This window comes from Buteo buteo, chromosome 12 (genome assembly GCF_964188355.1).
Source record: "Buteo buteo chromosome 12, bButBut1.hap1.1, whole genome shotgun sequence".
In the NCBI taxonomy this organism is placed as follows: Eukaryota; Metazoa; Chordata; class Aves; order Accipitriformes; family Accipitridae; genus Buteo; species Buteo buteo.
The window spans coordinates 25,037,830-25,150,733 of record NC_134182.1 but is presented as its reverse complement, the minus strand read 5'-3'; the positions used below and the strand labels follow the sequence as shown (position 1 = coordinate 25,150,733).

Here is a 112,904-nt window from a genome sequence, read left to right as displayed (position 1 = left end):
AAATTTTTGGGCACAGACCTTCACTGGTATTTGGCCACTTATTTTCCACTCAGATAGATAGAATATTTTCAGAAATCCATGGGCATCTACGTACATGTTGAGTTGCCTGTATGGCTTTGAAGTCTCAGGTCAGTGGGTTATCTTGATCTCAAACCAGTGCAAGTGAGAGTACTGAAGAGCAAGCTTCTGGCAAACCAAGACATGGTCGGATGGCAATGGTTCAGGCTGTGTCCACAGAGCACATGACAGGACTGCATAGAAATAGCTGGACTAGCGCCGAGTGGTGGAGCTGAGATGTCAGAAGCAGTGGGTGATTGGGATGACTGGCACAGGCAAAAAGTCCTCCTAAGGTTCAGCTTCTGGTACCCATGTCAGCTCACTGAGGGGTGTAGTTGTTGGCATGCAGAACGTGGTCGGCAAGGTGTCAAAGCAACAGCGACAGTGCCTACACAGAGACCATGCTTCATTGTTGCTGCTGCAGCGTGGTAGTTTTACAAAAGAAACAGCTGATAGATCCATTTCTCATTTTCTATGGATGGATTATCTAATTTGTGGGTAAACTGTATCAAGGGCAAAAAGCCAGTGTGGACCTGGCAGGATTTAGCTCAAATGCAGTGGTGTGTGAACACAGCTCTATTGCTTCCAGAAACTCAGCAGTGGTGCAGTCCTGTCCACGCTGAACCCACCTGAGCTCTCCCAGCCTGGCCGGCTCCACTCAGGGCCCGGGGTCAAGGATGCTGCCAGTGGGGTGGCACATTTCTTCATCGCTGCCTAGGAGCTAATCCGGCATCCTGGAAATCAGCATCCCGGGAACCATGGAGCAGAAGCACTGAGTGGGCAGAAAAAGAAAAACTAGCTAGGTTTGTCATTACCCAGGGTATTCAGCCTCTCATTATCCTGTGTAATGGAGAGCTGAAGAGTATCAAAACAAAACACTGAGGAGGGCACTGGCTGTCTCTTTTTATCACAACATTCCCGAGTGTTGCTGCCTGTGCTCTTTCCTGACAGAAGCAATGTCCAGCCACCCAAGAGCTGGCAACACCAAGTGCAGGAGCCACATTGTGTGGCTCCACTTTAGTGCTGGGATTTGCTACGGGGAAAGATCTGTTTGCAAAAGAGGTGACCATGCAGTCAGGAAGCCACTAGTTTGAAGACAATACGTATTGAACATGATTGTCTAGGGGTTGGAAAAATGTTCCATACCTGTATGTGTTCATGTCTCCCACCATTGCTTCTAGTCAGGGGCCTCCACTTGAGTTTTCTGCTAACTGGTAGTACTGTTTGTGGTGGTAGTTTTAAAGTTTGACTATACTGTATTTTCATTTGCTTGTTAGTTAAAGCAGAATTTAGCAGGATCCATTGAAAATATTACTAAATGGATGAATGCACACTTAGGGCAGGTGACAAATTTCAGGGGATATAGTCTTTACTACTGTGTGACATACATAGGCACATACACTTACATACCTAGTAAGTAAGGCTGATGCATATTACAGCCTCACTCCACCACAGCAGCAGCAGCTCAGTAACTCCCATCAGTAAAATATTTTAGCCAAGTTGCTGCTCTATTCATTTCCAAGTAGGCAGCACTGACAAGCAGTGTAGCTTTTGTTTCCACTGTACTGTGAAGCCTGAAAGCAAAGGAACACAGACCTCTAACCTGTCTCCTGAAAGTCTTAATGAAGCAGCTAATGAACAAGACCAGAGAGTTGAAATACTTTTGTTTCAAAGAGAGTTTGAGAAAGTTCTTCATTTTTGAGGAGAATTTAGTGACCGCATTGAATTATGATCTACTCAGATATTACCTTCACTCTGAAGGATAAAACAGCAGAAAGAGAGCTATGATAAGATTTGTGTAAGCAATGTCAGCATGGACATAGGAGATGATAATCCAGCCAAGACTCAGTAAGGAGGCTTGGTGTTTTCAAACAGACTTAGCAGCAGACCTGATGGACTGTTTCCACTGTACTGTGAAGCCCGAAAGCAAAGGAACACAGATCTCTAACCTGTCTAATGAACAAGACCAGAGAGTTCATCAGCAGACTTGCTTGATGGGCCTTAGTCACAGACCCTTAAATAAATCGTCATTTTGAGATCATCTGTCATGTAGAATTTTCAAGGTACACAGTTTTTGTTTAAAAAACATTGTTTTGGGTAACAGCTGGGTAAAAGTCGTGTTGGGTAACAACTGAAAATCTGACCACTGAAGGGAAGTTCACTACACTTAATCTAATCCTTATTACAAAACTGATGTCAACATTTTTTAACAAAGCTTTTGTTTATAATATAACTAGTAAGCTTCCATGTTTCAGCCAACACAAAAATGTAGGATCCCTCATGTTTCCCTCCCTCTGTGCGCAGTGATGCACAGGTAAATGAAATAGGGGAAACCTCACCTATTTGAAATGGCAAATAAATTCATGTGTTCTGGGTTTGACACTCACCAACTGGTATGGCCCCTGAGCTGAGGGCAGGCAATGATGTGACCGTATACAACTGTTAGGGCACCATCAGAGACAAGTGTAGTTTTGCACTCAGGTTTCCAAATTCAGTCCAAGCTCATTACTGACTTGGCCCATAATCTTTTGATCACAGATGGCCTTTCTGTAGTGATTTACATGAACAGGTCAAACTTTTGTAGAAAGAGGAAGAGAGAAAGGTTTTACTATGTAGTAAGTTCACATAGCAGGTCAACATCTAAGTGAGAGCAGAGGACGGTGGCTTCAGAGGCCATAAATTGCTTCCAAGAGGTCTGTGCAAGGTGATGATGGGTATACACATCCTGTGGAGCCAGTGTGTGTTGCAGCACAACCCATCCTGCTCATATCCCCAGCGCTCAGGAGGGACTCCTGGCTCCACCAGTGTAGGCATAGGCAAAGAAAATCATCTTCATCTATGTTACAGAACAAGATATGCCTGCAAAATTTTTAGAGAAATCTGAACTTCAGCTGGGAAAATTTTAGGGGGAAAGCACAGAGTCTCCCACACACCAGGGCCTTTGGCCCCACTTTTAAAACCATGAGATCATTTGCTCTCCAGATTGCAACTAGGAAATGTACGAGGAATCAAAGTGATCCAGGGCTGAGCTAACTGGCCTGTGATCATTACACAGAAACTATTGAATGTATCTTCTCAGCTGACCACTGCAGGCTTAGTAAGCCAGTACTATAAAGTCCTGACTCTGCATATAAGGACAGAAAGCACAGACAAATTAAATGATTTCTGCAAGAGCACACGTAGCTATGTCACATCTAATACCATCCAAGTGCTTAAACAGAAAGGAACAAGTTTTCTGCTCTCAATTACCCTCAAGCCTTTCCTACTAAATGCTACCACAGGAATCAGAAAGCAGAATCTTCTCCAAGTTACAACACCCCAACATGTCATGCACAGCCTGGCAGTGCTGGCTGTGTTCATAGACAGTGTGGTTGCACATATTAGTGCTAACTCTTAACAAGTGGCAGTGGAGTTCAAATTCTGCAGTTTTTCTACATTTCTCAAACTGTGAAATAAAATATTAACTTATGCATTATTATGCTTAAGGTAATCTGTGCTTGAAAACCATTTATACATGAAGAAAACAAGGCATGGGGAGAACACAGTAGAAAGTTAAAAGTATAATTGGGATGGCAGGGCAGCTAGGGGGTTAACATTGTTTGGCTTTAGCTGCTTAAAGCACTTACATCTAAATTGACCTCAGGTAAATAAAATAACCAATGTCCTGGAAAGCTTATAGAAAATACACTGATGTGTTTGTCTTGTGTTTGAGAAAGGTATGGAGGCTGAATTATGTATGCTGTAGCCATTGCCAGCATCAGAAACTTCTTTAAATAATTAGAGCAACTGGGTAGCCAGGCATCTGTTTTTTCTTTTTATGAATGAAGAGACCTCATGGGCCAAATGAATGCATAATGTTGGCATGCTTGGCTTAAATGGATGGATACCAAACTTACACTGTGTAAATTTGACCCACTGGGTATTTCTCAGTGAAGACAGCAATGGCCATGTTTCCTGAGACTGTAGAGAAGCTGGGCTCTCTCCACAAGCCCCAAGTTCATTTGTTTGCCCCACAGGAAAGGGAGGGACAAAAGGTGACAAAAATCAGCCTTTTTCAGGTTTGCCAGGAGGCAACATTCAAGTGAGAGCTGATAGGTCCCTTGCCCTGGATCTCCTGCAGTGTACGGTGTGGGAATGGGGTCTGCTTGGGAGCCTGCTGTCCCAACTGGGCAGGCTCAAAAAATGAGGGTTCATAGTGGGAAATGGGAAAGGGACCCTTTTCTGTGACTGATATGTGGAAAGCTTGAGCCTTTCCAGTTGAGCAGTGACCATTTTAACTATCATGGATTTGAATCGTTTTTTTTAAGTTCTGGGCAGTCACTTTTGGAAACTTTTTACCTCATCTGCTCTATAATAATCAAAAGACATAAAGAAAAGTGAACTCGGGCTTGGAAAGAGAATCTAATAAGGCATTTGAGCACACTCAGAAGTTACTACTAACTGTAAAGAGTGTTTGTATACTCTGAGAGCAATTTAATGTGTAGTGCATTAGCTGTGGCATGCAGACAATACTAGTTAGGATCAACAATTCAGCTGGGTTTGCTTATAGATCTTGGACTGTAGCAGAAAGAAGCAATGCTCAGATATTGCTTTCCTTTAATTATTTCAAGATATATCTCTGTAGGAAATAAAAAAGCCAACAACCCAGACAGAGGATGCACTTGCACTTGAAATATAACAGGCAACTATCATGAGCATCAAGAAATCTTCATCATTTTTGCCATGCAGCTGAATCTACCCATACCTCCTATGCCCCATATTTCCAATGCTAGATTTAGAACAGGCTACCACAAATGCTGTGTTGAGACATAAATAAAGTGAACAGTAAATGCAGGGGCTGGAACAGCCCCCATCACGTTTGGGATCAGGAAATGCCAAGGGTGGCTGCTCGGGAGAAGTTTGCCCTGATTGTGGCCACAGGGCCTTTGGATCTGAAGGGGCGCAACCAGCTTTAAAAGCTGTAATGTTATGGAGGTGGACTGTGATGTTTGTCTCTCACCAGTCCGCTATCAGAAACCAAGAGGTTGCCATAATGGAAATCAAGTTTAAGAACCCTTTTTTGGCAGAACTTGCAGTTATTGCAAACAAAAATGTATGGTGACTGAACAGAACCGGGTCTGTAGGAAGCACAGCATATGGATCTTGTTCATCTCAAATCCAGTGTAGGTGGGGATTGAGTCTTCCCAGTGTAAGTGGGATATATTTCACTGCTCTACTACCTCATATAAAACCTGATTCATCAGCATAAAGCTCCTTGTATGAGGAGTAAAGTCATCTGTTTAGGAGAGTGCTTTTTCTTAATCAAAAGTTTCAGCAGTTCTGGATTCAGTGCTGAAATTTGCAGTTGAGGACCACAGTGCTCAGAAAATACAAATGGCTTTTTCAGCATGCTTCCCCTATCTGCATACTTCCAGTGTGAGCCATGTGCTATCACTGCCACTGTTAATTCAGTTTGCCAAGAATACCAGGTCTCACTCTGGATCCCAGTGCCCCTTACCTTGGCAGTAAAGCTCGACTATTCACTGCAAATCAGGCCTGGAGAATGTAAACCCAGTAACAGTCTTCTGTCTGTTCTTCCTGACTATTTTCCTGATGTGTTTTCTGTTTACGCTCTGTAGGGCATCAGGTGTCAGAGCAAGTAGGTGATGCCAGTAAAAGCCACTTCACAGTAGAGAGCTCGTGGCTGCCTCCCAGCAACTGAATGCATCCCCTCTGCGGTGCCCTTATCCTTGTCTTCTCCAGCTTTGGCTCTCGGCACTGAAGACTGTTCAAAATGCAGGTTGTTTCTGGAGGCAACATGCAGAAATCAGAGTGCTACTCTGGCAAGCAGAAGTGTCCAAATATGCAGTGGGGCCAGAACTGCCAGTGTGTTTAATGGGTGGATTAATGTATTTTCTTTACTGGTATGTATCTCTCAAAACAAGTATTTGCCAGAGTTCATGAAAAGCCCCTCTGCTTGTGCCCCTGTGCACAGGCTCGCTGTGTAAGGGCTTACATCGCTCTCTCCCAGTCAAGTGGCAGTGGCTTGGCCCCCCTCTACAGTGTCCTTGCTCACTGCTTTTGTAGAGACCCATTTGCCACCAGGGAGGCAAAATTTCCAGGAGGAATCCAGCTGGTGGAGGGGGAAACAGGGTTGCACGCCCATGTGCCTCTGTAGGAATGGGGGATCTCAGCATGAGGTGGGAATACATAGGGTCCCCCCAACTCCTGTGTGGTGCTGCACCCATATAAACCTCTCTTTGTGTGGATTCAGGTACTGGCAGCACCTTCCCTGGGGGACGGTATTCTTTGTAGAGACAGACCGTCCTGTGTTTCAGCAAGGTCTGAATTTAGTTGGGAAGGAAAGGAGAGAGATTGTAGGGTCCTGGCACGGGGGGCTAGCAGAGTGGGGGAAGGCAATGGGGAAAAGGGAGGGGAAATTCGGGATCCTGATGGAGGGATGGGGTAGGGGGAAGGTGCTGGGGGGTGCACCTGGGGGCCCTGTGATGTGGATACAAGGAGTGTGTAGAGCGATGCAAGGGCCTCCCTGGGCACGCAGACACTGGTGGACTGGCAGAAACACCAGCATTTGCCCTTCTCCCCATCCCTCTGCTCCTCTCACTTCCAGCGGGATGGGAGAGGTGGGGTTTCTGGTGTTTCTTTAAGTGGTTGACACCAAGGTGTTCATTTCCCTGTGAAAGTATTGGAGCTCCAGACTACTGTCAGTCACTAGAACATATTCGGAAAATTACTTTGCTGTGTGTGAACCAGCCCAACACTGGAAATGCTGTTGTCCACCCAGGGCAGCTGAGCCAGCCCAGCTCTGCCACTCCAGGGGGCTGTGGAGCAGGGCTGCGAGCACGAACCTCACACCCCATCCTCCTGCTCAGGATATTTGCGACTAAGCTTTTACTGTAATATGTGTGCAAACGGGTCAGGGTTGGGGAATGCAGGCTGTGAAGAACTGCTATGACCCTTTTTGCTGCCCATTTTCACCATTTTATCCAAACGTAAATTTGTTTGGGGCATTTCCAGCCATACAGAGCAATGAGGTGTACCCCAAGGGACAAAAAATGTAGACCCTAGTTTCTGCAGTGCAGTAGCCTGTATCTATACTTTTTGTAAGCCAGTAATTTCTCACGATTCATTTCCACTTAAAAAAGCAGAAAACAGACAGTATGCATAAACATCACTCCACGCTGTAGCAATTCAATTAACTATAAACTCAGTAATGTAGAAATAGAATAGAAAAGGAGAGGCATCTTTCTTCTACGATGCCTTTAAGGGCCACAAAGAGATCCAATGCAATTTTAAATCTGTCTCTGAAATCAAGCTTTGAGAAGAAATGCTGCTCTTTTGTTACATTTAAAAGAAAAAAAAACAACAAAACCCCTCTTCAAATCTTATTAGAAAAATAAATCTGTCTGAATAAGCTCTATCCTTCATTCCTTGCCTCCAGTGCCACAACCATATATTATAAGGTGAGCGCTGCATTTTGATCCCCAAATTAAGTAAATTACTTCTAATAAATTGCTTAGTCACCAGCACAGTTAAGGTGGAAATACCATTAGCATTCTTGTAATTGCCAGCATTAAATCTCCATAAGAATTGTAAGATGAAAGCCTCTACATTTTATGCTTGCTAACTCCTCAGAGTGTTTTATACTATGGAAAATAAAGTAAATGCTTTCAAACTACTTTAATAATTGACATTTTCCACCTCAGGTTCTCAAAGCTCTTTTTAAAGAAGGGCAAATAATGAAAAAAAGTGAAAAATCATTTTGGGAGAGAGAAAATTAAATTACATGCATGTTCTTATAAAGTATCAGAAGAAAAGAAAGGCAAGCAGGTTTTGCAGAAAAGAGAGCTGAGAAGCACAGGGCTTCCAGAACCAAGTTTGAAAAGGTGCTTGGGTTACTGAAGATACACAGAGAAGGACATGTATCTGTAGAAAGACCAAGAGCCTATCTCCCAGGGCTTGCTCCATGAAAAGCATCTAAGAGGTGATTACCACCCACAGCTGCTTGCTGCCTTCTCCGGCTGCCAATCACCGTCCCGCAGCTGGCCTGGCCAGCCCTTGCCTTCCCGAACCTGAGCAAAGGAGGCTGCTGTGGGAGAGCCCTGTCCTCTAACCTGGCCTGCTTCCTTTCGACTGATGGTAGTAGGGGAGCTCTTCTGCAAATAGGTCAACAAGTAGCTTTGAAAACTGGTGGCTTCTCCCAGAAGAGGTAGCGTTGTAGGAAGCAATTGCCCTTTTTAAATCCAGCAACAACAAAAAAAAGATGCTGTGGACAGGTTCTGGGCTTCCTAGCCCCGTGAGGGATGCCCACGGTCCTCACAGCTCCCAGAGACATCCAGGCTCTGCAGATACATGCTGCAAAGGTGTGTGTGCTGGGGAAGGAGCTCCTCGGGACCAGGCGAAAGGGAAACATTTCCTGCCGCTCCACCCACAGCCCTGCAACACTGTGCCGTGTGCTGAGGTCAGTGCTTGGGCTTTGGTTTGCAAAATCCTAATGGTTTCTGTTGTGTCCCGAGTAGGGAGTCCCAGGCAGAAGGCCAGGGAATAACTAAGGTCAGAGGAAGGCTGAGCAAGGCATCTGTTGTGTTAATTTCGGTGAGTTACAGCTACAGCCGTACCTTGGTGCGTCCAGATCCTGGTTCAGTTTCTGCGTCTCCACTGACAGCTCACCAAGGCAGGGCAGCCCAAAGCTGCTTTAAACTCTCCATGGTGAGTTTATCTTAGGCTGTTCAGTGCTGCTGGTAGTTTCTGTGCATCTCATATCATAAAGTGAAAGACTTTTATGATCAGTGAGAAACGTGTCTGGCATGTCATGCTTTCATAATGTACTTGCAGGGAGAACAGAGGAGACGATCCTGATTCACACCAGTGTAAGAGAAGAAGGTGTCAGGCCGGCAGAGCTGCTGTCCTGGTTTCGCCTGGGATAGAGTTAATTTTTTTCCTAGTAGCTGGTATAGTGTGATGTTTTGGATTTAGGATGGGAATAATGTTGATAACACACTCATATTTTCAGTTGTTGCTAAGTAGTGTTTAGACTAAGTCAAGGATTGTTCAGCTTCTCATGCCCAGCCAGCAAGGTGGCTGGAGGGGCACAAGAAGTTGGGAGGGGACACAGCCAGGGCAGCTGACCCAAACTGGCCAAAGGGGTATTCCATACCACGGGACATCATGTCCAGTATATAAACTGGGGGCAGTTGGCCGGGGCGGGCAGATCGCTGCTCAGGAACCAACTGGGCATCAGTCGGTGAGTGGTGAGCAATGGCATTGTGCATCACTTCTTTTGTATATTCCAATTATTTTATTATTATTATTGTCATTTTTTAATTATTGTTATTTTTTTCCTTTCTGTCATGTTAAACTGTCTTTCTCTCAACCCCTGAGTTTTACTTTTTTTTTTTCCAGTTCTCTCCCTCATCCCACTGGGTGGGGAGGAGTGAGCAAGCGGCTGCATGGTGCTTAGCTGCTGGCTGGAGTTAAACCATGACAGCCACGTAAAATGATGTGTTCCCCTCCTGAGTGAGCTAATAAAGTACGTAACCAAGCTGTGTCAACTGCAATGTTAAATATTACACGCTACCCTGCGTTACAGCTCACTGATTGCCTTGGCTGTTTGCTCTGGTGTGGTGGAGCTGCGGCTGCCAGCCCAAACGAGTTGTAAATAGTGGCTGTTGAGGCCCCTGGTGCATTGCACAGTTGTTCTGCATTCAGCCCCCATTGTGTTTACTGAGCTCCCCTCTCACCATGTCCTCCTCATGGGCTTTCTGCCATCGAGCTGTCTTTGCCATGGATTGGGATAGCTTGTATTAACACTGCATCAGTACTTAAAGGATCTCAGATGCCCAGCAGGATGCCATCAGAAGTTCACTTCGTCTTCTTTTTGGCGTTGCATGGGAAAGTCTGTAAAGAAACCCACAAGTGCTAACTATAATTGTTTCCATCCAGCTGTTCTTGTCCAGCTAAGCAGTGATTTTGGGGGAAATATTACATTTTAAAGGTTCTGCTGCTCTAAAGTGAATTTCTTTGGTCTTCACAAAATTAATGCTTTACAGCTTTCTTTTTTCTTCTTTTCTTTCAATAAGTGAATACCTTTTATCACCTAGTAAAAAGTCAATTTACAAGAATGAGTAAGAAAAGTGAAACAAGTGCTGATTAGCAAGTAATAAATTGGGTTAATTTGCAGTAAGTAATTGTCTGCTTTTAGTCTGTTGCTCTGTTTGTTTCTTTTCACAGGCCGGGGGGGGTGGGGAGGAATTGGTGTTACTGTGAGGGATGCAGTTCACAAAACAACTCTGCCTACTTATGGGAAGTTTTGAGTTAATTCCCTGTTTAGTTTGTTTCACGTTTCCAAGGCTGGACTTCCTGAATGTCACAGAGTCAGGGGCATAAAATCAGGCTGATGCCCTCTAAGAGATCCAAGAAATGAAAGACAACAGATAAATGGACTTCAAAAGAAAACTGAGTACGGCCCTCTGCACACCAGCTTTTTCCATCATCACGTCTGCTCTTCTACAAGAGCGGTGCCTGCACACGATGACATGCAAACAAGTAGTGTTCAGAAAGTGGCTGAGCAAGAACTTAGCAGCACCTGTAACTGAGAAAACTGGTACAAATGCTAAATGCATTTACCTCTCTCTTTCTTTTTCTTTTTTTTCTGGAAGAGTTTTTGAAGACATTCTGTGATGTCTTTCGCGTTTCATCTGTAGGAAACTGTGACAGTTCAAGCAAATCTCCATGGAGTCAGTTGCTCTGAAGAAGATCCTAGGAACTAGACATTAGTGCTTGGGCTGGTATTTCAGAAGAGATTTGCAACATCGTCACTTCTGCCATCAACTATTGTATAGAGTGAAAATCAACAGGTTGGACCAAGAGCGGTCCCAGAGACCCTATCAGTGGGATGGCAGAGGTGGTGTGTGCATGTTTCATGAGTTTCTATACCATAAACGGTTGTTGGAGAGTATGTAATTTACTGCTGTCAGTGTGGCTATTGTTTCTAACCTACAAAACTTCAAAAAGTCTATGAACAGTTTAATACACAAGAATTTTGAAAAGAGGGACTAACCTTATCCTGCAGCACCCAAGCACTCGGCGTCCTCCTCTCTCTAAATATTTCACTTGTTCTGTGACTTGGCCTCATCTTAAGATACTGTGGATGAAATCTTTGCTAGTTACAATTAATCAGTTTGCTGTTGCTTGCAAGGGAATAGGATTTCTGTCCCATATCTCTAGGATAAAAAGGGATGACCTTTTCTGTCCCTGCTCCAAGGGACAGACATAAACACATGAGCAAGGGTATGATGGAGAAGGGAAAGGGGATGTTTCCCCTCTGATGCCCTCTGTTTCTCCTTCCCTCAGCGCTGTAAGGAGAAGCTGTAGGGATGATGCGGGAGTGATCCTGGCTGCTTAGGTCTGGCAGGAACAAACGTAGCTGTTGGGGAAGACCTTGGGTTTTCCTCAGTGCCTCAACAGCCGATCTTACAAACCTGGTCATGTCTCAAAATTGCTGTGGCCATAAACACAGAAGTTGAGCCGTTGCTCAGGGCTGGGGGCATTTTGCCATGGGTTTGTAAGGGATATTTGTGATCACCCTTTCTGAAGGAGAGCATTGATGGTGGGGTTTGTTGCAGTCACACAGCTTCTTAATCACAAGGTCACAGCAAGGATCAGGACTGGAGGGGTGGTACAAGGAATTTGAGCCTAAGCCCTGAATTTTCATCACTCCAGGCAGGCAGAGGAGTTGTTTCCCTCTCTAAATGATATTTAGGGATTCCTGCAGCCGAATGCTATTATCAACGACAACATTTTGAATGAATAGCCCTACACATATATTCCACGGCTGCAATGTGAATAATTGTGAACACTGCTCAATATTCCTCTTCCCACTCCCCTCTCCCCCATCAGCCTAAGCACAAACACTCATTTCAGGGCTAAAGATATACTCTTAAATCACTTCTGACATTTCTTTGTTGTTGCCTAATGAAGGCTGGGTTGATGGGCTAGAGGGAAGTTTTATATAAGCCCTTGCTGAGACGTCGTTGTAGGATTGGAAGTGGGCAGCAGTTGCAAATGTTAGCATTTGTCTCTGGAGTTTATTTAACTGCAAGCCTGAATGTCTGCATGGCATACAGGGCTTTGTTCCCCCCCGCCCTCGTTTTCTGAGTCCCAGTGAAATGTCACGGTCCTGAGGACTGTGGGGTTTGAAGAGCAGCCACGCTGCTGTCCCTGCCGAGCTAACAACAGGCTTCTGTGTGCCCTTGTTTGGAGGGAGATGTCCCACCAGGGACGTGCCGGCTGCTCCTCCTGGCTTTCCTAACCCTTTCCAAACACTTTTACACTCTGCTTCTTTCATTAATTGGATTATTTGTTTTTTAAGCTTGTTGCTGAGCAAGTCAAATCGACCCACGCCTGGTTAACAAAGCCTGAAATAATTGTGACTAAGTCAAAGGAGTGCTGAAGGGGGAGACAAGCCACACAGACCAGGCTAGTTTCCCAGCCCTGCTGAGCATACTTAATCCTTGCCGGATTTATCCAGGTGTCAAGGAAGGGCTTGAATGGCAGCCAGAATCTGGAGCATGCCCCCTTGCTGCCTGATGGTCTGGTCTTTTGTCCTCTGTTTATAACCTGGACTAATACAGGGATTTACAGACCAATAGGGATGAGCTGATTTTCTTGTGGGGAGTCTGGAAAAGCTTGTTTGCTATGTTGTCCTTATCCTATGGAATGAAAATGGTCAGTTCAAAATAGGGGCTTCCTATAGTCAGCTGTAGGTTAGGATTGCAGGATGCTTCTACTCTTTGAAGCTTAGGTAGGTCAGTGAAACGCTGTAAGTCCACAAGACCAACAGATGAGGTAAACCTGCTGTTGTGATTAAGTAGAGAAAATAATTTCAACACTGTTAATGACTGCAACTGCCCAGACTACAGCTAGTTTTTACTTTTCTTACTGTGCAAGATCCCATATTAAAAAATAAGATAAATCTGACTTTTTCATGGCAGAAGTGCTTTGGGTGCATTCTGCTATTCAGAAGGCAATCAGATTCTTCAGGATTAGAGGCAGCTGAGGCATGTCATCTTCATTAAAAACCTTTGGGATCTACAGCTGAGACACCATATGTTGAGCAACCCTAGACCTGACTGTGCCTGCTGAACTGCAACTGAATTTGCTGGGTGAAGTACAATTCCAGATTTTGCAGATGGAGGCATTAGGGAAAAGTCTAGGTTATTGAGCAGGTTCACTGAGAGGGTCTTATTTGGAGAATATAATTTTATGAGGCCAGAAGTATCATCCCAGGTGTCCTGGTTACAGCTGGGATAGAGTAGTAATTCCTGAGCAGCGATCCACCCCTCCCCCGGCCAACTCCCCCCAGTTTATATACTGGGCATGACATCACATGGTATGGAATACCCCTTTGGCCAGTTTGGGCCAGCTGCCCTGGCTGTGTCCCCTCCCAACTTCTTCTGCCCCTCCAGCCTTCTTGCTGGCTGGGCATGAGAAGTTGAAAAATCATTGACTTAGTATAAACATTACTTGGCAACAACTGAAAACATCAGTGTATTATCAACATTCTTCTCATACTGAATCCAAAACACAACATTATACCAGCTACTAGAAAGAAAATTAACTCTATCCTAGCTGAAACCAGGACACATTGTTAACTTAATTTCTGTTGGATACAGTTGTAAAGGAGGAATGGCCCCAAATCCATGTTGTCTTTGCAGGAGGACTTCAGGGAGATTACTCTCAGTAGTGTTTTCCTGATGCGTATGCTAGGCCTATTCTTTGCTGCTAGCATGGTAAATGCTTAAATGGCTCTTTATGGGCAGAACAGATAAGAGCTAACATTGTGGGAAATGTCCGTGTTTCACTATTCCATGGAGCATCAGCTCCATTTTCATTGTAAGTTGGATGTGGAAAAGCAATTGCGAAAAATTATGCCTGCTTTGCAGTAAGAATTCTTATTAGAAAGTGTTTTGTTGTTGTATTCACCCATGCTTTCTGGTTGTTGGCTGCGCTCTTCCTTATTTGTTGCCAAAGTACCAACCACTAGTGCATATTGGGTATATAAACAAGCTGCAAACACAAAGCTTGAAACACAGTATTTCTGTTAGACTGGAAATGTGAAACTGGGATGCCATTTCTCCTCAGGGTCACAGCAAATTGACAGAGATGTGGGTAGGCACCAGCAGCCATTACACAGAGCCAGTGAGTGGGGCATAAGCAAACAGGAGGTCCAAACTAACTTGAGGAAGATTTGAGTCAGCTAAATACTGCTGCAGCCCAGAAGTTGATAAAGCCTTCCTCTTCTCAGTTGTAAGTAAGTAGTGATGTCAAGGTTTTCAGCTCCTTTATCTGCAGGCATACCTATTTAGTCATCCTAGTGCTAGCCTGGTCTTTCCTCAGAGCCCTCTAAGAGGGAGTCACCTTTTCTCACACTTTCTGGTGGAGTCCATGTGCTCCACCTCTTGTAAAGCCTCTGACTTCTTTCAGAAGCTGAAATGTTTGACCTTCTCGTGAATTTAGCAAAGTTCTAGTAGTGATATTTATCTCCCAAAGAAAAGATAGACCGTTCAAGCAGTACTGTAGCTCACCAAGTAGGCAAAAGCTCCCCAGACACGGGTCTAACCTGCACTCCCAGGCTGCCAACCCACGAAAGCAATTTCTAGGACAAATATACCACGCTACACCTGTGGTCCTTGCAGATTTTGGCATGCCTCAGTTGGATTGTGTCATCCCACGAAAAAGTGAAATATGAGCTGAGCATAGCAATTTTACTGTCCTGGTAGCTCATTTTCTTTGTCCTTTTATATGTTGCATGGCCCATCTGAGTCTTCCTCAACTTGCCAAGGTGTTCTTGTGCTTTGATAGTGAGACAGTGATCAGTGACTTTCATGATGCTCTACCCTCCCTCCTTTGGACTCCCTGTCCATGCCATCACATTGAGGTGTATTATCTTTCCAAGAACACGTATTTCCAAGAATGTATAGCAGCTTTCAAAGAAAAAGGTGTATCAGCATTCTAAAAGTGAATGGTTTCCATGGAAACTCCAAGGATGAGGAATGGTCTGGTAATAGCTCCTCCAAATTGTGGGGAGATATGGGTCTCATCTCTGGAGCTGGGACTTAAACTTTCAAATTCTTGAACTGGTCATTTGCCTAGGATGATTTTTTTCTGATAGGACAGATGATAATGCTGCTGTACTTGACTGCCTTTCAGCAAGGGAAGTTGGGGACTGGAATGTCAGGTAACATGGTATCAGTCAAGGATGAGCTAAAGCCCATTTTCCATTCCCTTTAACTCCACGTATAGGCCACGTTATCCCAGGGACTGGCTAGGTTTTTCGCAGAGAAGATAGTTTTGTTCATCTCATACAGCAGTTCACCAGTGGTGCAAAGCATGCCCCGAGTTCACTAAATTTCTCCCACTTCTCTGTATGAACGTTATATGATATGAATCCTTTTGAAATTTGTCTTTGGCGCATTGTAAGGCTTTGCCAGGTCAAATCACTGAGACCTGCTCATGCTTTCATTTGTGCTGCCAAACATTATTCTTGACTTCCTACCTCTTTTGCAAATATTGAGGTGGATGTGACACACACAGGTGCCTCCTGCTTGGGCAGCTTGCACTGACCTTGTGCTGGACCCCGCAGATGTGCCTGCAGCCACATGCACACCCTCTAGGACCATCCCAGCTTTGCTTTAGCAGTGGTTCTTTCCAGGAGCCAGGCTGGCTGGTGTACAGTGTCAAAGGCTACCGGAGGCTGTCAAATATCAGTGAGGGAGGGCGTTTACTGCAGTGATTTCTATAAGTCCTTCCACTCCCATTTTACTAGGTTACATCCTATTACATAATTAAATGTTGTGTGTTTGTTATCCCCAAAGGGCTTCTGTCTCATTCACTGAGCATTAAAGATGACAGTTATTGGCACAGACAGCTGGTAGTTCTTTTTTTATTTTTATCATTCAGTGTGGCCCTGATTTTTGTATTAGCAATGGGATTATTACTTTTCGTTTAGTAATTTTCTTACTGTTCTTATTGTAGTACTATTTGGACATCCTTTGGATCTTAAATTTATTCTTCTGCTTCAAGAAGGACGCAGTCTTTCTTCCCTTTTATAATGAGCTATTGTTATATAGACAGCTTATTAAAAAAAAAATCCAACCCAGAAAACAAACTTTAAGAAGTATGTATTAAATGCACATTTGTGTACTCAAAGCTGTAGACAAAAACATAGGCCCAGATGACAGGGTCCTGTTCTCTCCTGCAGTCAATGCAATTCACTTAGCTACCTCTCTTAATCTGAATCTGGGCGTATGAAGCTTTCTAAGAGTCTTTCAGGCACAAAGCTTCTTGCAGGATCTGTGTATATGCATATTCAGTAGTACCTTTATTCTCTTTTTCTGGAGAAGGTCCCATTTTCAGCTTTTAGCCTGCTTCATCTGGAATCACCTAATCATCATCTCCCAGAAAGCAGGAATATATGCTGACCTTGAGGACCTTGGAGGTTTTTTTTTCCAATTGCACAGTATTATAGCTTTCTATATTCCTAGATCGTCAATGCAGGAAGGGATTGGGGGCCAGCCACTGTGGAATCTTAGCTGCAGACAGGAATTAGGCATTTTAGACCACACACTAGATGTTGCATCCCCCGACAACTAGACACAGACCCATTTGACCCTGCAGGCACCTTCCCTTTGGTCTGCAGCGTTCCCGAAGTGCTTGCAAAAATCCTTTGCATTTGTTGATGTACTGAGAAGGTTCAGACTCCAAGCCTTTAGCAATTTGAGTGGTAGGTAGAGGGACACACACAGCATTGCAAGATAACCTGGTTTGCCAGGCTGGTTTGTCTCCAGGATAGTTGAAAATACAGACGTGGTAGCGTTACCCACCTTTTTCATTATTGCCCGGGGTGAGAGCATTCACCAGGGTAGCAGGAGAACAACGTTCTTGTCCAGCCCTACCCTCAGGAAGGGATTTTGTGTCCATCTCTCTCTCCTGAGGAAAGTGCCTAACCATAGGCCATGCTTGGATGGGCACATTCTGTATCTCTCTCTCTTATCTTGTCAATCTGTGCAGCAAAGAATGAAGGATTTATGGGGTGGAGAGACAGCCTGCAAGGGAGTGCAAGCCTGAGTAGTTCACACTAATAAAGTCACTGCCTTAAGGGGTATGGAGGGGGATATCCTGTTTTCTGGTCTCTGCTACAAGAAATACTTTTACATGAATCATTAGATAAAAAGGCGTAATAGCACTGAGAACAGTGACTGGACTGCAGTAGGCTATCCCACTCCCTCCAGCTACGCACTCAAGTTATTCACGTTACCTTTAGAAATGTCAAAGCTATTAAGAAATGTTGCTATGTATTTCAATGTGCTGACTCCTTAAAGGATTTTCAGCTTAGCAAAAATGCCAGCAGGGGAAATGTGGGCCCAAAAGGTTTTCTTGGCATAAATAAACAAATGATTACTATAACTTCCCCCTGCCCCAAACCAGAAGAGGCTATTTTTAAATGTGGAAATTGAACAGAAGTAATCCTGGGTTAACTTGATTGTTCAAACTGTGTAGCCCAGGAGAAAGGGTTGTGTCAGTGACAGGGATGTTGGTAATCCACCTGCAAGGCCGTTGTACATGTGAGTATTAATAATTGCAGTGATTATGGTATAATACTGATACGTTGACAATTATGAATAATATTGATAATAAGAAATAATCAAGTAAGAGCTGATGAAATTTTTGATACACATGTAAATACATGAATTGTGTTTCCATTAAGAACTCACTTGCTGAATGTACTAATCAATAGCTAATCAAAACAGTTGGGAAATGTTTGGAAATGAATATATAAAGTAGCTAAAAGCATATTTTAAAGGGTGGTTTGAGGGCTTCAGGCTTTTTGCTGAGTGACTTTACTATGCTCAGGCACGTCATTTTTGCTGGAGTTCTTTAATGATGTCAACAGGGCTGTGAGTATAGAAATGGATAACGAACAGCTAGCAACGGGGTTTTTTTGCTGGGTTTATTGCATCTAGTGTAAAACAGAGCTAACCTCTGTCTCAGATACTGCTGGAACAAGCTAGCAAATGCTAAGAATATCCTTTGGATATAGTAGAAATGTTTGGCCGACTGCCTTCTGCAAGATGATGCTAGATACTTTTAGTGTGTCATACGTGAAAACAACCCCAACAATTACAAAATCGCACAGTAATATCCATGGCTGAGCAAGAGAGACAGAAGGAGCCTACATACCAGAATTTCTATGCCAAAGGGAGGACGATCTGAATATTTTTCCCCTACCTCATGACAAGAGACCATTTGGATACTAGCAATAGTTATGAGATCTCATTTGTGCAGTCTGGCACTAATCCATTCAATACAAAACACATTGAAAAAGGCCCCTGTAGAGGTAGTGGAAGAACCAGGTCCTATTAGCAAGTCCATGCTACCTGCCTGCTGTGTGCCTTCACAAAAAGTGAAGAGGCAGGACTAGGATGATATGGCCTATCTTGTGGAGATATGACATCTGGCCCTGCTTTTGGCACACCCATCAGCTTTTTGCATTAGGAAAAAATGTAAAAATATAGTGTTTCTAAAGAGAAAGCATTGGGAACGGGTAGTCCTTTGCTTCATCAAGGTGAGTGGGACCACCTTCGTAAGACTGTCTCAGACGGAGAGCGTTCAAAGCTGCGGTTTCCCAGGAAAGCATCCTTGTCACCAGAATATCAGTCAGAACAACAGCCTTCTCACACCTCTGCTGCTAAAACTCATCCAATGTAAAAGCAAATCCAAGGTTGTGGGGAGCAGCAAGGTTATGGGGAGGAATAATTTGACTTCAGGACTGTCTATGCTGTTTGTGCTGTAATTCATTCTTGCTAAGCAAAAAGCATAAAACCCCATCATCCCCCTTCAGCATATCTGTCCTTGCTGACTGTCTCAAGCACCTGAGCTCTTTGCTCTTCCCTGACCAGCAGCATGGGCTTGGCAGGCAGAGGACCCCATCTGTGGAGGCAGCCACAGGGGCCAGCCTTGGCCAGGCACATGTGGGACCAGACGCAAGGGGAGGAAATGCAGGACACAGGCAAAGTGTTTTACAAATTGATTTGTGTTGATTCACACATTTGAGATGCTGAAGCGCATTCCCTTACCTGCACTGTAGTGGTAATGGATTCTGGACCCTTTTTCTGCATTCAGCCACTTGCTGGTGTCTTGGGTACAGCTACAGGGCACTGGTGCTTTAGGGCTGGAGGCTTTTTAACCTGATTAACTTCAGTGATGATGTGCTTCTGCTGTGGCTGGATCTGGAGCACAGGTTGGTGCCTGCAAAGGCATCCATCCTCTTTTTCCCTGTGTAACCTGCAAAACCAGATATTCTGCTCTACAGTTATGAAGTCCCATGGTATGACCGTGTATCCACAAAGGACTGTAGCCACAGGCTTTGCAGGAGGGAGGTCTGCTGCGGTCCAGTCAAGGCTTTTTCTGTGTTGGTTCTTTCTAGTTGTCTTTCAGCAGATATGCATCCTTTGGCTCCTGGCCCCTTGCTCCCCTGTTATTTGGTTCTCCCCCTCTTATATTTTTACTCTGCTCCTATTCTGGCTCATTTTTACTACTTGCACCTCTTCCCCCAGTCTAACCTCACTGTACATGCTCAATGGCATACAACTAGTAGAGATTTCAGCTGGAGTTTGGGGGCACTCTTGGAAATGACCTTGTTGCTCTGCCTTTCCCCTTGGCCTTTTCACATCTTTCTATGTCAGAGTCTGAATCCTGCAGATTAACAGCATTTCTACAACACAGCAGGGTGAGAATTTTCCCCAGTTATCCATAAATTAGCAGAAATACAGATTAAAAGCTAGCCTGGCATCTATGGCCATGGAGGCTCTATGGGCAGGTGTCTGGCACACCTGTGACTGCAGGTACCTCCAAGAACTGCGTCTGATGGGGAAGCGTGGCACTCCTCTTTCTTTGGAGGAAAATCCAAGTGCTTTCAGCAGTGAGAAGGCCCAGTCCCAGCAGGGTTACCAAGGTGGATTTTGTGCCACACCTAGAAGCTGTCAAAGCTGCATGCTAGCTTTGGCTAGCCCAGCCTGACTTCATCCAGCTGTGACAGGATTTAGCCCTAAATGATTTCATCTGTTTCTGAACCTACAGCATGCACTTTTATCTGGAAGCAAACTGTTTACTTACTTGCTTTTAATTATTTATGGTAATGAAATAGCACCCATATCTCAAAATTTTCCACAAAAATGAATACTCTTGTAGTTCAGATCTGTGGCCATGAAAGAAAACACAGTTCCCCACTGTTGCTTATAATGTTTATTTGTTTTTAACTTCAAAACACAGGTGATTTTTCTCAAAACAAATAAAGTAATGGGGGAAATGAAGGCAGGCTCTCTTTGTAACTTTCCCAAGAAACACATCTGAAAAAGCATACTTTTGCAAAACAACTACATTTTAGCAAACCCAGACAGTGAGATTCCAAAAAGTCATAAATAGCAGTGAGGTTAGCAACCAATGTTGTTGGTGGGTTTTTTTTCTCCTTTTTTCCCCCCTTGTTTAGCTTGCAGACGGCACTGTATGAACCCATAATTTCCATGGCTAATATAGAGATATATTTACAGAAGTCTCTGAGTATGCAGTTAATTTCCAAGGTCAGGAATTATGAAGATATACCTCCTCACTTTAATTCTGTAAAATAAACTTGGAGGAATCATTGGATATTATAACATCTGATAGTCTTGCTACTGATTTAAGCCTACAGCTTAGCTATTAAATCACTATCCTTAATTGCTACTTAGTTACATTTACCTAAAAGTCATTTTTTACCCACAGGCAGGTACAAAAACTTTCTTTAGAAGCAGAAGTGAAGCGTTGGATTATATTCTGTAAATAGCTCTGATGCCACACTTCATCAGTACTCTTAAAACCTTAGTGTTATTTCTGGTTTCATTGCCTGTGCAACAACTCTTGCTCCACCTTAATAGTCAGGTAGAAAAACAAGCAGTTTGGAGACAGATCAGTAAAATTGAAGGCCAGCTTTCCTGAATCTGAATGCTACAGCCAGGCCCTGCTCACTGGGAAGGTCAAGGAGGGTGGAAATAATTCTGCAGACCAACAAGGAAAAGTACGAAGCCACCGTTCAGACTACAGTGACTAGAAAATGCCAAGACCTACAACACCTAGCACTTGCACAGACACACACAGAGTCAGGCACAGGTGATCAGATGTGCACCCATGCACACACAGGGCCTGGGAGACCCACAGTGAGCGTGCCTCTGTGCCCCCAATTGCTCTACACCAATCTCAGCAGGGCCCATCTTCTCCTACAGCACGGGCTGTGCAGCACCGCAGAGCTGAAATGATCCTCTATGGCTGGGGCTGTTGAAGAGCAAAAGACGTATTTGGAAATGTAATCTCCTAATTAATAAAATTTGGACAGGAACATATTAGTTATTTTTGCTAGCTAATGCCTGCTCTTCACAAGTCAGTCTTCCTTTTCCTGCATGCATGTGAAAATCAAGTGTTTCTTGCATTGGATGTGCTGCCCACATCGTAACGTGCTTTGTAGCGTTTTGTACCTACATAGAAGAAATATATCACTTTACCGTCTGATTTGCTTGAGTTGTATAATCATCAGTGCTATAGCAAGAAACAGATGGATTGGGAATGAGGAAATCACTCAAGCGCTGATCTGAAGAGGGTCTTCCTGAACACAAAATGGGTGCATGTGTTAAGTGGCTGCAAAACTTACAGTCTATCACATTCAATATCAGGGTTATTAGATGGTGTATCGAGAATACCAAAATACACTTCCCTGTTTGCTGGAGGTGGGGTGTTGGTTGGACTTCCCACCCCAGAATCAGGGCTTGGTGCAGGGTGCATTTCTCCTGCGTACTTCTCTTCTTTCTGAGAGGGCTCTTGCTGTTTTTGCTTGAGGTTTTTGAAACGTTTGAGCTTCACAGGGTCTTTGACTTCCTTGGCACAATGGAACAAGATGAAAATGTCCCTCCGAAATTTGGAGCTCATTCCAAAGTAGATAATGGGATTGTAGAAGCTGGCAGACTTTGCAAACAAACTGGCAAGGATGCTGGTAAGATTGGGCACAGGGTGACCATAGGCAGACCATATAGAGATGACAGCATACGGTGACCATGCAATAATGAAGGCTGTGCAAATGACAATAGAAACCTAAAAGACAAAAGGAGAATAGTCTTAAATCTACTCTGGCAGACTACTTCAGGGAAGCAATACACTGGGAATAGTAGCTTGGGCACTTGGCTGGAAGGGGAACATTCAGATTGTCCTGAGGGTATGGCTCACAGAATACAGGCAAGCAAAAGGTTTGCTTTGATGGAGCCAAGCAGACCTAGAAGCTATATATTGAATTTTGGCATGGTGGTATGCTTGAGCAATGCCTCATCTAGTGGAATGAAAATGGCTACAGTCCCCTATATGTTTATATGAAATCAGAAGGTTTTGGGTAGACTTAAGTCAACTGTAGGTAAATTGAAAGCTCCCCTGTAACTTCTGTGTATGCTCAGAAGTAATGTAACTTCTGAAAGAAAAGAGCATATGCCAAACCAAACTTTTGTTTTTGTGCTGTATAACCCACTCCAACTATATTTAGATTATTTTGCACATGTGATGTAGCACCAGTATTAGCCAACTGACAGGGTACAAGTTTTAAACAAACGTCATATTCTTCACTGAGTTCAGACTCTGTCACTAGAGATTATAGAGAAATGAAATGTGACTGGTTTTGTTCTCTTCTGTTCTAGTTTCAACCAGTTTTTGGAAAGACAGATTTCACTGAGATAAATACCACCCAACATGAAACCCAAACTCACCCTGGTGACATCCCGCTCTATTCTCCTCTGTCTGTCTGTGGGATCACCCAGTCCTGTTAATGCATGGCTTAGCTTGACAGTATTGATAATTGACACATATGAGAAGACCATGACTGTGACAGGTAGGAAGAAACAGCAGATAAAAATGGAGACAATGTAGGACTTGTAGATTGTAGAGAAGTTGGCTTTTGCCCAGTCTATCTCACATGTACCATACATGCGATCTGGAAAGCAAAAATAAGTTGGTTAGCATTTTTAGAACACTTATCTGCTTTTAAGTGATTAATTTATCAGTTCAAATGCTGTATTTTTCTTCTTTTAAGCACTAAAAAATGGATTGATCTTTCTAATTTAATGAGCCGTGACGTAATTTCCTACATAAACAATTTTTCAAGACCAGCTAGACCATAACAAGTTTTAATGTGCATTATCATTCTGTCCAGTTTAGAGTTCCAGTGTAAATCCATAATGCACAAACTGCTGTTTCAGGATAGGAAATTGTGATACATTATTAGAAAAAAAAAAGATAGTAATCATTCAGTAGGTTTGATATTCCTGAGTGTTATCTACTCTTATTTGTCATAATCTTCCACATAGTAACTTCCTAAGATGAGCACTTTGACAGGATAACAACCAATTGTAAAGAGACAATATGCCAAATGTAAAAAGTCACTACTTATATAGCAAAGCAGGAATTAAAAATATTGAGAGGTTTTTCAATAGAAACAAAAAGGCAATGAAATTGTTACTGTTGCAAGAGCCATGAAGGCAAATTGATAGAGCTAATGATAAAGATTATGGGAAGATGAAACACATAAATACTCAGAAAGATATGAGACCTTTTGCTAAATGGAAAGCATACAGTTCTGCAACTACAAAGGAGCTGCAGGCTCTTAAAAATGAAGTCAGGCAGATTGCAGGATCTGCAGCTAGTGGGATTTACAAAAGGGCACTAGCTGATTAGGTACTTAAGGGAAAGGCAGTGGGAATAAGGTGCAGTCTCTGCTTAAATACTTTTATGAATAACAGTTGACTTCTTTAGACCCTCTGATATGTTTGCAAAGGTGTCCTGATAGAAAACCTGAGTTCGGTAGCATTAGAGTTTTTCTGTAGATTGTGAATTGTTGATTTTTCTTTTTGAGTGGAAAAAGCTGTTTTTTTCCAACAGGTATGGCAGCAAATTTAATTACAAATAAATGAAGCATGAACCAAAATTATGTAAGTCAAGTATCAACAGGTCCTGGAGATACAATACAGGTGAAGCCTGCATGATTTAGCAACAGATCCCTCCCTGACATACAGTGATAATTCTGAAGGGAAAAAATAATCCCTTAATTCCTCGCAGATGATAGGAGGTTTAGACAGGATGAATTAAAGGAGCAAAAGATTAAAATCTCTTTTATGATTCTCCTCAAAAAGAGCTCAGTATTTTTATCACCAAAAGCTCTAGGTGTTGCTGTCTGGATGTGTTCAGTAATAGAAATAGATTTTAGTCTCCTTTACCTTTTTCATCAGTAGACCTCAAGATTCAGAAAGATAACCATAAAATCTGGCTTAATTCCAGGTTTCTGGTTTGTGAAAACTTTTGACTGAAAACTGAAAGCAGCCTCCCCATGACATGAAAAGAAAACGCTGCAGATTTGCTGCAACTCAGAATTCAGAGCTGTGTTTCCCCTCTCCACCGGGACACTGGCAAGTGGCATTTCCAAAAATCAGCAGGGTCCTGGGGACCCCTGCAGCTGCTGTGTAGAAATGAGAGGTCCAAGGCAGCCAGGTGTAATGTGCTGCTGTCTGCCAGCACCCGCTGCCTGCTGCTGGACTTGCCATTGCTGGGGTCCCACATGTCCATGGGTGCCCTCAATGGAAACGTGTTTAGAGACAGATAGCCCAGGAACCTGAAACTGCTGTGATTCTCAGTAGGGAAAAGTGCTCCTAGAAGTGGTCTTGAAGACCACTGTCAAGGAATTGAATCCAAAGTATGAACAGGATCCATGGGGGCTTTCACTGATCCTGTGAGAGAGCACCTGGGGTGAGTGTGGTGATGTAGAGGCATAAAGGGAAAGGGGTAGATGATGGCATGCTTATATAGACTTGCTGATGAGGGCTTTGCAGGGCAGGAAATGTGTAAAAGATTTCAGACCAGATTTGTACAGTGGGACACTCATATGCCTTTACAGAGGCATTTATACCAGAGGTTAATAAAAAAGTGAAATTAAAAAAAACCTGGATGCCCTGACAAGGCCAAAAAGGGTCATCAGAAATCCTTCTGCAAATGAAGAGCTATTAAGATTAATGTAAAAAGAAAAGACATCGCCAGAAGATACACAGAAAATGACCAGTCCCAATCCCCCAAGTTTATGACATATCCAGAGAGCAAAAACATGACATAAAATTAGAACAGCCTACTAAACAGTTTGGTTTTGTCTCAAACAAAAGATCTATTGAGCCTAATATCCTGGTAACATTTTGGTTTGGGAAGATTTAACCAATCATAGAAATAGATGCTTTTTTCACACTCATACTTCAAGGGTCCAGAGATACCTCAAAGCTTATGCATTTAATAAGTAAGAGGATATATTCACATAGCTGCTTTAATAAGTCTTCACAGATTTCATGACTTCTCAAAGGATGCAGATGCCTGCAGGATCCAGGCAGATAACTGCTGGACAGTTTCAGTCACATGGTTTCAGTTGTTAGGACTCCTGTATCATTACCATTTGTTCCTAGAGATTTGTTGTGTTGAATTTTTAGAGACCTAATTTGAGACAGTTCCTCCAACTTTTCCCCACAAAGAAGTTTTGTGGCGTGGGAATATCCCCTAGCCATTGAATCACCGCAGCATTCACTATTCAAAATTTTTCCTTTTCTCCCCCTCCGTTTTTCCTATGGCATTATCTTGCACCCTAATCGCTTCTTGGACTGACAAACTTTCTGACATCTTTTTCTTCTTCTGTTATGTTAGTTTTCATATTTTCAACAAACTGTTTGACCAGATCTTTCTGGCTTGTCTTATTATAGTTTCAAGTTTAACTTGCTGGTACTTGTGTTCTTTTCTAGCTTCCCAATCTTGACAGTTTTTGAAGGATGTCTTTTGATAGTTTCCTTTATCTCATTGCTTAACCATGCCAAATATTTCTGGCCCCTCTTTTTTCATAGGTAATATGCACTAGGTCCAAGTCTTTCCTGTGATATCTTCAAAAAAAATCTCTTTATAGCTGATACTAAAGCAGGCAACGCTCTGCGCATACATCATGCATGATGAATGATTTTCTCAGTTCTACTGATAATCGGTCTGATTTATCACAAACAGCAAGAAAGAAAGGGAAGTATCTTTGTTCAGTTAAGTGGAGAGGTGCCAAATAAGTACAACTGAAAGATACCTGTTACCTGTATAACTGCCCCAGCCAAGTAATGGAGCTGCTGACCAGAAGAAAGCTGCTATCCAAATGAGAACCAGAGCCACCGTCATACTGCTGTTGCTGATGCAGTGACCTGCAATGGCATGGTTTAATCAGAAAATAATATCTAGAAAGGCAAACATATCTCTGAAATCTAAATGTGCTCCTATACCAACAGCTAATAAGGAAAATACAACTATTTTAAAAAATTAAGACAAAAAAGCATATTTATAAGAAAAGCTTAAATTTGAAAGCATCTGTCAGCCTTGTGTTCAAGACCATTTGTGAACAGTGGAAATGAATGGCTTTTAAGCAGGAGACAATATGTTTGTTGAGCACTGTAGAATTAGAAAATTTTACGTTACACTTATGTTTTGCAATTTTGTAAAAAGCAGGAAACAGTTAGTTGTATGTTAAGTTTTCCACAGAAACAAACAAGGTAAGTTGAAATTCAGAGGATTTTCTTATTCACTTCAAGGTTTTCCCTGTTAAAAAGGAGAAAATACATTAGATGCTCAAACTACATTAGCCATTCAATACAAATTATTTAATCTGTCCTGCTGTTGTTGTACATTGTGATTATTTCTTCGTTTACATGGGAAATATTTATGCATCCACCAATCTCTGTTCCTCAACATTTCTGTAACGTTACACTGGGTACTTGCTCAGATTTCCTCAAGAGGCAAACATAAATTGTGCACACCCTCAGATGAACATGTGATAGAGCTCTGCAAAAGAGAAACGTGGGTTTCAAATACAATTTCATAATATGTAAGGAATATAAGATGTAGAATACATCACAGACAAATTCTAGCAGCTCTAACAGCCATTTGTGTTGAAAATTAACTTCAACAAGTGTATCATTACAACAAACTGCAGAAGAACTTCCTGTGGAAAAAAGACCTTCCTGCAGAAGTTCTTTTCACAACTAATACTACTCAAGCTATATTATAAAGAAGAACTCATAGGATACATCCAGTGTATTTACACATGCTTTAGCTGTGGACATTAATAGGTTCCTGCCTGAAAGATGGTGCAAGCCAGTCATAACAAAGGCATGAAAATTGATAATACATTATCTAAGGATGGGTGAAAGGAAGACTAGGGAGAATTTATGGAAGGTGTGGGTATAATGAAGAGAGATTACATAAGGCTCTCAGTGGAAGTCAAACTTTTCAGCAGGCAGGAGGTCCAGGATGAATGGTAAGGAAACGTTTCTACTGATCCTGTGAAAAGGAGCACCTGGGTGAGTGTGGTGATGTTAAGAGGCATAAAGGGAAAGGGGTAGATGATGGCATGCTTATATAGACTTGCTGATGAGGGCTTCACAGGGCAGGAAATGAGTAAAGGATTTCAGACCAGATTTGTACAGTAGGACACTCATATGCCTTTACAGAGGCATTTATACCAGAGGTTAATAAAAAAAGTGAAATTAAAAAAAAACAGAAAGAGAGTGGTTAGTAAAAGGTTTCTAGCACTGGAGACAGTAATGAACAGTAGTTGTCTGAGATAGATATTCAGGTTACAGATCAACAGGGCACTAGACAAAAAGCATGGGTGCGAGGCTGTGTTGATGGCGCTTTGCAGACCTGGGAGACAGGGACCATCTGGGCAGAGTCAGATCATGGTCAATTCTGGGGATGGTAGGCGTAATTTTCATCTCCCATAGTGTGAAACTGTCCACTGAGGGGAGGCCGGAGAGGTATGTGGGGATGGCAGGCTGCGCAGTGCTACAAAAGCTGGAGGCAAGATGTGCAGACTGAATGTTCCTAGCACCATCTAAAGCAGTCCATGATGCCTGTTGTGTGCACACCCTGGCAAAACACCCTGAAAAATGAAAATGTTTGTATGTAGGGCAGCCTTCCAAACCAAAGATATTATCAATCACAGGAAACTTCCCAAACATCATCTCATAGCAGATGAAATTCATTGCTTACAGTGAGATCCAGACAACAAGGTATGCATCACTTAGTAGTCATTTAAGTTGCATTTTGAAGAATACAGAGGGTCAGCAGGACCTGTGGTATCTTTGGCACAAGGGTCAATTTAACCCATGGTAACCAAGGTGTACAAGTAATCATTTGCCTCTTATTGTGGTTAACCCTGAATGATTCTATGCAAACGCATTTGTAATGTAAATGGTTGCATTCTGTTCTGGCTTCCAATGCATCTAATTTGTATTTTATATAGCCTGTGACTGAAAGAAATACAGATTTGCATAGGTTCGATGAAGGCAGAACTGGACTTGCCTTTATTCCTCACCTCTCTCAGGATGGCAGCCCTTGATGTAGCGAGTCACGCTGATTACTGTAAGGGTATTAATGCTAGCCAGGCCAAAGAGGAGTGTCAGGAAGCCATCAACCTGAAAAACAAAGCAGTGCAGGATGTTCTTTTACTGCAGAGAGCTGAAAGGGAAAACAGCCACAGGGGTTGCTCCTGTCGTTTTCATGTTAATGCTCTTGAAAGTTTTTCCAGAAACCCAGCTATCAGGGAAGTATAAAATGTCAGGTGCAGTTATCTTCTATAGGATCAGTGAGCAAGTAAATGTTCAAAAACTATATAAGTGCTCTGTCATGCCTGACTGGGAGTGAGTGGCAAAAGCACCCCATTGTGATGGGCCCAGAAGCTCCGTGCATCCTTGGCATAGGCTACCTCAGGAGAGGGTATTGCAAGCACCCAAAAGCGTACTGGTGTGCTTTAGGTATAGCTGCCTTGAAGACGGAGGAAATTACACAGCTCTCTACCCTGCCTGGTCTCTCGGAGGACCCTTCTGTTGTGGGGTTGCTGAGGGTCGAAGAGCAACAGGTGCCAATCACTACCACAACAGTGCACTGGCAGCAATATTGCACCGAGACTCCCCAATTCCCATCCATAAGTTGATTCGTCAACTGCAGAGCCAAGGAGTGATCAGCAAGACTCGCTCACCCTTAACAGTCCCATGTGGCCAGTGCAAAAGTCTAATGGAGAGTAGAGGCTAACAGTAGACTATCGTGGCCTCTATGAAGTCACGCCGCTGCTGAGTGCTGCCGTGCCAGACATGCTAGAAGTTCAATACAAATTGGAGTCAAAGGCAGCCAAGTGGTACGCCACAATTGATATCGCTAATGCATTTATCTCAATCCTTTTGGCAGCAGACTGCAGGCCACAGTTTGCTTTCACTTGGAGGGGCATCCAGTACACTCGTAGTCGGCTGCCCCAGGGGTGGAAACACAGCCCCACCATTTGCCATGGACTGTTCCAGGTTGCACTGGAGAAGGGTGAAGCTCCAGAACACCTCCAGTACATTGATGACGTCATTGTATGGGGCGACACAGCAGAAGAATTTTTTGAGAAAGGGAAGAAAATAGTCCAAACCCTTCTGAAAGCTGGTTTTGCCATGAAACAAAGTAAGGTCAAGGGACCTGCACAGGAGATCCAGTTTTTAGGAATAAAATGGCAAGATGGGCGATGTCAGACCCCAATGGTTGCGATCAACAAAATAACAGCTTTGTCTCCACCAAAGAGTAAAAAGGAAACACAGACTTTCTTAGGCATTGTCAGTTTGGGGAGAATGCATATTCCAAATTACAGTCCGATTGTAAGCCCTCTCTATCAAGTGACCTGGAAGAAGAACAATTTTAAATGGGGCCCTGAGCAACAACAAGCCTTTGAACAAATGAAATGGGAAATTGTTCATGCCGTAGCCCTTGGACCAGTCCGGGCAGGACAAGATGTTAAAAATGTGCTGTATACCGCAGCCGGGGAGAACGGCCCTGCCCGGAGCCTCTGGCAGAAAGCACCCGGGGAGACCCGAGGCCGAGCCCTGGGGTTCTGGAGTCGGGGATACAGAGAATCCGAGGCTCGCTATACTCCAACTGAAAAAGAGATATTGGCAGCGTATGAAGGAGTTCGAGCTGCCTCAGAAGTGGTTGGTACTGAGACACAGCTCCTCTTAGCACCCCGACTGCCAGTGCTGGGCTGGATGTTCAAAGGGAGGGTCTCCTCTACACATCACGCGACTGACGCCACGTGGAGTAAGTGGGTCGCACTGATCACACAGCGGGCTCGCAGGGGAAGCCCCAGTCGCCCAGGAATTGTGGAAGTGATCACGGAGTGGCCAGAAGGCAAAGATTTCGGAATACCGCCAGAGGAGGAGGTGATGCGTGCTGAAGAGGCCCCACTGTATAGTAAACTGTCAGAAAATGAGACACAAAATGCCCTGTTCCCTGAGGGGTCCTGGCATATAGTGGTATAGTGGTGTGTTTTGGATTTAGTATGAGAATAAAGTTGATAACACACTGATTTTTTAGTTGTTGCTAAGTAATGTTTACACTAAGTCAAGGACTTTTCAGCTTCTCATGCCCAGCCAGCAAGAAGGCTGGAGGGGCACAAGAAGTTGGGAGGGGACACAGCCAGGGCACCTGATCCAAACTGGCCAAAAGGATATTCCATACCATATGATGTCATGCTCAGCATATAAACGGGGGAGTTGGCAGGGGGCTGGCGGTCACTGCTGGGGGACAGGCTGGGCACCTTTCAGCGGATGGTGAGCAATTGCATCATGGATCACTTGTTTTGTATATTCTATTATTATTATTTTCTCTTCCTTTGCTGTCCTATTAAACTGTCTTTTTCTCAACCCATGAGGTTTACTTTTTTTTTTCCCCCTGATTCTCTTCCCCATCCCATGGCAGGTAGGGGGAGTGAGTGAGCAGCTGTGTGGTGCTTAGTTGCCAGCTGGGCTTAAACCTTGACACTTGTACATAAAATAAGCAAGCAAACACACCCTCCCTTACATCTATGCTTCCTGTCCTGGTTTCAGCTGGGATAGAGTTAATTGTCTTCCTAGTAGCTGGTACAGTGCTGTGTTTTGAGTTCAGTATGTGAAGAATGTTGATAACACTGAGGTTTTCAGTTGTTGCTCAGTAGTGTTTAGACTATAGTCAAGGATTTTTCAGCTTCTCATGCCCAGCCAGGGCACAAGAAGTTGGCACAGGACACAGCCAGGGCAGCTGACCCAAACTGGCCAACAGGGTATTCCATACCATGGGACGTCCCATCTAATATAGGAACTGGGAAGTGGGGGTGGGGAATCACCACTCGGGGACTGGCTGGGTGTTGATCGGCGGGTGGTGAGCAATTGCCCTGCACATCATTTGTACCTTCCAATCCTTTTATTACTACTGTTGTCATTTTATTAGTGTTATCATTATTAGCTCCTTCTTCTCTGTTCTATTAAACTGTTCTTATCTCAACCCACAGGTTTTGCTGCTTCTTCCCAATTTTCTCCCCCACCCCACTGGGTGGGGGGGGAGTGAGTGAGTGGCTGCGTGGTGCTTAGTTGCTGGCTGGGGTTAAACCTCAACACTTCCCCAAAATGACTTGCCAAATGAAGGGGAAAAAGGTTGAACTGAAAAGAAGAAAGGCCATGAACAGGCAAAAATGCACTGGATGCAGCTGGCCTGCTTAGAACAAACATGCAAACTGAACCCATGAAATTTAGGCCAAAGAGGGAAGAACGTAGGAGGTAATGGACTTGGCTGAGTAAGAAAAGCTTTTTAAAAAATTAAATAAAATCATCCATCATTCCAATAGGTTGAGTCTCAATGGTGGTGCTCCTGATTGCTTGCTATTTTTTAAGCCCTGATCCTCACCACCTCTGACTGACGCAGGCAGAGCTGTACGGCTGTGTAGGCTCCCAGTGATGTCAATGTCTCAGCGATTCACGCGCAGGACGGTTACAACTCTGCTAAGCTTCACTTATGCTAAGCTTCATTTATGGGTATAGGAAGGAAGTTGCTGCTGACTGTAGCGGAGATGGATGTACCCATCTGCTAGGGAGCACTATATGTCTGGGAAATGATCCAGGCAAAATGCTGAAGGCAGTCCTTTTTTTGAAAGCTTGCAAAGATATACCAAACTGGCCAGCGCAGAGGAGCTCTTGGAGGTGCCAGTTTTACACTGAGTGAAGCAGGAATATTAAGCAAGTGTCTCTGGACTGTAACTTGGCATTCAAGTGGTAGAATTATCGGCGGAAAGGCATGTCATTATTCTATGGGAACAAACTCTGTCTTTGTGTGAATGGGCACAACTCCCGTGGAATTCAGTTTATCCCAGAACTGACTCTGGGGCTTTAATCCAGGCTTAAAGCTGAGACCACAGCAGATTGTATAAATTAAATTGGGTGAAGGGTTAGGAAAGGGCTGCTTCATCATTTCTTTCACTGGTGGCATTTCTTGCTACCAACACCCTTATATTGACTCTATATACTTCTTAATGCCAACTTTTACAGACCCAACACATTTTAAATGCATGCAAGACTTGCTACTACAACATTCTACATCCACCTGTGCTCCACTTAAAATCAGCTCATGCTTGGTGTATAAATGCAACCATGTTTACAGCAGAAAAGAGACTTCCTTGGATGTCTCAGCTACTTGCTAGAAGCTGCACTTGGCTGAATTTGGCCCATTGTGTGCAGTGGAGATTGGTGAAATACCAGGACATGCAAATCTGCTCTGCATTTCATTAGCCTTACTGATGCAAACAGCTGCCACTTCTCCATTTGCTCTAGCAATGCTTCATAGATGCAGAAAACAGCACGGCCAAGGACTACTGAAAAACCAGGCTGCATAAGCTTAAACAATTCCATTAGTTATTAGATTACAAAGGAAGCAGTATTTCAGCAATGATGCAAATAAACACTTTGAAATTAAGTCTAAAGAGCTATGAGATTGAATAAGGGAGTAGCAGGACAAGCTTTTTAGTGTGTATCACAGCCCTCCTATGCTGAAACTGGTTGAGTTTTTCTGAAATATATCATTCTATGTTTTATCACCTGCAGATGTGACCATTATTCTCCCCCCTCCCCTTCCCTGACATCAGACCAAAGAGAGACAATTATATTAAGTGATCAGTTCAAACAACCCTTGAGCACACTTGCAAGGGAGGAAAGGGTGTTTAAAAATACACTCTTGCCCTTTACTGTTTAAGATGAAACTCTGTCACCATAAGAAAGAACAAGCCAAAATGCTTTCTTTGGAGTGGTGCCTTGCTAAAAAAAAAAAAAAAAAAAAAAAAAAAAAAAAAAAAGTTTTACCAAAATGAACATAGTTCATAGGACCGAGCCATTGCCAGCACCATTCTCATTTTCATAGTATTTATAACAGCATTTCAGCAGATCAAAATACTGTTGCTTCTGCTGGTGTGGGGGCTATCATCAAAGATTTGACCAGGACCATATGATTAGCAAGTGGCTAAAGTGGCAGCGGTCTCCTGGGGCGGCTGTACTAACTGCCCTCCTGCTAGTCACAGGTTCAGCAATTTAGGAACAGATGACAGGGTGAAATGCCAAGGAGTGAGAGCTCTGGGGATGACAGGAGTGCTGGGATGAAAGGAATAAAGGATGTAAATGAGGTGGCTCTGAAGCTGCAGAACTGCCCATACAGAGGCCACAGCACCTGGAACATTAAAACACAAGAGAATCCAGAGGCATTAGGGCTGCTTTGGGAGTAGGATCCTCAAACCAATATTGTCCCTGCCAAACATCTATCAGCAATGAGTTAGCTCTTGAGCCTTGCTATGCATACGCCATTTCCCAGCAAGTCTATCAATTCTGCAATACTTTTATATTGGTGTCACTTAGACATACATCTTCAGAAGAAAAAGAGGGATCTTACTCTAGCTGTAGCCAACCTACTTCAAGCATACACCTACTGGATATGGAAGAAAGATCTCTGCTACTTTTTCAGTTCCTGAACAGGCAACTTTGCCTGTAGGTAGCAGCCAAAGAAACTGCTTGGAACCCAAAGTAGTTAGCAACAGAAAAACTGCTTTAGCATAGTCCCAATTTCTATAGGCAGAGAGAATAATTGTATGTAGGTAACAAAAATATATGATATTCTCAGTTTTCTGCCTTTTTAAAGATATACAGAATGACAGTCAAGGCAATACTAGAATAGTAGATAACATTTAATTACTCTGGAAGACTGATGCTCTTCCCCATCCCCAGTTCTGGTTTTTCTTTTCTTTTATCCTTCCCGCCCAGCCATCTCCTTCCTTCCACAGTCATAATATTTCCTCCATTTTTGCGTAATGCAAATCTGTCCTTCGTATCATTAATTATGATCAAATAGCATCAGCGTTAATAGGCAATAGTGAATTCAGCCATAAACACGAAGTTGATTGTATGGTAATTTTGATCCACCAGCTTTCCGTTTTACCCATTAAGAAACAGGAGTAGATCAGCAGTTTTAAAAGCTTTTCTCTCAGTGTTATACCAGGATTACTCCCTTGGCTATATAGATACTTGCAGAACTTGCTCATTATCTTTATGTTGCCTGGAAGCTAAGACACAACTGAAGAAAAGGCTGTGTTTTTTCTGCTTTGTACTTGTGCCTGGTTTTAAATCTCACTAATGTTCTTGGTGCACTATTTACAACCCATAATACATAACGCTCCTACTGCATGCAAATTAATTTCTTAAGCTTTGCTTCAACACAGAGAGAGTCAGGAATCCCCAGTGCACTATCAAATTTTTAGCTACGAGCTTGTGTGTGCCCTACTTTTACTACCTTTTATACTTATGCATCCCTACTGAATTCATAAGGGTTGTCTTCATTTAAAGCAGACAGAGTAAAATATAACCTATTGTTCTTATTATTGGATTAATCAAGGTTTAATGGCACAAAAGCAGATTGCCAAAATAGCTACTGCATTTCAATTTAGGCTGAAACATTATCTCACCAGCCAGAAAGGCTGCATTGCTCCCTCCTCTGGCCAGCTGGTGAATCTGTTGCAATTTCCCGAAGTCCATTTTTCTCCCTTCAGAACTCTTATCTTTCTCTTCTATTAAATATGAGATAATGAGTATGTAAAGAAAAAGATAAACTTTAAACAGTGGTTATTTTCTATTGTATATATTTAAAGACATCACAATATTTTTTTGAATACAGATCAGATTATTCCAAGATCATACTGTAAACAGATAATGGCAATAAACCTCCTTCAACCTCAAGAGACAAAAAAAGCACCTAAATCAATCTTTAAGAAATACATTTTGAAAAAAAATTGTAGGTACCTTTGAATATAGTACGTTTTAAAATTTAACAAGTTCTTAAAGTTTGCAGTAAGTGAGAAAACATTCAATAGTACGTGGTGTTGCATAGTGTTCCTAAAGCACTCAAAATGTTTCTTTAAGATTTACTACAATACAGGAAGTGAAAGAGACTTATCACAGTTTCCACAATGTCTTTTGCTCATGCAACATTGCTCTACTATGGTTGCATTCTGCCTTTTAAAATGTCTCAGCAGGCTTCAGGGGTAGCCCTTCTTACAGGTGATTGCATTAACTCAAGCCATTATAGGTCTCTGACACAAATGGCACTTCATTTACTAATAAACAATGAGAACTGATAAGCTACAGGATTAGACAGTTTAAACCATTAAGTGAGAGCATCAGACATTCAGTATTTTGCAATCACCAAGTGATTAAACCTTTCTGTTGATAGCATATATTTTAAAGATAGGAGAAATATGAACTCAATATTTAGGCTATACAATTATGTATACAGATATGTAATTATACTAACTATACTATATAGTTAAATTTTAAAGGTACATTTAGTGCCAAATATTAATATGCAGTTCAGGTTTTGGCATTGGTAATATTAGGGAATCCAAAATAAATCTGCTTGTTTGCTTGTAGTTATTTTGGGTTTATATACTGGGTTAGTCAAAGGAGATACAACATATACTTACTTTGGTCTGACTTTTAGCTATTGGAGTTGTAGCCCTCTCAGGTCACAATTTATACTCAAAGTAGTACATGTCTCTATCAATGAGCACAGTTATGAATTTAACAACCCCACCAAGTGCACATCATTTAACAAATAGATAGAATTTCAGAATTTCCTTACACAACCTCATCAGATTATAATCTTACTTCAAGTACCCCATCTCCACATGCTTGGGAGCACCTGCTTTCTAGCTCTGGGTTGGTGCCGTGGGACCATGGCAAGTTTTATGTCTCCCATCCACCCATGAAGAATGAACGGGGAGGAAGCAACCAAGCATGTAGCTCATACCCTCAATGATCCAGATACAGTGGAAAGGTTCCCATCTTCAGGTTAAATGCTGTATTGCCATTGTCTTTCTGTGAATTACTGTACAGGGAGATTAAGAAGCACTAGATGAGAAACTCTATCATTGCCCTCTAAGAACATCCTTGCTACACTGTGTAAAACTCCTTTCAGTGGGCCTGAGCCAAAACTCTTCTCCACCTCAGTGATGTTAATTCAGAGCCTGCTTGTTTATTGCTAGCAGAACCATTAATATAAGCAAACAAATACAGAGACAGATAAAAGAAGAAAACAGCCTCATGAGTCACCTGTCTCATCTTTAAATTTCCACAGAAAGCAAGGCTTGGCTTTGTGACCTGTGGTGATCCTACCCCCATAACTAAGATCCATTAACACCAGATTAAAGTCATGCTTTTATTTTCTAAGTAAAGAAGTACTATCCTTGCCTTTTCAGAATATCATGGTAAATGTTTCTGGAGGCTTACACATGTCTGAAGGGAAGCAGCGGTCCCACAGACTGTTCATGGGCTCTACCGGGACAGCCCAGAGATTATAGGTGACCCTCCATGTTCTCCAAAGTACAATTGTGTGTGCTGTTTCCCAGCAAGAAGGAATCTGCTTACGTAGCCACCATCAGGTTAACACAAAGTCATCTCTGATTGCTGGCTGAATACCCACCAGTGAACTTGTTCTTCTGCTCATACAGCTCCCAGGCCCAAGGCAGGACAGGTTAGCGATGGTACCAGCTCAGCCATTAAGTGACCAAGACAAGAACATGCTACAACCCTGAAAGCCTGAAAAAGCTGCATGGCTATGAGGAAGGTGATCTCTTAGCTGATACTCTTGCTCCTCTGGATCCTGTATCAAAATAACCAGAGAAACAGAAGATAACCAATTTATCCCCCCAAAATGCTTATGGTCCTAAAATGGGTATGGGCTATAAGGGTCTTCACATCTGTCGTGGTTTAACCCCAGCCAGCAACTAAGCACCACGCAGCCGCTCACTCACTCCCCCTCCATCCAGTGGGATGGGGGAGAAAATCGGGAAAAGAAGTAAAACTCGTGGGTTGAGATAAGAACGGTTTAATAGAACAGAAAAGAAGAAACTAATAATGATAATCATAACACTAATAAAATGACAACAGTAGTAATAAAAGGATTGGAATGTACAAATGATGCGCAGGGCAATTGCTCACCCCCCTGCCGACCAACACCCAGCTAGTCCCCGAGCCGTGATTCCCCGCCCCCACTTCCCAGTTTATACACTAGATGTGACGTCCCATGGTATGGAATACCCTGTTGGCCAGTTTGGGTCAGCTGCCCTGGCTGTGTCCTGTGCCAACTTCTTGTGCCCCTCCAGCTTTCTCGCTGGCTGGGCTTGAGAAGCTGAAAAATCCTTGACTTTAGACTAAACACTACTGAGCAACAACTGAAAACATCAGTGTTATCAACATTCTTAGCATAATGAACCCAAAACACAGCACTGTACCAGCTACTAGGAAGACAGTTAACTCTATCCCAGCTGAAACTAGGGCAACATCACAACTGTGTATGATAAGCTGGGCCTGACAGCTCCTTACAGGAGTCACACGCATTGCCAAGGAGTCCTAGTAGCCCAGGGACTGCATGGAAGGAAGTGTAAAGGATACAGGTTATTCTTGGCCTTAAACAGCTATCTGGAATGCCACCAGGTGCAATGTCATCCCTTCTGCAGGGACAGTGGTGTGGAAATACTGGGTATCGTGTCACATACAGCTCATTGCAAGCAATAGTCATGAAGGCATTGATTCAGTCAGCACAGGATCAGGGTCAGGACACCAACTGCTTCCTACACACTGGTGCTGTACTGACAGTGGAATATACAGTTGTGAAATAGAAGGTGAATAAATGTGAGGTAGGACTGTTTAAGATACTTACAGATATTACCAGAGTGATTTTTAAGTTTCATATGAAGTTTTCCTTAGAAGTCAGTGAGAGGATGTTGCACACAGGGAGGAGCCAGAAAAATACAATTTGTTCAGCCCTGTAGTAAGATCTTGAATGATGAAGGTAAGTGATGGACAGCATTTTTTGAGAGAAGACATTTAATCTCTTAGAAACACACATCAGCACAGTAGAATGAGGAAGGCTACTGTTTTCCACGTAAGGAAATAGAAAAGGGTCTTTCAAAGCCCTCTGAGAGAAAAAGCTAGTGCAGGAATCGAAGCTTTGGAAATTCCTGGTTCAGTAGGAGCATTATTAGGCAACAAATGCCCTTTCCAGGCAGCAGTGTGTGGTTTGATGCAGTGCCTGGGTGGCATGGGAGGGGCTGCGTCAGACTTGTTTAACAAGGAAACAGAGAGTTTGAGCATTCATAATTTTTCAAGTACCAAATATATAACTTCCCTAATTTGTTGCAATTGGCTGCAGAAATAATAATTTACAGGAAAATGAGGGAGAATTCATGGCTAATGAAAACTGGCGTAACTTCCCTGCAGTCACATTAGTTACACTGAAATGATCTTCTATGTTGCTAATGATTCTGGTTGAGCAAAGGCAGTTTTTCCCCCCTTCCCTGCAGACAAAGTATTTTTCTCATTAAAATTTAGCTCACAGATGTCTACATGAGTTGGTTTTACCTCTTCGACTGCAATGTGCACACTTTTCAGATATATCAAGGCGGACCAGAAATAAAGAAATAGGGAAGACTAATATCTCTGCAGCTTTTTTTTTCAGTATTCAAATCTCAGTTATGCAAGGAAACAAGAACGAGGATACACTCTGGTATTTATACTTGAGATAAAATTTTTTCAGAAAACTATTTCTGGGAGAGGAAGATTTTTATAGCACAGCACAGGCAAAGCAAAGGGCACTCTTTTTATGAATTTGCTTTATAGATCATTCCCCACATCCTACCTTTCACAGTGAATCAGCATGCTAAGGTGAGCTGAATATACAGAGCTAATGTTACACAAGTTTTCTTCAGCACCTTTAACACCTGTTTTATCTGTTAATGCTCTTAGTGCCAGTTCCATGATTTGACTTGGGGTTATTTTCATCTTACTGAAATGTCAGGAATGATAAGCTATATATAAGTAAAATCCCAGCAATATCATACCACAGTACTGTGCTAGGATAGTCAATAACTATTTTTCACTCTCTTTTCACATTTGGTTTAATTTCTTTTAACATCTTTTAAGTAGATAGCTGAACATTTTACAGCTAAGCAGACAATCCTGTGCTATTGCGATTTGAGAAAAAAAAAAAATCTGGTTTCTTCTGGCCCAGCCTCAATCTTAGAGCTACATGCTTGGACACTGGGATATACAGTGATATTGCAAGATTTTTTACACCAAGCAAGGTTGAGCTAGCTAGGTATTTACAATTGCATAAAATCACAAACTGAGTCAAGAGAGGCAATAGTCTAGCTAAGTCAACAATTGGTTGGTTTTACCAGTTATATTGAATGGACAGAAATCGATCTCCTTCGAACCTACTCTATTTATAAAAGAACATAAATGCCTTTAGGGTTTTTGGTTTATTAGCCAATTTGCAGAACATTTTTTTAAAAGAAGGTATTAATCTTCCGCTTCCTCCTCAGACAAGATTTAGCAATATTTTACAATCCGTGTATAGGAAAAGAGATAAATGCATGTTCTGAAAAGCAAACACCATCAATAAAATATAAAAGAATTTATTCAAAATTACAAGTCCTCCCCTCAGAACTTTTGAAAAGAGCCCATAAGAGCCCATATATTTTCATCTTACCGATCTCAAAATGTCCTAGTGTTGCAATTTTCTTTTTGGTGTTTCAGATCCCCACCTCTAATTTTTACAAAAGATGGACATTATTTGTTTTCAGAAATGTCAAACTAGACCTCTAAACATTAGTAGCACCAAAAATGCTGGATTTTTTAAGTGCTAGCAAGAGGCAGGGACTGGAAGCTGAATCTACAGAAGGGGATAAGGGCCACCATGCTCAGCTTTGCAGGCTCTGGTCATTTGCCTGGTGCAAGGAGGGTCACGGCTCCAAGCTTGGCTCCTAGATTGGATGTGGCAAAAGGTGGTGAGCAAACGAGGCTCCTAAAGTAGTCAACAGAACAAGGTGAGGGGCATATCTCACCTCCCTTTTGATTTTTAATGCCTTACTCCAGGCCACAAAAGATTGTAATATCTTAGTATTCACAGCCATATCCTTCCCTTAACTGTGGAAGGCCTTTCAAAAATTAAGCAGTGACACTGTGAAAAGAGGGACTGCTGATTCATCCTCCCTTTTCCCCCATGCAGGGTACAGGAGAACAGGATTCACTTTTCTCCATCCAAAGACGCTCAGATCTACATCCCTTGCTAGGAGCATAAGCCCCAAGACTATTCATCATATGGGGATGCTCCACTGTCCTTAGAGCAAACAAATACTGGGGCCAGAGACAAAGAGAAACTCCTTACGTGAGTGGTCAGACACTCACAGGAAGGAGGGGAACTCTCCCTGTCCAACAGCAGCGTTGTTAAAGCAGGGCTATTGCACATCTAATCTAGCTTTTTTTAGAGATCCCCATTTATCTGGGATTTCAGCTGGCAACTCGATCAGCTAAGTCACCTCAATTTGGAAAAGTCTGCTAAAGTGCAAGAAATCCCAGACATTTCCATGGGTCATGTACTCCTCAATGCACGCACACTAAGTCTGGCAGTTCTAGAAAATTTTGGAACTCCCAGCCACACTGTGCCCTTTCAGAATGCACATATGCCACAGGTTTGGTGCTGTCAGGTAAACTGTGCACAAATTAATTAGGGATAACAGACTCAAACAGTACACGTGTGCAGTGCAGGGCTTACTGCTGCTCACTACGTTCCCAGTTGTTTCTGTCCAGGGTATGCCAGACAGAAATACAGAAGCACTGTATAAAGAATCAGAGCATTAAGCAGTGCAGGATTCAGAACCAGGTTTCCTCACTGCTATGCAGTAAACCCAACCACAGGGTGAGACAGTCGTTTCTCTCTCCCTCTTGCTCCCCTCAGTGGCTTTATTATTCTGCACAACACAAAGCAGCTTCAGCAAAACAGGGTGAAGGCAGGTCTTTCCAGGCTGGCCCTTGGTGGGACGAGGGCAGGCTGCAGGGACAGACGTGGTGTGGGCTGAATCCTGTCAGGCAGGCTACTGTGGTGCTCACTAATTCCTCAAAGCTGAACGTATTTTTTTTTGGTTCCTCCTGAGGCTGTTTCTGTGCAGAGCTGGATCTGCTGGGGATGCTCTGGCACCATCTGGCTGGCCAGATGGACATGGGACACCAAGACTGATAGTGAGGTGAGCGCATCTGCAGTAATAGTGTCAGTCAGCACATCGGTGGCAGTGGGTACGTCTATGATGCTACCATGACCTGGAGATAACTACATTGTGCTCTGTTGCACACAGCTGAGATACATAAGAAACAGTCAGAAATAAGTAACCTTTTTTAAAGAAGCTTGTACCAACAGAGTGAGCATATAAGAGCAGTCAATTTCTTGACCCTTGTAGTAAAATTCTTAAGTATTTATAAAATTAGTGTCAAAATAACCAAACTGTATTCTCAAAAAAAAAATAATTATAAGAGTGAATTAGTGGAAACAAGTTTAAACTGAAGTACCAGGATTATAAAGGAATTCAAATTCTAAGGCACCCCACAGCCCATCCTTTTTTTCTGACATGACTGTGAGCACCTATGGAGATCAGATAGGTTATAATCCTTCCTCTATATTTAGAGGCTTCCTGAAGGCTGCATCTTTTGCATTCACCACATGATTAACAGACACAAGAAAAACTTTCTATGAACTAGTTTACTTACTGATAATATTACCAGAAGCTAAAAAAATGAATGTGCTAGAGACTGTCCTCCCTCTCTCAACATTAGGACTAAGACACAGTGGCAGAGCAGGGAAGGGATAAATAAGAAGTGAAAGCAGAGTCCAAAAGCCACCCTGGAAAACCGTATCTGTACACAGCACTCAGCAGGGGCAGCATTTGGTTACGGACCTACCATGCAACCTCATTCCTGAGAGGAGAGCTCTGTCAGACCTCCAAAAAGAAGAATAATGTTTGGCATGGGGAAGAATAGTGGTGTTTGTTCCATACAGAGGAGGAGAACAGGACCACACGTATCTGTCCCATTCAGCAGGTATGCCGTGAGATGGTCCTTTTAGCTGGAGATGCATCTTTTGTAACAGAGAGTTTTCACAGACTAGGCTGTTTTGAAAGAGAAGTAGTATCTGTCTGTGTTCTCCCTACTCTTTCTAACTGGGGCAGGCAAGAATGGTGAACTTTAATTTTGAAAAATATTACCTGAGGGCACAGAAGGAGGCCCGAGTCAGAGGAAAGCAAAATAGGTGTATTAAGTGAGGCGAGCTCATGAAATCTCTTCATAAACAGAAATGACAGGGACCTTGGAAAAATAAAGTTTCCCTAAGCATACCTGACAGCAGAAGCTGATCAAACAGCGGCAATGTGTAGTGAAATGGACGATGACAGAAAGCCAAGTAAGGCTATCCTCTGGACTTAGCAAAAGAAACCAAGTCAGGGAAAACACACAGGCCATGCTAAGGAAAGAGCCATGTTCATGTGTGCAACAGCCCAAATCATCATCCCAGCTACTTGCAGAGGAGCTTGAGTGTGGTGAGGGGACCAAGAGATATCGAATTCAGAGAGCTGTGACAGAAAGCATGGGCTTTACCTTCCTGGCACCAAGCTCCTCACACCTCATGTTCCAGATGTGAGGCCCATTCTGTTCGGACTATGAATGTATCACATTTTATAAATACCAAAACCCAAGCAATCGAAATGCTACTGCTGTTCAATATTGAGCATTTTTAGAATAACCTTTGTGTTGGCTGTCTGCACACACAGAGAAACATTAATACCTTTTTTATGCACAGAAGCTTCTCGCTATTTCTGCACAATATTTTTCCTAAAAACCAGCCACTCTACTTCCATAAGTTACTTTTTCATCACTGGCTTCTGTTTTGTCAAGCTTAATAATCAAGAAGGTGGATGTCAGGGTTTAAACGTGTTTTTGAGACCCCCCTTACACAGAACAAAATCTTGATGGAAACAGAAATCCTACATGGTTTTCTCTCAGCAAGTCACAACCAATTCAAAGCATTCAGAGTATAAAATGACTTTTCCAGGTTACCATGAATTTTTAGTTAGCATTAATACAGTATCAGTTCCTATTTGAAATGGTAAATGTTAACTTTTAAAGTCTACAGAGGATTACCAAAGCAGAAACTTAAATATTTTGCAAATCAGAGTGTTTAGAAAAGCCAATGCATTATTAATGTCTTGAACAAAATCTTTGGATCCCAATACTTTAAAACTTTGCTTGATATCCATATTTTACAAATGAATGCTGTTCAAAACCAGGAGATCCAAATAAGAGTACTTAACACACCCTGACCAACAAACTATCTGGGTACCCCAAAAATTTTAGGGACCGCTTCTCTCCTTGTAAAGGCATTTCAAGCACAGGAAGATTAAGCACACCTCCATCTCAGCCTTTTCACATTAAAAAAAAAAAAAAAAAAAAAAAAAAAAAAGAGCCAGATCATTGTAATGAGACTCTAAATAGCTCAAAGTCAGCCAAAGAGGGACTCCCAGGCAGAGGCATCGTGGAATAAAGCTGTAAGGCTGCTGACAGACAACTCCCATGCAAATCAAGAGGTACAGGCACAGTATGCCCATGCTATGTCGATTCCTGTGTGTGCTGTTTTTTTACAGCCCAAAAAAAGAGCCACAGAATAGATGGGGCTCTGGAAGAGCTTGGACTGGGAAGGCAGAAGGGCCATTTAATGTTACCTCTTTCAACCTCCTGGGTTGTAAAGGTTAAGTCATGCCACAGGTCTTGGTTCAGGATTTCACACTGAATGGCTTACTCTGTCTCACACAGAAAGTCTGCAGCAAAGCTAGAACTGAACCCGGAGATCCAGATTTCACCTTTCCTTTCTTAATCATAGCTCCAACCTTCCTTGAAACAGGGAAAAAGCGAATCTGTTTAATTCTGAGTGTGGGTGTGAATTCTACAGCTTGCAGGTATGTCTTTGTTTATCTGATGACTTCAAGGGTTTCCATCAATAAAAAAAAAATTAGAGGTGCCCTTGAAGTTTGTCCTCAACAGATCTTAGATTGCAACTGTAGGTGTTCTCATTAGAGAAATAGTGGATTTTACTGAGGACATAATTAGCTTCATTTTGATAAATCCTTTTCTGCAAAATGGCTATAGACATACCTTTTAAACAAGAAAATAATCGGGGTTTAGATCAAACTACATCTCCTAGCTTAATCAGAGGCTTCTGTGGGAAATCTTCCTCTCTGGGTAAACTGAACCTTTGTATTGAACGGGAGAGGACATGAGCTGTAGAAGTTTTTTCATCTATGTTACCCAATAGTTCAACTTCCTCTTTTTTATTTATTTACTTTTTTTAAAAAACCAACACCCCAAACCCCACAACTATAAAAAAAACCACACCCAAGAAAAGAGGATTATTTCTTTCTCCCTCTTCCTTCATCACAATCTTTCTTACACCTTGCCGTAGGCTATCCTGTCACTTTCAGATTTTTGATTCCCTCATGAAACAGGCACACTAAGTATAATCTTTCTCACAGATGTTACTGAAAGCACCAGGGAGCCAGACTTGTGCCTATCTATCCATGGGATGTATTTATAGTCAGTCTATGCAGGTGCATTTCAGAATTAACAGTAATAATATTTTCCGAGCTCTCCAACGAAAAGCTGCCTCCAAGTTCAGGGATGACTCTGCCATAAAGTTAAGTCACTCATCCTACCACAGGAAGTGAACCAACCAAGAATTTAGGGGTAAGATTGAAGAGTTAGAACTGATTTAGTACAAGAAGTTGTATGCTAAAATATATGGGTATACCCGAGCGCTGTGTGGAGGATTTGCTCTACACGCGTGTTGTCAAGTAGGAGTCTACATTGCTTTAAGTCAAATGTTGAAGTGCCAACAACCAGGTTGACATCAGGGGAGCTGAAAACAAGCACAGCCTACACCTTAGCATTCCAACATGAGTGGGAGCTATGACAAGAAGTAAAAAAAGCAAACTAGTAGGAACTATTGCAAATAGATAGAAAAAAAAAATATCACTGAAAATTGGTCAAACACTGATCAAATGCATAGATTTATGGGTGTAACAAAAGAGAACACTGTCATTTTGGAAGGTCAGCCAGTATTTCTTTTCTCTTTCAGGCCTGCCTGGTTATTTATATACAGAATATAAACAGAAATAGCTGCACCAATTTTGTCTGATTAAGGGTAATCCAGTCTTACCTGGCAAGTCCATATTGATGTGATAATGAATCCATCATCTCTGAAGACATTGAAGATTTCAATGATCCCCCGTGAATAACCAAACACAGAGATACTAGCATCTGATACTGCCAAGTTAAATGTGAGGTAGTCAGTGGGCTGCAGAAGATGCCTTTGCTTATACAGGACAAAAATCACAATGCTGTTTCCAAACCAAGACAGCCAACCTGGAAAAAAAAAAAAAAATTAAATCCATGAAATCAAAAAGCAAATAAGGCAAGAAGCAGTTCAGTATGTAAATGTGCAACATCACTTATAAAATTATGCTTTTGTTCCATTAGAAACAAATTAAACTAGATTATCCATTGGAAAACCTATGCATGAAGCCATTTTAAGTAGCTAGGTACATTTCAGAGGCAGGAACAAGCGAATAACTCCAGCAATAAAACAGAACAAACATAAAGAGCTGCTGCTGCATCTGCCAAAGATCCACCATTTAAGGGCCTAGAGAAGTTTTTTTCCTAAGTGGACAGGTGAAACTCATGAAACATAACACCTGGGAAAAAAAGGACGAAGGAAAGATTGGTAGAGTGGAGCAGAGACTACAAACAATCTGCCAAAAGCTGCAGCTGTTTAGGTATGTTGTATACAATAACAGATACTGAAAGTTCATGCACATATCCAGAGAGCCGCTTTACCAGTCCTCTCTTGAGAAGTGCAGCTAATATAATTATGTTCTTCACTTAGAACAGCCTAGGATCTCCTTGCAGCAAAGCCTGTCCCAGATGGGAATATTTTTCAGTAATACACCTGAATCTATATGAAGAGAACATTTATAACAGACCTTTTGGGAGCTTTAAAGTCTTTTAAAATTTATTTTTAAAGAAAGTTATGTGCTCTCTTACTCTCCAGGAACAGAGATGAATGACTTGTACATGTTTAGTTACGTGAGGAAAACTTAAGGGACATGACTGTAGATCTGGTGAAAGTCAGCCACTTACTCAGTTGGAGAGACCTAGAGTTTCCAAATGTGCATGACTATTTCTCCACCCATCAGTGCAAGACCTTGATAGTTTGCATCCTGCTTTTTGGAACGATGTAGACATGTACAAATGAATGACTTTTAATAAAATGTTTACTCATAAACTTCAGGCTCAGTGTTGAAAATGGGGCTTAGTCAGTGAAGGGGATGGCTCCAGGGCAGCTGCTGGAGAGGTGCTGAGCAGCAGGTCAGGCAGCACCCGGCTCCCCGTTGGCTCCCGTTTGCATACCCCAAACCAGCCCTGCCGCTGCTGACATAGAGGTGGCCTCACTTCACCTTGGTAATGTGGAGCAAAACACCACCTCTTTTGAGCGCCTGCAGCCTTGGACAGGTTTAGGAACCCAGGAGCTGGTGGTTTTGTTCCCCACAGTTGATGCCAGGGTACAGCATTAATTACCAGGTGAGGGAGAAAAGAGTTGATCCGAAGCCCTCTATCCAGACACAAGCAGTAGATATCCCAGAGTAAGGGTGCTGTATATTGACACAGCAAGAGGTGAATATATGCACTGAAAAGGGACATGACACGATGGCATTGCACAGCATCCCTGGATATTCAAAGGAGTTAACAAGATGAAAGATGGCTGCTAAGTTTAGTGTTGTAGCAAGAGGGCAGCGGCAGGAAGCTTTCCTTCAGGAAGCACCAACAACCCTGTATGTCAGGAGCTCAGCACTTTGCTGCCGGGCTGCCTCGGCTAGGAAGGGAGGGGAGGAAATTGCCTCCAAATCTCCAGGCCATCTGGGAGTATCACGAGCTGAAATGCCAAAAAGCAAGGTGCTTGTTCTCCAAGCAGAGAGGTTGGGAACTTACCGGCTGGTGAGGTGCTCTGGGTAGTCTGGAGCGGGAGGGGAGGTGGTTGATGGGACAGTTACAGCACTATGAACTATTTTTTTCTGTGGAGCAATTTCCTTTTAGTAACTTCTCTTTGCAAAATTGCCAAGCTGCTGCTGCTCTGGCTTGCTTAGCAAATGCACGTGGTTTACTAAAGAGCTTTTGAACTGGGAAGAGCTGACATGTTGGCATACAGTATTAACCAGAAAGAGTTACTGGTGCAATGATACACTGAGATACATACATATATTTTATACATATCTCATTATAAGGACAAGATCAACAATAATAAATACATCTTATTCTGGCCACTAGGTGACAATGTTTCTTAGTTGAGTCTCATTTCCAGCGGCTGCATGCACTTTAAGTCAGGAATTGTTTCTGACTTTTGTCTGAGTCTAGGTATTATAAATAGCACAGCAGGGTGCTGGAGGAAGACAGCTCTGGGAGTGCCTCAAGATAGTCTGCAATGCAAACATGGTAAATGTGGTGTTTGTGTATGTCAGCTCTATCTTCTGTAAGGTAAGATAATTTTCCAGGCAGTAGCCATGGAAATATATTCCCTGTCAGTATGAAGACATAGTGCTAAAATGGCAGACAAAATAAAATGGCACCTCCTTTGTAAATAGCAAAATTTTGTCAATGCAGTGTAACGGATAGGAAGGCTACCCTTGAAGTGTCATACATGTGCGCTTCCTGGGAATATACAGAGCAAATTCCCCCAGCCTGGAAGGTAAGGGAGTTTTCAGTTAAAGTATCTTAAGGAAGAACTTGAGCAAAACGTCATGTAAAACAACAATACCCATTTTAGATAGAGGTGACAGAGATGCAGTATTTGTGTTCATTTTTTGGAACTGCATGCACACGCTGAGGGTGGGCATGAGGGAAGCATTGAAGGAGATAACGTTACAGAGCAAGCATGAGTTCTGCAGGTAGGCACAATCCTTTTAACTAAAGCAGGTGGAGAACCTGCACTGTCATATCCAGTCCCTAAAATGTCTGATCTGTCTGGGTTGTAGACCATATTAATACTGTGATAAAAAAACTGGAGGAACTCAATTCTCAGTAAACCGTGGAGTAACAAAAGCAGTGGTCACATAAAAGTGCTACCAGCTAGAGTAGTGACTATGGGACACTGGATCTCTGCACCATCAGATAGATTCGTTGGTCTGGGGTTGCTGACTGTATTGACTGACATATTAAAAAATACCACAAAACCCCAACCAACCAACCCCTCACGTCAAACCAAACGATCTCCCTCCCCCTCTCCCCCAAACCCTGACAGCACAACAGGGAAAAAGGTTGAAAATGCAATGTGGAGGAAGCACAGCGATAGCTCTGACCCGCTCAGTGAGAGCAGGGACCTCCTCAGCTGCTTTGCAGGCGGTGTGTGCCTCAGGGTAGACCACCGCAGATCAAAAGCCCAGAAAGAAACCTCTGAACTTCAAGTGCTATAAGGCCTTGGTGTCACGAGGTGGCATCTCAATAAACAGAGCATAGAAAAGAAACAACTGAGGGAACTAGTTTCATTTTTTGCAAGGTGCCAGCAATATTCACTCACAGGAGTATACGTGGAAAAAAACCCCAACATAACCCAAATCCAAAATCCAAACTCAGCATCCTAAAGTAATCCTGGTGAGAAAGGACAGGTTCCAGTTGAGATCAAAACGTGGCTGAGAGAGAAAAAAACCAGCAGATAGGAAGAAACTGAGCACCTCCACCTGTTATGGTTTAACCCCAGCCAGCAACTAAGCACCACGCAGCCGCTCACTCACTTCCCCCCCACCCAGGGGGACGGGGGAGAAAATCAGGAAAAAAAGGTAAAACTCGTGGGTTGAGATAAGAACAGTTTAACAGAACAGAAAGGAGGAAACTAATAATAATAATAACAATTACAATAATAAAGTGACAATAATAATAATGAAAGGACTGGAATATACAAAACAAGTTGATGCACAATGCAATTGCTCACCACTCATCCAGTTAGGGTGATGCCCAGTTAGGTCCTGAGCAGTGATCTGCCACAGCCCCCCCCAGGCCAGCTCCCCCCAGTTTATATACTAGGCATGCTGTCCAATGGTATGGAATATTCCTTTGACCAGTTTGGGTCAGATGCCCTGGCTGTGTTCTCTCCCAAATTCTTGTGCCCCTCTATCCTTCTTGCTGGCTGAGCATGAGAAGATGAAAAATCCTTGACTTAGTCTACACACTACTTAGCAACAACTGAAAACATCAGTGTGTTATCAACATTCTTCTCATACTTAACTGAAAATACAGCACTATGCCAGCTATCAGAAAGAAAATTAACTCTATCCCAGCAGAAACCAGGACACACCCTAATAGAGCACAGATGTCAAAAGTGCTCCACAAAGGAGGCTGGTCCTGTTACCCATGATTTCTGGGGGAGGTGCAGGAAGGCTGCCAAGCAAGCTGGTGGTAGTCAGGAACCGAAACCCTTCTGACAAAGTGCTGGTGCTGTCCACCAGCCCATGCAAACAAAGGACCAAAAAAGTAGCCAGCAAGAGTGACTAAGGATATTGAAAATCTCTCTGCTGACAGTGACTGAGAACAGTGAGATTGTTTAACTCTGGGAATAGCTAGGAGGGAACACAACACTTTTACAAAGATTTCTGCCAGCTCACCCAAGCCTGAGCATCCAGACATATCCTATTTTTCTTTCATGTACCTGAGATGGTCTTTGACCAAGCAATAAACACCTTAGCTTGCATGCAATTTCATTATTAACATTCAATTTACATTTTTGCAGAGTTAAATTTGGTACAAGGGAACTGATAGCTCCAAGCTTGTCATCTCTGTTTCCAGTAGATGACTGCATCTGTGCCCAGCTAAGATAGGTTATTATGCTTTGTGCTTAGACTTGTTCTTATTAGACATTGTTGCATGGCCTTTACTTGTAAAATCTGACAAGAATGAATTAGAAAAATGGGTGTTACAACTCACCCACCTGCAGTTTAAAATATACAGGGAGCCTTAAGTGGAAGAATTGAAGAAATGAGAGCAAAAAGTGAAGGCTCAGCGTCACAAGACAAGCTATGCTTTTTCCTCAGCAAATAACCTCATCTCTAGGACACAAACTGGACTGAGAATCTAGGTATAGAGCAGGCATTAATGAAGCCAATTACTGATTCAGCTACCTATACACAAACATAAATGTCTATCTGAAGACGTTTGGTGCAAAAGATTTTCAGACTAGAAAACTTTACTTAAAACAGTGATAAAATCTAGAGAATTTGCAAAGCTGTCATTAACTATTGCAACTGTGAAGTGACCCTGCTCTGCTTTTAGTCTTCGCTGCTAATTATACATACACAGTATCCTATCCAGGGCACACTGCCAATTGTGGCAGGAAGGAGAAGAGTCATCATGTTTTAGACTTGACAAAGCATAGAGAGATTATTTGCTCAATAAATGTGATCATCTTGTGGATGAATGTATTCTGAATAGCTTGTTTCCTTTCCCACCTCCTCAGATTTATCTGTCAAACAATGTCCCCAAAACCCACTCATTCTGCCACTTGTCAAATAACAGTTTACTATTACCATTCGGAAACGTGTGCTATTTAAAGGCATATTTGGGTCTTGTGGTCTGTTCCAGTTTTCTGATGGGATTGGTAATGCTCTCAGCATGCCTTTCTGATATAAACACTCACAAAAAGTCAGAATTTGTTCTCTAACAAATATTCTCTCCCACTGACTTAAAATTTCCTTTTATGCCAAGCATTCACTCTAACAGTCCCAGTTAACTGTGAAACCAGGAAAATGAGCACAGAACAAATTGTGTATAAATGCAGAAAAGAACAATTTACTTAAGAATTCCAATTAATAATTATGAAGAAAAAAATGCTTCATTTTTTTCCCCCAGGTCTAACTTTGACTTAACTAGCAGCTGTGGACAGTACTTTTAAATTGCACCTAATAATTTAAACTATGCAATGATTTTCCACAGTACTATACCACCTAGGACCTGGGCAAAAAGGGGTCAGATATAATGCTGGCAATAGGACAAGGTCCCACCCGTCTGTCAAAGACAGTTTTGAACTCATGAAAGGGAAGGATGGAAACAAAGTGCTGCCTCCAGGAAGGGGATGCTGATGCAGCTGACCTAATGAAGGATAACACAGTGGCTGCTGTCACTTGCAGATAGTCCCTCTAAGCACGCTATGATGGCTCACCACTATGGGATTGGCATTGCATTTTTCCCCCACTTTGCTGGTTTCCTGGCCAAAGTGTTAGCAAGGAGAATGATGGAAGAGTGACTTGGATGCCAAGAAGCAGTACGGTGACCTCAAAGTCCATTGGCATCTGCAAAATGCACTCATGCGCTTTGATGCTGGTCTGCTTGTGATGTTAGTGTGTGATACCCATTCCAGCATAGGCTTTGAGCTCAAATTTCCATGCAGTATGCTGAGGACCCTGCTGCCTGGATCTGATACAGCCTGGCTCGTGTATGATGTACGACACATACATCAGTGTCCTGCCTGTCACATATGACATTGTGAGAGACTGAAAGAGTTAATGTCTCAATAATTGTGGTGGGGCAAGTTCTGCTTAAAGACAAACCCTGCACAGCAAGGAACCAAGGTGAAAAGCCCATCAGCTCAGACATCAGCAACAGGAGGGGGAGGGCGGTGCTGGAGGGGGCACAGCTCCCTGTTCTGATACAAAGATCAAACAATGGCCACGTCTGCAGGGAAGGAGAAGTTACTCCACAAATGACCCCCAAGCCCAAAGGCTCACAAACTGCTCATTCACCTGATGAGTTTGGGTGCCCACCCGAAGGAGGAGCAAGGATGCTAAAAGGACACAAACTGAAGCCCCAGGTGTGCAAGCCCACTGGAACTGGACCCCTTGGCTGATTGAACCAACGCTGGACCCAGGACTGGTGAAATCTTTCTCTCTTCCTTCTTCTCTCTCTGCCTTCTTCTCTCGTTCCTTTTCCTTTTCCACAATCCCTACACCTCATCCCTTTGAAACATAAAACCGTTGACCAAGTCTGGGACTAAGAGTGGATCCAGCTGCCCCTGGGCCCTTCTCTGAGGAGGAGTCTAGAAAGCAAGGGGGTCTGCTCTGAACCTCGTAACTCAATGGGAAGGATCTCATTATTCCCTGAATTGATGTATATGGTTACTCTGGTCACATGGTTTACAGAAGTAGTCTTATGCCAATTCCTGTTGTGAGAAACCCTGCCACCTACTACCATGCCTCTTCTGTCACAAATAAAATCTTTAACTGATCGTTTGGTGTTGTTTCACCTTAATTTAGCCCGAGAGAATTTTGAATTAAACATGACTCCCTGGTCTGTCCAGTCTGGGTCGTGACAGACATCCATGCTACCTGTGACATGAGAATTTCCAGAAGGGGACATGCAAAGAGGCCTCATCTCAGCAAAAGTTGTTAGGTCATGGTTCTTGGATATTCACATCCTCTGTCAAGATGTGTGACTGTGGGAAGACTTGGCCAAAGATGGTTAGGTTTTTTGGATGTGATCCTGCTAAGGTGAAGAGATTCAGAAGAACCCCATCTTCTGGGTTAGTCCTAACACCAGTCATATACATCCCTTTAGTGTTGGAAATGTACATCAGAATTTGCAAAAAGCTGCACTGGTGTACTTAGATTCAAAAGAGCAGTTACAGAAGTGTAATCACCGAAGCTATTTTCCAAGGCATCAAAAACCCCAAAAGTATGAAATATGAGCATATTTGGGACTTTGTGTAAGGAAGTACCCGTAGACTTCTACAAATGCAGGTTGTCTTTCCAGACCTCTAAAGAAATGCAAGTACGGGAATGTAACACATGGACTGGCCTTTGTCCTTGGCTGCCAGAAGGGCAAGAGGGTGGCTGCATAACAGAGTATTTTGTTCTGCCACATCACTGCTCCCCAGATAGACTGAGTTATTGGTGTACATAACAGTAATACCTGTAAAATGTTACGATTGGTGCTTGCAGAAGTGTGGCAGTAGACCTTTGAGGAGAAAGACATGAGGACTTTTCTGATTTATGTATTGCTAAGATATTTTTCAAAAGTTCTTATTGCAAAAAGGTATACCTACCTCCATCACATTTTAACCAGATCCACACTACACTTAACTTGGAGTAGTGCTATTACTGGTTACATATACTCTGCAAGAAATGTGACTTGAGTTTTGAATCTGGAGGTAAGTTTCAAGAATAGCAGCAGTGACATGCCAAGCACTTGTAAGCTTGGCAGAAGGAACTGGAGCAAGTAAAACCCAATAGATATACAACCTAAAAGCTCAGGCACCTAGGTACTTTAAAAAGTATTTGCTAGAAGATGTGGGGTCACCATTAGGAAGCAGCAGAGGAAAACACCTCTGTTGTTGGTTGATGGATGGAAGAAGTTTGAACTACCAGTGTGATGCAGAGGCAACACTAGGAGGGATCTGTAGAGCTGGGAAATTGCAAATATTAATGTAAATGGTGATGGCAAGACCTTGCTTGGATGCTGTATTCAGTCCTGGCTGCAAGTTAAAAAAATAAAAAAAACCCAAGAGAGTCCAGGATGGAAAACATGGCGTCAAAGGCTGCTAGAATGATATGCTGGGATGACAGGGGAAAAGGTATTACGACAGGAAATAAATAAATTATAACTAAAAAGAAACCCCATATCAACCAAACAAAAAAACCACCCCACTTGCTTAATAGGGGTATACAAAGGTTGACTACAGGGTATGATTTTTCCTTCAGGAACACAGACTGGCTGTAGGATGTTAATTGCAGGCAAAAAAATTATTTCAATTAAAGGGAACAACAAAAAAGGTATAAAGTAAGTGTGATCACTTTAGCTAGGAATTTAGGGAAAGGCTACTACCCAACAGAGAAATAAAACCAGGAACAGCCTGTCAACTGGAAGTGTGGTAGCAACACAAAAAAAACCCTAGCCAGTTATATGAGGGAGCATGGTAGCTTCGTAAATGAGATTATATATTGTCACAGCAGGGGACTGGCCTTGCTGACCTAAGATGTTCTTTCTAGACTTAAGTGCAACTGATTAATTCATTAGCTGATGGTGCAGCCATTTCCCAGTCATTTGTGAAGTGATACGCAGATGTGAACAGATTGGGGATAAATAGGAACAACTGATTTATCTTACGGCCACTCTTCTAATTAAATCTCCTAAGATAGAAGCCACACAGTTTTCTACTAGAATCTCTGTTTTTATTCTAAACACAACTTCTTCCTCTCTAGTTCCTATAGGTAAAAAAAGAAAGTCTCATGCAAACGTATTAAAATACCTAGCATTTTACATTGTAACTTCCTTAGAGCTTTCTCAAGCATAAGCTGAGGGCTAGTAAGCTACTTGCAATATGTGATAAGCTTAGAAAAAGAAAAAATCTGTTTAGATCAATCATTTAAAAACAGAAACATTTTTGTATATGCTGTTTAGAAGAACAGATTTAATAGAAGTTACATTTTCTTGTATTTTCCTGTGAGGTTTTATGTTTGGAAATTTTGATTACCTAGCAAACCTGCATTCTTTGAAATTTCATAAAGTTTCCTTGTATGCTGCAATGGGTCTGTCCCAAATAGAGAGTATTTAAACAAACAAACCAAAATTGCACGGGGATCAAAGTAAGTTCATATTGGGTGCCATTTTCAAATCCTTATTATACACTTACAATAGCTGTCTGGCAGTAGAACCAAAATAAACACACAGTACTGTGACTGCTAACACAGGATAATGTTCTAGTACTTAGATCTTTCATAGATCTAACATAGAAGTTTATTTCTATGTGCATCAAATGTTTAAAGCAAGAGCAGTACAAATAGTTAAAAAAAAAGTTTAAAACTACAGAATCATATTTTCTGTCTCACCAGGAGGTAAATGTAGGATGCCAACTGACTGCCAGCAGTCAAAACTCCGGAAATCGCAGAACATTAATTCAGTGCTATGGAGGCATGAGAAGACACAGAAGTGTCATGTACTTCTGATAAGGTACTTTTTCATCTTCCCACATACTAAGTTTACTGAACATTAGTTAAAAGTTTACAGGCTTGACTATTTTTTTCCCTCAAGATTTCTGCATTGATTATGAATCTCTTTTTTAAAAAAAGAAAGCTGTACCTCTTTGAACTTGTAATAGCTGAAGAAAAAAGTTGCATTTTTTAACATCCTGTCCTATTAGGGATGAAACCCAAACAAATCACTTTGAACTTTATACCAAACTCTACTCAGGAGCTTCCCTTCACGTCCAAGCCGAGTACATACCCAAAGCCAGTAGGTAGAAACCTATGATAGTCTCTCCTTGCTCTGTTACAGCTGCCTCTCTGCTCAGAAAACTGATGTTGTTGTTTCTCCAGGGTGCCTGTGGAGAAAACTGGACAGACATTTTCAGTGGAGCTTATGAGCCAGAAATTGCCCTTTCCTCAGCACGTCCTGGCGAAATAAAACGGTTTGAGCCTTTTCCTCAGTTTCTGCTCCCTGCATTCGAGGGAGCTCTTCAATGAGACTAATGATCTAAAGAAGGATATCTCAAGGGACAGGAGCTTTGCAGCTTTCTGACCTGTTCCTCTTCACTAATCCTATCTATTAATACAGCCTGTGAATCTGTGGCCAGCCCAAGACAGCAGATTTCCTCATATCCTTATTACTGCTACGTGCAGAAATCTTTAATGAAGAGCATGTATCTGACAAAAAGACAACTTCCTTTAAAATAGGGGAGATACAACATAACCTGACCTACAGGCTCACAGGCACACACACAAACATAGTGCGTATTCGTATGTTGCTAAAATAGCAGTACTTTTGTCTTTTTGTCTTCACTGAAGACCAGTAGACTTTTAGTTCAAATGAAATTGAGGAAAAATCTCACACAGGTTAAAAAAAAAAAAAGGGCACAGTAAAAAATAACGGGGAGTTGTCACCGCCTGAGAATGTGACTTTAACATAGCAGAAGAAATCAGCTATGAAGTTACTTTACCAGCAGGATAGTTGCTAATTTCAAAAGAAGGGAAGATAATTTCCAGTACAGGTTGAAAAAAATTTTTTTAAGTCCTTTGAATCATATTTTTAGACTGCTAAGCACCCTCCAATCTAGTACACTGCAAGTATAGTTGGATTTTCCCACGCAGTTGAAAAATGAGATCTCGTCTTGTTGAAGAGACACGTTACATGTGATTTAAGTGAGTCAGTCTGGAGTATTTTTGGTCTTTACTGAGGTTATCGATGATTGTATTTTAGGTATGGCCTCTCTTACTAATCAGGTTGTAGTCATAATTTAAAAAGTTGAGTCTGAATTAATTCATCTGGAGCAGCAAAGCTTTCCTGTCGAGCAACACACTCTTACTGCACTGAAATCCCTGCACACCTCTCAGTGTCCCTACCGGCTTGTCCCTTCCCACCCATGGCAGCAAACTGGCCCTGGTGATGGCACCCGGCTGAAGGAAGCAAAGCACCTCACTGGGAACCTCCACCGTCCACAGCTGCTTTTGCCCCTCCTGAGGCAGATTAATCCCTCCCATCAAGCCTTCCCTGTGTTTGTTATGATAGCCTCATGGTGAGAGAGGGGAATAAAGGCAATGTGACGAGAATAAAAGGGGAGAGCAATCCTTTACAGTGAGAAGAAGGGGGAAATAGCTCTGTTGTGGTGAAAGACAGAAGCTTCTTGCCTTCCTGCTAATGGTGAGGACAGTGACCCACACACTCGCTTCACTGAAGTCCCTTGCAAGGGTGCTAGGTGTGACTTGTCCCCAGCCATCTCGCTCTTGTACCAGTCACTGGAGTGCTGCCCTCTCTTTCTCCAACCTGACGTCTGCCGCATGGGTCTGGCAGCTCCTGCAGATCCCGTTTAAGCAGCCAAGTGGCCTGATTTTCCCCAACTGCTAGTCACAGCCCACCTCCTGCTGACTTTCTGCAGAGACCACTTCCTAAGTCCATCTATAGACAGCTGGAGTTTAACACTGACAAGCCTCCTAAAACATGCTGCTTAGCAGACTGTGACAGAGTGACCTGGCACTTACCAGCTCGGTGATTAAAAATGGCCCTAGCAGTGCTCTCAAGGCCAAAGTCCTTCATTGCTGTGCTCCTGCAGCAGTCCCAGGTCACCCCCAATATTCCCACCACCACCCCAGCTTTGGGCATCGCTTGACTGTGCGCACATCCCACACAAGGCTGTCTGGTATGCCCGGCACGTGCAGCCTTTTCTCTGCCGTGGTGCTGCTCTCTGAGGTTGCCATTTGTGCATTCTGTGGTCCCCAGCAAAACCCTGGACATGCATCAGCTTTCTCAGGGAATATGTGAACAATCACAGCTTCTTGACATTGAGCTACAGCAGCCATTTCTAGCCAGTTATCTTCCTGTCTGTAAGTGGATTGCTGTTCAGTTGGAAGGTTGGGATAAAGTTGTGCCTGAAGGCAGTGCTCAGGGACATTCACAAATGCTCAAGAAGGCCCACAACAAAGCCCAGCAATATCACCTGCTCTTCAGGACAAGGAACCTGCATCCAAGAAGAGGTCCTCAGCCGAGAGCCCATCACAAAGCCTCTGTCCATGGATGCTCCTGTCTTCATTGGAGTGTATTTCATCACCTACCAAGAGAAAGATGTGGAAAATGATGACACTTAACACTGGACAAAAACTGTCTACCTGGTCCATGCTCCCTCTACTCGCACTGAAAATGAATCAGCCACCCAACAGCCCACTTGCGGGACAAGTCCAAGGCCTCTGGGCAAGATCCCTCAGCCTTGTGAGAGGGAACAGAACTGCTCCTCGAGGAGTTTCGTCCTGCGATGAGGTGAGGCACGTCCCACCCCATGCAGGTCACTCCTGCTGTGCAGCCAGGACCTGGTGTCCTGGAAGCGGGTGCTGGTCCCCACCTCGCAGGAGGGGCCACACTCATGGCAAGTATAGGGAGTGCTGATCTCCTACCCCACAGGCCGTGCTGAGGTGGCAGGGCACGCTTGCTAACCACTTCTCTTTATGCACAAGCAGTTTCTCCATGGCATTTGGCACAGGCCTAGACGTCCAAGTCCGAGTTTGGCATCTGTTGACACACAAATGCCAGTGCCTGTGACTTTGATCAAATAGGGACAGGGACAACCAGCAGAGAGTACTTTTCATGTAAGCAGTTCAAGGAAACTGTATGATATACATACATGTGACCTCTTTAGGCATAAACACTTTAAACAGTAATAAAGTAACAATGATTATCATTTCCCTATTGCTACAACAAAAGGCAAATTGTATTATTTGCCTTGATAAACTGAACTTGAACATTGACCTTTCCCAGCTGCAAGTTTCTTTTGGTTTCATATAAATACCGCAGCTCCATGGACACTTCAACTTTCCATTTCAGTAAGAAAGTCTTCTGCTAAGCCTTGCAATAATAATGAGATTTAAAAAAAAACAACAAAACCTGCCTTTTGATATCAAGGAGAAAAAAAAAAAATCAGGATGAACTGTTCTCCATGGTCAAGCATCCCTTTTGATGATTTATTCCCCCTGGTCTTCACACACTACGCTGAGTGGCTAATATCTTGGCCTGCCTGCAGTTTTCTCCTTACTCCCTCCGGTAGCATCCTTCAACAAAGGACAGAGGCTTTGCAAACTCCTGTGGTTTGTTTCATGTGTCTGCAGGTCACTGTACGTCCAAACGAGAGGAAGGCTCCCTCTGCAGATTACAGTCACCTCGTTTCATGTCGCTCAGTGCTTCAGTGGTGGCCAATTTACTGGCCTCACAGAGATTATCCCCGAGTGCCTCTACTATCTTTGCGAAGTGCTTTAAAAAGATTAGAGCAGTATACGCTACGGGCAGTTCTATAAAAAGGAGAAGAAAACTAAAATGCTGTGGTGGTACGGAGAAATTGCTGTGTCTGACATAGCTATGACTGCGGGAAGACATGTGAAAAATCCTGATTTGGACATGAAAGGACCCTCAAGTGCCCCTTTCCCAAATACATAGAAGCTACAGGCTGGCTCCTCAGAAGGGACACGAGCAATGCGAATGTGCCTTGGGAGAGCGGTGCCAATGCCCGTCTGAGCCGGACGTTCCAGTCCTCCGGCCAACGGCCCTCCCCGCACCGTCGAGGAAGGGACCGCGAACCCGCACCAGCAGGCTAGGGTCAACCCTGCTCACCACCCTGCCTGCTGAGATCTAATGACCTCACTGGTGCAAGTAAAACAGAATTTGGATTTTAACACCATTGGTAAGCCACGTTTTCAAGTCTAACAGAAGCTGAAACTTCTATGCTATGTATAAAAGAATATGAGAAATTAATACTCATGGCTGCACTTGAGGGTTTAATGCAGCTGTTACTGGAAGGTTAATGAAGGAATAAACCCTCCCAAACCACCGATACCTCAGGACACCTGACTAAAGCGAGTGATGAAATGACTGCGTTATGACACGGCAGGTTAATAAAGCCCATTGTATGGGCTCTCCGAACCAACCAATGGTCTCTGAGGTGGCAGGCAAAGCCAATTTAGAGCGGATATAAGCCAGCAGGTAGCCCCTCTTTGGGCTGCTAAAAATGTGCAACAGCCTTTTAATCCCTGTCCACCTCTCTAAAGGCTTTCACAGTGACATATATATCAGCACAATAAGGCAAGCATCACAGCAGCATTAACTGGCCTGAGATGCTCAGGATAGTTACATTAGAGTTTGGTTTACTGACTGTTTCCATTACATCATAACAGAAAAGTCCTAAGAATTAAAATTGGTGTGTGACAGAATACATATGATGTATGTTTCTAACAAGCATCTGTTTTCCCCGAGGAGCACCAAGAATCTGGCAGTTGCCAAAGCATCGTGGTTTAATGCCAGCCAGCAACTAAGCACCACGCAGCTGCTCACTCACAATGATTTTGTCAGAAAGCTAGCATAAGTTTTCACAGCACTATTTGTGCATGATACCTGTTGCACATGGATTAAAGAAAGGGACAAAAGAGGGAGGAGGCAAAAGGAAAAATAGGCAGAAGGGATGGGTTAAAATAAACCAAAAGCAGATAGAAATTGGCTCTGTGGAATAAAAATACGTTTTTGTCTCTAGAAGGCATGAAATTTTGTGAAATTTTACAGAAATATGTATCGGGGGATTTCAAGGCAAATCCAATGCTATATCACTAGGAACATCTCTACATAGATTTTTTTTTTTAATAAAATATTTTCATTTCTACTTCACATTTTTCATGAGACTATTCACTATAAAATGAGAAAAACTGTCAATATCCAACAAGACATCACTCAGTCTTGCAAAGAATAACCATGCAACTATCAGTTATGCATACGGATTTCACTGAGGTAGTCAGAAAATGCATTTCATATCAGTAATAGATGATTTTTCCAAAATCAGATCATGTACTTGTTCACTGCGTCCAAGAAAATATATGTGTTGAAATGATTTGCACAGAGTCTTTTCTAATGCCCACTGAATTAAAAGAAAAAAAAATCCTATAAACAGATCAGGTCAGTGATGCTTAAAACTTGTCAATGGTTGAATGGGAATGACTGTGCTAGCTGCATGCCACTTAGAATAGCTTACCTGTAAGAAAGCAGATCTGAACCTGCTCTTTCGTTGCTGAGGTTCAACTAGTGGTAACATAGCAACCTCCAATTTTATAGCCGGCAAACATATCTGAAATATTTAAATTAAAGAGTCATCATAATATGAAAAATGCTTGACCATCTATGTTTCAAACATGCCCATTTAACCCTAGACTGTTTCCTTGCTGTGACATGAATATAAACGCACTCAATGCATTTTCCCGCTGAAAGTCCAAACCACATTTCAGCTCCTGTGTTAGGTTACTTACCAAATTCAGTTAAGAAAATGATCACATCATATAATCAATATATTGTAAAATCCATGCTTCTGCCATGATTTTAATGGAGTTTAGCCTACCCTGCTTCATACTTTACTCTTATTCTCATCAATCTTGAAAGCTAATGTTTCTCTGAGGAATGTTGTTCTGTAGCTTGTGACAGATCTAGAAAATTACCTGTCAGAAAGAATGCTTGGTAGTGCTTATTACTGCAAGATACAGTTTGAAATTAACAATTTCTCAGGGAACACTGTGTTTAGATTGATGCTAATATGAAAGCTGATTATCTTGCAGCTTCAGATATACGCTACTTTCATATTGAAAGTTGATTCAGAAGAAGGGAAAACTGCTTTGTGCAGATTAGGTGGCTGAGACTTTTTATTATTTAAACTCCCTGCTCTGAGCTGAACTTACACTGAGTAGGTTGGGTGATGCTAAAGAAAACTAAAAATCCTCTGGGCAGTTCAATCAGTTCATGAAAGACTGCAGTGAAGAGTGGGAAGTCCTGCTTCTGACATGATAGAAGGAGTTTCCTAAGGAAGAGAGGGGACCAGGAACTCTTGGCAACCACTGAGAAAGAGTGGAAATTTGGCTGGAAGGCAGGACCCTCTCTGTGGCACGGGGAGTTCAAGATGTAAGCACTTTTCTTTCCAACCTGTCTTCATGAGTTGCACTGATTTTTTTCTATTAAAAAAATGTTATTGTAATTCCTGGTCTAGCTCTAGCAAAACTTGGCTTTTTGGCTTTAAAAGCCTTCCAGTCATTCTTGGCGAGCTCATTATAGTAGCAGGTTTAGACAAACCTACTTCAAAGCAGTAGATGACTTGGTGTTCTGTCAGTGGGACACTTCTACTGTCTGTGTTGCAGCAGCACTTCAGTGCTCCAGTTGAGAGGGGAGCCCATCTAGAGTATAATTTTTCCCCAAATATGGGCTTGCATTGTATCATATGCCCATAATTTCAGGGTTTATGGACATTGTAAATATTGTGAACCCTGAAAACTGAAGAAGATGCTACCACTTACAAACAGGATCAAAACCCGAGCTACCCTTCACAGTCAGATATGTTCAATACAGAGCACGTTTGCTGGTTGCTAATAGTAAAGGACATTTTATTACAAATTATTGTGAACAAACTATTTTTTTTTTTGAGGACCTGAAATTAATTCCTTAGGTGTTGGTTCAAAAAGGCAAAATATACTGGTTTTTTTTTCTGCTTACCAAACTCTGCAGTACACTATAAGAGGCAAGTGCACTGAATGAACTGTCACTGACTCGTGAAGAAATCACTCTCTGCAGAAAAGCCAGAACAAAAACCCCAGCATTTCATGTATTAGCAGGACTTTAATGTCAGGAGAATCTTAAAGTTGCATTCTAGGGACTAAGCAAGCTATTGCAAATTCAACAAATTAGGGAACTATGCAGGTAAAAAAGAGGGAAACATAAGGCAACTCAAACTGTATTTCATTTATGACAAAAGGAAAGAAACAAAGAATACTAACATGGGAAAAAGTCTCAATAGCAACTCAATAAAACACACGCTTCCTAGCATCTACCCTTCTCCTTGGTGTTATACTTACTCTTCCACTCTTTCTTTTGAAGTCTTCAGGTTGTTGGCTTCAGGGAGAGGGAATGGTTACAAGGAGTCATCAGTTTTCCTAGTTTTTTGCTGGGAGGAGTATGATGGTGGTGGTAGAGGTTTCTCCCTCTTCTTTGCCAGGAGGAGCACGATGTTGAAGCTGCTGATTTCTTCCTTCCCTTTCTAAGATCCACTTGGGGCTATTTTTGTACATTTTCTTTCATACTTTACACCTTGCTTTTTTTATTTGGTCTGCAACTTCACATTATGTCTGAATGTCTGTCGTGGTTTAGCCCCAGCCAGCAACTAAGCACCACACAGCCGCTCACTCACTCCCTTCACGTCAGGATGGGGGAGAGAATCGGAAGAGTAAAAGTGAGAAAACTCATGGGTTGAGATAAAGACAGTTTAATAGGTAAAGCAAAAGCCACACACACAAGCAAAGCAAACCAAGGCATTCATTTGCCACTTCCGATGGGCAGGCAGGTGTTCAGCCATCTCCAGGAAAGCAGGGCTCCAGCACGTTTAATGGCTACTTGGGAAACAAACGTCATCACTCTGAACATCCTCCCCTTCCTTCTTCTTCACTCAGCTTTACATGTTGGACATGAGGTGCTATGGTCTGGGATATCGCTTGGGTCAGTTGGGGTCAGCTGTCCCAACTTCTTGTCACCTCCCAACTCCTTGTGCCCCCCCCAGCCGACTCGCTGGTGGGGTGGGGTGAGAAGCAGAAAAGGCCTTGGCTCTGTGTGAGCACTGCTCAGCAATAATAAAAACATCTCAGCGTTATCAAGACTGTTTTCAGCACAAATCCAAAACATAGCCCCATACTAGCTACTGTGAAGAAAATTAACTCTATCCCAGCCAAAACCAGCGCAATGTCCTATATAAAAAGTATCTTACATATGTTGTATACTTCTTACCTATTTTCTCTGCTACCGATAAACCAGTTTTGCCCCACTCCCAGGTTTACATTAAACTGTTTGCTGCCAAGCTGTTCATAGCCCTGAACTGATATCCTATGCCCTCTTTTCTTATCCCCCCATGTCTGCACCCCTCTCCCCTGCACCCTGGGTTGTCATGGGCAAGCCCTCCACTGCCAGGCCAGGCCTATATTCTCCTCCATGGCAACATTAAGACAGTGTCATAGATATTTCTTTCTACACAGAATAACTACTTGCTACTCCTGGCTGTACAAAAATTGTGGTTATATCCCCTGATTATAAAAAACCAAGTAAAACAAATCAGGAAATAGTCACTTGACAATTAAAAAAAATTGCTGTCACAGCTAAGCCAGCTAAAACAAATTTCCAGGCAGGCCAAGGCAATTTGAAGCAAAGCAAGCTTGACATGCCTTAATACTGCAACGTTAGTAATTAGCCTGTGGCATGTAACTAGCAATAGCAATAACTGTATTTGTGGGGCTACAGGTCACACAGATCAGGCAGTAGCTGGATAGAGCTGCATTGGCTTCAGTGAAGTTCTGTTCATTCATACAAGAATTATAAAACAAAGCAAACTTCCTGCTTAACTCTGTCTATTCTTCTCCTGTGTCAAATTATGCACAGATTGATTCTGACCACTTTGAAAAAAGTGTGGGTTTCTTTTTTGACGATGCTTTTCCTTTACATGCTCAGCTCCAGCATCCAAACTAACAAAACAACACAGACTTTTATCTTAGTGTGTTCATATGAGATTGTGTGCAGGCAGCATAAATGAGAGCAAAACCCAAGGCACTGTGCTTTCATTCCATTGCCTTTGCCCTCATGTCTGAGAACAGAGCCTGCAAGGTTTCTCTTTATTCCTTTTATTTAGTTTGTGCTTGCCTTGAACGAAACATCCAGAAATTACAAGGTAGTAAGATTCACATCCTAAAACCTTCCATTCAAACCTCAGATATGTTGGTTTCCTAAAACTTCCATTCAAATTGATGAGCTTTCCAAGGATTTAGCCACAATTAGAATTTAATCCTGGATTAAGAGAATACAACACAGGAGGAGGAAATCACTGAAAACATAAATAATCTTGACCTGGTATTATGCTTCCATCAGGTGAATCACTTAATTGTTTCCAGGTGCTGATTGCTATTATAAACTATATACCATAGACTACTATGAAGTCTTTAGTATGAGCATTCTAGCAGGTGTGGGAGCAGGTGATAGAAGTGTGTCATAACAATGACCAGTCTAGGAGACTGCTATAGCAGAGGAATCCTAGGCATGCTGGTTTCTTCTGCTCTTGCCCTTTCTGGACTTCCTGTAATACACTTACTGTTTTTCTGTTGGAAATCAGAAAGAACGCATCCTCTCAGGACGCTGAAAAGGAAAAACACTTTTTCTTCCGATATCTCGTTCATGCTCCTGCACATCCCGTAGACTAACAGGACTAATGGACATTCCCAGAGTACCAGGAATGTCACTCCCCCAAATGAGATTAGAGCTTGGAAAGCATCTAACATATTACCAGATCACTTGAAAACAGTTATAAGTAGTCAGAGAATTACTCGCAAGCTATGTGACAATACATAATCAAGTCAGGAGTATAAAATTTTTATGGAGAACCAGACACTTTTCCTTACTTCCTATGCATTGTTCCTTACTATCAAATATTACCCTTTTATTTTTCTCCTATGCTAGGTTTTGATTCATACATTAAAATATCAGGACTCACAAGCCTTTATGTCTAAGCTCCTAAGAAAGAGGAAAATAGACATCTCCTTCCCATTACATGAATTAGTTTGCTTCAGGATAGTACTTTTTTATACATCAAAAATAAATTAAAAAAGACCCAAACATTGTACTCTTACTTACACAATGGTAAAGGTCCCTTGTTGAACAGGATATATTAATACAAGATTAATGTCCACATTCTGGAAAGTCAGCAGGACCACTATTTTTGGACAAGCCACTTCAGTTTCTCTTCCAAACTTGGGGAAGAAATCAGGACTGCAATTTCTGGAAAAGGAAACTGAGGTTTGGATTACTACTAGGTACCTACTGGCTCTTTTGTGTGACTGCCAAAGGAATTCTGTATAAATCCCAGGTATCTGGGCCATGTGGTAAAGAACATGAGTTTTACCACAGACATTATTTCCTCACATGAACGGTTTTAACAGATGCATTGTTATGTCACAGAATACAAGTGTTTTGTGCAGGGACTCCATTCTCAGAATTTAAGTTGGCATTTTACAGCAGACAGCTTTCTGCCAATATACTGTATATACAATATTTTATAATCAAATTAAAGCGTACTCACTCTATTAGAGAGGAAAGAATTGCACATCTATGTAAGCAGTGGGATTTTATAGAAGAAACTTTGACCCCCCTAAACTTTTATTTACTAAAGACAAGACTCACGCTCATTTGATACAAGACAGGTGAAAGAAAGTGAAAAATGTCACAATCTCTGTATATTTTGTAATGCCAGAAAGCTCTGTCAAATGTTAGGGTTTAGGCTTCCCTACCTCTGCCTAAGAATATTTCGGAAACACTATAGACACGTTATAGGTTACCCTACAGATAAAACACAACCAGCTGATGATTTCAAACCAGTGCACCTCAGAGTTATGTCATCTCTGGAGGACCTCCCCTTCTTCGGGGTCAGGGTGCTCTCAAGCAATCCTGTAACTGCACTGCATGTAATTTCAAGACATCGGGCAGTCCGCTTATGAGAGGGTGCAACCTTTTGGGGTCTGCCACATATTGCATGGGGGAGAGCTGTCGCGGAACCAGGAATCGATCATGCATCAACTGGAGACACACTGTTTTTTGTATACTTTCTAAAATGTGATGCGCCCTAGGCACTTTAATCGAGAAGGGGTCTCCCCTTTCCATAGGAACCAGTCCACCCACCCAGTATGCTACTCTTTGGGGCAGGGACCAGGGCTCTCTATCGTCATTTGTAGTTAGAAAAACCCCTGGTCCCCAAGATCCTCTTGCCTCATCCTCACTTAGCAGGATATGGTCATCCCCCATAGGGGATATTCTCCACACATATTCAGTTTCTGTTTCTTGCAGTCCCCAGGAATATTTTTCCTGAATTCTAGCCAAATCAGTGGGGAAGCAGGGGATGATGTACGTGGTAACTTGTTGGGCTCCTCCTTGACCACCATCCACAGTCTCAGTCTTAATCAAAGGTCACATTGTGGCTTCCCCAGTCCCAAGAGAAAATATTTCCCTTACACGTCCTAAGTCTTCAAAAGGGTATGATTTTGACTCTTTTTTCCCTGTCAGAGTCTGCATCCACATTTTCTACACCGATCTGGGAGCAGGTTTTATCTAATTGCTCCCTTAACACCCTTTTCCACTCCAAAGCCTCCATCAAAGCAGTATGTAATCTCTGGATAATCACTCACTTGGTGGTGAGTTCATTGGAGAGACTTCATATGTCTCATTTTCCAATTGCTCCTGCAAAGCCTTCACTAAATCTTGAAGGGATTTTAGCATCTCCCCTTCTGTTTGTCGGACCATGCATTTGTCCTGTTGTGCTGCCACCAGAGCGGCTCCTAAAACCACACAAACCAAAGTCATGCCAAGGGGAAGAGGGCCAGGCGTTGTAGCCCTCTAATCTCTCCAGGAGAGGGGTACAGTCTACGGTCATACCTCCCAGGGGGGCCATAATGAGCACACAATTATAGGGACCAGATCCCTTTATTAGTCCTCTGATGACTATCTCCCCTTGTGTACGACTCCTCTCAGAGAGGGGCCACAGCAGAGACCTGGTCCCAATGATCGCTTTAGCAACACCAAGGGAATCCTGCCGACTATGTAAAAAAAAGTCACAACCTGTGCTGGAAAGAGCAGGAAGGGGTTGTGGTGAGTTCAGAATTCCCTCAGGCTAAATTAAGGTGAAGTGACACCAAACAATCAGTTGAACGTTTTATTTATTGCAGAAGCAACCTGAACTTGGAAGGCATAACAGCAGGTGGCAGGGTTTCTCACAACAAGAATTGGCATGGAACTACGTCAGTAAACCATACAACACCCACTAACCACATGTATCAGTTCAGGGAAGAAAATAAGGAGAGGTCTCCCATTGAGTCACGAGGTTCAGAGCGGACCCCCTTGCTTTCTAGACTCCTTCTCAGAGAGGAGCCTGGGGGCAGCTGGATCTGCTCCTAGTCCCAGACTTGGTCAATGGTTTTGTGTCTAAAGGGATGAGGTGTAGGGGTTATGGGGGGAAAAAAAAGAGAGAGAGAAAGAGAAAAGAAAGATTTCACCAGCCCTGCATCCAGCGTTGGTCCCACCAGTCTAGAGGTCCAGTTCTGGAGGGCACGTGCATGTGGGGCTTCAATTCCTGTCCTTGTATCATCTCCTTGCTCCTCCTTCAGGTGGGCACTTGAACTCATTAGGCTACTTAGGTGTCATGCAGGGTTTGTGCTTTAACTGGCTTCTCACCTGTGGTTCGTTGTTATGCAGAACTTGCCCTGCCACAATGTTTGAGACATTAACTCTTTCGGTCCCGCACACGTGGTGTTGCTATGCAGATCTTGTTGCAGTGCCTTGCAAGCAAGTTCAGTTCATTCCCTCAACCGCAAAAGCCAGGCCCCATCTCTGTCCAACACAATGGGTGTTTGAGGCATTAACTCCAACCAGTCTCTCACAATTCTTTTTTTTTTTTTTATTTTTCAAACTTTCAAGCATCTCACATTTCTAAGTTGATCTACTTAACAAAATGATACTGACCCTGCAACTTCAAACCAGAAGGCTGGGGATAGGTAACAGGTATCAATAGCTTCCACTGAAGAAACATATGGGGCTACAAACAGCTTTTCTATGTGACTGAATGTAGCATTCCTACGAGAGAAAAAGACTCAGCACAACACAAGCCCTACAGAAGAGAAAAAATATTCTCTTCTTGCCCTGGAAATTTTTAAAAAACAGTACTGTTTGCAGGGACTCTGCTCTGAGAGCACTTTAGGAAAAGGATGGAAGCAGATGACTTCTCAGAGAAGAAACAGGAAGAAACAACTCCAGTAGGGATTTCAGAGTAGCTTGCCTGAAAAATACAGCCTCTCTGATCTTACAAATGAATGGCAAAATTCTTCAGCACTTCAAAAGGAGCAGTATCAGCTTTTCAGGGCTGTTTGCTTGGTGTATAAGTAAATGGGCTGCTTATTTGGGCAAAAGCACATGCTAGCAAGCGAGGTCAGAAGAGGTGAGGAGTTACTCATATCAAAACTGTGCGGCTTGACAGCACGGCCAAGGAGTCGGGCACTGCAACACATTGCCCACTTTCCCTTGTAATCCTTCAAGCAGGTCAGCCAGGGCTGCCTCTGCTGAGGGGAAAACAGAGACCATCACTGTTCATAGACACACAAAAAGCGAGCTTTCAAAATGCTGTCAGCAAGTCCTCGGGTCACTTTACCAATGCAAACTGGAAAAATAAAGCCTAAAATTTGAACAGCACTTTTCACCATTAGGGTGCCAAGGCTTTCCACAAAGGACATGTTATTTGCCCGGGCAAACCCAACAGATCCCTGCCAAACTCAGGGCTTCATCACACATCAGTTGAGTGATCTGAGCCTTGTTTGCACCTATGGTGAGTTTTAGGGATCTTTTCTATTATGAGGTCAGAGATCAAATGTATTTGCTTTTTTTGTAATGTTTTCAATCACATTATGTCACTTGAGAAGGAGAATTGCAAAGCTCAAGGCTATTGAGAGTTTTCTCTAAAAGGCTACAAGAACTGATCCTTTAACAGCCTGGCCGAAAAGAGGAGCTGGTAGAGCTACCCATACTATGGCAGTACTACTACTGAATGTTCACCTCCACTTGGGGCTGGATAAAGCCACACTGAAAGTCATCCAGGTTATTCCGAGTGACAAACTCACAAAAACAATAGCCATCAATCATAGACAGAAGGTCATAACTCCATTCTCTAAGAGGTTCCTTCTCTCCCTGCAGCAAAACAGCTGGGCAAGTCATTTACAGCATGGCAGCCGAGACGGCTCTCTGCAGAAATGCTAGATTTTTCACCATGTTTGGGATTTCTGGGAAGAAAAGCCGCTGCCAGCAGGAGACTGAGAATGGATGAATACAAAGACTGCAACCAGCTGTTAGCCAATAATGAAAATCTTCTGACCTGTGTGAACAGCAGAGGGAAATGATCTTTCAGATGCTTTCTCAATGCCATTCCCATGACGCAGTACACAGCTCAGGAGCCTGCACGGGCACTGCAGGAATGACAAGTGGAGAGCTCTGACTGAAGACATCTAATTCAGAATTATCCTCCTTAATCTTTAAATCTATAACCTAAATCTGTGTCCCATATGAGATCATACAGATCTTGCCAATGGCTCAGTTGTTCCCTCTCCTTACGTACACTTGCTAAAATCTCAGGGGTAAGCAGGAGGTATGCTGTGTCAAATGGGTCCTTGATTCTACCTCTGGTCTGACACCTTCAATGATGGTAGATCTGGGCTGTGCCTCTTCTACCCCCTGGTTTTGTTTTCTGATGCCAAGCACGTCCACACCAGTCACCAGAGAGTATGTTTTCTCTCACTTTAGCTGTGGATGTGCCTCAACCCACCCCCATCACATGCAGCTGATGCTGGGAAGGAGCCTGTCTCCCACACCATGGGGAAAAAGGGTTCTGCAGTAAAGAGGAGCAGAAGTGCTTCTTCTCTCGGTACTATTTCTGGCACAGCATCAGATTATCCACCTCTGTGGTATAAAAATGTGTCATCCCAGTATTATACTGTCTCAGGATGTTTTCCTTCAAATACTGAAAATGACTTCTCAGACTCCAAAAGGACTTGACGTCAAACAGCTGGGCAAAGACACTCAAGACACTTTCCATCATCTGTGCAGGGAAAACAATAGACAAAACCAAGCATATCTTTGATAGACTGCTCCAGAACAGCAATTAATACATTGCTACATGGGCTAGCAGAGGCAGCCAGGAAAGCCTACCTGCCAGAGTGCTATTAAAAGCTTTGAAAGAGTCTCATGTCTTGTCTGGTACTAAGCTCTCCATACTGAGTCATATGAGCTTATTATTTTAGCAAGACACTTGAAATGTATAGCACCCTGTTTTTGCTCATTCTGAGGCTGAGATCTTCCTTCATGTTACTCTTTTACTTTGCCACCTCTGTCATTGTGAAGCTGAGCACCCCAGCTACAAGTCACCTGAAGGAGCCCAAGTCTGTTCTCCTGAAGTCCAGGGCTTTCTCTCTGTCACTTGCCTTCCTTACACCTCCTTTCACATCAGCCACCATGCTGAGTGCCTCACCCCTGGTTCTATGCCTTGTTGGGAGAGTATCTGGTCTCTGGTGCTCCCTAGGCATCAGGTAGCCTCCTTCCCCCCAGAGGACAGTCTCCCACTGTTTTGCGGTTCCCAGGTGTGGCTGCCTCCCCTCCGACATCCCACCGCCCATGCTGCACACTCCTGCCTCCTACGCTCTGGCCCACCGACACGTGTCCTGCCTTTCTGACCACACGTGGAGGGGCGGCACCTGAGGCACCTGCCAAATATTCCAAGTTAAAGAGAAAAAAAAAAGAAAAAAGTGAAAGAGGGAGACTGATGAACACCCCCCCAACCAAAAGAGAGGAGACCGAGTTAACCTGTGCCTCGCAGCGCAGATACCCAAGCTGGTAAGAAGAGAGGCCGAAGCTCTGGCTGTTTCCCCCACTGGTTCTGTGAGCAGCCAAAACACCTCTTCAGCAGCACCGTCCCAATTAGTGCGACTCACGTTCGTAAACCTCGTTAGTCTTGGGGGGAAGAGAGACTGGCCCCGCACTCCAGTGCTGGGGCACGCACCTGCAGTGGAGATGGACATGCGCATCCCTGGCTGGAGGCAGCAGGACATGCTGTCTGCAAGGGCAGAGAGCTCGCTGGCTACAGACACTGTTTTATCCCTGCTCTTTCTGATTTTTAAAACTGTATTTTCTAACAAAAAGGCTCAGCTTTCACAAAGTAGGACTTTCAAAGAACAATTTAATTTCACAAAATCCTTTACATGGTAAAGCCTATAAATCCCCTTCAGCTTTCGCATAGAGTCTTACTGAATACAGTGCTTTTACGAGTCAGTGCTGGGGCAGGTCACTGATCACAGCTGATGACACTGACCACAGAACCAACCAGGGACCACTACAAGTGACTTAAAAGAAACCTGGATGTAAAAATTAATTTATTGTTTCAGATGAGATGACAGCAAACTAGCTGTAAGTAAATGTACATAAACATGAAAATGCTAATGACTGGCTCCAGGGCACTAAATGCCTTCGAACAGGCACTGAATTCCAGTGAAACTGAAGGTATATCATGGCTGGGCATCTGTCCTGAATTCAGCTGGGGTAGAGTTAATTGTCTTCCTAGTAGATGGTACAGTGCTATGTCTTGGATTCAGTATGAGAAGAATGTTGATAACACACTGATGTTTCCAGTTGTTGCTAAGTAATGTTTAGTCTAAAGTCAAGGATTTTTCAGCTTCTCATGCCCAGCCAGCAAGAAGGCTGGAGGGGCACAAGAAGTTGGGAGGGGACACAGCCAGGGCAGCTGACCCAAACTGGCCAACGGAATATTCCATACCATGGGACATAATGTCCAGTATATAAACTGGGGGGAGTTGGCCTGGGGGGGGCAGTTTGCTGCTCAGGAACTAACCAGGCATTGGTCAGCGAGTGGTGATCAATTGCATTGTGCATCACTTGTTTTGTATATTCCATTTCTTTTATTATTGTTGTCACTTTATTATTGTAATTATTAGTTTCCTCCTTTCTGTTCTGTTAAACTGTTCTTATCTCAGCCCATGAATTTTACCTTTTTTTTCCAATTGTCTCCCCCATCCCACTGGGTGGGGCGGGAAGTGAGTGAGAGGCTGCGTGGTGCTTAGTTGCTGGCTGGGGTTAAATCACGATAGTCCTTTTTGGCACCCAACATGGGGCTCAAAGGGTTGAGATAACGACAGATCTGACCAGAAGATGTTAAAAGAAATTTGTTACAAGCATTCATTATATTAGTTTAATACTTGCTGGCCACAATGTCGATTTATGGGCTCTTAGAGTTGTGATGCTTGTTTTTAGAGTTCTGTTATGTATCACCTCACTCGCTGTATATAGTCCCTGTGCTGCTGCTTATCAGCCATGGGAGGTGGATTAAGGTTTTTACTTTGATGTACTGTGTAATACTGGCTTATGGTATGATAAAATTGTCAGTCACGGGACTAATCCAGTATTTGCACTCAGCACTGTTGTCAGCTCTATACTTTGGGAGCCATCTGCGGGAAACTATTAATAATTACACCCTTTACCTTTCCTTCTCAGAGAGCCAATCTATAGGCGAGACGCATTTCTTCCCCTTTCCCTTCTCCTCCAGTTTAATTACAATAGTGTGTGAGAATTGTGAAAAATTTGAATATCCTCGGGATGTTAAAACCAGCATGGTCCTATTGCTAGGAACTTGCATGTTCCTGAATGTGGTTCAGGTCTTGTTTAAGGTTAAACAACTATTTAAGAAGATCACCCAGAGATCTGCCCTGAGGCTAGATAATTATGAGTGGCAGGGTGTGTGGGGTAGTATGGGCAAATGTGTAGGGCAGTGGTCACCTCCAGTGTTTTGGAACTTCACCCCTGAACAAGTGCAGAATCCGGAAGAACTAGTAAAATATTTGGAAAAAGTATGCTGTCACCCTGGCATTTCCAGAGAGACACAAATCACTGCAACGTGCTGGGGCCTGGCCCATGCCTATCGAGCCCTGTTCGACACCACTCAGTACCCTCAAGGGGAAGAGAAGGTCTCTGGATGTGACAACAAAAGAGCAGGCACCGCGGCCATTCCAACCCCTGCGACAGGCACCGCGGCCACCCAAACCCCGGTGACAGGCACCGTGGCCACTCCAACCCCTCTGGCAGCAGACTGCAGGCCACAGTTTGCTTTCACTTGGAGGGGCATCCAGTACACTCGTAGTCGGCTGCCCCAGGGGTGGAAACACAGCCCCACCATTTGCCATGGACTGTTCCAGGTTGCACTGGAGAAGGGTGAAGCTCCAGAACACCTCCAGTACATTCATGACGTCATTGTATGGGGCGACACAGCAGAAGAATTTTTTGAGAAAGGGAAGAAAATAGTCCAAACCCTTCTGAAAGCTGGTTTTGCCATGAAACAAAGTAAGGTCAAGGGACCTGCACAGGAGATCCAGTTTTTAGGAATAAAATGGCAAGATGGGCGATGTCAGACCCCAATGGTTGCGATCAACAAAATAACAGCTTTGTCTCCACCAAAGAGTAAAAAGGAAACACAGACTTTCTTAGGCATTGTCAGTTTGGGGAGAATGCATATTCCAAATTACAGTCCGATTGTAAGCCCTCTCTATCAAGTGACCTGGAAGAAGAACAATTTTAAATGGGGCCCTGAGCAACAACAAGCCTTTGAACAAATGAAATAGGAAATTGTTCATGCCGTAGCCCTTGGACCAGTCCGGGCAGGACAAGATGTTAAAAATGTGCTGTATACCGCAGCCGGGGAGAACGGCCCTGCCCGGAGCCTCTGGCAGAAAGCACCCGGGGAGACCCGAGGCCGAGCCCTGGGGTTCTGGAGTCGGGGATACAGAGAATCCGAGGCTCGCTATACTCCAACTGAAAAAGAGATATTGGCAGCGTATGAAGGAGTTCGAGCTGCCTCAGAAGTGGTTGGTACTGAGACACAGCTCCTCTTAGCACCCCGACTGCCAGTGCTGGGCTGGATGTTCAAAGGGAGGGTCTCCTCTACACATCACGCGACTGACGCCACGTGGAGTAAGTGGGTCGCACTGATCACACAGCGGGCTCGCAGGGGAAGCCCCAGTTGCCCAGGAATTGTGGAAGTGATCACGGAGTGGCCAGAAGGCAAAGATTTCGGAATACCGCCAGAGGAGGAGGTGATGCGTGCTGAAGAGGCCCCACTGTATAGTAAACTGTCAGAAAATGAGACACAAAATGCCCTGTTCCCTGAGGGGTTGCATTGTGGGAAAACATTGGAGGTGGAAGGCTGCTGTATGGAGTCATAGAATCATAGAATCATTTAGGTTGGAAAAGACCTTCAACATCATTGAGTCCAACCATCATCCATGCCCACTAAACCATGTCCTGAAGTACCCCGTCTATTCGCTTTTTGAAGTCCTATAGGACAAGTCACAGAAACTGCTAAAGGAGAAGATGAATCTTGTCAGACAATGGGACTCATTTCCAAAACAACCTCACAGATACCTGAGCCAAAGAGTGTGGCACTGAGGGGGTATATCACATTCCCTATCATGTACCAGCCTCCAGGAAAATCAAACGATACAGTGGACTGTTAAAGTCTACATTGAGAGCAATGGGGGGTGGAACCCTCAAACATTGGGATACACATTTAGCAAAAGCCACCTGGTTAGTCAACACCAGAGGATTTGCCAATCAGTGTGGCCCTGCCCAGTCAGAACTTTTATGTACTGTAGAAGGGGATAAAGTCCCTGTAGTGTACATAAAAAATATGTTAGGGAAAACAGTCTGGGTTACTCCTGCCTCACACAAAGGCAGACCCATTCATGGGATTGCTTTTGCTCAAGGATCTGGGTGCACGTGGTGCGTGATGCAAAAGGATGGGGAAGTCTTATGTGTGCCTCAAGAGGATTTGATTTTAGGTGAGAATAGCCAATGAATTAAATTGTATGATGTTAGTTGGTATATAGCCCTGCCACTCTGTGTTATCATTACTATAATTGTTAATATGCTATATCCATAGTATTACGGTAAGAATCACTTAGATCAAGCAAGAATGAACTTTGATAAAACTGAGCGAAGCGCAGTAGTGATGGAACCAGAACTGTCTTCAGCATGCAACAATCCAACATCGCACACCATCCTCCTGCTGCGCCCTATGTCACCTGCTCACCGTACTGCACTGAAGCCCAATCCTGCTCTGCTGACTTCACAGACTTCACACCATCCCCCCTTCCCAGAAAGACTGGTATGAGAGATGAAGGCTGAAGTCAGGGACTAAACGAACTCAATGAAGGTTTTATAGAGATGGCCCATAGTGTAAGGGAATGCTTTCTCTGTGTGTGTGTGTGTATATATCTATCTATATCTGTCTCAAAGGACAGAAAAGGTGATGGTGATTGGTTAGGATGCACTGGAAAGTATGGGACCTGGGCATAACGTAAATGGTGTAGAATAAGTGGTGGATACTGTCCTGAATTCAGCTGGGGTAGAGTTAATTGTCTTCCTAGTAGATGGTACAGTGCTATGTCTTGGATTCAGTATGAGAAGAATGTTGATAACACACTGATGTTTTCAGTTGTTGCCAAGTAATGTTTAGTCTAAAGTCAAGGATTTTTCAGCTTCTCATGCCCAGCCAGCAAGAAGGCTGGAGGGGCACAAGAAGTTGGGAGGGGACACAGCCAGGGCAGCTGACCCAAACTGGCCAACGGAATATTCCATACCATGGGACATAATGTCCAGTATATAAACTGGGGGGAGTTGGCCTGGGGGGGGCAGTTTGCTGCTCAGGAACTAACCAGGCATTGGTCAGTGAGTGGTGATCAATTGCATTGTGCATCACTTGTTTTGTATATTCCATTTCTTTTATTATTGTTGTCATTTTATTATTGTAATTATTAGTTTCCTCCTTTCTGTTCTGTTAAACTGTTCTTATCTCAGCCCATGAATTTTACCTTTTTTTTCCAATTGTCTCCCCCATCCCACTGGGTGGGGGGGGATAAGCAAGCAGCTGCGTGGTGCTTAGTTGCTGGCTGGGGTTTAACCACAAAAGCATCACACTGCAGTGACCCCATCACACTGCAGTGATGGATTGTTTAGATAACCTTAGGCACTGGAAACCCAGGCCTAAAGGTGGAAAACCCTCGGATTGTTGTAGGAATTAAATATATACTCATTGGGAAGCATTAAAAAGAGATTACATACCTCACACTCAGTATTTAATCCCCCAAAGAATGAACTCCCATACATACTACTGTATGATAAGGTATTCAGAGCTCCTCCCCTGGGCCAGCTTTTGTAGCTAAGCAAATTATCATGTTGTAATAAACTTTGTAAAACATGTTTTTCATTAATAATGAATAAGAATACATAAAGGCTTTCCTGTGTTTGCCATATCGCCTTCACAGAGTGATCTAGTGTGAATAGTTTATCTTTGGACTTCATCTTGAAATGTAATATTCGAACTGAAAGAGGATGCTTCAAAGGTGACTGATTGCTGCCATCCTGTGGCAGGCACATGTATTTCAGACTGACACTTGCCAGAGAGAAAACACTCCTTTAAAAGGTGTCATTTTAGAAAGAACTCTTATATCTCATATTATTCTTAAATGCCACAGAAAGCAAGCTAGACGTCTGTAAATGGCAGTCTTCAGATCTTAGAAAGCCATGGGCCATTACAGCGATTCTAGCAGAAATGACTCTCCTAAGCAGAAAGTAAGGACCAGATGAGAAGAGGCTCATGTCCCTTTTTAAATTGAAAGATATTGCAGTATTCAGCGGTCTAACTCCAGAAAGGGCGGTAACCCTAACCCAGCTCTAACCATATCAGACTGCCAGTTCCAGAATGCACATAAATACAAGGATCTCCCTGTTTCTGATGGTTAACTCTGCTGGTCTCCTCAATTGGAAAAGCCATCAGATGGCTCAAATAACGTAAGCCCACAACGCAATAACACTGTTCCTAACACTGAATCTAAAGGGTGGGGATATAAATAAATCAGTAGATGACCAACGGGCTGTTGCTTTCCGAGAATCTATTTCTCACATCTTGTCCCCAGTTTCAGTCTTTTGGGGGAGAAATGCAGTTCACTACAACATGGCTGTGAGACCCAGGCAGCTGGGAGCACGTGTGAGAACTTGCAGACTGACAGCAACGTGCTTTTTAACTCCAGATGAGCTGGAGACTCCAGACAGAGAAACTGAAGGTTTAAGAGATCCCAGCCTGAACAAAACTTGAACCCTGTGAAACAGTACAGTGATCACACAATCCTGGAGAAGCTACAGTTTGCAGAAAAGACCAGAACGGTTGAGTGTGGCACTTAAATCTCACCCTTGGCCAAGGCTAAACATACGGAACTGAGACACCGGACCTGACTGGAAGGCAGAGAAGCAGAGAGTCTTCAAGACACCTGAGACTCTGCAGGCCCTGACAAATATGGCCACACCTGAGACCCAGATTTCTAGAACTGTTTTCTTGTTAGAGAACCAAAGACTTCACAGGGACTGAAAACTAGCTGGTATCCTATGCAAGGCTGCTGTGTCCTACAGCAGGCTGTGCTGCGTCCTTGGAACGGGCCCTCGGACAGAGTGGACCCCAGGAGACTTTGCACCTAGTCACCCACATTCTCCTCTAGCAAGACACTCTCCACACTCACGTGCCCCTTACAGGCAAAATCGCATCCAGTGAGGGCAGAGTCTCTTCCACCCTGCAGATACCAGGTTCTGTGAGGGTCCAAGTCCAATTCACAGCAGAGTAAATATCACTTACCTCCTGCTACCTTCACCTGTGCTGCCCAAGACCTCAGTAGAACAGGTGTTCGGCTAGATTGTTAAACCTAAAGGACAGGTAGACACTAGGAAAGTTGGTATGATGTGCATCATCTCTGAACTGTGAAGTCTGCGCAAAGATGATGAGAAGCCATTACAGACCACAGCAGGACTGTGCCCCACAGATCCACATGCAGCCCAGCCTTGTTTTCCCCTTAGCACATAATGACTGAGCAGGCAGAAAAAACATGGAGGTCCCTCTATTGCCAGCTGAGAACTAGACCATAACAGCCTCCACAAACAAACCAACTTACACCAACACAGAAAAAATGGGAGCTTCAGTCTCCCACACACTCTCCGAGGCATGCACTGACAATCTCCTCTTTCACCCAGACCTGCTCCTTCTCAACAGCCCCTTCCCTTCTTCTGGGCTTAGTACTCAATAGCTTGCAGCAGCCAGCCCGCATTTCTGCCCATCAGCCTCACACCCACTGCGTCAGCAGCTGCCTCTGGCTCTGATTGCTTCTCTGTATTAGCAGCCCACCACAGCCAGCCAGCCCTGCAACTCCTTGTTTGCCCTCAGTGTTGTCAGCACCCCCAACACATACTTGCTCAGTTTCTGAGATGCTTCTTCTTACTCAGACACAACTTCCCCAACACCCAGCTCCCTCCTGAATTTCCCCTCTTCAGAGATAACGAGTCTTAACTACTTACATTCCATGGGATATTTCAAAGGGAGAAGGGGGCTTACAGCTGCTAATATAAATGAAGAGCCACTAGGCTGGGAAAGGGGAAAAAGAAAAAACATTGGAGTAGCAGGGGGAGGATAGTCAGTCCATCATGTTCCTCTTACTGAGGCAGGGAGCAAGGGTTGCCACAAAGAGCCTCAGGCTAGCAGAAGCAGGTCTGCGAGGGAGCACACACAAGGGAAGGTGCGGGAAGGGCCACATAAAAAGGAACATGGGCAGAGGCAGGGAAAGTTGGCCACTGTGGGACTCAGCCCTGCCCAGGAAACACGGGCTGATGAGCGGTACAGGCCAGAAGGAAGCAACAAAGACCTTCCAGTTGGTCCTGCTGGTTCATGTCCTGAGTCAGTAAGTCACTGCTGTCGGTAAATACTAAGTATATCTGGTCTTACCCTCTGAGGTCTATCCATCCACAGCTGATCTCCACCTGCTCCTGAGCTCTTTCATACTGGCAAAAAACACAGCTGTCTACTGACCTTCCAACACTTTGTGTTGTCTAGACTCTGCCATTGCTTTCAGCTGTGAGAAGGGGATTATTTCCCTGTTCCAGGGAATAAAGTTTCTACAAGAGAATGCTAAAGGTATGGATTGCATGGTACATTCTCATCTCCTGTTCCTGGTATTGCTCTAATGACTGAAACGTGCTTGTGAATTGTTTCGGGATAATACTAATGGAAAGTCCATTGAAATCCATTCTGTGTTCTTCAGACACTTGTTTATTTAAATAGGCTTTTCAAAACTCAGATTTGCTTTGAAAAAAATTCTGGCTACATACGTAAACTTTGTTCTGGGAGCCATTTGTAACAGTGCAGAATTGTCTGTAGGCAGCCAACAGAGCTGTTGATCAACACTTGAAAAGAAAATGTCACTATCAGTTTATGTCAAAGGCTACATGACAAAGAATGACCATTAAGTTTGCTAACCCAGACATGCATGATTAGATACAGGGCTCTTAAAATTACACTGAAAACTACAGGATTTTACTTGATTTTTACTCCAAATTTCAACACTTGCTGTTCTAGGCCAGCAAAGTCATACTTCAACTTCTTAAAAGTCAGTTCAGAGCAGTACAGAAATTTATGAGGCACTGGAAAAGCAATGTCTACAGAAGCGGGAAAAAAAAAAGACATCCCTGTCTATCCTTCATGGCTGAAATGTCATAGAGAAATCTTAAGGATAGCAAAAGCTCTGTCCTACTGAAGCTGTCACCACTGCAGTGGTTCTGCAAGACCCTCCTTCCATACCAAGTGCTTATGCAGCACAGCTCACTCTTGTGCTGTTCGGTGTAACAGGCAACTGTAGTGCCATGTTGGGCTCCAATGTCTGGAATGTTCACAGGGGAATGGCCCACTGCACCGAATGCAAAATGAAGCCTTCTAGGGCTCAATCTTTTACAATCTCAGATATGCATTTAGAGGAAGCAATCATTCAATTTTAGGCAAACACTCAGTGGTTCTGGTGACAATGAGGTTTAGATCAGGCCAATATGACTGTTCCCTCCATGCATCAATGACAGATGCAGGTACAAGAAGCAGCTCTCTACTCAACTATTTTCATGCTATTGCTAGCAAACATCATCAACTTCTTCTGGAAATGAAAGTGACAGAGGTTCTGCATTAACCTTTTTCAAATTTATCTCAAGGACAATTTCTATCCTTCAGGTTGGAAAGAGGTGAATGCAGGTAATGCTGCAGAGATTTTTTTTCACAATGAAATAACTGTAAGGTGTTTTGAGGGACTTCCATGCTCATTTAGGAATCTCCCAACCCCAGATTCCAAAACATGCAGATTAACGGTATGATCTATAGAGGGCTTACTTTGCACGATTAGTTTTCCTGTGAAGGCAATACAAGCAGAAGGAGAAACATTCCTGGGAGTAGTCAATGATTTGTCTAAAGATAAAAATTAACTGACATTTTAACAGCAATGCTAACATTACACTCAAAAGACTTCCTGTACACCAGCCTGCTTGAGTTGGGCAATGGAATATTCCTGAAGGCCAAAAACGCAGTCAGTGGGAAAATCTGGATTGTTTTCTCTGAACTGGTCAGTCCCCTGAACACCATCAAGCCACAGAACTGTGCAGGATTGTGTATCAACAGAAACATGTAGGATCAGAACTTGCTTTCCATAGTTTTGAAAAAACTGGGGCATTCTCCAAACATTTTCCTGCTCAAGAAAATCCAAACACTTCACCTTCTTTGCTGAGTTTTTCATCCCATTGTATTCAGCCTAAGTTATAACATGTTGTTTCCAAGAAGCATGTACTTGAATTCATAAATTTGCATGCAATGCTACAGAAAATTAGAATTAATATTTATTACATAAAGTTAACATAAAACCCAAACACAATGACAGGTTGGAAAATGAACAACAAAATTATGAGCTCTATTTAAATTAGCATTCAGTGCAAAGAGAGGCTTTTATCCAACTTTTGCAGATTATGAAGAAGAGAAAACCAAAACACAGCGACAAAACTCAGTAACTAGTTCTCCCAGTTCATACAGTTTCTTCAACAATTATTGTTAGGACTGGATACTGATCAGCTAATGCAGAGAGAGACATCACTGATCAATACATTCAAATAAAAAGGCAAGAAGTCCTGTATTAGGTCCTGATCAAAAGAACATGAGCAAAGGAATAAGACACCTCATTTCACCAGCTAGGACAAAGCACTTAAAAAATGAAAGCATTCCTTCTAATTCTTCAGTGATAAGAAACTCTGCAAGGAAGGTATCTAGCACTTCTCCATCATTAGATGGGCCCTAAAAGCCCTCCTAGCACTCACTGCTACCTGCAAAATTGTAGACATCTTGGAAAGAAATTGTACTATCTTAGCATTGGAACAGGTAGACTTCCTGTATGACAGAGTTTCTTTCTAGGCTTAAAAATAAACACTGCTATGCCTCCAAGAGAAGCAGAACACTAAATTCACTCAACATGACTCAAGATCCATTTTGTTCTGAGATTTCATTTTTTACTGGATGACAGAGTTTTTATGGTTTCTGGAGTGACTTTATATCCAGGGATAACTTGGAGGTTCAGGAGAAGTTTTAAAAATTAGGATTGATATCTGAATCAGAACATAGTTCCAAACCCACATGGATTCTGTTACTGTTACAATACAGCCCCAGCACCCAAAAGAAAGATACACTTTGCAGAATGAGACATGTCAGTAAGGTCAGGCTTGAGTGCATCAGAGCTGAGAACGCTTCATTGTAAAGCTTTGGTTCTAGGCCCTTGCCATCTGTATTGGTAGTTGCCGTTTTAAGTGGGGCAAGCTGCTGATCTCCACTGCCCATTGCTGCCGTAGCTGGAGAAGCAGGCTTCCTGCTACACAGGCTCCGAACCATCTACAACTTCAGGAGCTGAAACCTGTATCTTAAATTGTCCCCTTGGAAATAAGGAGGCAGCTGCTGTAAATGATGCTGCACAGAGATACACACTTGATTACCAACACTGTTGCCAAGCACACAAAGTGCCATTTCTGGGCTAGCTGCAGTTTCCAAGTGACATGCACACAGAAGAATACCAAGGTAATCCAGTCTGGAAGCAACAGTGATATGAACTGCTGCAATAAAACCACCACTCCGAGTTAAAGGCTACAATTACCTGGCACAGTCAACAGCAGATGTTCTTTATCACCAATTATCTACACCAGCTGAGAGTCCAGCTAAATCATTATCCTTCACCAGAAGGGAACCAACATAGTTTTCAAGTTTCTTTCCTTAACCAAGAAAATACAATTCTAGGACTCTTTACTATCTCTAACATACTGTCCAGACATTTCCTGACTCAAAATTTGACTCTAGCCAGCAAGTGAATAAGCTTATATCAAATGAAATAGCTGAAACCCAGAAAAAGGGTTTGATTAAAAAAAAAAAAAAGAAAAAAGCTATTAAAGCAAGTGATACAAATAACCTAACTTGAAGTAACTTAAAATTCAATTATTTTAAAGAGACTTTGCTTCCCAGACTCTTCATATTAAAAATGGAACAGATTTTGGTAAAAATGTATTTTTACCAAATCTCTTCTAGGGTATTTGTCAGCAACTGTTCTTGGGTGGCCATTTACAGCTATCACAAGCTAAAACTAAAAAGAATAATGAAATCCTGCTCCCTGAAAGAATGCAAGACTCAATAATGCATCTGGAAAAAGAAGGCATAATAGAGAATATGAAGTACATAGAACTCAGCAGAAAAGCAGATTTGCATGGTTCTTTTTATTCAAATCTTTTGAGATCTATTTTTTTTATGTACATATATAGGTATATATAACACTTGCCACCTTTGGCAGCTGTTTTTTAATGCCAGAATACTACATACAAGGTAAACAGGTACTTTTCATAATGAAGTGCTTAGCTCACTAAAGCTGTTTCTGGTCTTTAGTGTTGGGTTTTCTTTCAAGTTTTACTGCCTTTAGTATTTTGTGACTAAGTCATCCAAGATTTGCTACAACTAACAACACAAACTTTGTCAGAAGGTTGTTTTTCATGTTGTTTTTTTTTTTTTTTTTAATAAATTCTTCCTTTAAATTTTCTTCTTTTTTGTTCCATCTTGTCACCTCAAGCCTCTAGAGTAGGTTGAAACATCTCTGAATAGATCTCATTTGGAGACATGGTGTGTTTCACACAATGTGTATCTTTTTTAAAAAACATGAAGCAAAGCAGGGTCATCCCATTTGCCAATTTCCAAACATCAATAGTCAACACCAAGCATTTCTACAGAAAAAGCATGCCATAGTAAGTTCGTAACACATCAGCTAAAGAAATAAATGGCAGCTTCCTTGTTAAAAGAAAGCACAAATGAAGTAGAATAAAGCAACAAAAAAACCCTTCCTCACCTATGACACACTTATGCAGAGGATCAATTTACTCCTGAGCAAGCTGTCAAGTATCCATTGGTGGTCTAGTGGGGGAGAGGAGGGACGAAAGAATTTTAAGCTGAAAACTTTATCAACTGAAAAAGGCACAAAAGTAAAAAATATTGAGGCCTTTCAAAAAAAAAAGAACTATTTTCAAACTAAATGTGTTTTACTGATCAAATGACAATGATAAAATTGAGTCTTAAAGAAGTGACAAGGTATTCAGGAGCAAATTTCTCTTCAACTAACAAAAAGACTGAAGACTTGAAATGGAAAAAAATGGTTGAAGAAAAGACATGTTTATCTCTTTAGAACCTATCTTCCAGTGCCTTCACATATACAGTATATAAATCTGGGTGTAGAATCAATAGGAACTCATCCTAGATAATAGTTCCTTTATTTTTATTAAGTACTTCTTATATTTCAATCTCATCTTTAAGACTGGCAAAATTATTTGTGACAAGTATTTAATGTTGAGATTATGGGGTACATTTCTTTTACAGGATTTTTAAAATACATTCTCATCTGTTTGAATGCAGATACATCATCACAGACGAGACAGTGCATACAATTTACAAGAGAGATTTGTAGTAAAATTTAGAGATGCACAACAATGAACGTCTCAATATAATACTAACTTGGAACCCAGGTGCAAGTTTTTCAAACTGTACATGTATTTTTAAAAAGATATAGCCTTTAAAAATGTTTATATATTGAAGCATTTTCATTAAGCTCAAACACTTATTAAAACCAGTAAAATTATAGCAGCAATATGGGAGAATATCTAAGCCACCTGAACATTAATAATTAAAATAAAACCAAATATGAAATATTACATTACTTAGATGTTTGTGTTAAATAAAAGGGATAGGTAACACAGCAATTACTTACGCCAAACCATCAAAGAATCTGGATTTGTTCACTGTATGACTGATACTGTTGTATAGTTCAAAGTTACCATTTTAAAAGAAGTGTCAAATGCTGACTTCCACCAACATTGTTCTGGAGTGTTTCCTGGAGAACTCGAATCTTACAGTCCAAGCCCGACTATGATCCTTTTTGCATCTTTGCTCTAGGAACTAAGGATGCTTTTAAATATGTATTCCTTAAAACTAGGCTTATTTTATTTACACTATTCAAAGTTTACTTTTCCTTCCAACAACAAAATGTGCAGGAGGATTTACTACATGCTATACAATGTAAAAATAGACTTTAAAAAGCCAGAACAATGTGAGTAAAACTGTACACTGTTTGTTCCCTGCTCCAGTTCATTGCACTATTAAGTTAAAACGGATGAGTTGTCATGCCCAGAAGACTTACTGTAGGATCAGAAAATCCACGCACACACAGAGGAGGTAAATGCATACTGATTTAGGTATAGTGCCAAATGAAAAAATACTATGAGTTATATCCATGGAAAGCTTCTCATCACGGAGCATGGCTAATTCTGAAAGACAGCCCTCTTCATGTAGGACACAGAACTGCAAAAGAACCACAAATACGTCTTGATAAATATCAATGAAGTTAGTCTGTATAAAAATGTATTGTATATACTAAAATACTTAAATGTTGACTTCTATCCTATTAGTAACATGGTAAAATCTAGAAATCAGTTGAAAACGACAAGATATCCTCTTCTCAAAAGATAACTAAGTGACACAACCCACTATCTTTAACTAATATTATCCAGAAATGAGTTAACTAAAGGTCATGTCTTAAACAGTGCTTTTTGAGGTGTTCTATTAGAAAACAGAACATTAAATAAAAGGCGACTCATGCAGTTATATTTTAAAAATAGGCACTGACAATTTGAGATTCTAACTCTACTTTCTAATTCTGGTGCGTGTAGTTGAATCACACAGTGGGAAGATAAGACATGTCCTTCACGTGTTTCTCATTCCTGTTTCACATGTAAGACACAAACCTCAGAGCAATCCAGCTTTCAAACCAATGCTAGCACAACACAAAAGCAAATAAAGAAGTCAGGTGTAACAATTAAACAAAAACTTCAAAGGCAACAAAATAAATGTTCTTTTTCTGACATATTTGCATAATTTAAAAATGGAACAATGTGTAAATTCTTGCTTTATTAAAACAAATGCTGGGGTTTTTTAAGCCTTTATTGGAAGCTTGGAAGATCAGATACGAAGAAGCAAAGCATGCCTGAAGATGGAAAATGATTCTGCTTTCATGACATCTACATTCAGAAAAAAGCCTAAAAGAAAATACTAGACATATTTAATGCATTTTACTCAGCAGTAATGTATAGCATATTATTTTTAGCACTGTATTTTTATGTCACAATTACTGTTTAAGGACAATTGGAAAAGAACACAAGGCTTAGCAATAAATACATCTTAGAACAGTTTACTGTAAGGATACCTCTGTTTTCAATGGCATTTATTTCAGCTATAAATACATAGTTATCTATTGTTATATGTAATAGTTTTGAGAATGTCACAATTATTTACGCTTACATGTGTTCTCGAATTAAGGAAAAAAAATTAACCTTGCAGGGGTACAGAGAATGATTTATTCAGTTTGTGTATCATACTGGTAGTATGTTATGTTCAAAAATTATCCCTGTACATGAAGTTAAATTTTTGAATTCTTTGAAAACTGAAAGTAAAACATAATAATCTTGAAATAATGTCCCTAGATGTGATACCAGACAACCTATCCCTGATATGTTGATTCTGTGTATATCTACAGGCTAACATTTCATATGTATCATTGATTTGTTCCGTAAGTAGCTAAATTAAGGAATCCTTGCTTCCAGCAGATTTCCTCAGATATTTCTCCTTACCATCATAACAATAAAACTAGGTAATTCCCCTTCCCACAACACCTTCCTCAGCTTCTACTTTAAATTTGCTATGAACTCCATCCCAGCAGGTCCTCCCCATATTGTTCCTCTGTCCTTATGCCTCCAAACTGGTAGAAGGTATTCTAAGTGCATTCACCGGTACATGAATCCATAAAAGCAATCTGGCCAACTGGATGTTGGCTTTTCAAAGCAAATAGCCTTTAGCTCAATAGAAATAGTGGTTTCAGTCCTTCTCCTACCTAGATGCAGTTACCTACAGTATTTGTGAACTGCAGTTATACCCACAACCCTTCTTTCTGTCTTGTGGGGCTGAAATTGGCAATTATTATTTGTGAGGCTGAAGAGACAGACAACACGACCATACAGAGGCATTTTCTTTAGAAAGCAATCTAAACTGGCATACTGCAAGGATTACAGATGCTACTGCTTGTTGCATTATTGTACTTGGAAAATAAATCACAATGCAGAAAGTCATTACATTATACATGCAAGAAGAGAGACTGAAAGCTTTTGTTAAAAAAAATTCAATGGGTATAGTCAATAAAAACATGCTTTCATCTAAGGATATGGTATCTATTCTTGTTGCGACACCTAAAAACAATGCAACTACAAGATATGAGAAAAATATCTCCATCCATGCTCCCTGCTTTACAGCTGAACTTGTGCACAAGAAACTTTGCTGCCTACTTGCTTGTGTAGGTTTTTCAATGGAAACACAATGTTTTCAAAGCACATTATATTTGTTAAACTATCCAAAAAGATCAGTAGAAAGATGAACACAAACAGCACTTAAATACAGTGAGTTTACTAAGCTGCTACCCTCAGTCTGAAAGTGTACCAAGATCAAGAATTTCAGTGTTGGCTTGATATTTCTTTCCCTGTCAGCAAGTGCATTCCCCCACTCTCTTCCAAAATCTCAGTTTCTACTTCATGACCCCTAGTGAAAAATTCTAATAAAAATATTAATATGTTAAAATATATTCAGAAAAATGTAAGCACAATTGCAAATGCTTATAAATTTCATGTTACCATCTATTTTCACTCTAAACCTATAAAATATAATAGGAATCATACACTGGTGGGGAAGAACTACGATTTACTTGCAAAGTAAATCACTAAGTCCCTTACTAACTTTAGGACAGAAATGTTCACTGAAAAGTAAAAAGAAACAGAACCACATAAAAGGAAAAAAATCCCTTTGAAAATAATTAAGGTTGCATCAAGAGTAACACGAACAAGAGAAGGTAAGTTACCGCATTGCACAAGACTCTACATAGAATACATACATAGTCTGGCTTTGGGATACATACCTCTGAGGAGGTACTCCCTATGGAATAGATCCAGGGGAGAGCTAACTCATCACTGGAAAGAGGGACTTATGAGGACAAAATGATGATATTTTTAACATTTTGGGGGACACAGGGAATGGCCAAAATTGGGAAAAGAGGATGCTTTAAAAAACAAACACCAGAAATAATTTCAGAACTAATAATCCTATTCAGAAATGCTTATGGAGAGGATTGTGGTTTTTTTTTTTTTTTCCTAACATGAAATGCACTGAGTTGCATTGGCCTTTTTCACTTCTCTATTATACTGGATTTGCATATCCCATGTTCTAAGGATTTTCACTTCCAGCACTTCAGAAGCATTAGCTGGTTATGAAAAAAAAGTGCAGGAACGATCTATGGTAACACAGAAGGTCAACAGCAGATCTGGTGGCAGAACTCTCCTTCAAGTTCCAGTCCCATGCTCCAGCTCTTGCCCAAATTGCATTGCCAAAACAAACTCACTCAATCATTATTAAATGAAGATATCAAGTATTAGACAACACACACAGAGGGAGTCTGTATGTGTCTTCCTACATGATCCAGATTTAGTCTTTCACAAATTTCAGAATTATTTTGGCATTTAGTTCAAGATATTCAAGATGGTGACACTTCTACAAAACACTATGAAATTCAGAGAAAATATAAACTTATTTCACTGTCTTTTTATCAGAACACCAGTGAATTTGGCAAGATTTCTTGTTAAATCAACACTTACTGCTCAATCTTATGGTTCCATTAACCTTTCCAGGTTCACAGCATTATTCTTTTATTTGTCCCATTATGTTATGCCAACAATACAATGGGAATTGTTAGAATCACTTTTTTCCTGATATTTTTCCTTCAGCTCTTGCTTCTAAACAATCTAAGTAACTTTTCAACAGTAACCAACAATATCTGGGCAAGTTTATTACTAATTCTGTGGACAGCCATAACACCCACATAAGATGGTATGTTCTAATTTTTTAAAATACCATAGAATAAAAAGACAGTGCTGCTTTAAAAAAAAATAAAATCATTAAGAACTGCTAAGATTTTTTTTTCTTTGCTCTGTAAAATGGAATATAGAGCTAGAAAGAAGGTTTCACCTAGTGCTGACAAATGCCACACTAACCAGATTTTCCATAAAGCTACACATACCCTATTGTCACATATTTACTGCCTGTTTTTCTGTTGTAAGATTGGAAAATGATCCTCAAAGAAACAAGTTAACAGATTTTAACAGAACAAAGTATCCTTGGTGATATAATTCACATATTTCAAAATTTCATTTCTTGATTAAAGCTTAATAAAAGGAAATGGAATCCATTCAGTGTAAGACAATAGCTAGATCATAGAGTAAAAAAAAAATGTAAAATGAATACAATTACCACTGTAACATAAGGATGATTATTACTGGGTCCAGAACTTGTTATCCTCCTGCTTCTTCTAGAAAACAAATTCAAACCCCTAAATCCTCATAATAATTTCACCTTGCCAAGACCTTTTTAGTCTTTCCAGTGAAGAGAGCAGACTCTTCAAAAAGTAGGTCACTCCTTTTGAAATTCAAGGAGTAGGTTGGAATTTCAGGTACAAAAGCTGAGCTGAAAGTTGCTTTAAGTGATTGTATAGAATCATCTAATCTCCCTTTAACAAGCTTTAAAAATAATTTCCAGACAATAGAGAGGTGGCTGGGAGTATTTTGTACCATGTATGAAGTCTCACTGAGGCCTCAGGCCAAAAGTTTAGTGGCAGAAAAACAGAAATAGATTCCAACTTCAGAAACAATTGGAAGACTTTGCCTGTTCCACAGGATAAATCTACACTACAATGTAACACTGTCAGCTGAGCTGTAAGTACTTAAGGTAATCTAAACACAGCGATATGAAGCTTAGATAAGGCTACAATGAAAGGAAGAGTAATATTCTGTGCTCACTAGCTTGTATGACTTCTTGCCATTGTGCCAACAGACCCACAGAAGATCAAGAAAGGCTTAGTTCTGTTCAGTAATAAAATGGTAGCTGAGGGAAAAAAATCACCTTTTCCTTTCAGTACAAGTGATATGAGTGATTACTCTTCATACTCCCATAATTTGTGTTCTACAATTCAGAGACAACAGTGCTTGTGTATGATGACCTGTTTGATCCAACAGTTAATGTGAGTATGATGATTTTGTAATTGTTGCATCTAGCTAGTAGAACATCCCTGGTGATTTTAAACTCATGAGCATGCAGAGGCAGAGGTAGGAGGGAACCTCAGTTTCAAGCTTCCTAGATCAGCCTGTCATATGTTCAGCTAATCTACTTTTAGAAGCCTCCTCTGCAGAAGTTTTCTCCATTTCCCTAGGTGGCCAGTTTCTTCTCAGCATCCTAGTAATCTGAAAGCTTTACTGGATAGCTAAGTCTAAAAATAAGAGCAGACACTGTAAAGAACACTATTCATTTCAATCAGTTTCTACCAGATGTATAATGATGAAGAGTAAATAGCTATAATTATTGGCAACAGTTCATCCTCTTGGGTCAAAGATTCTGCTTAACAAAAAAAGTCTAGTGCTACCACCATTAAGAAAACCTTGATCTTGAGCCTAAATGGCTCTCAGCTCAATCAAATTCATCTGTCTAATTTAAGAAGGATTTTCAGAAAGGGTAAGTAAACAATGGAGAAATCAAAGGAATCAACTGAAAGGATCGCTGCATTCTTACTGTATGTGGTAGTTCTGCAATACTACACAAAACTTAGAAATGAGCCTTTTCCAACAGGAAGTCTATCGGAGCTTCTAGAATACTGCACAGCTCTCTTTTCAGATTTTCTGAAGCAACAGCACACTAAATTTCATCCACAATTTTAACCTGAAAGTACTTTTGAATCTCTGCAAAATGAGAGTGATTAGAAGTCTGTGTAAGAAATACAAAAACCTTTAAAAATCACATGGACGGACTTAAGTCAAATGACTGTATTTGAAAAAATAGTGAGACTTGGAAAGCGTGATACCAAAAGAAGAGAAAAACTTGGCAGCGTATGAACATGAAACAGAACAAAATATATATTTGGATGGCAAATAAAAAGGCATCCATCATCCTTTTGTATTCCCAAGATCTGAACAAATGGGTGTTTGATGCATATGCTAAACTTTAACCACTAAGATGACGGTACCATTTATATGCCAAGAATGAAGTAAGAACATAAGCATTAGTAAGATCTAGGCAAAAAATGAAGTCAGAAGAAAAACATCTGAAAGTAATTTAACAACCTGGAAACTACCTGGAACAACTCCTTAAAGCTAAAGCAAGCAGTGATCTTCAGCATCTGACATTCTAGTAATATAATCAATGTATAAGACTGGAAAATAAATGACTCGTACACAAACCTTTTAAATAAAATGTGAAGAAGGTATAACAAGTAAATGTAAAGTAAATAATTTTTACTATTGATCAGAAGGTTAACACTTAAAATGAAGCTATAAGCACTTCATCTAGCAAATGCATTATTACCATAGGCAGTTTGAATTCTGATTCTGAAAAACCTGTACAACACAAGTTTTTAACTATACCCACTTAACTTTGTAAGCCATGCTGCTCTGCTCCGGTCGATGTCCTTCACCTATTTGAATATACACCACAAACTTTGCTGTATTATACTATTACAAACAAAATAAACATGTTTTATTTATGAACTATATGCTCAGAAACCTTGGACAAAATAGAATTGCATATAAATGAGAGTTGTGTTTGATAGAAGGGCAACATAATTCATGAATGCTGTAGGACTACTCTTTTCAAATACACATTGTAGTACATTAAGTTAATTTAGAATACAAAAAGCCCTGCTAAGACACATACTCACCCTTTAAAATATAGTCTGTTAACAAGCTTGGCACTTTCTCGCTATCCTCTTTCATGGCATGCAGGACTGAAGTATGAAAAAAAATATTCAGATATTTAGTCATAAATTAAAGACAACATTCTCAAAAGAAATCCTGTGGAGCCGTTTCAATTACTCATAGGGATATAACTACCAGATTAGGAAGAAAACTCTTAAATGGCATATGAGAACATAAAACAAGACACATCATAACTCCACCCTTCACTTGTATAATTCTCACTGAACTCCACAGTAGATGGATGCAAGAGACCCATTTTACTAATTATGACAGTAAAATGTCATCAGTCATAACAAAAAAAGCACGTATTCCCTATAAAATAATCTCTCAAAAATAAAGTCACCATATCCAAAACTAAAATGTGCTAACAGCTACTGGAGGGTTGGGAATCTTAGGTCAAAAAAGTATGCTCCATTACTTAATTTATTTCCCTGATCTTCAACTCGAATCATGGAATAATGACACTTTTCTGGAGAAAACCTGCTGTGAATGATCTGATGAAAATGTTGGTGGTTTTCTTCCCCTGAAATGGTGAACATTAGCAGCTGTAGCTTAGAAAATCTTAAATACATGACTGAATTTGGCATTAACTTTGAATAATGCCAAAATGTCATTTTTGTTACTTGTATCAAGTCAAAATTGTCCATCCTTGCATATTTCTGAAGAGGGAAAAACATTTAGACTAGCTAAACTTGACACATGTAAGCTTGTCTCCTACTCCATAAACAAAACCAACAACAATCCTTTATGAAGTGCTCTGGAAATGACTTAAAGAATCAAAAGTACAGAATTATACTGAATAGCAGCAGTATTTAATAAACTCCAAATTCCTCACATTGAGACTCTAAACTAACAAGTGTTTTATTTCAATTTTTGTGTTGAAGTAAAACATTAGTGTTCATAACTATGGAATAATACACAGCTTTGAAAGAAAAAACAACCAACGAACCCCAAACACCTGCTTTACTGTCTGCCTTAACAGCAGAGAGAGTGAGTCAGAAATATGCAATTGAGTCACAGGATCAAGGTCCAACCAGCCCACAGAAGGCAATACTGTTAATACTCTTTACACTGCATTTGTACAAGACATTTTGTTAATAAACTGTCAAACTACACAAAATGTTTTCAGGAGGCTTTAACCTCTCTCTGCTTAATATTGAATTTTTGAGAATATTTTCAAGTGAAATTTAAATATGGCAAGAGGATAAATTTCTCTGCAGGAGTAAATATAAAATGAAATATGCATTTGTCACAGAGTAAGTATAAATTACCAGCTAAGGGTGCCTACTGAAGAAAAATAAAGGGAATTTAATTCCTGCTTAAACATTTCATTTACTTGAGAATTTGTAAAATACTTCTATTCTCTTTCCAGGAAACAATCAATGAATCTTTTACCATCCCTCAGCCACCTGAGGAATCACAGACCCGTGCTGCTGGAAAGCACCTTAAGACGTAGTTAGATCCAAAACCCTGCACTGAGATCTGATCAAATACATTGACACACTGTACCATCTATTTTTGAACTATAAACCTATAAACCTCAAATGAAGGAAATGCCATTGACTCCCAGAGATGCTCTGCTGTATTTCATCACCTTAATTTTTTTTTTAAAAATACCACCTTATTTTACATGCAAATTAGAATAAAAAAAAACAAATCAGCAGACTTTGAACTTATAAATAATTTTGAGGATCTGGCCTAAAAAGATGTGAAGAAGGGGGAATTCAAAGCACTATCAGAACTCTGGTTTATACTTCCTAATTATTAAAATTTATTAACAAAAAAAAACCCAACCCAGATTGAAGCAGGCTGTTTTAAGGCCAATCAAGTGCAATCATTATACAACTACTCTTAAGTGTCCCAACATCCATTCCAATTTTTTGAAGTCATTACAATAACCTCAGTAAAGCACAGCCAGTTGAAACAAACAGGAGTATATCAGGTACTGTAAGACAGTATTGCAAAATTCCATGACATGCAGTATTTTCCATAAGGCCCACCTGTTGAAATAAAGTGAGAACATTTACTTCCTGATACATGCAAGTTTGTTTCTAGCCTTCAGGGTTCCAGAAAACAGCTAGAAAATAAACATACCGTGAAGGCTCAGAAAACAAGTAAAAACTGGCCAAAATGCATGGTTAAAAATCATGTAATCTTACGTACATGCCATAGGGTAAGGGGGAAGAGATAACTGTACGGATTCATTGGTTTTGAGCAACCACAGCTGGAAATACAAAGAGGAAAGGATCAGCGGGGGAATTTCATATGCTCACTTTTGGTTAATGTTTGAAGATCTTCAACAGATGGGGGTCCATTTTTCTTCTCATAAGGAATCACAGTTGTTAAGTACTGTCAAATGAAAAACAGTGTTACTTGACAGTCCTTTCAAGCAATTTATGTTGCTTGCATTTTATTTTGCAAAAGTTGTAGCAATTCAAATTGCTAGCCACCAATAAAAGCTTTTCAAAAGATCATATTTCACAAGAGATTAAGATTCTACCTTTCCTATCCCAAAGCTTTTATCACAGAAGCCAACTTTTTTTTTTTTTTTCAAATTCTGTGACCATCTTAGAAGTCATGCAGCTAAACACTAAAAAGTATTTAAAAAATTGGAGCTGTTTACAGTAAAAAGTTTGTTAGGTTTCTTCCTCAGAGCCTATGCAAACCAATTGTAAAATCTTTCCTCTTCTCCCTCCAGAACAACCAGAAGACCTTCATGTATTTAAAGTACTTCTTACAATCCAATAAAAGCAGGAAGAACATCCTTCCCACCACCTCCCCCCAAACAACACTATGAATGCAGATGAACAATTTGCAAACTTGATCTTAAAAAAAAAAGAAAAAAAAGTATAAATATCATGCAAGTGTCACCAGTTGTATCAAAAATCGGAAAGTAATTCTTTCTTACCACGAAGTACAGTAAAAAAATAAATCTTTCCAGGTGAATATTAATGTTGCCTTCAAATAACTTGGGAAACCGATAACAACTTTTTAAAGGATTCCAGAGCACAACTGATAGAGGCTGTGGGGGTGCCTTAAGTAAGGCATTCAGTTTTGTAGAAGTGTGCTAAGAAGTATCTGGGACAATAAAAAAAAAATTATAAAATCTTCAAACTCCACATATACTGTGTTTGAACAGCCTCAAAACAGCTGTAGGATTTTCTCAATGACTGGTTAACTCTTACTGAGAATGTGAAACATTCCAAGGATTTTGACAGGTGAAAGAGCATTGCCCAGTCCCAGCTCCAAAGGTGATCTACAGCCCTCTGTGCAAAGAAAATTAGACTGCCCACAGTTAGGTGAAAATGAAAACAACTTTCACCTTCTGATGCTATACGCTTCCAACCAAAAGGATCAAACCAAGCCTAATTAAACATAAGACCCCACCATTTGAATTTTTAATTAAACTCTCAGTTTTACTAGTCGAGTGTGCGAACAGATTGTTTCAAACCAACTCCATGTTTGTTCTATTTACTCTTTACCGAAATCTTTCATTCTTGTCAGCTAACAAAAAAAAAAAAAAAAAAAAAGCTAAAATGTTCTTAAATCTTTCAGGATTTTCATACCTGCAGTGCAACCAAGATTTATTTTCTAATTCTTGAAGCAACCCTGTTGCTTTTTTATTAAATGAATTAGGCACCATCTTATTGTGCAGCCTGTATGAATGCATCTTCTTAAAGAGGTCAGGATTTCAAAAGTACTGAAATTACTGGGATTTTCCCCAACGAAAAAGCTTCCTGAAATCTCACTCAATTCAATTTTTAAGAATTTAAGAGGAACTTTATTCTGAGTTAACAGCTACAAGGCAGTAGGGAAAGCAACCCTCTAGCTCTCATTCAACTTGAGACACATGTGGTTCCGCATGTAACAATCAGAAAACATGGTATATACAAACTCTCCTCCTCTCCTAGTAGCCACATTTTGAGCAAGAGTCAAGTGTAACTCAGACTCTGGTGAAGAGGTTAATTTTGCAGAAGGAGATCTGGTGTTACCAAATGCAGCTGTAACTACTGCCATGTTTAGAGCAGGATCATGCACCTCATGCTTAATCATATCCTCTGCCTACAAGACACACAGACTCAGTTCTGTGTCACTTATGGGAACCTATTGTACAGGATGTACTGACACCTCACCAAGACCTTATGCAAACACAGGGTGCTTGTCTCCCTCCCTTTCCCTTTTGCATTTTCTCACATCGCCTTAGCACAGCAGAGGAAAGTATGCAACACTTTTTAGGAAACAGTCAATTTTCAATTTCTTTTCTAGCAGATGTAATCAACAGATATTGTCAGAGAACTGCACTCTTACTAAAATTACTGGAATCAACAGCTAGATATAAGGCTGTTAAATCTGCAAATGTCAGAGATGAAAGTAGATCTACTAACTCAGAAATCAGATTTCAGGCTGTCATTTCCAGCCTTCAGAACTAAGTGGCATTCTACCCTTTACCTAGACAATAAATTACTAGGACATGTGTCAGTGGACAAAACATCAATATTCCCTGTTTTCCTTCTGCTGTAAACCCCACCTTCCAATTTGCCTCTCTAATAGAAATAATTAAAAAATAAATTAATTCTTAGTTTCCAGAAATCACCTTGTTTTTCTCATTTAACACTTTGCTGCCATAACAATGTCTCTATAACTGCACTATAAAAACTCATTCCCTGAATTGCTGTGTGAAGGATAACATAATATGAAAAGAAGAAAAAAATGACTAAAGTGTAGCTTACTGGCATGACCAAGTGTTAAGTCTACTGTGACCTCTAACTTTTCGAAGCAGATTTGACAATATCGTAAGGCAGCAATTCCCACTGCAATTTGTAATCACCCATAAAAAGTGTTCGATATGCCTAAAAATCAAAATGAAGATGACTATTTTGAATTTTCTTCTGGAAATATAATCACCGAAAGAGCTACCAGCATTTCAATGGCTTTTATGCAGTCGGTGTTTTTTTCCAGCTGCATTATCAGATGGGAACAGGGAATTCCCACTGGAAGTTTCTCTTTAAATGTTGAAAAATTTCAAGTCATTTTTACTCATGTCTCACAGAAACAAAAGAACTAAAATTTTAAAAAGGAAAGTACCCACTATCAGAGTAATACTATCCAGAAAATAGAGAAGGTAGTAAATACCATTAAAATTAAAAACCGAAAGAGTTCTGAAATAACTGTACAAACTTGTCATAAACTTGTATGTTGTGACTTTATGCGTATGAACTTCTACCTTCTAAGGTATACAAAAAATTGTCTGTCCTTGCATTTTTTTTGAGCACAACTCCAGACTGTTAACTAACTCTTCCCTGCTAGCAGAAAACACGTTCAGGTGAGTTTATGACAATACACCCTGAAAAAACACTCAAATGAATATTCTGAGAGCACCACTAAGCAACCGAACATCTGATACTTTTTTTACTTTGCAACTTGCTGCAATAAGATGACACCAATTTTAAAAGCAGGGCCAGGGTTTGGTAATGTGACAAAAAACCAAACAAATGAAAAAAAAAACCCCAAACAAAACCCAAATGCCATAGAAAAACAGATTTCTAGGACTAAATCAGAAAAGACATAGTATCTTTCCTACCTTTCTCCCCTATTTTTTATTTTAAGTTCTTGTTATTTCTATGATTGGCTTTAGGATACAGGAAGGGACAAAACCCCATAAACCTGCTAACAAGATAAACCGGGGGAAAAGTATGATCAACATGAAGAATAACATTAGTAAACTAACTCAAAAAACAACTGGAAGAGTTATCCAATCAGTGTTGTTATTAATACATGATTATGCTAATTATGTCTAGAAAGTTAGGAGGCAGTCAAATAAGAAAAAGTGCATTAAAGAGAGACATGCATATAAGCAGTCTTTTAATCAAAAGTAAGAGAGGCTGGCATAGCTAAATATGTTCACTTTATGAAAACATATGAAATTTAAAACAGCTAAAGATACAGGTAAACAGCTGTAATATATTATTAAATGTTACAGATAGCAAAGAAAAAAACCCCAGCACAGCTATTACTTTACCAGTATTGAGATAATGTAGAGTCACAGAAACTCTGTTAGGTAAGGTCTATGCATGTGCTGAGGATCCCCACAGCTGGGGACAAATAGCAGATCTATGGATTCATGAACACTCATACATATACCTTGCTTGAGAAAGAGGGTAAGTCCATGATTTCTAACCTCATGATTCAGAAACGTCTGGAGAGGAGTTGTTTCACCTCCTGAACTCCTCTGCAGCATACTCCACTCATCTTCCAGACAAAAGCCTAATCAGCCACAACTTCTGAACTGCCAGGCAGTTTATTGCCTCAATGCACTTCTCACCAGGGGAAAAAAATAAAATAGTAGTAAAAAAAAAAAAAAACAAAACAAAAAACCAAACCCTAACACACTCCTCTGACACAACTGCATAAACTATAATGGGTGGGTATGTGTTAAATAACACAAAATACCAATATTTTGTAATGGGTGCCAAAAGCCTGAACAACAGCATAAGCATTAACACTACCAAAATACTGAATGTATTCAATAAAATACATACTACAGTTCTGAAACAAACAATTAAGTATTACTTTGAAATAAAGCATAAGAATCTTGCTACTTACATATATGTAACATCTACACTGATATCTATGGAATGTGGGTCTCTGTGCTGTGTATTTCAACATTTAAATAGTCAATGAAAAGACACAAACTTGCCTATGGCTTATGTATTTTTTTATCAGTAATCTGCATTGCACGCATTTGGCTGCTTTTAACTTCATGCAGTTTTCAAAGGCAAAAAGACATACAGTAGAGTCCATGCATTTTCTAGATGCTACTCTGCTTTTAGATGTATCGGCTCTAAACATTTGAAGAAAAAAGAAAACCTTTTTTCACTTGGAGATATTACCCAAGTCCTTAATGCTGAAGGCTGAAAGGCTATGTCTAACCTGATACATATTCTTTGACCGGATATTAGATTTTTACAGACATGCAATGTATTTGAAGCATGCATTATGCCAAACCAGACTTTTAGTCTGGGGTAAGAAATAAGGGTTATTATTTCAGTGCATCAGGATATCAAGTCCTGACTGTCTCGAGCTGCTGAGGAGAGAAAGAGACTGTAGGCTGACCAGAGTCCTGAGGCAGGGAAAGAGTACAGTTTCCAACATTTTTGTCCTATTTTTTCCTGTCACAGCATTTATCTTCAACTACTGTCAGTTTTCAAGATCTCGGCTCCTACCGAAAGTGCAGGCAAAGAATGAGGAAAAGAGAGAAAATAGCCCAGCACCTGTTTCTCTCCACCTGAGTTTCCAAACGTGTGGCGGAAGCCATTCTGTATGACATTTGAGATCCCTTCCATGCTGAAGCGCTAAAAGTAGTGAAAACATAGCAGAAAGAAAAAAGGGACAGAGAAAAGTTCAGAAGACGACTATTAATCAGCATTTATCAAGACTATAAAAGACGAATGACAACGACAAGCTCCAAGATGTATTTCAGCACATTTCTATTTTTTTTGTTCACCTACTTAATTTTTATAATTAAAAAGCAAACCTTGTCAAGGCAGTTCAGCAGTATATCTACATCAAAACTTAATCAAACAAAATCTTCACACTGCAGACACAATAATTGAGACTTGCCTTTTAAGTCTGCTTCAATTTCAAATGTAGTAGTATTTTTTAAAGTTTATTTCACAGTACAATCTCCTTTAAAATTTGAGTTTAAGCAATATACTTTGAGACTCTGCTGATACCAATTTTTCAGATTTTAAAGCACCTACTAGAAACACTGTTGAGAGGTAGTCATTTTCAGCTCTACTCTTTAAAACATTTAATGCTTTCATGCTTCCTTTTCCATTACTGAAGCAACAATTAGTATTCCCCATAATTTTTGTAATATGATAAAATATACACAATTAGTTAATAATGTGCCCATATCAATTTTGAGCTCCATTACAGGGAATCATGGAATCAAAGTAAAGAAAAATTAATATATAATCCAACCACAGTCTTTTTTTCTTGAACTCTGTAATCCTTTTTGCTTGCTGGAGAAGTGAAAAAAAAAAACCAACAAATCCCAAACAATTCTGATGTTTAGCATGAGATACAAAAATCAGCAACTGACAAGAATATAAAAAGAAGAAACTGTTAGGCTGCTGACACAGGGCAATATGATGCACACGCCTCAGCACGCTTATCTGAATGTATTTATTTATGAGAGGGGGACTAAATGTGCTGGAATACAGTATTCACTTGCTTCTAAAGCACAATGAGGTCAGTAAATAGACATAGTTGTTGCCAAAGCCATCTTAACTCTTTTAAGATATCCTACTTAAAGGAACTGGTATCTTCAAGCCCTGACTATTTTTAATTACTCCCCAGTTTGCCCTTGTGAGAGAGGTAAAGAAGTTTTAGAAGTCCTTCTTAAAGTGATTTACCCAAAGGCTGTATTAAGGACAAAGAATTAAAAACCTCTGTTTATTAAAATACAATTATAGTATCTACAGGAGAATTGATTTTTCTTAAGAGTATAAAAATTTAACCCTATTCGCAAGCTTTGTATTTAAATGAGGCTTCATTATAATTTTAGTTAATAAAATTACTAATTTTTACATTATTTATTAACAGAAACTCACTCTTCACAAAGTTACTTGAACATACTATCTGTATGCATATTCTCAGCACTTCCTAAAAAAAAAACAGAAGAAAAAAGAAAAAAAAGCTCATTGAAGGAAAGAAGCTTGCACCTCTTTCTGGGAGAAGGCTCTCAAATCTGTACTTGGTCATAGTGAAAGCTATTTTCAAAGGAACCACATGTATGTTGCCTATTGTCTTACTTAGGAGCTAGTTTGTTTAATTCCTCTCAGAAAGCAATCTGACACATCTATATCTTGAAGCAACCAAATACGAAAATGTCTTATACTGGGACCATGCACAGTTATACTTGAAAGCATCATTCAAATCTCTAAACTTGAAACTAACCAGAATAGCTTATGGATCACTCAGCTCAAGTTTCAAACCCAAATAATTATTTTTCTTTATAGTTAGAATACCACCTTCTGTTTTTCCATGACTGAGAACCAAAAAGGAGTACATTTGAACTTTTCACTGTGCTCTTGCAAAGGGATGACAATTTTGTATTGTTTTCCAGACATACACTTTCTTAAGAATTCCATTAAAACTTAGCTATATACACAAACGCTTTTCATTAGACGGACAAGATCAGAATTCCATTTGGGTTATATCACAGGTATGTTATTCTTGTGAGTTTAGAAATAGATTCTGAAGAATTAATGTTTCATTACAAATGTTTATTCCTTATGTTTGAAAAACAAAACACAAAACCTTCTGATGTCAAATGGAAGCATTCTTTCTGGGACTTAGCCAAGACCTACAATACATTAACCACATTTTCTGCATTCTATAAGAGACACTAAGAAATTCTAACATTAATATCCCACTTAAGTAATTTAAAATTATACTAGACAGATAAGAAAGAAAAAATTGCATTGACAAGATAATAACCTAATTTCTTTCATTCTCTGCCTCCTATTATTCAAACTCTGTTGAAAAAGAAATTTTTCCTTTTGTTGCTATGTTCTGTAAAGAATAAACCAAATCATCTCCTCCCTGTACACCTACACTACACTTTGGCCTCACCCCTGTCTCTCATTGGACATAGTAACTCTGCCCCAGGTTTCAACAGATCCATGGTAAGACTTTTACTATTTTCCTACCTAAAAAGCAACATGATCGACAAACATCTGTACAATGACACCACCAACAACACCGAATTTCCTCCAAGACTAACAGTGGTACACACATACTAAAATTCATACAGTGAAACCAAACAGATAAATGAGTTTGCCTACTGACAACAGAACGCACAGCAGGACGTCCAAAGACAGTATTTTTTGCAAGAAAGGTATGTTGATTCCAGCCTAATTTGCAAACAATAAAAAAAAAAAAAATCTTTTGAGCATGAGAAGAGTAAAATGTTGTATGACCTTGTGAAAAACATAATCTCAATAGGAAGTGCCTAAGCCTTGTCTGCAAATGAAGGCATGGAAGCAGGTGTACCAAGTATCTTGACAGAATCTAGGACTACTACTTCCCATAGGGAAAAAAAAAATATTTTGAATGGATAAATAGTTACAAAAATTTTCTTACTGTTCCAGGCATATGACCTCTTTCTTGTTTACCATTCTGAGGACTACCATTTTTCAGCTTCTTTTTCTTCTTTGCCGTTTCTTTGTGTTCTCTCTGTTTGTTTTGTACTTCGATGAGGACAGAAATGAAGCTGTTTTTCACTTCCTTCTCAAACTCCAACTCATCTCGTAGAGCCAGCTGCTGTACCAGTTCCTCAGAATAATCCTTAATAGCAGTCTCAATTTCTTCTAGCAGTTCATTTAACTCAGCAACAGACAATCTTTTTACTCCTATAAATAGTTGATATAAAAAGTAATCTGTCAAGATTTTAAGCATGAGAATACTTGTGGGAATTACAAGAAAAAAGCACCCTGAAATTTTTAAAAACAAAAAAATTCTATTCTAAAACTACACAGAACAAAACAATATTCTTAAAGGAATAAACAGGGACAACTAGATTAGCAACAAGAAGATGGTTGAACTTTCTTCTTATTTCTGAGAAATCTGGAATAATCTGCAAATATGAAGAGCATGTCGTAGTTATGGAAGCTGAAGTAAGCGCTTAACTTCTAATACTGACATTTCTGTTAACTATTACTTTGCATCTATGCTCATTGTTCAGAGTAAAAGGTTTCCATGTTTTCTGACACAATGATGAACACTGGCATCTCTGGAATCCTTGGATATTTCACCTACAGTAATACAGGAACTATACTCTTCTTGGGGATATTGCTAAGGTATAGATACATATTAATAAAAGCTTGCGCCAAGCTTTTATGATAATACTTTCAGATGCATTTAGTAGAAAACCCAACAAAATCCTCCAAATTCTCTTTGTCTGGGAATTGTAGTCAAAAGCATGGCCCTTATTACCTGAAACAAGGACCTAGATCAAAGTTAGCTGACAGGCTTGTTTCAATCAAAAATAAGCATGAATAGTTTTGAGAAAGCATGAGACTGAATTGGTGAAAGCTAAATCAGAAGCCTGTAAAATGTCAGTTTGGAAACAAAAAACCCTCCACGCTTGCATTTTGAACATACTGTTGGGTCATGTATTACAGAGAGTGAAATTACGACCAAAAAGAATGTTCTGAGGCTTGCTTGGGTTAAAAGTGAGCATGTTCTTTGAGGACTTTAAGTCTGACACACCTAGGAACCTAGTAAGTCCCAGCAGTCGCTATGTCACAGAACATAATTTTCATTGGCATTTCAGAGATGGCTAGTCCTGGTTACACTGAAGGGTACAATATGTTTAAAGACACTGGCTACATGTTCGTAATTATTTGGTTACATTGAATTAGTCTAGTACATGTCACATCTAAAAAAACTGTTGTAAGGGAAAGTGCCTACGGACAAGTGTTGAAAAATACAAATAAGGCCACCAACTACAAAAAAGTATAGCCCTTAGAAGCATCAAAGGCAATAGGTGGAATGTGATTTTTCTCTCTTGAACTACAGCAGGGAAAACCCATTGGAGAAAGCTCCTTGTCACTTACTAAAGAAAAAGCAGTAAAACCTGTTAAGGCAATTCTCCAGCAAGGAGTCACAGTTTTTCAGAGTAGCTTAGGCCTTAAACTCTGTTCAAACACTGTAACAGTACTATATGCATAAGGATCTAATTTTCAAGTAGTTTGAACCATCCATCACCTATATTGTTTAAGCTATTCTAAGTATGTGGCATGCAGGTTATGGCCTCTACTTGCAACACAGATCTTGGCTGTGCTCACAGGCATTGCATGTTACCACAGTAGGTCTTACCACAGTAGGTCTTACCACAGCAGTAACGTTTTGCAAAGTCAACTCTGGTTGTCAGCAATAGCAAATAGCAACATCAACTCAAACAGAAGCAGGGGGAAGAAACGTAAATTCAGCAACAAGCTTATCTGGTGCTCTGTGGGTGTAAGTTGCAGAATAGCCCTTACAGTCTGTGAAATCGAGTATACTCTGTGGTAAAAATTAATATAACTAAGTTCCATATGTATTCAGTACAAAGGACAATCTAAAAAACATAGGTTGCACCACTGTTTTGTTCTTGTGAAACATGACTAGAGAGAGCACCAGTGAGTCCCAACACTTAAGAACCAGCTTCACAGCCTAAGAAGCAATTGTTCCAAAAACATAGGTAAATATTACCCAACTGCAATCCTGACTTTTTTATGATAGATCAGTTATTATCAAAGCCTACAAGAGGGCTACATAGGAGCTACTCAGCTGACAGAGGCAAGTGAAGACAGAGTAATTAAAATGCAGAAGGCTACCTGGATTAAATCTTAGATATGTAGGCTAAAGAACTCACCTGTGTAACTGGAGCTGTAACTGGTTTTATTTTTGGACTGTCTTAATACATGTCTTTTCCTATCCAAGAAGAAAGTAAATACAAGCTTCGATTTCCTGCACTCAATCCTAAGTATTAACACCTTTGACTTGCCTTATAATAGCCAGACAGTTTCTAGGAAAACCCTTCAACAATTTCAGAGAGATGCAGACTAATTCTGAAGCAGCTTCACACACAAAAAAAAACCAGGTAGCAAGAGCTTTTCATAAAACAGTGACCTAAAAGACATGAAAGCAGATTCTGAGAAACTGGTGAAGCAAAGTTAAATTATCTGCCAAACTAACTAAAGGCATTGTTTGGTCAAGGCTGACCTTTAAACCATAAAGATGCAATAGACAAGATGAACTCCTAAGGCAAAGCAAAATAAATATGATATGAAATGCCAAGCAAGCTTGATTAGCTCCAAACCTAAGGACATATGGAACTGTCAGAAAAGCAGGAAGCCCTGCTGAGCAGTATACACTTTGCTTTCACATTCCTGAAATTTATGTCTTGAGACAGCTAAGAGTCCAACCATGAAAATGGGATCTCCTCCATAAATCTGAAATGTAGCAGAAACTGTAAGTCATATCACAAAAGGTCGGCCAGTTTTCTGAATCTTCTACAGAATTTATATTGCTGACCCAGACTAAAGGAAAGAAAGCACTGAACTTTGTAAGAGGGACCAAAGTAGAAGGGTCATCTAGCAAATATTCTTTGTGTTTCCATCACCTTCTAGAATTGATTTTGACAAACACACAGATGAAACAAATTTCTATCATCAAACTGATTAATCACAGGTTTCTTCTACATACAATTCAACCTACTACAATTAAACTATACATGTAATTTCTCCTTTCCTGTTGTATAGGGAAAACCAGATGATTTCATATGAGTAGATGACGATAAAAAGTGTTTTTGGTTTTTTTTTTCTTTTAACTTTTAACCTTTTTGAAGAGGAATGGAAGGGGAGGAGAGAAAAATATGCAAGGTCCTTATGGGGGAAAAAAACCAATGATTGCTTTATTTTTATGTTACTGTATATCAAGATATGTTGCAGTGACTGAAACAGTACCAAAGAAACACCATTTTCTTTATTTACTGCATAGCTTTCAAGAGCTTTAGCTAGTCTTCTTAAACAGAGTGTACTGGCCTCAAGAAAGTGTCTCACTTTAAAATACAGAAATTAATAAAGTTTAACAAAAATGATCGACTTAACACTTTATCTATGAAGGGATCTCATTCTAGTGAATCAAGCTTCAACATATTTGCTTTAAATTGAAATTCTGTAAAGTTTTGTTTTTATTCTAAGTTAAGAAAGCTGACAAAGATAAGTCTTCTATGTTCTAAATCTAGTTTATTCTTTCAGGGCATTTTGAAAATATTTTTGAATGCAGGTATTTCATAAGAAGGACTTGCTAGAAATCAAACACACGGCAAACTTACTCTTTAAACTACTTTCAATAAGCATAAGAGCGAAATACTAAATAAATATCACTTACTCTCTTCATAGCTGTTGTTCGTACTGGATCTCTTGAGTGTTTGAATTTCCTGGGAAAGTATGGAGAGCCGATCTGACTGGCTGGGTGTTTCATCATCTTCTGGATCAGGTGATTCCTGCATCATTTCCTCTATTTCTTCAATCACCTTCAAAAAATTAAAACCCTTATGAAACCCCTCCTGCACAAAGAGAAACAGCCTGAAATTTGAAGCAAAGATGTTAAGAGCTTAAGGGTTTTTTTACTTTCGATTAGCAAAGATGCTGCTGTATGAAACTAATACCAAGACTGGATAGAAGAGAATCAACAAAATCATACTGACATTTCCTCCCCATCCTTGCTCTCTGAGAATAAGACTACCTTTTCACGATAAATTGGTGACCTTATAACAAGCAGTGTGTTGAAACTACACAGTCATTTGTATATGAAGGTACACATGGTTCTGCTTAATAGAACTGAAGAGTGAGCTGGAATAGCTGGAATATCTTTCCTGAGTATTCAGTTGAAGGAAAGCAAAACAACAACAAAAATCAATTACCTCCCCACCCCCCATTTCACTATACTTCTGTAAGCCAAAAAAAAAAAAAAAAAGCTCTGAATAACTTGAAAAGCTACTGTGCTTATGAGAAGTTTTATGAACTGATCCATCATAATCTGAAGCTGAATTGCATCCTTGGGCTTAAGATCTGAGCCAGACAGAAAGTATGAGAACAGAAATCCTGTGCATAGAGTGCTTACTTTTCAGTATAGAAATGACTATATTTCTAAAGACTAAATTATTAACTGAACTGCTGAATAAATAACACATCATCTTTTACAGGTTTAAAGGCTGTAGACAGTGCTGAGATCCACCTTACAGTAAAAAAGAACTGAGGCAGTTCAAGCAATCCTCTCTCTTGTACTCTTAATAACCATGTTCATCACAGTTCAGAGGTAACCATTTAAACAACAAGAAAATATATTCTTGCGTTCACTTTCTAAAGCAGGATCTTAAGGGACAGTCATTAACCTTACTCAGAAGAGTGATTTTCAAGATAACTTAAGTAAATCCATGGATTTGGAACAGAACCCTTTAGACACCAAGTAATTTGAAAGCTTAGTAGCTGAACTGTTGATCTGCTCTCATTAGGCAAAAACTTGAAAGAATTCTTGCTAACCACAAAGCCACATGAAGATATGAATGGCCATACAGTGATGCTGGAAAATGACAAACTCTACAATACCACCAATATTCTGAAAATATTTTTGCTTCTTAACACATATATTTAATTTAGTAGTATTTCTGACTAATTCATGGTAAGAAATGTATAAAGATTTCAAAGACCCTGGACTATCAACCGCACCTGAAGCGCTGGAATACTTTTCAAATCTGAATGATGCAGTAATATCTCACACATTATTACAACCCTAAAAAAAGAACAATCAAGAAGCTTAAGCTATGGTGAACAACAAGGAAGAACAACAAAAAATAACTAGACTAAAAGAAAATACTACACCAACAACACGGTCTTTGCTGAACATTTTACCTGCTCTGCTGTGAAGAGTGGTTCATCATTGATGCAGGAAACAATGATAGAATGCATATCCAACTGTTCCCTCAGCTCTTCGTCATCTGAGAGGTCAAGGTTCAAGTTATCATTTACCTAGAATGCATGAAAATGTGCATTTATGTGAATAGATATACACGTGTGTGTGTATATATATATATAAAAAATACATGTACATATATAAAAAAGAAAAGTGGAATTGAATTTTAAGAATCAAACAGATTCCTTGCCCATAATAATAGAATCAACTGCTGTCAAATACTTGGAAACTGAAGTACCTTACGAACTGAAATCAAAACTGCAATTGGAGAAAGTTAAAATAGCTGTTAGTCTTTAAATACCCCCAGCATATAAAGACCATATACACAATGACATGCAGATATCTGCACGGAAGGCAGTCAATCCAATGTAGATATTTAAATCTTAAATGAAGATAGATGTTTGTCAGTGTGGGGTGAAAACCTATCTATAATCTCTAACATGACACAAACCTGTTATTTCAAGTGCTTTTATAGTTCTACTTTTACACATAATAAAAGACACGAAAAAAGTTGTTTTAAAAAAACAGAACATGGTTATGACCCCAGGTTATTTTAAAAATATATTGTTCAATATCTTAGGGTCTTTTTTTAAAAGAAAGAGAAATAAAGCTGTTCCCACACATATACCATCAAGTTACACTCATCCTTCAAAACCAAAGATATACATATAGTAAAAGATTTAAGTTCCCTCCTTAATCAGTCAGGTATATTTTACTCTCACACAGTGATATATTCTAGTTTATTTACAAAGTTGTTTGCTTTTTCTGCACTTTGTATATTACTAGATTCCAGCCAAACCAACCTAGAAAAGCCCCCCCAGCCCCCAAAAGCTGTAACCCCCAACCTTTGAGATTTTGAGCTTAATTGCTTTAACTGATTTTGGGCTAATTTATGAGCATTATGACTAGCTGTATTAAGTCCTTGGTCTCAGTGTATCAGTTTTAAATTTTTGTTGTAATTCCTGTATTTTTCCCAGTTTCTTCAGAAACTTTCATAGTTCTCAGATTCATTTTGAAGATGCTACTGATATCCCCAGATAGCTAGTCTGTAGGGGAAAACATAAAATTTGTATTTCTTCAGCCATCAGAATGAATTCAAATGCCCACTTTTTTCCAGAATCTGAATACCAATAACCATGTGGTGACAAGGCTCCACTAAGAACATCTGTTCACCTACTGCACAGATACATCCCAGTTTTGAAATCCTTTAATGTCTACAGTCCTCAAATGTTTTTCCATGTATATAGGATTATGACAACAACTATGGTATAGTAAGCAAGGATAACAGTTTATCCAGGAGATCACCTTCTCCTCCTGACATCCCAGAAACAACATTTTGTGAGATTATCAGAATATATTCTGATAATTTAGGCTAATAAACCACCTAAACCAGCCCAAGCTACAGCTGATACCAAAAGGACCACCTGGCCTTCCACCCAGCCACACTCCATGCCTGTTTCTGTCCTCACACTCCTACCAGGGAATGACCTGTTTAATCTAACAAAAATACAATAAAGAAGCAACTGGGCAATTTTGTACCACTGTACAACACTTCCACCCAACTACTTCTTTGACAGTCAGAGCCTTATAAAAGTGTTCATAGATCTGTGATATGAAGCAACAATAATTAGAAGAATCAGCCTCATTCAGTTTACATTTTTTTCCCCTACTAAAACAGGAAAAGAAATACTTTAAACACAAGTGCAACAGCATATTATTCATTTCAAATGCATCAAGGAAGTGTTGCTTGGCTGTTAGTATTCATTGTAAGAAAGTTAAAACAAGCTACTAGCTGGTCCATATGTGCTGTCACCTATCCAGAAATAACTGCTGAAACACAGAGAAGTAGAAAAAAACCAGTATGTCAAGCACTCCCAAACAGATGGGCTTTACACATCAGAAGGCATGCCAGGTGGAGTGAAAGCTGAAAAAACTTGAGATATGTTTAATCCATAAACTGATTTCCCTCTACTGGCAGCATACCTAAGATTCTTTCTAATCCAGCAACACCACTTTACATTTTTTTTTTTACGTATTTCCTTCATAACTTCCTGCAAAGAACTTAGAAAAACCTATATGAAACATTTTTTTATATTGTACCTAGTTCCTTATCAAGAAATCCATCAGTCTTCCGGTCCATTTTTCAGTCACACAGAAAGGTCACAGCATGGGGGGGGTTCTAAGTCTTTTTACTTTAAATGTAAGGATTTAATTACTCTAAACCCACTTAGAAAATCTGAATAAACATTCTAATAAAAATTAGAATAAACACAAGTCAAATTCAAGGGATAATCATCAGACTCAAATTGAGGAAGTGAATTCTTCCCCTGCTGAACCCCAAAGTATCCTCTTCAGCAGAACAATCTTTGCTCCTGTCACAGTAAAAAGTAGCTGTGGATTCTATAATGGATGGCAGAAGTCAAAGCATTACCCTATTCTCAGGTTACACACACAGATATTTTTACAACGTAACTCAACTTCACTACGTTTCAAAGATAAGCCACTTGTTTCCTCAGAAGACCTGGGAAATGGGAGTTCTTCCTAGCTTTTCTTCCTGAAGCGTTTTAATCCACTTTTAAGAAGATCAGAGGACAACCCTTTCTATAAACCTCTCTGAAACTCTTCATTCCCTGCTCCCTCCCCAGACCACTATTCTACTCATTAAATAAGAAAACCAACCAAACCAAACTCTCAGTATCTCCTGGGTTACCTTTCCTGTAAAAGCAGCCACTTCAGTCTCTACCTGACTGCAGAATGAGATGAACTTAAAAAAAAAATCACACTGGATTTACTAAATCAGAGTACTCCCACCTTTCTTCCTCTCTTACCCACAATAGTGTTCAACATGAAACAGACAGTAGAAAGACTTTATGTGAAACATTTTCTCATTTTACAATTTTTTCTATCACGCTCTGGTTCTAATGAACATCCATCTAAAACTAACCCTGAATTATTGCAACCCAAGGAGATGCAAACATACATCAATGGTTGTTTGATTTTTAAAAACCTTTCATGTATAATGCCAAGGACTAACAATATTTTAAGCCATTTAATGACAACACTCTTTTATACAGATGCAAATTGTTTTATTTCCCTGCTGAGTATAAAAGATCCAAAGAGGGTACTCCTGCTGATCAGAACTTACCCCTTTTTCTGAAAGATTCAGTGTTGGCAAGTGCAAAGCTCTGGTGTGGGAAGATTTCCAGTCAACTGGCATTACGTTACCATAATTATCAGTCAAAGCATTCCAAATCCTGGAGAGAGGAATAAAGGAACAAAATCAAAGACCTTAAAACAAGCAGCAACTGATCAGCAGTAAACATATTTATAATGATAATATACTTCTATCAACGACTACTTTTTCCTCCCTAAATACTCATCTACAAGTTACTGACAGTATTTTTATAATGTTTTGAAGTGAAAATGTTTTTTTTGAAAAACATAATTTATTCCCCTTTTTAAACCAACAACGTATGCACAGCGGTGAAATAAAACAATGTGATGAAGAGACAGCTTCACTACTACTTACATAACCATACTCAAAATCTTCTTGGGGGGTGGATGAGTCCTTCCTTTAATGAAATTTGAGTTCAGCTACAAATTCCATTCCTAGCGTTCTTTCTGTTTTTCTCGCCTTTTGCAATTAAAATCAGGAATTAGCAGAGTAGCAAATTCTGAGCCAAATCTTTTTTTTCTTTCTTTCCATTTATCAGAGAATAATGAACATGCACAAGTTATACTAAAATTTTGCATGAATTTAGTTTTATCCAGAAGTACTCTTGCTAACCTCAGCCCACCACTCATCTATAGTTGATCTTAACTGTGTCTACAGTGTACAACCTCTCTGGCTGTTAGCAGAGGCTTACGTATGCAGTCCTATTCTGGTATACCAGTTCAGATTTTGAAACAGGGCAGCCCTGTTAGCAGGTTGCTGCCTCAAGTCAGCTAACAAACCCTGCCTCTAAGTGCTAAGCTGTGGGTGCGTGTTTGGAGCGGTTGCCTAGCTCGGCTCAGAGGAGGTCAGAGGAACGGCTGAGCCAGACACAGAAGGGCAGACAGAGCCTCATCACTGCCCAACATGTCTCCGGTTCATGGTTCTCTGAACTTACCTCATTGTTTATACCATAGATATCTAGTCTTTTGCTAACAGGTTTTTTTTTTCCTTCTCTTAGAAAAAGACATGCAATTTAGTTACCTCAAAGTAATAGAAAAAACTGCACTATTTTCAGTGAAGATAAGCTGACTGAAATTTACTGTAAAATAACAAGTATAAATACTTGTAAAATAACGTTAAAAACAGGAAAGCAGCATAGATCAGAAAGGCTCTACTGCTCAGGGGGAAAAGCCATTATCGCTGTTGCAGTTGACATCTTATTCTCCATCTGCTTTCCGTACTTTCCATGACCAATTTCAAACACTGAAACAGCGGGCATTTTGCAAGACGCTAAACAAATACCACCCTCAGTCACTCCGCATTTCCGAACAGCTACTTCTCTTGCCCCGGAGGTAAGAGGCACCGGGATGCTCACGCACTTCCCTGGCCGTTAGGCAAACGGGACCAGAAGGCTCGATGTCAAACCTGTCCGCCGCGCAGGCTGAACAGGTCCGCCTGCCCCCGCCTCCGGGTCCGGGCCCGGGGGCTCCCAGCTGCAGTCCCGCGGGCGGGGAAAGGCTTCAACTCCCGCAGCCCACAAGCCCTGCTGGGACTCGGCCAGGGGAAGGCCCGGCCCAGCAAGGCCACCGGGGCCACCGCCTTCGCAGGGCCGGGCCAGCGAGCCGCCGAGCCCGCGCCGCCCCCGCCCCCGCCCCGCCTGGCCCCTCCGGCCGGGCCAGGCCTCCGCCCCGGGCGGCCCAGCCGCCGCCGCCGCCCCCTCCGCCTGCCTCCCCCCCGGGCCCGCACTCACTCGTCGTCCTGCAGGGCGCTCTGCTCCGTGAGGGGCCGCAGCGGAACGCGGCTCTCGCCGCCGCCGGCCCGGGCCTGCGGGGGCTCGAAGCAGAGGGACAACTTCGCCCCCAAATCCCCACCGCCCCAGCCGCCTTTGTCGCGGGCGGCCTCGGAACCGCTCCCCGCGGAGGGCTGGAAGCCCGAGAAGTCTTGCCAATCCCCCGGGTCCCGCTGCGAGGCCGCCGCCGCCATAGCTGCCGCCGCAGCTGGAGACGCCGGCCCGCGCGCCCGCCCCCGGCGGTGCGCGCGCCCGGCGCCTCCCTCAGCTCGGGGGGGGTGGGGGAGGCAGGGGGCGGGGCGCGTGACGGCGCGGGGCTGCCCAAGGGCCGCAGCGGGCGGGGCGCCGTGGGCGGCGGGAGGCGGGGCTGGCGGGGCTCCCCGTCCCCGGCCGCCTGCCCAGCGGAGGGCGGGGGGCCGCGGGCGAGCGGGACTGGCGGGGCGGGGCGAGGAGGAGAGGGGAGAGGGAAGGGGGAGAGGGGAGGGAAGGGGGAGAGGAGAGGGGAGAG

General features: G+C 41.3%; 2 protein-coding genes across 8 annotated transcripts; both read right to left on the bottom strand.

The window, feature by feature from the left end:
* Nucleotides 1-20,565: 20,565 nt before the first annotated feature.
* On the bottom strand, nucleotides 20,566-55,854 carry LOC142038072 (visual pigment-like receptor peropsin). Its single transcript, XM_075043085.1, has 6 exons — nucleotides 55,734-55,854; nucleotides 45,637-45,842; nucleotides 28,550-28,649; nucleotides 26,277-26,381; nucleotides 22,890-23,113; nucleotides 20,566-22,230 (listed from the first exon to the last, which is right to left on the bottom strand). Exons 1-6 carry the CDS (start codon nucleotides 55,852-55,854, stop codon nucleotides 21,790-21,792), a joined length of 1,197 nt encoding a protein of 398 aa, XP_074899186.1. The 3' UTR covers nucleotides 20,566-21,789.
* A 7,019-nt stretch (nucleotides 55,855-62,873) lies between these two features.
* FEZ2 (fasciculation and elongation protein zeta 2) lies at nucleotides 62,874-112,666 on the bottom strand. 7 transcript variants are annotated; one of them, XR_012652509.1, is made up of 11 exons: nucleotides 112,358-112,665; nucleotides 110,599-110,707; nucleotides 107,393-107,509; nucleotides 105,870-106,014; nucleotides 102,075-102,343; nucleotides 99,197-99,277; nucleotides 94,199-94,274; nucleotides 91,889-91,954; nucleotides 85,235-85,395; nucleotides 83,894-83,958; nucleotides 62,874-63,195 (listed from the first exon to the last, which is right to left on the bottom strand). XR_012652509.1 is itself a non-coding variant. In XM_075043080.1 (9 exons), the coding sequence occupies exons 1-9, from the start codon at nucleotides 112,588-112,590 to the stop codon at nucleotides 85,379-85,381; spliced, it is 1,113 nt and encodes a 370-aa protein (XP_074899181.1). In that variant the 5' UTR covers nucleotides 112,591-112,665; the 3' UTR covers nucleotides 81,347-85,378. The 7 variants fall into 7 exon arrangements, 4 of the variants coding, with proteins under 4 accessions (XP_074899181.1, XP_074899182.1, XP_074899185.1 ...); XR_012652508.1 differs by lacking the exon at nucleotides 62,874-63,195 and having other exon boundaries at nucleotides 81,347-83,958; XM_075043080.1 differs by lacking the exon at nucleotides 62,874-63,195 and having other exon boundaries at nucleotides 81,347-85,395.
* Nucleotides 112,667-112,904: the final 238 nt, after the last annotated feature.

Coding starts and splice junctions, on each gene's coding strand:
- FEZ2 (XM_075043080.1), bottom strand. CDS start 112,590: ATGGCGGCGGCGGCCTCGCAGCGGGACCCGGGGGATTGGCAAGACTTC. Junction 106,015..107,392: donor CACTCTTCACAGCAGAGCAG/GTAAAATGTTCA, acceptor AATTTTTTGAAG/GTGATTGAAGAAATAGAGGA. Junction 102,344..105,869: donor GAACAACAGCTATGAAGAGA/GTAAGTGATATT, acceptor AACTATTTATAG/GAGTAAAAAGATTGTCTGTT.
- LOC142038072 (XM_075043085.1), bottom strand. CDS start 55,854: ATGTCTGTCCAGTTTTCTCCACAGGCACCCTGGAGAAACAACAACATC. Junction 45,843..55,733: donor TTTCTACCTACTGGCTTTGG/GTATGTACTCGG, acceptor TTTTTTTTCCAG/GTTGGCTGTCTTGGTTTGGA. Junction 28,650..45,636: donor CATCAATATGGACTTGCCAG/GTAAGACTGGAT, acceptor TTTGTTTTTCAG/GTTGATGGCTTCCTGACACT.